The sequence below is a fragment of the Gigantopelta aegis genome, chromosome 15 (assembly GCF_016097555.1).
Source record: "Gigantopelta aegis isolate Gae_Host chromosome 15, Gae_host_genome, whole genome shotgun sequence".
NCBI classification, from domain to species: domain Eukaryota; kingdom Metazoa; phylum Mollusca; class Gastropoda; order Neomphalida; family Peltospiridae; genus Gigantopelta; species Gigantopelta aegis.
The window spans coordinates 25,294,706-25,437,604 of NC_054713.1; the positions used below are offsets into that span (position 1 = coordinate 25,294,706).

At 39.3% G+C, this 142,899-nt stretch overlaps 1 protein-coding gene across 1 annotated transcript; it reads left to right on the forward strand.

Annotated features, from left to right (window-relative positions):
- The first annotated feature begins 20,462 nt into the window (after nt 1-20,462).
- LOC121390075 (neuropeptide FF receptor 1-like) lies at nt 20,463-92,599 on the forward strand. Its single transcript, XM_041521785.1, has 2 exons — nt 20,463-20,693; nt 89,500-92,599. Exon 2 carries the CDS (start codon nt 89,734-89,736, stop codon nt 90,922-90,924), a length of 1,191 nt encoding a protein of 396 aa, XP_041377719.1. The 5' UTR covers nt 20,463-20,693; nt 89,500-89,733; the 3' UTR covers nt 90,925-92,599.
- Nucleotides 92,600-142,899: the final 50,300 nt, after the last annotated feature.

A 142,899-nucleotide genomic window follows, 5' to 3' on the forward strand; every position in this document is an offset into this window, starting at 1 on the left:
GTTCCATTGGTCAGGTGAATGCGAGAAGTCATTCAACCGTATCAAGCAGATGCGCTACTCGTCTCCCGTGATGGCAGCACGAGACTACCGAATGCCGTTCAAGCTAGCTGTGGGTGCCAGTGACGTGGGTGCTGGAGCTGTGCTGTTCCCAGAAGACGAAGACGGACTGGACCATCCTAATGAAAGCCTCCAACCAGAGAGTTTTGAGATGGAGTCTTCTTCTGCAGGAATTCCCAATTACCATTGGACATATCAAGGGCACATCCAATGTAATCGCTGATGCCCTGTCCCGAAGTTGAACGTTATGATAATGTGTTGACATTCCTGATTTCTGTTTTGTTTTGATATATTTTATTTGTATACCAGGGACTCAGAGACTCAGTGTGATTACTGGTAGTCACCTTATTATTACATGTGTTATAAATGCCCGTATGCGTCGGTTAACGCACCTTTTTGTTTTAATGTAGTATATTTCCCTATTCCTAGAGTAGAGATAATATCCTTTTTGAGGTGGGGGTGTGTGACGGTACATGCTCTTAATTTGTTTTCGCCTGTGGCGATTTTACTTGTGTTAGAGGGCCGTGTGCAGTTTAATTGCACTTAAGCCCAGATGGGCAACTTGTTACGTAATACTTCTGCGCGACAGTCCTCGATCGGTACGCCTAATACACACCCAGCCAGGTGCGGAGGCCATGTGGCTAGTAGTTACGTAATATCTCCGGTAGTGCTGTTTATGGCCAGGAGATTGCTCGCGGTTGGCGACAGCCAGACTGACGATCAGAGAGAAATATACCGACTCTAGTAGAGGTAGAATATGAGATGATACGTGAGGTACCGCCTTGTACCCCCAGGCAAAATCCTGATGTATAATAAATAGCTAGTGTTTTAGAGATATCGAGGAGAACGAATTAGGAAGGCTCCAGGGGATCACAGCCGTCGTCCACTGAACGAAATATATTAGTTCAGACGGAACTTTGGTAATTATATATTTTCTGCTCTGTGTATAACCTTGATGTGATTGATGTGACTTTAAATATTTTAATACTGTATTATACCAATATTCTTTAGACAGTGTCTTCGGTCATCTGACGAAGTAAATCGTAGACTTTTTGTTCTAACATTATACGAGTATTTGGTAATATAAAGCTTAGCCAGTCATCCTAGACGACCTAGGTACACTGTAGGTTATTGTCTTTATTGTGATCGGTACCAGTATTAATTCTGTGTTACAAGGTTACTGAATGAGTAGTTAGGGGTAATTAAAAATTAACCCGTTAGGAATAGGGCTGTAATTCCTTTATTAATTAAGTTCCCCTGGAAGCGTTTCTAAATTATCACACGTTACTGAACGAGTAGTAAGGGTTAATTAAAAATTAACTAGTTAGGAATGGTGTTGTAATTCCTTTATTAATTAACTTCTCCTGGAAGCGTTTCTCAATTATCACACGTGTGGGTGTGGTGTAACGGTGAAGTGGTTCGCATATTGTGTACTAGACACCTAGAGATTAACTAATTAAGTGATCAGTTCTGGGTTGTTATTATTGCTGTTATTAATTAACTACTACGGCTGTACATTTGTCAGCGTAGATAATACAGATTCCAAAGTGTATTGTGTTTTGTTGTGTTTCTAGTGAGCTAAACGTGCTATAAATATATATACTTTATATAAGATCGTATCTCTGATCATACCTAGAGACGAGCCATACTAGGGTTTAACAGCCTGTTACAGAGAGATCTAATAGATATACAGTTAGGAGAGATATTTTGATAATCGTGTTTTATTCAGTTACGGGAATTATAGAATCCCCGTGACAATAACAATTAGATAATTTATTAAAATGTTTTCACCCGGTAAATCATCTTGAATATTTAATTTAATAACTGATCCTATCTTTGTTTCGAGCCAAATTTCAAATGTTTTCCATATTTTATTAGAGTGAGGGCAATATAATAATATATGTTCCAAAGATTCTGGTTCGTTAGCACAAAAACTGCATTTATTATCCGCCTGTATGCCACACATACAAAGATAGGTATTTGTTGTCAAAATACGATGTATAAGCTTGAATGGAAAGATTTGAGTTTTAATGTCAGGGGTAATATGTTTTATAATTTTAAAACATTTTAACAAATGACCTTCAGTAATATTTTTATTAAGTTTTTGTGACCATTTATTCGCAATGTGTAATGTAGAAAACACTTTTGATTTTATATATAAATAGTAAATAAATTTACAGCTTTTCGATTTTTGCATTCTTTAAAAAATATATTGTCATTACCTGGTGTTTGCAAAGTTAGCTTATGTCCTTTTATTTTGCGTAACTAATATTTTGGAATATATGAAAGTATTTTAAAGTATAGTAAATAATTGCCTGTGGCGATATTAATTGTTTTAGAGGGCCGTGTGCAGTTCCAGATGCACTTAGCCCAGGTGGCCAGTAGTTACGTAATACCTCCGCGGGTGCGGTTTTTACAACCGTGATTTTGGCGACTGGCGACAGAATGTCTGGTCATCTAAGAAAATATACCGACTCTGGGAGAGGTGGAAATATCAGATGATAGGTGAGGTACCGCGTTGTGCCCCCAGGCGATATTCGCTGTCTCTGAGAGTTTTGAATAAATAGCTAGGCTTTTAGAGATATCAGGGAGAAACATAAGGAAGGCTCCAGGGGATCGCTGTCCATCCGGAGTGGTAATTATATATTTTCTGCTCTGTGTATAATCTTGATGTGATTGATGTGACTTTAAATATTTTAATACTGTATTATACCAATATTATTTAGACGGTGCTGCCGGTCATCTGACGCAGTAATCTGTAGGCTCACTGTCCTAAATAATTATAAAAAGCTTAGCCAGTCATCCTAGAGGACCTAGGTAAACTGTAGGTTATTATCTTTATTGTGATAGGTACCAGTATTAATTCTGTATTACAAGGTTATTGAATGAATAGTTAGGGTTAATTAAAAATTAACCAGTTAGGAATAGAGTTGTAATTCCTTTATTAATTAAGTTCTCCTGGAAGCGTTTCTCAATTATCACACGTTACTGAATGAGTAGTTAGGGTTAATTAAAAATGAACCAGTTAGGAATAGAGTTGTAATTCCTTTATTAATTAAGTTCTCCTGGAAGCGTTTCTCAATTATCACACGTGTGGGTGTTGTGTCACGGTGAAGTGATTAGCATATTGTGTAAACTAGACACCTAGAGATTAACTAATTAAGTGATCAGTTCTGGGTTGTTATTATTTGTTGTTGTTAATTAACTACTGCGGCAGTACATTTGTCAGCGTAGGTTAATACAGATTCCAAAGTGTATTGTGTTTTGTTGTGTTTTCTAGTGAACTAAACGTGCTATAATAATATATACTTATATAAGATCTTATCTCTGATCATACCTAGACGAGCCAGCTGGTATAACTGCCTGTTACAGGGAGATCTAATAGATATACAGTTAGGAGAGATATTGTGATAATCGTGTTTCATTCAGTTACGGGTAATATAGGATCCCCGTGACAAGTTATATTAATTTTTAACTTTTATGAATCGCTTTGTCATACCATTCGGTGTAAATAAAGCACATAGCGATTTTAGACCCTTTTCATACCAATGTAAGAACCGTTTTATTATTTTAGGTCAATAAAATTTAGTAGTGAGGTTTGTATAAATTGGTTATTATTTTGAAATTCATTTTCCTGTAGTAATGCATAATTATTGATCACTTCTTTCCAGAATAAAGTTTGGACAGATTTTGATATCTCTGAAATGAAAACATATCTAAACATCCAAAGTCATGTAATATTGTCTTTGTCAACTTTTGCCACAAACCTTCTGATGTTATTAGTCTTTTCACCCATGTGACTTTTAAGTATTTGCAAAATGACAAAGGATCAATCATGTTTATACTCATTAATTAATGTTTTTCTTAATTTTGTGTCTTTTACCATTGCAGATAAATTTGTATAATAATGTATTGAATTGTTTAACAAATAAATTATCTGGGTTTGGAAGAGCAATAAATAAATGTGCAAAAAGTAGAAGAATTTGTGACTTTATAATTATTATTTTACCATTAATAGTTAATACTCTGTTTAACCACGAAAATATAATCCTTCTTGCTTTACATATTTGTTTTTAAAAAACAAAAGTGAACACATTTTCTGGAGGTCCATTAAAAATATTATGACGAGAATTTTAAAAGGTTCTTTAGACCATTTTAGTGGAATAACTGCTCATTAGAGTTTATTTTGGAATCAAAACATATTGGCGTACACTTATCTGTGGTTATCTTAAGGCCTGAACAAGAAGCAAAATCATCTAATATTTTCATAACTTCAGTTCAGCTTTTTTCTGATCCACCTAAGTTACAGTTCGTGTCATCAGCATACTGCAAAATACAATATTCTTGATTATTGATGTTTATTCCCTTAATTTCCGTATTACGTTTGACAACGGCAGACAGCAACTCGACACAAATAATGAATAAATATGGTGAAAGTGGGTCGCCTTGCCTACAGCCTCGTTCGCATTTAAAGAAATCTGAAACATAGCCGAGATTTAAAACCGCACTATTGCTATTATATAAAAATTATTTTATCTATTTCCTAAAGGACTGTCCAAAGTTAAATCCGTCTAATGTTTTATTTATAAATTCCAATTTAATAGTATCTTTGACCAGTCGGGTATACTCGCTATCATATCAGCAAATCTAAAGGATTGAATTTTTAAGCCACTTAATACATAAGAAGACAAGAACTTAGATTTCCACGATAAAAAAATATGGTAAATCGTTCCATGTTAACTGATAAAAAAAAATTAATATCTGTACTGAAATTGGTTATTCCATTTGCCACTCACTTTGTCATACCCTCCTGTTATGTAAAACAGGCTATTCACTATCTGGTAGTCTGTTGCCACATATTTTACTACCAGACATTCCACCAACAGCATGCATAGTTTACAAAATTTAATGAAGAAGTGATCCTGATTTGGACTTTTTACATCCAACATGGACTGCATTGATGTTTTAGTAAAATAGAATCCAAAGCAACAGTTAAAGCATTTGAGACTATATTGCACGAATTTCCTACTGATGCTGAAGTTGTGACATCACTAGATCACTACTTGAGACATCAAAGAAAATTGAGTAAGACAAAGGTGTTATGGTTTGTGACCAACCTATTTATGGAATAGCATTTAATTTAGCGCTTCGGAATAAATGTCCTGAACAGTTATATGGTATTTATTTTGCCTCCAATCTTCAATGTGTGATTAATTGATATAGAATATATTCTTGCTCATGCAGAGGTTTGCCTTCTAGGAATTGTCAAAAAGAATCATTCTGGAAGAACTATTACTTAATACTGAAGCCACAGAGTGTGCTGTGCACTGCAATAGTAGAGCTATTCTGATTTTTAACATCTGGTTATTGCCAGAAACTTCAGATCTGGGTACTTTTTAAAATCTTGATGAGACTGCTAGTGATATTATTGATAATTTGGTGAGGAAGAGCAAAGGAAAATTTCATAGATGTGTTCCAGGGAGATGATATTTCTTAATTTCTCCGAAGTGTATGGCCACTTGGCCGTACATAGTTCAAATACATATGTTGTAACGACTCTGTGGTAGACGTCTTGGTCAAAATGCACAAACATAGTTACCAACCCGAAGGTGTTTATCTACTTTGAGAGAGCTAGTATCTGGCAACATGTGAGTTAAACAGAAAAAAAGTTAACATACTTAGTTGCAGCTGTTTAGATACTGTGTGAAGGAACTTGAATGTGATGTTGCTTTGCAGGTTTAATAGGTACTAGAGTGTCCAAATACCAGACATCAAAGAACTGTGGTAAATCTGGGCCTATTCAGAGTAGTGTTGCTTATACACCATTTACAGTCTCATTGCCATGGTGTCCTTTGTTAAACAGTATAGTCTGTATAGCCTGGTACACCTATGTGTTGTATTGAAAATAGTAGGTGTTCAATTTATTATTATCAGACATATACAAATTTACCAGTACAGGGGCCAATTTCACAAAACATCGCAAGTTTACGTCTGCAATTAGCAGTTATACTGGGCATACATTTACAAGTGTTTGGCGTCTATTTCACGATGGAAATTACATCATTACGGAAAATGGAGTATTCTAAGGACAAAAGGAAATGAAATATGTGTATTACTAACTATATTTGTTGTACCATAATAGTAATAAGAATTGTGATTTAGTCGTAGATTTATGTTTACGTGCAAAACTAGGCTTAAGATGCTTTGTGAAATTGGGTCCAGCTCTTAACATGCGTGGGTACATTTATAAATAGCTTCAGTTGTCAGTTTTGCAAAAAAAAATGAGTGGGGTGGATACTCGAGCTCTAACAGGTATTTTGCTTAGCACAATATTATACTCACTAGCTGTGTAATCCTTGGCACTGTGCCGTTAAGGTGACCAAGTAACCGTGGCTACGTAAATTTGTTCATACAATAAATAGAGAATAATACAAGAGTGGCCGTTAGATATCATTTATCTCAGAACGAGTTGTTTTGAAATGTATCTAACGAACAAAAGCAAATTTAAACATCTTTTTCGACTAAAAGTTATTTACAGTCATTGCACTTGTGTCAAAGACACATAATTGTCAGGTTAACTATACGTCACAGTGTAATCTATTTCCATCGCGCTGTTTTTTATTGAAGGTATGGCATTGGTGACCTTGTCATCACCTAGGAGCCGCCAATCGTGTGTCTTGAAATTGTTAACATACGTACATGTATTAACAAGTATGTGTACTCATAAATAGCACATGATGTTCTCACCAACGGGTGTGTAAGAAATCTGTGTAACCAGACATACGTTTTACTCCCATATTTTGTAATAAAGGAAGAAAATTAAAATGTGCAAGACTCAAGACTTATGTAACATGCTGTTTGATGCTTATGTGGAGAACAACTAGAGAAGAATAAGCGTAGGAGTCGAGGGGTATCAGGGGGTCAACCCCCACACCAGGTCTAGAGCAAACTCTTCGCTTCAGGCTAAACTAATGGAGACATTCAGGCAAAATGAGCAGGTACGAAAACTATTCAAAAAGTAGATGTATTTCCATCATTCTTCTCATATTAGCTGTATTCCATTTGAAAATGCAAAGTGATTCGTTTGAAACCCTATATAGCTGTTTGGTGATAATGTTAATATATGAATAAATGTTTTTATCCAGATTCAAGCATTCTGGTAAAAATAAGCCCCCTTCCCACCACCCTACCATCCCTTACAAATATGGTAACCTATAGAATGGCTGCTTGAACGACTATATAAGTGACGATTCAACAACGATAGAAGTGTCAACACCGGAAATGAAAAGCACGAACAAGTTTGAGTCATATAATTAATAAATGTATACAATACTTTATTTACACTCGGGCCGTTACACAATGGCATAGGAGGAATATATACATGAATATTTTATTATATACACGTGACAAGATGGTTGACAGTAAATATATACATTAATAAAAATACATTCACAAACACATATACAAACACATACAATCACGCACATCAATATATTATGTAATAATACAGATATTTAATACAGATATACGGGTATCCAAGTACTTATAAACGAATAGATTGTTAAACTTGTATATGGTGCAGTGGATAATGATAGTATTTTGTTAAATATGTTTGGTTTTGATGGTGTTTGTAGTCAAGGGAGTTTGAATTCATTAGTTATTATATTTATAAAATATGATAATTTCTTTAGGGTACTAATTCGTTTATTCTCCATTAGTTCTCTAAATTTATAAGTACTTGGTCGTGTATAATAATATGGGTGTAGCAACTGGACTCTTGAATTATGGAAAAAAATGGCGAATAAAAAGATAATGGAACTCGTCGCCAATATCCATTACATTACATAATGTGCAAATTCTATCTTCTATGAGTTTATTATTCGAATTTCCAATTTCAACGGGTAGGTAATGGTTAGTCGTTCTAAATTTTAAGAGTGCTGTCCACAGTTTTTCTGGTAGTTTATTGATATAGCTTTCGATAAATAGTTGGTCTTTGTATACTCGGTGACAGTGGTACGTTATTTTTCCATGTTTGTAAATACTGATCGCATTGTCTTTGTTTAATTTGTTGTGAGAGACAATTTACTGATATGAAAGATTGTCTTTCATATCAGTAAATTGTCTCTCACAACAAATTAAACAATAACAGCTGATACATAATTACTATTTCAAGTGCTAGTAGAAATGTATTTATGAAATTTCAGTATGTTCATGTAATGTCTATGGAAATGTACTATTTGCTCCACGCTTGATAACATTACATGACACATGTTTCTTAAACACATGTTAAACAAGTTTTAGAAAAGTCAGTGGTGCCCATGGAATATGTGCCCTATATAAAATTCGCAATGAATTTCACAGAGCAGATCAACATTTCGTATCTTCTGAGACGATAATCTGGAAATAAAAAATGGTTTAAAAAGTATAGCAGAAGGATTCACCTTGACAAAAAAAAAATTCAGCCCTGTTCACGAGTTTCATAAAAATGGTATGGCAGGCAAGCTAGTTTAGTATTTTATTTATTACAGAATACAAACTAACTGTAAACAAGCCGCAACGCAGAAGTAAGCAGATGTCGAGAACTACTACACGTTATTTTCCTATGAATTGGGTCAGCAAGTGATTTACGTGGCACGTAAACGTAAACGATGGTACAGTGAGAAACGAGACGTGAATGTAGTTTAGTTTTGGCACTAAGCTTGGATTAAATAATGAGGTTTTGAAATTCACAATAATGACTGAATTGTTGATCGGACCAGCAAAGATTGAGCTGAGTGAATGGGATTGACTAGATGTGACGCTGACATTTTATACAAAGGGGCAGTTAAAAAAAAGTAGCAAGTCGATATCGTTTGGCTTCGTACACAATAGGCCCAAATATAACGGCCTATTTTATTGCAATTTCAATTGATGGCCACACTTTTAAATTACACTATGTTGCACAAACACGGTTAGATACGTTAATGTGAAAATTTAGCATTGAGCAACAAAACATTTTCAACAGCAATTTTGCACTCAATGTTTTCTAGCGTTCGGAACAAGGACGCGCGTCATTCACCCAATTTATCTTATTGCAGTGAGATGCAAATTGACGTCATTCGAATACCGACGTCATTCAAATATATCATCACCTTATTATGAAGAGGTCGTAAGTGACATATTCTTGTATTTGAGAAAACACGAAAAATATGTTTCATCCCTTTTGAAAAATCAGACTTATTTTAATATGCAAATGCATTAATGGTTTTATTTATGACCTACGGAGACATTAATGGTTACATATACCTTTCTTCGATAGGTTATGTAATCTTTGTAAAATTTCACTTACGTCCTTACCGTTCTCAATGATTCTAATGGACATCTGAAGTTTAATTACGTACGACGTTTGTATATTTGTTTTGAAACAAAATAAATCAACATAATTAAATGAACATTCATCATTTTCAAGGTTTTTAATACCAGGTGATTTGCACCTCCCTTCTCTTGCAGACTGGCCTGTTTCTGAACGGTGGCTCAATGTATATGTCACTGTTTTCTCCCCAATACCTAGTGTCTTCAGAAATACTGTCTTGCACACTTTAACCCTCCTGTCGTTAATAGTGAAAAAGTAATGCAGAGTACTATTGCGCCTGGTGTATGCCGTTTTCTTCTTGTTGACCTCCTTTATACATACATGGCTAGCTATGTAATCACGCTGCCTTTGTCTCCCATTTGCCAATAACTCAGAAAAATCCTGTCTCTATCATCATCAAGCAAAATATCATTGCATCTGTTAACGCATCTACCGCATCGGTGAGAGATGATCTTCCTTTCCGGAACTACAGTCGCTTTTCGCGATGTGTATTCTTTACCTTCATTCCTGGCTCTTTTCCTTACACTCTGCTTCCATTCATTTCGCACTCTTTTTGTGCCATGTCCCTTTAGTTCTACACCATTCCCTTCATTCAGCTCTCTGTCATCACCTCCATTAGGCTCTGCTTCGTCCACAACATTCGGCTTTCCATTATCCCCAACATTCGGTTCTGTTTTGTCATCAACATTCGTCTACTTCGCCACCAACACCCGATTCTCCATCATCCCGAACACTCGGCTCTGTTTTGTCCCCAACATTCGGCTCTGCCTCGTCCCCAACATTCGGCTCTGTTTCGTCTCCAACATTCGGCTCTGCTTCGTCCCAAACATTCTGCTCTGCTTCTCCCCAACATTCGGCTCTGCTTTGTCACAGACATTCGGCTCTGCTTTGTCACAGACATCCGGCTCTGCTTCGTCCCCAACATTCGGCTCTGCTTTGTCACAGACATCCGGCTCTGCTTCGTCCCCAACATTCGGCTCTGCTTTGTCAAAAACATCCGGCTCTGCTTCTGGTCAACATTTGGCTCAGCTTCGCCACCATCACCCGATTCTCCATCATCCCCGTTATTCGGCTCTACTACATCACGATCAACCTGTTGGGATTGATCAGTCACGCCTCCAGCTCTTTCGTTACTAGTTGTTGGTATTGTCCTTTTTTCTGAAGAGATCGTGCTTGGAATTTTCTTTTGGTCTCCCTTGGCGTTGACCTTTGGGGCATGCAAATGTCGGACTCTGCAAAGTTGGACCATTTTCAATATTTTAGACAAGGCATTGTAAATACATAAATGGGAGAGAGCCCATGTTTCTTGTATTAAGCTTGGGTTTCAATTACTTACGTCAAACATAGTCTAAGAGAGAAACCTCTACATTTTTCCATTAGTAGCAATCAATATTTTATATTTTATCTCTCTGTCCCTCGGTCTCTCTCTCTCTCTCTCTCTCTCTCTCTCTCTCTCTCTCTCTCTCTCTCTCTCTCTCTCTCTCTCTCTCTCTCTCCGACTGTGACTGACTGGCTGACTATGAACGACTGAACGACCAACTGACTCACTCACTCACTCACTCACTCACTTACTCAAGGATTGACTCGGGGAATAACTGACCAAATAAATGAATGATTGTTCGACTAAATGGCCTATCACTACATTTTAAAATAATCATCTGTCTAAAGAAAAAAAGAAAGAAATGTTTTAACGACACACTCAACACATTTGTTTTACGATTATATGACGTCAGACATATGGTTAAGGACCAGACATATGTTGAGAGAGGAAACCCGTTATCGCCACTTCGTGGGCTACTCTCTTCGATTAGCAGCAAGGGATCTTTTATATACAGCATCCCACAGACAGGGTAGTACATACCTCGGCCTTTGATATACCAGTCATGGTGCACTGGCTGGAACGAGAAATAGCAGAATGGGCCCACCGACGGGGATCAGTCCCAAACCGACTGCGCATCGAGCGAGTGCTTTACCACTGGGCTACGTCCCGTCCCCTGTCTAAAGAAAACGCAATATTATTAATATTTTCACTAACCTAATACAGGCCCCAAAACAATGAAAGTTACACCATGTACATTTTTATAATTAGTTTTTGTTAGCATTTTGTTTACTGTACTTATCATTATCGCTACTCAATTCTGACTCTAGATCAGACTTTGTAGGTTTATATTCATCTGAAGATGAATAAACAGGATCTGAATCATCTGAATCAGTTAATGATTCGAGAACTTGGCTGACAGTAAACAACTGTTTTCTTCTTGAAGCCATGCTTTCTGAAACCGGAAACTGGTACCAAATATGCTCAGTAGTCACTTACGACCTAATCTTACTAAATTAATTTTACTTGCAACCTTGTGTTACTGAACAAACCTAGTACATCATCAGTTACTACCCAATACTTTGACCCATATGTTAATAACAATTGCCTCAATTACGACCATTGTATGTCAACAATAGGTGGCACCACTGAAGATTCATATGAAACAAAAACATTGATTTTGGCAATTTGGTCAGTTACGACCTTTTCATAAGGTGACGATATATATATATATATATATATATATATATATATATATATATATATATATATATATTACTCCGCCAGTCTGCGCGTGCCAATATTACACTAGTTGGATATTAAGTAATTGTTAAGACATCGACATGGTTAATATCTTACACTGGTGTGTAATAATGAATGAATGAATGAATGTTTAACGACACCCCAGCACGAAAAATACATCGGCTATTGGGTGTCAAACTATGGTAATGCAAATCAATAAAGTGATGATCAACATCAATATAAAAATTCCAGGTTTAAACAAAAACAGTGTAAAGAACAGTGTAAAGAACTGTGCAAAAACACAAATATCACAGAATTTTACGAATACTGAATTTTACTCAAAACTTCAGTTTTGTGCTGTATTGGCCATTCTCAAAGAGAATGTTACACCCCTGCACCACGGTGAGGTTACAGCACACGCAGGGGAGGTGTGTAATAAAGATATTTCTTACATAGCTTTCTTTCCATATACCTAAGTGTGAGAGACTTGAAAGAATATATATATACTCTTCAAAAAATTAGGGGAACTCTAATAAGAATTTACAATTGCTAAATTTGTAAGGTATATTAGGTGTGGGGAATGGTTATATGATAATAGTGAATTAATTGGGCAAACATTACAACCAGTAGTTCAGTATTACAGTAGGTTTTATGACCACCAAAGATCTTGAAGGATGATTGGGATCAAAAGTAAAATTTGAAAGTTGATGTGATTTTTTTTATCAGTAAATCGCAATTTCAAACAATAAAAATGACTAAAAACAAAACAATAACAACTGTATGATCAACAGAATGAAAAAGATTCACAGAAATAATGTTCCATAGTGATTAATCGACCTTCCTGGAAATTGTCAACATCGATAATGACATCCCGCGCACGTATACGGGACAGCTGCGTGATGCACGTGCAAACTATGGAATGTGTATTGGTGTGTTTATAAACAGACCTGAACGTTCTTTACTAGGATGTCTGTGGTCGAAACGTATGTTCGTTCTAATAGTTGATATTAATATTAATATTTCAGGTTCCCTTACTTTTTTGAAGAGCATATATACCTGAGGATGAGAGACAGATTTATTCCGCATGGGCTGAAGTCATGGAATAGGTCTTGCATGGCTAGAAATGGGAGAAATTATTGATCAATTTAGAATAGATCACGTTTTTCGACTACATCGGCGACAGTCTATGATTTGTTATGAAATATACAAGGGAAACAAAAGTAGATTTAGCATTATTTTAATGCCATTTTCTTCTTATCCATCTGGGATTTAAATATTTCAATTAGCATGAACTTGTTATAAACGAATTACTTGAAGAATAAAACTTAATCTTGCTAGATGTGGTGCAAAATGCGATAAATTACAATTGTCTTAGTCTGGCTGCTATAGTGGTGGCCATCTTGGATGCAACTGATGTTGAAATATTTTCATTATATCAGTTCAAAATTAATCCATTGACCCCTATAACACACGTCACGAACATTAACAGTTTCGTCACAGTTGATAAAGTATCGGAGATGTTTCCAGTTCTGGTTTGACAGCCATCATGGACGCTATCTTGAATATTTCAAAATGTTCAATGGTGCCATCCCAACCCCCCCCCCCCCCCCCAACCCCCAAAAGAGAGAGAGAGAGAGAGAGAGAGAGAGAGAGAGAGAAGAGAGAGAGAGAGAGAGAGAGAGAGAGAGAGAGAGAGAGAGAGAACCACATAAAATACCATTGTGGGTACAGATCTACAAGGTTTATAAATTCTTTGCCAAAGAGTAAAACACAGATTTCTCAGATTTTTACACGTGAATAATAAATACTAAAAATATGATGACTAGTAAAGCTACTCTATTCGAACGTCCATCATGTACTTTTGTTTTGTCCTACGATATACTAAAACAATTATAATGATTATGGTTAGTACCATAAGACGATACCAATTATTGGTCTGGCTCATGGACTAAAATACATCCCTAAAATAGTAATGATTATCTCGTCTATAACATTTCCTTAATTAATATGCTGGAACTATTTTAGTATAATATTTCCACTGACAGAACCTACAAGAACACCTGAGGCAGCATAATTGAATTGCCCTACCATTCAGAGAAATATCACCATAACAATGTGTACGGTATTAGCAGCCGTGAATTCTATTAAGTTGTGTATTGCAGCAAGGATGTATGATACACCTGATTTAGTATGTTCACTATTACGTAATTTTCTACTTTTGAGATGGGTGTTGTGTGTGCCACTGTACGTTTGTGTGTATCTCCGTGTGTCGGTTTCCGTGTTGGTTTTATTTTATTTGTATGGCGTTTGTGTGTGTGTATGCCTATGTGCACATGGATTTGCGTTTGTGTGTGTATGTGTGTGCTTATGTGCGCATGGATTTGCGTTTGTCTGTATGTATGTATGTGCCTATGTGCACATGGATTTGCGTTTGTGTGTGTATGTGTGTGTCTATGTGCACATGGATTTGCGTTTGTGTGTGTATGTGAGTGCCTATGTGCATGTCACGGGGATCCTATAATACCCGTAACTGAATGAAACACGATTGTTCAAATATCTCTCCTAACTGTATATCTATTAGATCTCTCTGTAACAGGCAGTTATACCCGCGTGGCTCGTCTAGGTATGATCAGAGATAAGATCTTATATAAAGTATATATTATTATAGCACGTTTAGTTCACTAGAAAGCACAACAAAAACACAATAAACTTTGGAATCTGTATTAATCTACACTGACAAATGTACTGCCGCAGTAGTTAATTAACAACAACAAATAATAACAACCCAGAACTGATCACTTAATTAGTTAATCTCTAGGCGTCTAGTTTACACAATATGCTAATCACTTCACCGTGACACAACACCCACACGTGTGATAATTGAGAAACGCTTCCAGGAGAACTTAATTAATAAAGGAATTACAACTCTATTCCTAACTGGTTAATTTTTAATTAACCCTTAACTACTCATTCAGTAACGTGTGATAATTGAGAAACGCTGCCAGGGGAACTTAATTAATAAAGGAATTACAACTCTATTCCTAACTGGTTAATTTTTAATTAACCCTTAACTACTCATTCAGTAACCTTGTAACACAGAATTAATACTGGTACCTATCACAATAAAGACAATAACCTACAGTTTACCTAGGTCCTCTAGGATGACTGGCTAAGCTTTAATAATTATTTAGACAGTGAGCCTACAGTTTACTGCGTCAGATGACCGGCAGCACCGTCTAAATAATATTGGTATAATACAGTATTAAAATATTTAATGTCACATCAATCACATCAAGGTTATACAACAGAGCAGAAATAATATATAATTACCACGTCCAGACTGAACTTATATATTTCGTTCAGTGGACGACGTCCGTTTCCCCTGCAGCCTTCCTATGTTTCTCCTCCCTAGCTATTTATCATAAACCCGAATATCGTATCATGTGAATTTTCCACAGCGACCAAGACGGCACATCTTTCTTAGAAGCCTAGACTTACTGTCGCCTAGTTCGCCAAATATACCCCGATCGTACCGAACTAGCGGAGGTATTACGTAACTACTGGCCACATGGCCTCCACACCTGGACTGGGTGTGTATTAGAGAGAGCAGCTCGACCACTGTCGCGCAGAGGTATTACGTAACAAAGTGCCCACCTGGGCCACTCCGTCAGAGTGCACATGGATTTGCATTTGTGTGTGCCTGTGTGCGCATGGATTTGCGTTTGTGTGTGCCTGTGTGCGCATAGATTTGCGTTTGTGTGTGTATGTGTGTTCCTGTGTGCGCATGGATTTGCGTTTGTGTATGTATGTGTGTGCCTATGTGAGCATGGATTTGCGTTTGTGTGTATATGTGTGTGCCTATGTGGGCATGGATTTACGTTTGTGTTTGTAAAATCTGAAATAATGATTACTTCCGTACATATTTAAATGACATATTTGATAGCATTTATTATGTAAACATTTTTATAAATATAAACAGGTTTTTGTTTTAAAATACATTACAAGAGTTTTATGAAATACGTCTTTGCTATACAAACTACTAGGATATCATAAAATACAATATTGAATATCACAATGGTTGACTATCTAGATTTCGAACTAACTAGTTCCTACATTTAACTCCATTTACGACTGACTATTTAAGCACCATTTTCTTTTCTTCTTTTCTTCTTATTGAGAAAATGTATTACATCTTAAACTACATACCAAAGAGTAACACTAAGCATATACAGCCCTGCGGGTATTTCAATAAAGATGATCACCCTGACATCCCCCCTCCACGCCCATCTCGCCTTGTACAGCCATCGTAGACGGGTGACGTCACGTATCCAATATGTGATATGTTTATTACGCAAGGTTTGAAAACTAAGATGTGATGGAATTTATTCATAAATCAGCTTTACAAGATTTTCAAACATAATTGAAAATTCGTCAAGAAATGACATTGGCTATTATATCTTCTGGTCGACTTCCTGCGTAACTTTATTAGAGCGATTCTTCGTACGTAGATTGATTATCGCTGATCTGATTAGTCTTGCCCTGCGTCCCGGCCACCACAAATTGCTGGTCGGGAGAGTTGGTAGACAGATGCTCTCTGTCTTCGTCAAGATCGGCACTTCGCTGGCTTCTTTCTGTCCGGAGCTCGCTAATTTGTGACATTTTCACACGAGACACCACTTAATATTAACTGAGATAAACATAAACTTAGGAGCCATTTTCTTTACCAGAAAGAAAGGGATGTTTGTATAATGACAGCTCAGCACATTTATAAGTTGAATAGCATAAACCACTGGCCTCAGTGGTGTCTTGATTAAGCCACCCGACATAAGCCTGGAAGGTACAGGGTTCACAACCCGTTACTGTCTTCCACCTAGAGCGAGTTTTAACGACTCAACGGGTAGGTGTAAGACCCTCTTCTCTCTAACCACAAATAGCTAACACACTGTCCTGGGCAAACGGCCCAAATAGCTGAAGTATGTGCCTGTTACCGAAGGTTCTATATATAGCAAAGTAGTCAATGCCGACATGTTCACACAAATCGGCACAGAAACTGGGTGTCATGTTATATGTCACGTAATCCAGTTGAAGAATATTTTTATTAACAATACTAGCTTTTGCGGAAAATTGATGATATTTTTAATTGAATTGAATATTTTTAATACACCCTCTCAGGTTTCCATCTGAAGTAGACACTTCATAAAATAAGGTGCATTAAACACAAGTATATTAATTGTGTACATTGTGCCAACATTATTGGTAGCGACCTCGTGTTAAGTAAGTATAGAACACTACCCCACCCACTAACACTTTGTTAAGATTGGCGACATATAGTTTATAACATTTCTGGTACCTGTATTTGCAATGTATGGCTTGTAAACATGTTTCAGTTATTCGCTGTAATAAACAAGAGCTTTTACGAGCTACAGATAGACACACCGTCCACATTGTCCGTGCCTGAAAGCTTTGTGATGTATAATTATACACGAACATATGATAACTAAAATAATCAATTAGGTCTGTGTTATTCATTTCCGATTTCTTCGTCTTGGAAATCTGCTGCTGGTATTTACCTTATGAATAAAAGAACGCACGACAATATAAAATATTGATAAGAAACCGATTATATGGTATTTAATGGTATTCAATATCCTCACGATAAAAGGATAGTGCTTGTTTTTGGTGTTTACAGCATCAATTAAACACTCTAACCATGGTTATTAGACAGTGTTTCAGGCTATTACGGGAGGGTTTTTAAAACTAAACATTACTTGTATATTCTTGTTCAAATTATCAATCTTGATAAATCCAATATGTTTCTGGTTGGTCCGATGTCTGAACCAGACACTGTACATATCTCGAGATCTAGAGTCAGTTACATTCAATAGACAGGGTATGTACCTTGAGATCTAGTGTCAGCGACATTCAGTAGACAGGGTATGTATCCTGAGATCTAAAGTCGGTGACATTCAACAAATATGGTACGTACCTTGAGAGCTAGAGTTAGTGACGTTCAGTAGACAGGGTACACACCTTGGGATCTAGAGTCGGTGACATTCAGTAGACGGTATGTACCTTGGGATCTAGAGTCGGTGATATTCAGTAGACATGGTATGTATCCTGAGATCTAGAGTCGGTGACATTCAACACATATGGTACGTATCTTGAGATCTAGAGTTAGTGACGTTCAGTAGACAGGGTACACACCTTGGGATCTAGAGTCGGTGACATTCAGTAGACGGTATGTACCTTGAGAGCTAGAGGCTGTGACATTCGGTAGACAGGGTACACACCTTCGGATCTAGAGTCGGTGACATTCAGTAGACGGTATGTATCCTGAGATCTAGAGTTGGTGACATTCAGTAGACGGTATGTACCTTGAGAGCTAGTCTGTGACATTCAGTAGACAGGGTACACACCTTGGGATCTAGAGTCGGTGACATTCAGTAGACAGGGTATGTATCCTGAGATCTAGAGTCGGTGACATTCAGTAGACGGTATGTACCTTGAGATCTAGAGTCGGTGACATTCAACAAATATGGTACGTACCTTGAGAGCTAGTGTCTGTGACATTCAGTAGACAGGGTACACACCTTCGGATCTAGAGTCGGTGACATTCAGTAGACAGGGTATGTATCCTGAGATATAGAGTCGGTGACATTCAGTAGACGGTATGTACCTTGAGAGCTAGAGTCGGTGACATTCAGTAGACATGGTATGTATCCTGAGATCTAGAGTCGGTGACATTCAACAAATATGATACGTACCTTGAGATCTAGAGTCGATGACATTCAGTAGACATGGTATGTATCCTGAGATCTAGAGTCGGTGACATTCAACAAATATGATACGTACCTTGAGATATAGAGTCGGTGACATTCAGTAGACATGGTATGTATCATGAGATCTAGAGTCGTTTACATTCAATAAATATGGTACGTACCTTGAGAGCTAGAGTCTGTGATATTCAACAAATATGGTACGTACCTCGAGATCTAGAGTCTGTGACATTCAGTAGACAGGGTACACACCTTCGGATCTAGAGTCGGTGACATTCAGTAGACAGGGTATGTATCCTGAGATCTAGAGTCGGTGACATTCAGTAGACGGTATGTACCTTGAGAGCTAGAGTCGGTGACATTCAGTAGACATGGTATGTATCCTGAGATCTAGAGTCGGTGACATTCAACAAATATGGTACGTACCTTGAGAGCTAGAGTCTGAGACATTCAACAAATATGGTACGTACCTTGAGATCTAGAGTTAGTGACGTTCAGTAGACAGGGTACACACCTTGGGATCTAGAGTCAGTGACATTCAGTAGACAGGGTATGTATCCTGAGAGCTAGAGTCAGTGACATTCAGTAGACAGGGTACACACCTTGAGATCTAGAGTCGGTGATATTCAGTAGACAGGGTATGTATCTGGAGATCTAGAGTCAGTGACATTCAGTAGACAGAGTGCGTACCTTGAGATCTAGAGTCAGTGACATTTAGCAGACAGGGTACGTACCTTGATATATGTTATATAGGTATAGACTATCTTGTGTGTGTATACCACACCTCGCGTGCAGTATGTCATATAGGTATAGACTATATTGTGTGTGTATACCACACCTCGCGTGCAGTATGTCATATAGGTATAAACTATCTTGTATGTGTATACCACACCTAGCGTGCAGTATGGCATATAGGTATAGACAATCCTTGTGTGTATATACCACACCTCGCGTGCAGTATGTCATACAGGTATAGACTATCTTGTGTGTGTATACCACACCTAGCATGCAGTATGTCATATAGGTATAGACTATCTTGTGTGTGTACCACACCTCGCGTGCAGTATGTCATATAGGTATAGACTGTCTTGTGTTTGTATACCAGACCTAGCGTGCAGTATTTCATATAGGTATAGACTATCTTATCTGTGTATACCACACCTAGCGTGCAGTATGTCATATAGGTATAGACTATCTTTTGTGTGTATACCACACCTCGCGTGCAGTATGTCATATAGGTATAGACTATGTTGTGTGTGTATACCACACCTCGCGTGCAGTATGTCATATAGGTATAGACTATGTTGTGTGTGTATACCACACCTGGCGTGCAGTATGACATATAGGTATAGACCATCTTGTGTGTGTATACCACACCTCGCGTGCAGTATGCCATATAGGTATTGACTATCTTGTGTGTGTATACCACACCTCGCGTGCAGTATGCCATATAGGTATAGACTATATTGTGTGTGTATACCACACCTCGCGTGCAGTATGCCATATAGGTATAGAGTATCTTGTGTGTGTATACCACACCTGGCGTGCAGTATCTCATATAGGTATAGACTATCTTGTGTGTGTATACCACACCTCGCGTGCAGTATGCCATATAGGTATAACCTCGTAGTATGTTGTGTACTGATACCAGGCGCTTCATTACCGGCCTCCGTGAACGCCTAATCTGCCGGTGATACAGCTGTTACAGATCGATCAGGCAAGCCTGGCAATCGCCACCAGTTCGCTTCAAACTCTTTACCGAGAAGATGTGACGGGAATGGTAGTCCGCCACAGTGAAACAGTTCTTCACACTATGTAGTATACAGGTGACACTACTCTGATAGCAGTCGTCTAGTTAGATCAGTCTGGGAAGACGTTGATGTCAAGTGAAGATTGTTTGCAACAGTCGGTACTGGAGCGGCCGTTCATCACGGTACAGTCTACAAAGGTAAGATAAGCCTATTAGTGTGATTGTTACAACATACACTTTTAAAGAATTCTGTAAACGTCTCTGTAACGGCGTTGCACATTGTCATACTAATGGGATTTCTCTCTGGAAAAGTATCTCTAGCACTTCGCTTGTTGGTAATCGGAAAGAGAGGAATGTAAACGGTCAAATAGCTGATTTCTTTCAGGAACGCAGGATTCATTAAGGAACGCAATTACTATAATCGGTGTCATCGAGGTTTTCTCTCAATATATATAATTATTTTAAAACAGTGTAAAGCGAATTAGGGGAGAATATAATACAATATAAATATCAAGATAAATATATTTTTTTAAATTTGAAGAGAAATCAAAATATTTTTAAAACTTTAAAATTAATTCTGGGTGGAATTTGCAATATTCCAGTACCTTTCTCTTACCAAATATAATAATTTATGATATAGCTGTAGACGATTACACTCTATCTGTCAGCGGCGTACCGTCAGTGTACACTAGCAATTCAACGGTTTGATGTTTGATTAGTATTACTGTATACATTACTACTATATTCTATATAATAATTATATGCCATGTACAGTGAAACCTCTCAAAACCGGACTCTCTGTAAACCGGAATTCCCCCCCAAACCGGACATTTGTCACGGTCCTTTTTAAAAAATCAGCAAACAACGTAACCTCTCTAAACCGGATACCTCTTAATACCGGACATTTTACATAGCCCAAGGGTGTCCGGTTTAGAGGGGTTTCACTGTATATTATACAGCTAGTATGTAAGTACTTTTCATTGGTTTATTTCCGTGTTAAATCTGACAATTTATATATGCCGTCATGGGAAACCAGGATTTAACACGATGACTTGATTTCGAAACACTCGCGCAATCTGCTGTCTCTTAGTATCGTGTGTAGTTAGAATCCGTATATTCACGTCTCGAATGTTCATATAAATGCAAATCTGAGATGAAAATGATGTTTTGTGCCATTTTAATTCTTAAAATTTCGTTAGCAACACTGAACACTCATCCACCCCAATTACGGCCCGATCACTCATCGATCGCAGCTGCCAATTCCATCATTTGACTTGACCATTGATCTTCCGGTCTGCGAGCCCAAACCGGCACAGAATTAACTGTATCGTAATCTGAAGTACATTTTTGTTTTCTTCAAAATACAGGTTTTGGGACAGTAAATTGATAATGATTCTTGGAAACTAAATGGAAAAGATATGATGTTTTGCGTAAATTTAAACATAAACTTCTCTTATGCTTGGCACACACCTACCGATTAACGTCGGCGTTAATCGGTAGGTGTGTGCAGGGCAAATACGCGATAGTCGCGTTTAATCTCCAGCTTTATCCCGTCTAAACAGTCGCGTCCGCCGATGTGTGCAGGTGCAGGTGCACATGTTTAGACTAATGCCGACTCAACAGTCAAGTCGGCGTTAATCGGTAGGTGTGCTCCAAGCATAAGACATTATAACCGGCCTCGGTAGCGCAGTGGTTAAGCCATCGAACTATAGGCTATTTACAGGGTAAGAAGAGCTAACGAAAATACTCTCGAATTAAAATGTTATTTTAGAAGTGTTATAGGATAACTAGAATTAGCTATTCGTGTTTTTTAATATGTAAAATATTAACAACGTCTATGTTAATCGGTATTTGTTTCGGCTTAGTCTCGACAAATACCGATTAACATAGACTCGATTGATATTTTCCATATTAAAATACACTCGTGACGAGTCCTCTGTTTATTACACGATTTTTAATAAATGATTTCTGTCCAACTAATAACGTGATCATGCAATGTTGTATACATGCTGCATGTGGTTGACTGAAGTTAATAATAACTGAGTTAATAATATTGTAACTGATTGCTTTAGTCTGACGCAAAAGTTTGTCCCTTTTAGTAATAATAAAATAGACAAGAGAAATTGGCCTACTCAGTTAGATATTATTCTGAGGCGGGTCACGGCTGGCTGATTAAAACTACTGACTCTCGTCAAATAAAAGTTTGAACGCAAATATAAGGATTACATTCCAGTTGATCGGTACCCCTGTTACGCAGAGACTATTTAAAGTGGTACACTTTCCAGAATTTGTCATTATGAATTCTACTTGTACAATGCAGGGAATTGCATGTCAGGACATCCAGTTTAAAACTATTTTCGGGAGAGAATGCCCCCGAATACCCTAAAATCTCAGGTGCTTGGCGCTTTACATTTTAACTACTTATTCTCCTCCCCTCCCACCTAAAATAAAATAATAAAAAAATCACTTAGTTTGGCCGTGTTTGATAAGACCCCCCCCCCCCCCCCCCCCCCCCCCCACCCCAAGTTATGCACACCCACCCATAACCCCTCCTCCCCAAACAAACAACCCATTTAAAAACAATTAATACTGGGTACAACCCTCATTGTTTGTTTATTTGTTGGGATTGTTTGTTTGGGGTTTTTTTATTGTTTGGCCCCTCCCCCCTTCAAACGACATTTTGTTATCAGTACAAGGATATTTCTTGGTGTTTATTATGTCCCCCTCCCCGGATTCAGTTATGGCGATGTAAGAAACGGGACATGTTCACCGTGCGTGAACCTTAAGTCTTAAATCATAGATTACCTGTCCCTGAACATTTTATTGTCAGTTGTTGTGGTGTGTGGGGCGGAACGTAGCCAGTGGTAAGGCGCCGTCGGTGGGACTATTGGGCTATTTCTCGTTCTAGCCAGTGCATCACGACAGGTATCTCAAAGGTCGTGGTATGTGCTATCCTGTCTGTGGGATGGTGCATGGAAAAGATCCCTTGCTACTAATGATAAAATGTAGCGAGTTTCCTCTAAAGCGGCCCTCACATATCAGCCGGCGTCCGCGCGATTTTTCTAAACGCAGGAGTCGCCGGGGTATTTAGAGCCCGTGGATGAATCGGGCGAATTTCATGTCTGCGACGTGTGGCCTTACATATTAGACGAGGCCCGGGCGGTGCCCTTTGAACATTGGATTGCAGTGGAGACAGTGCGGCCGCCAGGGCGTCGGCCGGACGCCGCTAGATAATCTGGCGGGCGCCGGCTGATCAAAGAACAGATCGGTAGGCGTCCTGGCGGAGCCCGGCCGGGCGACTGGCGATTGATGTCGGGCTCCCCCCCCCCGGCGTCCGCGCCTCGAGTATATATAGATGCGTTGTATAAAGTTGTGGGGCATGCTAGCAACAATTGCCAACATAGTTAAAACTTTAAGGGGGCGGGAATCGAAATTTGACTTAGTTCATGTATACAGTTATTGACATATTATTCTTTCTGTCTTTAGTCGACTCCCTACCTAAATAGATACTTTTTATTGGTAACCAAATTAAGAATGCAAAGCACTAGGCTTTTTAACCAATACTCACACTATAAGGGTAAAACCCTTCAAACTAGATAGCTAAGCTAGTATAATTCCCCCATTTCTTTGGTGGCTTTGGATTGCCGTTGATTACACTAGAATAGGGACTTAGGACAATAGGAACAACCTTAACACCAAACTAGGATTTACAAACAGACAGCATGCACAACCGCAACAGTACATAGGGTGTATTGACTAATGATAACAATGCACCCGCCCCCATTTAATGGCCCAGCACGTACTCTAATAAGGAGCTGGGCACAAGAATATCGGCTCCGAGTACACAATTGCACTGCACCCAGGGGAAGCTGGACAAAAGAATACCAGCCTACCCATTTCCACCCCTAATCCACACAATTGCACGGGTCTCCACTGGGTTGTCATGCCACGACCAGAAGCGGTCAGGCCCTTTTTTTAATGGCCCTATGGGCAACCTAGGGAGACACCACAGCATCATAGAGGTCTAATTAACGAGCTACTCTCGATTCACTAATGTCAACCTAGGGAGACACCACAGCATCATAGAGGTCTAATTAACGAGCTACTCTCTCGTCAACCTTCACTAATGTCAACCTAGGGAGACACCACAACATCATAGAGGTCTAATTAACGAGCTACTCTCGATTCACTAATGTCAACCTAGGGAGACACCACAACATCATAGAGGTCTAATTAACGAGCTACTCTCGATTCACTGATGTCAACCTAGGGAGACACCACAGCATCATAGAGGTCTAATTAACGAGCTACTCTCGATTCACTAATGTCAACCTAGGGAGACACCACAGCATCATAGAGGTCTAATTAACGAGCTACTCTCGATTCACTGATGTCAACCTAGGGAGACGCCACAGCATCATAGAGGTCTAATTAACGAGCTACTCTCGATTCACTGATGTCAACCTAGGGAGACACCACAGCATCATAGAGGTCTAATTAACGAGCTACTCTCGATTCACTAATGTCAACCTAGGGAGACACCACAGCATCATCTAATTAACGAGCTAGGTCTAATTAAGGTCTAATTAACGAGCTACTCTCGATTCACTAATGTCAACCTAGGGAGACACCACAGCATCATAGAGGTCTAATTAACGAGCTACTCTCGATTCACTAATGTCAACCTAGGGAGACATCACAGCATCATAGAGGTCTAATTAACGAGCTACTCTCGATTCACTAATGTCAAAACCTATACTAGCTCTGGAACTTTCTTTTTGACCGACCGTTCAAAATTACGCCCAATTTCCTCAACCAAATTTGCGCACTTTTTCTCTTTGGCATAATACTTTGCGCCATTCAAAATTCCATTCCCTTGCACCTGCAAGTGCAGGCGGTCCCTCCTCCCGCCACCGGCTCTTGCGCCCAGGACAGGCGTGCCCTACAACAGCTTGTTCTGAATGTGCACGTAAAGCCCTATGACCTGACCTGACCAAAGTTGTGGGGGCCGTTTAGAAGCCGCCGGGGGGACAGGTCGGGACCAGCGGGGTGCCCAGCCGATGTTGTACAAATCGCCCGGGTCCCGTGAGGCTATTGTATGGTGGCCGTGATGGGCCCGTGAAAATCCCATGGTACCCGGCGGATTTGTTTTTCAATAATGTTTATCAAAATCTTCAGGCGGCCGCCAGATCACCGGTCGGTTTCCGGCAGGCCGCCGGGCGGGGTCCTAGCGACGTGTCTACGGGATTGCCACGATCTAAAATCGCAGATTTGGGAGTCAGGTTTTCACGCCCGCGGGGTTCGGTTGACCCCTAAAAATCACAGCGGAGCCCGTAGAAATCGGGCAGCGTCCGGCCGGACGCCTCGCGAAAATGCCCTTATTGGCCTGTTTTAGGAGTCGTGAGGGCCGCTTAAGAATATAAGTACAAATTACTAAATGTTTGACATCCAATAGCCGATGATTAATAAATAAATGTGCTCTAGTGGTGCCGTTAATCAAAACAAACTTCTTTTTTTTATCATGTGTGGATTTAAAAAAAAAAAAATGGAAGGGATGTTGGGCGGCCATTATTAAAGTTTTTCAGTTTTCATTTAGTGGTTTTCATTAACTGTATGAAATGTCATTAAACGTGTATATCTACTCACTTTTATTTTCTCTTTCACTGAACAAAAAACAAATATCATTTACATTTTCTTTGTCGGCGTGTAACAGGTGTATGTGTTTCCAGTGTGCATACACGTGATTGCGTCACAACCGGACAGCTAGCTGAGGGTGGGACGTTCTACAAACACGTGATTGCGTCACAACCGGACAGCTAGCTGAGAGTGAGACGTTCTACAAACACGTGATTGCGTCAAAACCGGACAGCTAGCTGAGAGTGGGACGTTCTACAAACACGTGATTGCGTTAAAACCGGACAGCTAGCTGAGAGTGGGACGTTCTACAAACACGTGATTGCGTCAAAACCGGACAGCTAGCTGAGAGTGGGACGTTCTACAAACACGTGATTGCGTTAAAACCGGACAGCTAGCTGAGAGTGGGACGTTCTACAAACACGTGATTGCGTCAAACCGGACAGCTAGCTGAGAGTGGGACGTTCTACAAACACGTGATTGCGTCAAAACCGGACAGCTAGCTGAGAGTGGGACGTTCTACAAACACGTGATTGCGTTAAAACCGGACAGCTAGCTGAGAGTGGGACGTTCTACAAACACGTGATTGCGTTAAAACCGGACAGCTAGCTGAGAGTGGGACGTTCTACAAACACGTGATTGCGTCACAACCGGACAGCTAGCTGAGAGTGGGACGTTCTACAAACACGTGATTGCGTCAAAACCGGACAGCTAGCTGAGAGTGGGACGTTCTACAAACACGTGATTGCGTTAAAACCGGACAGCTAGCTGAGAGTGGGACGTTCTACAAACACGTGATTGCGTCACAACCGGACAGCTAGCTGAGGGTGAGACGTTCTACAAACACGTGATTGTGTTAAAACCGGACAGCTAGCTGAGGGTGGGACGTTCTACAAACACGTGATTGCGTTAAAACCGGACAGCTAGCTGAGAGTGGGACGTTCTACAAACACGTGATTGCGTCACAACCGGACAGCTAGCGAGGGTACGTTCTACAAACACTGCGTCACAACCGGACAGCTAGCTGAGAGTGGGACGTTCTACAAACACGTGATTGCGTTAAAACCGGACAGCTAGCTGAGAGTGGGACGTTCTACAAACACGTGATTGCGTTAAAACCGGACAGCTAGCTGAGAGTGGGACGTTCTACAAACACGTGATTGCGTTAAAACCGGACAGCTAGCTGAGGGTGGGACGTTCTACAAACACGTGATTGCGTTAAAACCGGACAGCTAGCTGAGGGTGGGACGTTCTACAAACACGTGATTGCGTCACAACCGGACAGCTAGCTGAGGGTGAGACGTTCTACAAACACGTGATTGCGTTAAAACCGGACAGCTAGCTGAGGGTGAGACGTTCTACAAACACGTGATTGCGTTAAAACCGGACAGCTAGCTGAGGGTGAGACGTTCTACAAACACGTGATTGCGTTAAAACCGGACAGCTAGCTGAGAGTGGGACGTTCTACAAACACGTGATTGCGTTAAAACCGGACAGCTAGCTGAGGGTGAGACGTTCTACAAACACGTGATTGCGTTAAAACCGGACAGCTAGCTGAGAGTGGGACGTTCTACAAACACGTGATTGCGTTAAAACCGGACAGCTAGCTGAGGGTGAGACGTTCTACAAACACGTGATTGCGTTAAAACCGGACAGCTAGCTGAGGGTGAGACGTTCTACAAACACGTGATTGCGTTAAAACCGGACAGCTAGCTGAGGGTGAGACGTTCTACAAACACGTGATTGCGTTAAAACCGGACAGCTAGCTGAGGGTGAGACGTTCTACAAACACGTGATTGCGTTAAAACCGGACAGCTAGCTGAGGGTGAGACGTTCTACAAACACGTGATTGCGTTAAAACCGGACAGCTAGCTGAGGGTGAGACGTTCTACAAACACGTGATTGCGTTAAAACCGGACAGCTAGCTGAGAGTGGGACGTTCCACAAACACGTGATTGCGTTAAAACCGGACAGCTAGCTGAGAGTGGGACGTTCTACAAACACGTGATTGCGTTAAAACCGGACAGCTAGCTGAGAGTGGGACGTTCTACAAACACGTGATTGCGTTAAAACCGGACAGCTAGCTGAGAGTGGGACGTTCTACAAACACGTGATTGCGTCACAACCGAACAGCTAGCCGAGGGTGAGACGTTCCACAAAGACGTGATTGCGTGACAACCGGACAGCTAGCCGAGGGTGAGACGTTCTACAAACACGTGATTGCGTCACAACCGAACAGCTAGCCGAGGGTGAGACGTTCCACAAAGACGTGATTGCGTGACAACCGGACAGCTAGCCCTGGGTGAGACGTTCCACAAAGACGTGATTGCGTTACAACCGGACAGCTAGCCGAGGGTGAGACGTTCCACAAAGACGTGATTGCGTGACAACCGGACAGCTAGCCGAGGGTGAGACGTGATTGCGTGACAACCGGACAGCTAGCCCTGGGTGAGACGTTCCACAAAGACGTGATTGCGTGACAACCGGACAGCTAGCCGAGGGTGAGACGTTCTACAAAGACGTGATTGCGTCACAACCGAACAGCTAGCCCTGGATGAGACGTTCCACAAAGACGTGATTGCGTGACAACCGGACCACTTACCTAGGTAGTAGCTCTGACCCAGATCGATGTTTAACGGGTCAGAGGTGTACGGTCACTACACCGACGTCTCTCTCACCAAACATTAACAACAAACTACTGACCCATATTTTGACCAGACAGTGCACGTAGCTGAGGTGTGTACCTAGGACGGAGTGCTTCAACCTCAATTGGATATAAGCACAAAAATGCTTCACAAGTCAAATATAGTCGTCAATAGCGTAAATCTCTAAACCATTTCCCCGCACCTGTGGGCATATCAAGTGTGGTCGGTTCTAAGAAGTGTATCCCATCTGATTTCATTTGGGAATATCTTGGAGACGGACCAATCAATTCCAGCTATTGTAATTCACATTAAATATATTAAAATATATTAAAAACGAGATATTATCAATCTTGAGGCCAATTAGATTTTAATAGTTCCCACTTGTAGTTATCTGCAAGTTAACTCGATAGCAGGGACACGTCTATTAATCTATGTCTGCAGTACATAGCTGTCTGGTGACTCCACAGTGTGATTAAGAGTATGAATGAATGAATGAATGAATGAATGAATGTTTGATTTTTCTAATCGCAGGAGTCACCGGGGGATTTAGAGCCCGTGGATGAATCGGGTGAATTATGTGCCCTCACATATTAGACGGGGCCCGGGCTGTGCCCTTTGAACATTGGGTCGCAGTGGAGACAGTGCGGCCGCCAGGGCGTCGGCCGGACACCGCTAGATAATCTGGCGGGCGCCGGCTGATCAAAGAACAGGTCGGTAGGCGTCCGCGCCTCGTGTATATACAGATGCGTTGTATAAAGTTGTGGGGGCCGTTTAGACACCGCCGAGGGGGGGGGGGGGGGGGGGGGGGGGGGGGCGGTCGGGACCAGCGGGGCGCCCGGCCGATGTTGTACAAATCGCATGGGATCCGTGAGGCTATCGTAGGGTGGCAGTGAGGGGCCCGTGAAAATCCCACGGCGCCCAGTGGATTTTGTTTCCAATAATTTTCGTCAAAATCTTCAGGCGGCCGCCAGATAACCAGTCGGTTTCCGGCAGACCGCCGGGCGGGGCCCTAGCGGCATATCGACGGGATTGCAACGACCTAAACTCGCGCTTGGAAAATCGCTGATTTGGGAGTCAGGTTTTCACGCCCGCGGGGTTAGGGCGACCCCTAAAAATCCAGCGGAGCCCGTAGAAATCGGGCAGCGTCCGGCCGGACACCTCGCGAAAATGCCCTTTTTGGCCTGTTTTAGGAGTCGCGCGGGCGCCGCGACCGATATGTGAGGGCCCCTTTACTTGAACATCTATGAAACAAAATATAGGCAGACTTGCACGTACGTGGTCATTAGCTATTATTAATCTTACGAGAGGGAATTAAAGCGCGTAGTTATGACTAACGAGTGTGAGTTAGATACGTTTTCAAACAACGAGTAAAATAAATAGTATCTAGCGTACACAAATGTTATATTCTATTTCATATCTATACCAAACACTTAAAGTACTAGTATACAATCCTAGCTGCAGCTGCTTGCAGTCTGTTTGGTATTAACTCAAATCGCCGGTAGAGACATGTCACGGTACATGCTCTTAAATTTGTTTCGCCTGTGGCGATTTTAATTGTGTTAGAGGGCCGTGTGCAGTTTATTGCTACGTAGCCCAGATGGGCAACTTGTTACGTAAGACTTCTGCGCGACCGTCCTCGATCGGTACGCCTAATACACACCCTCAGCCAGCTGCGGAGGCCATGTGGCTAGTAGTTACGTAATATCTCCGGTAGTGCTGTTTATGGCCAGGAGATTGCTCGCGGTTGGCGACAGCCAGACTGACGATCAGAGAGAAATATATCGAGGTGGAATATGAGATGATACGTGAGGTACCGCCTTGTATCCCCAGGCAAAATCCTGATTTATAATAAATAGCTAGAATTTAGAGATATCTAGGAGAACGAATTAGGACGGCTCCAGGGGATCACGAACGTAGTCCGTTAGGACTTGGTAAATATCATTTCTACTCTGTGTATAACCTTGATGTGATTGATGTGACTTTAAATATTTTAATACTGTATTATACCAATATTCTTTAAACAGTGTCTTCGGTCATCTGAAAAAGTAAATCGTAGACTTTTAGAGTATTTGGTAATATAAAGCTTAGCCAGTCATCCTAGAAGACCCTAGGTAAACTGTAGGTTATTGTCTTTATTGTGATAGGTACCAGTATTAATTTTGTGTTACAGATTACTGAAAGAGTAGTTAAGGGTTAATTAAAAATTAACCCGTTAGGAATAGAGCTGTAATTCCTTTATTAATTAAGTTCCCCAAGAAGCGTTCCTAAATTATCACACGTTACTGAACGAGTAGTAAGGGTTAATTAAAAATTAACCAGTTAGGAATGGTGTTGTAATTCCTTTATTAATTAACTTCTCCTGTAAGCGTTCTCAATTATCACACGTGTGGGTGTGGTGTAACGGTGAAGTGATTCGCATATTGTGTAACTAGACACCTAGAGATTAACTAATTAAGTGATCAGTTCTGGGTTGTTATTATTGCTGTTATTAATTTACTACTACGGCTGTACATTTGTCAGCGTAGATTAATACAGATTCCAAAGTGTATTGTGTTTTTGTTGTGTTTCTAGAGAACTAACGTGCTATAATAATATATACTTATATAAGATCGTATCTCTGATCATACCTAGAGACGAGCCATACTAGGGTTAACAGCCTGTTACAGAGAGATCTAATAGATATACAGTTAGGAGAGATATTTTGATAATCGTGTTTTATTCAGTTACGGGAATTATAGAATCCCCGTGACAAGACAGTAGATTTCGAACACATCAAGTTTCCCACCATGCATTTTTATTATTGTCGTAGATGTCATTCATCATATGCAAGACACTAAAACTATTAAAGGGACATTCCTGAGTTTGCTCCATTGTAAGATGTTTCCGACTAATAAAATATTTTCTACGATTGAACTTACATGTCAAATATATTTTCTTGTTTAAAATATCAGTGTCTGTATATTCAATGTGTTTCTGGTCGTCTTAATATTTGTAAGAAGCCCAAACTGGATTTTGTCTTCACATAATTTCGTACGTACGAAAAAATATTTTTTTTAGGAAATAAAATTAAATTTAACCTAGTACAAATACTAGAACGATTAGAAACACGTTAATATACAGCCACTAATATTTTATGCAGAAAAATATATTTGATATGTAATTACAGTCGTCAAAAAGTATCTGTTAGTCAATAACATCTTAAAACTTGCAGCAAACTCAGGAATGTCTATTTAAATGTGTTTCTGGTCGTCTTAATATTTATAAGAAGCCCAAACTGGATTTTGTCTTCAAATAAGTTCGTATGTATGAAAAAGCTATATTTTAGGAAATAAAAAGGAAAGTTAACCTAGTACAAATATTAGAACGAACAGAAACACGTTTAATATACAGCCACTAATATTTTATGCAGAAAAAATATATTTGATATGTAATTACAATCGTTACAAAATCTCAGTTAGTCGATAACATCTTAAAAATTGTAGCAAACTCAGGAATGTGCCTTTAACAGTTCTTAAACCGGCCTTAGTGGCGCAGTGGTTAAGTCATCGGACTACAGGCTGGTAGGTACAGGGTTCCCAGTTCGGTACCGGCTCCAACCCGGAGCGAGTTCTTAAGGACTCAGTTGGTAGGTGTAAAGCCACTACACCTTCTTCTCTCTCACTAACCAACTAACAACTAACCCACTGTCCTGGGCAGACAGCCCAAATAGCTGATGTGTGTGCCCAGGATAGCGTGCTTGAACCTTAATTGGATATAAGTACGAAAATAAGTTGACGTGAAATGAATAATACTTATTGACAATTACTGCTTGAGGAGAAATTAATATCTTTGCAGATTTAACCCTGTCCAAGCAAACACTTTGGCGAGTTTCGTCCACAGAGCCTAATTAGCGGTACACCGATTTAGTGCTACATCGCATCCCATCAAGTCATACACTATATTGATGCAGAATACTGTCATCATTTGTGTACAATTAGAGCTCTAAATTATCATTGTTTAGTGACGATCGAGACACGTTTCGTCCGCACTCGATTGGGTTATCTACTTAACTTACACATTTTGTAAAGTGAATACTATTCAAGTATGTACGTATATATAATTAGCTAGAGGCATACAATCTGAAAACGTGGACGGAGTAATGAAATGTTCGCATAAAGTGCCTGAGGTTGTACGATCCATTTGGATCTGTGGACTAAATAACAAAGACCATGTTATCTAAGGAAAAGTTGGGGCGGAACGTAGCTCAGTGGTACAGCATTCGTCTGATGCGCGATCGATCTAGAATCGATTCCCGTCGGTGGGCCTATTGAGCTGTTTCTCGTTCCAGTCAGTGCTCCACAACTGTTATATCAAAGGTCATGGTATGTAATATCCTGTTTGTGGGATGGTGCATATAAAAGATACCTTGCTGCTAATCGAAAACAGTAGCCCATGACAGTGTGTTTACTCTCTCAATATCTGTGTGGTCCTTAACCATATGTCTGACCCGATATAACCGTAAATATAATGTGTTGAATGTGTCGTTAAATAAAACATTTCATTCTTCTTCCTAAGGGAAAGTGTTTGTGAGATATATCTTGTCATTGTGTAGTAGGATTATTCTGTGTGATGGCGGCTGGTTCCATCCACAAGAATTAATAATTAGAAAATCTAACATAATGTATACAAAAATTACATAGCAAAAGGCGTTATATACTGTTAAAAATAAGTAGGGGATGTTCCATTTCAAATATCAATAATTATAGAACGAAATGAGATATAAAACTCAAAATAAGTGCACAATGTGCGTTAATGTTCCCACTCAAAGAGCATGAAAAATCGCACCGATTATTTTGATTTCGAAGCACGTGCGAAGAGTGATTTGAAATTGAACTCTTAGTTTGTGTGTACGTTGTGGGCGGCAATATTCTTTCTTGTTTGTTACTGGAACACTAAATCATAACTTTGCTGTCAAATTATTTACAACATTGTGTAACTTTTCAACAAAGCGATGTCTCCAACATCAGGAACGCCTCAGGGCTCTAGGTATACTCCACGTTGGCACTACCCAGCGAAGTGTGGCCCGTAGACTTAATGTATCACAATCAGTCATTAGCCGATTGTGGGCCCGATATTGACAAACCAGAAATGTGGATGATCGTACCCGTTCAGGACGGCCAATGGGTACAACTCCGGTTCAGAACCGCTTCATTAGGACTTACACGTTGAGGAATCGAAGCCAATCAAATCGGAAGAGAACTCCGTGTTACAACTGGCGTTACAGTGTCCGGTCAGACTATTCGTAACAGACTGCAAAGAAGTAACATCCCTACGTTACCCCACATTTGACTGCGAGAAACATTGCTGCCGGACGTCAGTGCTGTACACATCGTAGACATTGGGCTAACAGGCGTTGGGCTCGGGTAATGTTTTCAGACGAATCCAGATTAACATTAGACTTCCATGTTCGACGACAGCGTGTCTGGCGACGTCCCAGTTAACGCTATGCCAACGTCAACGTTCGTCCTCATGGCCGATTTGGAGGAGGGTCCGTTTTGGTGTGGGGTGACATCACCATGACTGCCAGAACCCAGCTGTATATTGTTCATGGGAGGGTCACTGTGAAGTACCACTGCGACAACATCATTGCACCGATCGTTGTGCCCGCCAGGCTGAATGCCATTTTGTTTTTCAGGACGACAACGCCCGTGCTCACCGGAGTCTACTAGTCATTGCGTATCTGTAGCAACAGAACATTACCACACTACCATGGTCAGTCCTAAGCCTAGACCTTTCATCCATTGAGCACATATGGGACATCATCGGACGAAGGAAGGAAAATGTTTTATTTAACGACACACTCAACACATTTTATTTACGGTTATATGGCGTCGGACATATGGTTAAGGACAACATAGATATTGAGGGAGGAAACCCGCTGTCGCCACTTCATGGGCTACTCTTTTTTGATTAGCAGCAAGGGATCTTTTATATGCACCATCCCATAGACAGGATATCACATACCACGGCCTTTGATGTACCAGTCATGGCGCACTTGCTGAAGCGAGAAGTATCCCAATGGGCCTACTGACGGGTATCGATCCCAAACCGACCGCGCATCAAGCGAGCGCTTTACCACTAGGCTACGTCTCGCCCCCTCATCGGACGAAGCCTCCGAGAACGTCAACGTCAGCCAACCAACTTGACTGAATTATGCGCCGCTCTCCAAGAGGAATGGGACAGGATCCCCCAAAATGTTATTGGACGTTTAATCTGGAGCATGCGACGTCGGATTCGTGCTTGCTTGGCGAACCGTAGGGGTTTTGCCTGTTGCTAGTGCAAATATTGAAAACGTCAAATTGACAAGCACCACACCTGAAATCTAATTAAAATTAGCTCCACTGGTTAATTACTATTACCTGTGGATCTAACAGCACCCCGTTGGAGCTCGTGTCCAGTTGACCTTTCATTCGACTAATGAAAAACTTGCAAAATAATGTCAGTGATTTGAAAAGAATTTGAAAACATTCGGGATTATGCCGAGGGTATACGAAATGATTATACGAAATGATTCAGGTGAATTACGAAGTATGCCGAAAACTAATTTAAATATAACATTTTATATAAAATTCGTCTCAAGACGAAAAAAAAAACCGTGATCGTACAGCCATAAAATCTCTTTATACTAGTATACAATCCAGAGTTTATTACTGCACTTTTCCCCCTATTTTTTAATGTTGAAATAGACCAACAAGTTCGCTTATTGCATAAATTATCTCGCCCGATATTTTTCAGAATGTGTATGCTCCGGAATAACGCTATAAAAGGTGAAGTATAATTGGTCGATATTTAAATTGTTATTTATAGATGAAATGTTACCAGGACGTGGGAGTCCACGCAATGCTGTTAGATCTACTGGTAGACCAGTAGAGCTAATTCTAATCAGATTGTCACACCTGTTGCCTATCTGTGTCTTCTCCTGACCTATATCACTATCCCGGCTATAATCTTTAATGTCTTTCCCTTGTCACATGAGTGCTTGCAATAAAAATCAATACATCTCTGTTATATTGTGTTATATTTGAATATCACCTACTTATTTTGAACATTATATTTTTATTTGACTTAATACATAACAAGGGAAATTCATTCGTTATATTTTCAGTACAAAATCTAACATACGATCACAATAAATTAATGTACATCTTTAAGAAATAATTATGCAGCCAAATTCTTTATATAAAACGAAACAAATTTGAGCAAATAAACATACGACGTGCCTAAACATCCAGTATTTCCAGAAGAATCGACGAGTAGAAAAATATCAATAAGGGTACAGCAATTTCTAGATCACAGTTAATATATTTTTCCGAATGCTGTTGTTTTTACACTTCATAATGGACGGCATATATAGTATTTTAATCATGACTGGGGAAAACCTATTAGTACAGTATCACATTTTACGTATATATTGCTTCTAGTATTTCAAACGTTTATCATCAACATCCAGAAACATCTATTTTATAGTTGCTACAGGTCACAGAAAAAGAGGAACCTTCAGCTCATTGAAAGCATTGACAGTATACATGTATAATTGTAAAATATATACTCTTCAAAAAAAGATAGGGGAACCTGAAATATTAATGTTAATATCAACCATTACAACGAACATACGTTTTGACCACAGACATCCTAGTAAATAACGTTCAGGTCTGTTTATCAACACATCGAAACACATTCCATAGTTTGCACGTGCATCACGCAGTTGCCCCGTACACGTGCGTGGGGTGTCATTCTCGATTTTGACAGATTTCCAGGAAGGTCGATTAATCACTATGGAACATTATTTCTGTCAGTCGTTTTCATTCTGTGATCATACAGTTTCTATTGTTTTGTTTTTAGTCATTTTTATTGTTTGAATTTGCGATTTACTGATAAAAAAACGTCAGCTTTCAAATTTCACTTTTGTCCCCAATCGTCCTTCAAGATCTTTGGTGGTCATAAAACCTACTGTAATAGTGAACTACCGGTTGCACTGTTTGCCCAATTAATTCACTATTATCATATAACCTTTCTCCACAGCTAATATACCTTACAATTATGGTAATTGTAAATTCTTATTAGAGTTCCCCTACTTTTTTGAAGAGTATATATATATATATATATATATATATATATATATATATATATATACACACACACACACACACACACACACACACACACACACACACAGACACACACAGTAAACTCTATATCTTGAAGTTGCTGGTGCCAGCCTGTAAGTTTGCGATATCGTTTCATTCATGACAATTAAACAAATTATTACATAATGAAAATATATCTGCTAATTTTAATGTAAACAACCAACAACTTGTGACAAAACGCTTTGCGGTTGCTGTGTTTTTTGTTGTTGTTGTTTTTATGTTTGTCTTTTGCGAATTAGCGTATTTTGATTCTGATAAATAAAGCAGTAATATACAAGTTTATGGATTTTATTTTGTAATAAAACAATTATTGACCTTATTTCGGGCAATATCGGCCGAGGTCAATATCAGTTTCTTCGGTCCATAAAACCTGATATTGCCCTCAATAACGGTCAGTAATAGATAAATAGATATTATTGTCTAAACTGACAAAATGGGATTTGAAATATTTTTAATTTAACAGCTGCATCCAGTTATTTTTGGTGGCAAGTAAATCAGCTTAATAATAAATGCTATGTTCCATGTATGGGTGAACGGAACGGTTGTCAAGAATAAGGTCTATTTTGTTTTTCTTTTGTTAATTTGATGTTTGGTCAAGGGAAAACGCCAATCGATGAATATTGCAGACGTTAACCATATGCAGTCGTGTTACTGCAACACTGGTATGACAAGGATTTTGCATGCTTCAAACACCTTGCGTCGGTTGACTGATCATTGGTTACGTCAGCCTATCTGTTTGGTCGGTTTACCGGAAACGAAATAGTTCTGTTCTTGTTTTACTACCATGACTATTCAAACCTTTGAACACTAGTGAACGTCCTTGCATGACGCAATCAAATAGTGGACTCCCAGGACACTTTCTAGCGGTTTGCTTTCTTTAAAGCTGCAGTCCCTGGAATATTTTTATTATTTAAGCATATAGAATAGATGATTCAGTTCTGTTTGGTACATGCAAGGTCCACCACATAGCTATAGTTTCGCAATGCTCGCTTATCTACATTATCTAGGTCAACTACAAACGCAATGGCCAGCTTTGTTTTTCTTCATTTAGCGGGACGCCAGTAGAACTGGGACTTTACGTGATTTGCGCAGGCGCTGAGCTTCTCACGTGATTTTGAACAAATTTAACTGTGTTGATCGAGGGATCGTCTTATATCTCCAAAACATATTTATATCCATAGAGGTATGGTACAACACCTTTCCAGGGGTCGGTGGGGGAATTGCCTTGGAATTTTGATAGTGGCCAGCGGTTGGCATACGCGTTACATGTAAGGGGGTGTTAAGAATTAAGTAACGCTCTAGAGGTAGAAGAAGAGGGTGTTGTGTTCGATTTACGTAACATTTTTCAAGACTGTATGTAATTTTATTCATTACTTAGACTAAAAAGGTGGGGTTTTTTGGTAATGCGCGGTCAGTCTAGGATCGATCCCCATCGGCGGGTATATAAAAGGCCATGGTATGTGATATCCTGTCTGCGGGACGGCGACCCCTTGCTAAAAAAAACAAAAACAAATAAAAATAAAAATAAAAATGTAGCGGGTTTCCAAGGCGCGTGTGCAGAGATTTCAGCGGGCTCTGCCTGTTGTGCAATCCTTTTGATTCTTTTTTTTATCAATAAAATATCTCAAAACAAATTTCAGCGGGGTTTGGGTTATAGACTGTGTTGAGCGAAGTTTATATGGGGTCATGCTCCCCCAGAAAATATATTTCAAATTTTTTTTAAGCTTGGGCAGGTAAGGGTTTCGACCTCCAATACCCCCCCCCCCCCCCCCCCCGCACATGCACCCGATTCCTCTCTAAGATTTAATGTCAAAATTACCAAATGCTTGACATCCAATTGATGTCGTCAAACAAAAAAACAACAAAACACCACAAAAACAACAACAAACAAAACTAACTTTACCCTTTCCAAACGAAAGAATAGGTATTTGAATTAGTCGATTTTAACACACCTAAAATTAAGAAGTGAAAACGTTCATTGTCTACTTTAGTATATTTTAGTAGTAGGGGGACCTTCCTGGGGTCATGACCTACTTTCCGTGACCTTGACCTTGGTGTCTGGCATTGGTGTGAGTCATAGTGGTGTGGTCTACTAGGGGTGAACGCTCGCCCGTGTCCCTGACCGACTTAGGTTGGTACTGATGTCCTTGGACTGGCCCTGACCGATTTAGGTTGGTACTGATGTCCTTGGACTGGCCCTGACCGATTTGTTTAGCATTGATCGACTTAGAGGATAGTGACTGGTATACCTGGGCAGGTGTGCGACCTTGGTGTAAGTCATAGCCTTGACGTACTTGGTGTGTGACTCATCGCCTAGCCTTGTCAGGGATGGTGTAAGATCATTAATTGCTACTAATGGGAAAGTGCAGCGGGTTTCCTCTCTAAAACTGTCAGAAGTATGTTTCACATCCAATAGCCGATGATTAATAAATCGAGATGCTCTAGTGGTGCCGTTAACCTACCACGTCTAAGGACTGCCCGACGCGAGGTAGTGTATTTAATTTTAGCGCGCTGAATGATGAATGGTTATCACTGTTTACATCCGGCAAGTGATGGTATCTTGTGTTGTCAGTCTCTAAATAAAATACTCTACGGAACTTCTAGAAGTTAAGTTCTCAAAGTCTGGCAGAAAGACGAAATGATTGAAATAGGTGAAAAAAGGAATTCTCGTTCTACACTATCTGATAGCGTATTCACAAGATTATTATGAACTGACCTATTTCATCGCTTCATCCCGCGAGCACACACACACCCACACATATATATGGTTTAAATGACAGATTTTGCCAATGTTCCGGTAGCTCAGTCGTTAGCGTAGTCGACTTGAGCGTGAAAGGTACGTCGTTCGTATCTCATGTGGTAGAAGTTTTTTTTTCTATTATTATTTTTTAAATTAGTTTATTTATTTATTTATTTGTTTTTATTTTATTTATTTATTTATTTGTTTATTTATTTATTATGTTCAAGCAGAACCCAATACAAGCATCCTCTAATAACCCTGTGTGGACGGGACGTAGCTCAGTGTTCCCTTGATGTGCGGTAGGTCTGGGATCGATCCCCGTCGGTGGGCCCATTGGGCTATATCCAGCCAGTGCTCCACAACTGGACAACGACCGTGGTATGTGCTATCCTGCCTGTGGGAAGCGCAACTAAAAGATCCCTTGCTGCTAATCGGAAGAGTAGCCCATGTAGTGGCGACAGCGGGTTTTCTCTCAAAATCTGTGTGGTCCTTAACCATATGTCCGTATAACCGTAAATAAAATGTGTTGAGTGCGTCGTTAAATAAAACATTTCTTTCTTTCCTCAATCAATATCTGTGTGGTCCTTAACCATATGTCCGTATAACCGTAAATAAAATGTGTTGAGTAAATAAAACATTTCCTTCCTCGTAAAATAAAGATTAATTGAATACAAATATTTATTTTTAGTATAGTGTTTTAGTCATAGGGAAAGAAAGACATATTTGTCTCGAAGAAAGGAATGTTTGTTAAGAAGAAAGGCATATGCGTTAAGGAGAAGAAAGGAATATTTGTTAAGGAGAAGAAAGGGATGTTTGTTAAGGGAAGAAAGGAATGTGTGTGTGTGTGTGTTTGTGTGTGTGTGTGTGTGTGTGTGTGAAACATCCCTAACCCATTGCTTTGAAGAAAGAACGACCTTGGCACACTTGGCAGGTGTCTGGCCTTGGTGTGAGTCATGGACCGCCCTTGGCATACTTGGCAGGTGTCTGGCCTTGGTATGAGTCATGCCCTGACCTCCTTAGACTAGTTCCGTTGTGCCCTTGGACTGTTCCCCAGACTATTGTCCTTGGCCTACTTACGACTGGTCTTGACCTATGTAGGCTCGTATTTAGATATAAAAAGGGGTGTTTTGTTAGTAGCGTCATTCGCTTGCCGAAAGTTCTGTGAACGAGATCTATTTTTGCTTTGGAGTTTGAAGATATTCTGGTACGAAGAAAATGACATCGGGATATTCGAGCACTGTTAGTAGCAGCAGCAGTAGCGACGAGGACGACGTCTTGGTCTGCAAATGTTCAGAAAGACATACGATCAAAAGAGTGACTACCAAACAAGATGAGGAGAAGAAGAGTATTCATTATACGGATCAAACGGATGCTACACGTGACACTGGGGTTGGAACTGAAGATGGCGAACTCGTGGATGAACTCACAGATCAGACGGATGCTGCCTGTGAAACAGATGCTGCCTGTGAAACAGATGCTGCCTGTGAGGAAGATTGCTATTCGAGACGTTACGTGTTCTGTCATCGTCCCGAAATGAGACATTTCTATGCCCGGATGCTGACGTATGCTCGGTGGCCCATACAATTACGTCAAAAACCAAAAGAACTTGCCAAGGCCGGTTTCTACTACACGGGAGAGACCACGATGCCATCACCTGTTACTGTTGCGGACTTCGCGTCTACCGATGGAAGAAGACAGACGACCCAGTAATGGAACATTACAGACTCTCTCCAAGATGTCGTTATGTGAACAACCTCTTCAGACATTAAATGTTTTAGACACTTGTGTGCTATGTTTTCATGTTGTATGTTGTGAATAAAACCGTGAATAACAGGTTTTGCTTTCTTATTTATGTCCTGGGTCCATGAGTGTGTCTCTGGACGTGTCCCTATGGTAGTAACACTGGTAAAGGGTAATATTTTGGTAACGATTATTTTTGGGAGCTCGCACGATGAGATTTGTGCTTGGGAGGAGGGACACTGGTCATACGTATCACACACATTCAAACATTCCTGTACCATATCTTTATGCGTCATAAGGTATATAAGTAAAATAGTTTTGGAAAACTCGTCATTTGAGGTAGAACTTTCAGAGGAGCAACATGTCAGACCAGTACAAGTTATATGTACCCGACGTGGATAAGTGGACCCGTTTCTATAAACTGCAGGCACACGGTAAACTTCAACCTCACTTCGAAATTCAACGTGGTGGGGAAAGTCAGATCATGTACAGTGTGGATCGATGTCTAGAACTCTACGATCCCACGTGGAAAAAAGAAAAAGAGGAACAGAACAAGTCCCCGACACCCAAAGTCGTCATGGTCTCCCCAACACAACAAGTGGTAGAGCAAGCCAAAGCCGATCTGAAACGGAAACAACAACAACAACAACAAAGTGGTACGGGTTGGAAAGCCCCGAAACTGCAGAAGCATTTCTAAATAAGCTATAAAAGGAACTATGTGGGTCAGATATCGTCATTTCATTTAGAGTCGTCATGCAGAGCACATGTTCAGAATGTGGTTTCACATTCTCGAGGAGAGACGCCATGTTAAGACATTTTCAACAAAAACATGCTAAAGGTCTACCACCACCACCACCACCACCACCACAGCAGCAGCAGCCACCACCACCACCACCACCACCACAGCAGCAGCCACCACCACCACCACAGCAGCAGCCACCACCACCACCACCACCACCACCACCACAGCAGCAGCCACCACCACCACCACCACCACCACCACAGCAGCAGCCACCACCACCACCACCACCACAGCAGCAGCCACCACCACCACCACCACCACCACCACCACCACAGCAGCAGCCACCACCACCACCACCACCACAGCAGCAGCAGCCACCACCACCACCACCACCACCACCACCACAGCAGCAGCAGCATCCCCTAAGATTGCTACATCCCTTCACCATGATCGTGTCGGGACCCACGTCGTGTGGAAAGACATTTTTGGTATACAAATTGTTGAGAGATGGTAAAATCCAGCCGCCTCCCCAGCGCGTCATCTGGCTCTACAAACGATGGCAACCCCTCTATGATATGATCAAAAAGGTTGCTCGAGTGAAATTTGTTCAAGGTATACCTGAGAATTTGGAAAAAGATCGTTATTTGGATCCCAGAGTCAGAAATCTCATCGTGTTGGACGACCTGATGTGTATGGCTAATAAAGACTCAAGGATCACCGACCTGTTCACAGAAGGAAGTCATCACAGAAACTTATCCGTCATCGCTATCAACCAGAACCTGTATCACAGCAAGGACCCGACACAGAGAAGAAACTGCCATTATCTAGCGCTGTTCAACAACCCCATCGACAAGCAGCAAGTTCTGACTTTGGCACGGCAGATGTATCCGGAAAAACACTAGTAATTTCATGCATCAGTTTGAGAAAGCTACCCACATGCCCTACGGACATCTCTTGGTGGACTTGAAACCGACCACACCCGAATATTGGCGTCTTCGGCCTAATGGTTTAGAGACGGGGCCGTCCGAATGGTATAAAAGCACGAGCGTAACGGCGAATGTCTCAGAAGACGTGCAACCACTGTCGAAGAAAGAGCTCTACCTGCAAATTATGCAAAGGGGCGCATTCAAGAGAAAACTACCAGGCATACCCGCCTACGAAAGTGACGACGAAGAAGAAGATGATGAGGTAGAACCCTATCTGAAAAAAGTCAAGAGGATGCAGTCTTGCGATACGTGTGGTCTAGTCTTTAAAGACGGAAGCGACTTGCAGCGACACGTGAAAACGTGCGAAAAGGGAAATGGAGAGCCGTCGCCCGACCTGGAAAACGAAGGCATTCGTCTCATGGCGGAACGTGAATTCGACATCAATCGTGACTATCTCCAAAGCAAGAGGAAACGCTACGAAGAAAAAAACATGTCCCAAGATGCCATTGAAAGGAACATGAAGACATTGCAATGGAAGTTATTTAAAGACACGTACTCTCGCTTTCTGACATATATGCATTACTTTGACAAAGGTCCCAACACCAGGAAAATTTTACAGTTTGTGAATCCAGATAAAGATGTGAGACCACAGATTCGTTCTAAATTAAATCAGTATCGTTCATGGATCGGCGAATATTTGGATGAACAAGACGACGACGATACCGACGATGAGGAGGACGACGATGATGAAGAGAAATGAACACTCATATTATTCGCATGTCGCCATTAAGGCCTCTCGATGTAACCCAATGTGTGTCCATTTCATGTGTAGTTGTCTCTAGAGAGACCAGTGATTGTAATTTAGAAAAAAAAAAAAAAAAAAAAAAACCAAACCATTGCGTTTTTTTTTTTTTTTTTTTACTCTATGACTAGATTTGTGATTGGATATTTCTACCGCTACTTTATAGTAGCAAGAGCTGTGTGTACAAGACAGAAAATACCACGACCTTTGATATACCAGACATAATACACTGGTTGGCTATAGCTTAATGGGCCACCGACGGGGATCGATCCTAGATCGACCACTGTATTTACCCATTTGGTAATTAAAAAGCCCTGTAAAAAGGCTTGTACTCTAGGGAAATACTTGTTTAAAATGCAGTTAAAAGATCATAGGTTAGGTTGGAGGGTTGAGTTGCAGTCACGCGTTCTTTCTTCAAAGCAATGGGGCTGGGGATGTTTCACACACACACACACATTCCTTTCTTCCCTTAACAAACATCCCTTTCTTCTCCTTAACAAATATTCCTTTCTTCTCCTTAACGCATATGCCTTTCTTCTTAACAAACATTCCTTTCTTCGAGACAAATATGTCTTTCTTTCCCTATGACTAAAACACTATACTAAAAATAAATATTTGTATTCAATTAATCTTTATTTTACGAGGAAGGAAATGTTTTATTTACTCAACACATTTTATTTACGGTTATACGGACATATGGTTAAGGACCACACAGATATTGATTGAGGAAAGAAAGAAATGTTTTATTTAACGACGCACTCAACACATTTTATTTACGGTTATACGGACATATGGTTAAGGACCACACAGATTTTGAGAGAAAACCCGCTGTCGCCACTACATGGGCTACTCTTCCGATTAGCAGCAAGGGATCTTTTAGTTGCGCTTCCCACAGGCAGGATAGCACATACCACGGTCGTTGTCCAGTTGTGGAGCACTGGCTGGATATAGCCCAATGGGCCCACCGACGGGGATCGATCCCAGACCTACCGCACATCAAGGGAACACTGAGCTACGTCCCGTCCACACAGGGTTATTAGAGGATGCTTGTATTGGGTTCTGCTTGAACATAATAATAAAAATAAATAAACAAATAAATAAATAAATAAAATAAAAACAAATAAATAAATAAATAAATAAACTAATTTAAAAAATAATAATAGAAAAAAAACTTCTACCACATGAGATACGAACGACGTACCTTTCACGCTCAAGTCGACTACGCTAACGACTGAGCTACCGGGACATTGGCAAAATCTGTCATTTAAACCATATATATGTGTGGGTGTGTGTGTGCTCGCGGGATGAAGCGACGAAATAGGTCAGTTCATAATAATCTTGTGAATGCGCTATCAGATAGTGTAGAACGAGAATTCCTTTTTTCACCTATTTCAATCATTTCGTCTTTCTGCCAGACTTTGAGAACTTAACTTCTAGAAGTTCCGTAGAGTATTTTATTTAGAGACTGACAACACAAGATACCATCACTTGCCGGATGTAAACAGTGATAACCATTCATCATTCAGCGCGCTAAAATTAAATACACTACCTCGCGTCGGGCAGTCCTTAGACGTGGTAGGTTAACGGCACCACTAGAGCATCTCGATTTATTAATCATCGGCTATTGGATGTGAAACATACTTCTGACAGTTTTAGAGAGGAAACCCGCTGCACTTTCCCATTAGTAGCAATTAATGATCTTACACCATCCCTGACAAGGCTAGGCGATGAGTCACACACCAAGTACGTCAAGGCTATGACTTACACCAAGGTCGCACACCTGCCCAGGTATTCCAGTCACTATCCTCTAAGTCGATCAATGCTAAACAAATCGGTCAGGGCCAGTCCAAGGACATCAGTACCAACCTAAATCGGTCAGGGCCAGTCCAAGGACATCAGTACCAACCTAAGTCGGTCAGGGACACAGGCGAGCGTTCACCCCTAGTAGACCACACCACTATGACTCACACCAATGCCAGACACCAAGGTCAAGGTCACGGAAAGTAGGTCATGACCCCAGGAAGGCCCCCCTACTACTTATTTTATTTAAAAAATATATTCACGATCAATGTGTTACTAGTATACAAACTAAACTTTGAAAGTTCTACTAACACTTTGTAAAATATTAATTCTAAAATAGGAAGGTACGATTGTCGATAATACGTTGTCAAGATCAAACCGGTTTTAACGAAAGATTCTAGTACCGTATCCTCAACCGAACGTTCTTCGTACAGCGCAAGATTTCTCATTTTATTTTTAGAGACGATCCCATGGGCGTACATAGGATTTTGAAAAGGGGGGTTCCAATACATAGGATTTTGAAAAGGGGGGTTCCAAAATAGATTGCAGAGATATTGGGCATATATTTCTATGTTGAGTAAATATAATAATGTCAGATATCAATGTTAGATATATTAAATTATAAAAAAAGCGATTTCAGTGGGGGTTCGGTCGAACCCATCGACCCCCCCCCCCCCCCCCCCCATGTACGCCCATGGATCCCTACAATTTCAAATCCGCAAACGCACGTGTTAACTGAAACTGACAATAGGCTGTCGTTTGTTCTTTGCCGAGCAATGGTGGCACAGGCGACGAATCGAGCGTATACGTTTGACGATCTCCGTTCATAGCGAACACACACGAGTTTCTTAAAAGTGCTTTTGAGCTTGTTTTTCATATTTGTACACGATGTTATAATATGGTAACCAGAGACTGTAACTTTAATTTCATTTAATTCTAATTCTTTATTATTTTGCTTCCTCTACTTATCCATCCGTTGATATCCGTAAGCATACCTAATCCCACACAGCGTTTGATAATAGCCGTGATTTCGGAGAATTAATATTTATACGATTTAAACAGGATCCGGTGTTGAAAAAATTCGGAACCTTGAACCATGGCCTGTTTTGACAGGATTCCAGTTTGTTCAGGGTCCGCTTGAAACAGAACTAGTCGTGCAAACAGAGCCGTAAATAAGGCTTAGTTTTTGAGTAGGTAGTCACGGAAAGGTAAAATTTGTCCGCTAGAAATGACCATTAGGGTGTTGTGAGCATGAAATCAGTTGCCGGCCATTTTTTTCAAGCTGACGTATGTTTCAGAATTTAACATTTATAACTCGGTGGCTGTTCCAGCTAGGAATGTGTTTTTCGTGTCAAACCCTGTGTATTTGAGGTCATAGAACATGAAAATAATATTTGTAAGATGATTTGGTGAAAAAAGTACCCAGATTTTAAAAAATACACAAATAATGGGTTATTTTGTTTGTAAAAATGTTGAAAAATGCCCCGCCCTTTTTTTCCACGAGCTGTATATATCCAATTCTATTTCCATCCCGTCTATATTAATTACCATACCATTGAACTCGACTTTCTTCTAAAACAGCTTAAATGTTAGGTGTTTAAACATAAGCTCATACAGAATTACGAAATCAACAAACATTTGTTTTGTTAGTAGGCCTCCTGTTTGCCGCATGCGCTCCTTGACGGGTCTAGACATCCCAGTGTCTGTCTGATGTTCCTCTGTTCCTCAAAATGATTCTTGGGGATCAACTCAACTCTCGATCTGTCAGATAGGTCTGATAAGAATTCACTCTTTACCAAACTAACTGGCTGATCTTCAGCGCCACTAATTTACCACCAGTGTGGACCACACATATCGTCTCTAGATCCCCTGCAGCATCAACTATGTGTGGCATAGCATGATCCCTAATAACGACATGTTCTCCATGACATGCTCCACCATGGGCCAACTCACAATGCACATAAACCGAACAATTAATTAACTGGATAGAATTTTGTTTCATCTTTCTTTTCATTGGTTAAATCTCTCAGGGCAATATCACTTTTGATCGGCTGATGGGACCGTCTCAGGGCAATATCATTATTTACGGAAGGTCATGTGACTGGTTTTTGACTAATATATTTTGTCATTATGTGATAATTTGTTTAACTGACTTGAATGTAACGATATCGCAAACGTACAGGCTGGCACAAGCAACTTTTTGATATAGAGTTTACTGTATATATATTTTTTACAATTATAAATGTATACTGTCAGATAGAACCATACTTTCATTGAGCTGAAGGTTCCTCTTTTTTCTGTAACCTATGGCAACTATAACACACATGTTGCTTGATGTTGATGACAACCTTTTCCGCCACTGTCACTTTTTCCAATCAAAACTATTGAGATGGCTTGCTCTCATGTGATCAATATACCCGTGTGCAAGTCTAATGTCGCACCACAAGCACTAAAGATTAAGACCCACGTTATATTGTCCTTGATGGTATCACGTACACCTGACTCTCAAAGCCGCTACCACCCATGGTCAACCGAACCGGATCGACAATGGTCCCTTCCATTCGCAACTCATGACTCGCCATATTGACCGAATGGTTTTTGGTTTTACTGAATGTGATCAAAAGGTTTCAAGTTTCAACCTTAAGGGCCAATCATATAGCTGTATTTTAATTGCAGTGTAATTTAAGTGTAAAACCTGTAGCTTTTAGGTTTCCTATTTACTGCTTTACATCCTAGTGGACTGAAAACATCAAAATGAAGCATAGTGCTGTCATTAAATATTTTAACATTAGAAAAAAAATTACTCCTTCAGAGATTCATATTCGAATGATCAACGTGTCTCCTTCATATTTCATAGTCAAGAGTTTGACTGCAGAATTCCATTGTGGCAGAAAATTTGTTGAGTTAAAAGTTTGTTTTGTTTAATGATACCACTAGAGCACATTGATTTGTTAACCATCGATCTCCTGAAATCTGTTGAAGGCGATCCAGGGCTGACAGGCCTTGGACATCGAATACCCAGAAAAACGTCAAGACTGTGAAACGAATTGTGATGGATGATCGAAGAGTGACAGTGTGACAGTTTGTAGACATTCTGGGGCTTAGTTATGGCTAAGTGAAATCCATTCTCCATGAACATTTGAATATGAGTAAAATCTGCGCTCACCGGATACCAATAATGTCGACTTCCGAAATGACGTAAAAGCAGATTCGATGTTCGGGGGAGAATCTCGAGCTGATTAATATGGACTGGGAACGTTTTAAGCAGCGTTTAGTAGCCAGGTATCAAACATGGATTGATAACTATAACCCGGAGTCCAAACAACATTTGAAACGGCAGAAAAAAGAAAATAAATCAAATACCAAAGAAATTCAATGTCCAACTCAGGGCTAGTAAGACCATGTTCAGCATTTTCTCCGATGTCAATGGACTAATGATCCATATCGACTGTTTGCCTCATATGTCCATATTAAGGGTCAATATTGCGCTGATTTGCTTAGGCGTTTGGGTTAGTCAATCCGTCGAAAACAGCGAGAAAAGATGTGAATCACCCCCTCTGCTGATCAACGAAAAGGAACCAGCTCACATGGCATGGGTTGTAAACGAGGCTTTGAGAAACTGGATTCGAGTTGTTGTACCCATCCTACCCCGGCTATGTTCTCCCAAGACTATCTGGATTTGGACAGTCTGGTCCATATCTCATCCCCGAAGACATGGTATGATATTAAAAGGGACACATCTTGTAACGCTTAATCATACTGGCAGAGGACATAGTTACTCTGAGTACATACCTGCATTGACTAAAGAATTGATATAATGAGATTCGTCAATTACAGGAAATATGAAGATTGAAATTAGGAATATACCAGAAGTTATGAGAGAATAGTCTCAGAAAAACATTTAGCTAGTATAATATGCCATATTCTATACTATATGGTCACTGGGTTTGAACCCTACCAGATCACTTTGAAACGCGTGCGAAGTAAACCCATTGTTTTCAAATTATATGGAAGAATTGTTTAATTTTCTAAATAACAAATTTCAATGAAATCAATCACATGTTCCAGGGAAAAGTATATATAACATTGTTAATATGACATTAGTATGTCAGGAATACAGTAATAAGTGCTCATCTTTCGTGAAATCATCTTAAAAAGTGTTTCAGAATACCTCTAATTGGTGTTTCATATTCCTCACCCCTCAAAACATGTTTTGATGTCAAAATCACTTCAAAATACGAAGAATTTGCAGCCATCTTAAAAACATTTCCGCCATTTTAATGACTGTGGTCAGGAGCATGACGTCCCGCCGTCACTCTGTGCTAATCCAAAGATGACGACACACATGGTAGTGAAAGCCGAGCCGGTAACATAATATTATGGCGTGTGACTTTCACTTTCAAGGGTATTAGTGTCATCACTTCGCGTGATCTGCGTGCTTGGTGATGTGATAAAATGTACTGTAACAAGCGCTAACTTATAGTGACTGATCAATAGCGGCGCATATAGCATAACATAAAGCAAAGCATAATTTATGTAGATATGTATCGATAAGTTACAAATTGAAAAAATATTTTGTTTAAATGAAGAATATGATGAAAACTAGGCACAGATGTTCTATAAAATTAAACTTAACCATAATAATATAAACAATTCCAGTTAAAAACAAATACTGCCTATTTCTAACAAAACAGTTTCATAACTATATTTGGAAATATCGATTTTCTCCCCCCCCCCCTTCTCCCCCCCCCCCCCCCCTCTTTCTCTCTCTCTTTCTCTCTCTCTGTCTCTCTGTGTCTGTCTCTCTGTCTCTCTGTCTCTCTCTCTCTCTCTCTCTCTCTCTCTCTCTCTATATATATATATATATACATACATACATACATACATACATATACAGATATATATATATATATATATATATATATATATATATATATATATATATATATATATATATATATATCTGTTTCTCTCCCCACCCCCTGTCTGCCTCTTTGTCGGTCTATTTCTCTGCCCTATGCTCTCTCTCCCCCCCCCCCCCCCCCCCCCCCCCCCCCCCCCCCCCCCCCCCCCACCCCCCCCCCACCCCCCCCCCCCCCCCCCCCCCCCCCCCCCCCCCCCCCCCCGTATCTCTGTCTGTCTGTCTCTGTATTTCTCTGCTATCTGTTTCTCCCTCCTTATTATCTATGAATGTTGCACAAGGACATAGTTCCGTACGCACTGGTACATTTGTCACATTTACCCGATCTAGGACGGTATTCGAACCCATTGCCGTAAACCATGATTGGTTACTAATAATCATATCAAGGAATATGTTTTCACTGTTATAAACTCGATAGAATTTGAACATTTTAATTTCACTTCTGACCCAAGTTTAAAGTGACAAAGTTTATTTTGTTTATCGACATAACTAGAGCTTATTAACACACACACACACACACACACACACACACACACACACACACACACACACACATGTATATAGTCTTACAGGACACCCGTTACATTAGTTGCTTTTCATAAGTAACACTTTTTTCGGTGCATTTTCCCACAAATAGAACAGCAAATACCACGGCCCTTCATATACCAGTCGTAGGTCACCGTTTGAGATAAAACAGCAACAAAGAGAGGAGGAGGTTCGATCCTCTACCCAGGCACCTCGTGCGAGTGCTCTACTGACTAAATCACGCTCCACCCTGGTTTAAGATGAACTTTGGAGAATGTAGTCCAGACGAGGTGCTTGGCTTGACAATCGGTACAAACAGAAAAATCAACAACAACGACAAACACACAAAAAACCAACCCAACAACACAAAGATTTATGATTTTGTTTTTGGCCAAGAAAATGTTTGGACGTTGAATAGTGCGACCATTATACCCAAACCCTAGTGGTATTACATACATGGGACATACATGACAATAAACGATGTATATAGATTGTAATGTTACTTCGTTAGACAGTTAGATATTGTAACAACCACGTGCACCTTATGTCGCATGCATCGATCACGTGACATAAACGGTTCTTCCTTTCTACTTCGATTTATAAACTAGAATTTACAATATTGTAATATATATGTTTCTTTTAAAGAATTAAATCACGCTTTATTCCTCTTACATTATCAATATGCATAAAGGAACTGGAATTGAAATATGTTGTTCATCTTCTGTAGATCGTGATAATGAGTCCCCGAGCTCGCTTTGAACTGTCCAACATTCATATACTTTGGATTGATAGAATAGATGTTTAACGACATCCCAGCACGAACAGTACATCGGCTATTCAAATACTTTGGAGCTCCGCCTACTGATATTTATCCTGACGGCGCAGTTTCGAATACTGTGTAGGTAAAGAAAGATTGGTAGCGGACACTATTCTTTTCACTTCAACTTATTTTCGTGCTTATATCCAATTGAGGTTCAAGCACGCTGTCCTGGACACAAACCGTAGCTATTTGGGCCGTTTGCCCAGGACAGTGGGTTAGTTATTAGTGAGAGAGAAGAGGGTGTCGTGGTCATACACCTACGCACTGAGTCGTTAAAACTCATTCTGGGTGGGAGCCGGTACCGGGCTGCGAACCCTGTACCTATTAGTATTATGTCCGATGGTTTAACCACGACACCACCGAGGCGGACACTGGTTTACATTGCGCAATGTGCCTGGTGTCAGCGCTTTTAGTGTGGCTGGATGACGAGTAGCCGAAGTGGCAAGAGTGGCCAGTTTAATGATTATCTCAAGTAGTCTCGACAGGTCACTCTCTACCAATGACTCTGGGTGGTCAACCTCAAGAGAAAGCTTACTATTTCGAGAACAGCTGGAGGAATGTATATCAAGTAGCTGCTGTATGTCACTGCGATTGTGCCTCGTTAAACAAAGATCCTATGATGGTAAATGGAATCCACTTTTTGTTTTGTTTTATTCTTTGTAAAGGGGTGGCTGGGTGGTGTTTTATTTGTTGTTGTTTTTTCTTTCTTTTTTCTTTCTTTCTTTCTTACTTTCCTTTTTTATTTATTATTTGTTTAGCTTTTTAGTTTGGTCTTGGAATGTAGACTGCTGGACCAACGTGTAGTTCAGATAGGTGATCGGCGCTGGGATCCTGGCACATTGTTCTCAGTATCGTGTCGATCTTTCATCAGCTGCTGTATGTCATCCCTGGTCGTTAGTGGGCTTCAGAGGACTACTGGGAAATTCGCTTTTTAATTTATGAGTATAGATTGATTCTGCTAGAGAAAGATTATAATGAAATAGAGTCCACTGAAGGCCTAGGAGTGACATATCAACATCAATTACTGTAGTTTACCTTTGTATGGTAGATTGTACTGTTTGTACGCATATTTTAATGAAGCCATTAAACTTCTGATAATGCGGCCAACTGATGTGTGATTAGAACTTCATCATTACACGGATATGTTATAGCTGTCTGGTGTTTCTAAATGACATTTTGAAATGATCATTATATATAGTGCCTTCGAAATAACACACATTCCTGTTGGGATATCTTGGGGAGTTTGTCAGATTCCCACCGCCCTTGTTACTGTTATTCCAGTAGATGTAGCTTTGCATTGTTTGTCAACACACTGATGTTTTACGCAAACTTACGGCAGTAACAAATGAGACATGTTAATAAGTTTAAACATTTTATTTAAAAACATTATTGACTAAACTAGTGAGAATAATTTGAAATTTGTGTCCAAATATTTGACAAAAACTATGTGAAACTGCTTGACACAAAGTGCACAACTTGGCAATGTATCTATTATTAAAGTGCATTATTGTACTGTACAATGCAAATACTTATTCAGAATAGACAAGATCAGTAAATTCACTTGGTGTTCTAGAATGTACATAATGTTCATGAAACACTGTCAGTTTTCCACCCACCTAATTTCATAATAATCGTTTTCTTACTTATTGGAGCCGCATTAGACCAAAAGAACTAGGCAAAATATAATTTTCTATCGAATCCTGCTTGTATAATACTGTCTTCTAGTATTTGTGCACTTAGAGCATTATAAGGTAAATACGAAGAAAGCAACACTGGTGGACTATTACACACACTTTCCCGCATAGTTTTAATCCTTCATAGCCAATACAGGATCCAGTATACGTTCACTTGCAGGAGGTACCACTACAGTAAACCTTGATCTACTTGTATCATTCTTAATGTCATAAAAAATCACACTCATAGAACCATCTGGTTTGAAATTTATCTGATTAGTATCAAAAGTAAATGTTTCATTTTGGAAAGTAAATGGGTCAAAATGTATAGATTTGTGCCACATCAGATGGCCGTAACATTAGTACAAGTGCTAAGTCTTCTGTTTTACATTTACGTTGCTATTATTACCCCAATTTGTAAACATTTTCAATGGGCATAACTTGTGAGTGTAAAATTGTTTGTTCAGTCCCAGATTTTATCAATGCTTGAATTAACCTGCTAATGTAACTGTCATGAACAATGTTATTAAACTTCTTGGCCTCATAAAGTGCACCAATAGCCGCATATGCACATTTTAACTGACATTTAGGTTTTATTGAAGTGTCAGCAATATAACAGAAGAAAGAAGACAATACTGCAGTGTCACATAGTGGGAATGTAAACTCATTGTCTTCACAAAACACATACAAGTTTTTTATATGTAATAAGTATACTGTTTTAAAGTAGATGAAGCTAAACAAAGTGGTCCATCTGAAATTCAAGAGTCTCACTTTGCACATATTCCCCAAGCATAAAGACGCCATTTCGGATTGTTCAGTGGTTCTGGATGGTTTGCGATTTTTTATGCATATATTCCAACTTGTAGGTAGCCAAAGCGAGGGCCAAACTAACATTTTCATAAGTATCTGAAACCATGGCTGAGCTGACCAACAAGGAGCTATGAGCATCTGAAACCATGGCTGAGCTGACCAACAAGGAGCTATGAGCATCTGAAACCATGGCTGAGCTGACCAACAAGGAGCTATCAGCATCTGAAACCATGGCTGAGCTGACCAACAAAGAGCTATAAGCATCTGAAACCATGGCTGAGCTGATCAACAAGGAGCTATGATTGTTCCAGTCGCTTTTTGGCTCTTCATTAAGGTCTCACTACACAGATTACTTCCGGGTGAGAGTTCATTCATCACGGTCCACTATAGTTCCTAATTGGGACACATGTTATGGTTCACATATTCACTTCTAGGAAATGGTGAAGAATTAAAACAATATGTATATTTAATGGTAAGTCTTCTGGCTGTATTTTGCCCATGTTATTTTGTAATATTGTGCATCGACCTTTATGGACATGGGTATATAGCGCAAGTGACAGCCGGAGTGAATCGGTTAATGAACCACCTGTTCGGACCGGTACTACAGCCAGATGCGGTCATATAGCAAACAACTGAGACGGAAATGTTCTCAATTTTGGAGTGAAAATAAATGCTTATATAACGTATGTTTGCAATGGTGTATGTTGTTAGTGCCAACGAGAACCCGTTCTATGGGCAATCTTCGCTTGAAGTTGGGCAGTTTAACATGGGTTTGAATGGCAGATGACATCTGTGTAGTGAGACCTAATGTTAACACATTTTGTATCAAGCGAAATGGTGGATTTATTAAATTGTTTTGTACGTCCCAGTTCGCTTTAGCTAACGCATCTAGTCCAGTTGACAGTGGGTCGTAATATCTGTTGTAGAAAAGGAGGTGTGTCGTGATGTATGATGTGAATCGATCCACAGTGTGAGGTCCCCACATTTCGTCTAACATTGTGAATATACCAGGATGTAAAAGCCGTTCGAGTTTGTCCATTTGTCGTGATAGGCTATCTGTTGTAATATTTGATTTTCCCGGAAGATGCCGTGCACATATCATGACCTCGTTCTCTATGCATTCTGCCTAAATAGCTCGAGCAAGATCTGTCCGATCTTTGCCAGAACCTCCCATGTGATTCAGATAAGCGACTGTTGTAATACTGTCCAATAGGATTTGTATTGTATTTGCCTGAATTATATTATGTTTGAATGATTTCAGTACCACAAAGACAGCCAACAGCTCGCGGTAATTTGATGATTTGTAAAAAAAACAACAACATGGGTATCCCAAAGTCCTGATGCCGTCATCCTGTTGTAAACTGATCCTCGACCAATAAAGGATACATCGGTTTCTATCTGGCTGGGAATAATAACCCGACCTTTCCATGAATCTAGGCCATCTATGCACAATTTTAAATCGTGTATACTATCACTACTCCATGATAAGAGTCCGTCCCATGATGCTATTGTTTTGAGAAGTCTGTACACAAATCTGTTTTAATTTTCCTGTAAATATGGCACGACACACAGCAATACACTGGCCTGCTAAGCAAGCCAAACACCTAGCCCTAATATTAATGTTGGCAATGGCACGAATAATGATTTTTCTCACTTTTTACTGGGTACTTTTTGGATAAGATTTTCCTAAACCAATTGAGTCGATTTCAAAACATAAAAATTCTCGAGTTACACTAGTGGTTTCTGAAAAAAAATTCAAATCTGCCTCTATCTTATGGTGTTCTGAAGTGATAAGAATATCATCCATGCACATAATTACACGTATTCAATTTTCAGACATTTTACAACAGGTATGAGTGCTTTGCAAAAGAAATATGGAATCAGTTTACAGCCAAACGGTAGCAGATTCCACATGAAAAAATGAAAACCATTTTTGAAATAAAGTGTAACCAAGTCCTCATATCTAAACTTTCTGGATTTACATACATACTTGACATGTCTGAAGTCTACAACACATCTCAGCTTTTTGTTCTTTTTAGGTACACAACCGATTGGAACCACACAGTGTGGTTTATAGTCAAAGCTGGATATTCAACCATTTTATAGCAAACTTTATACCTCACAAGATACAAAAGATTTTTGTTTATCAGTCAATTTATGATTGTCAAAATTACAAGCCTTGGGGTCTGTAATAAATGGAATTTGAACACCATCTTTAATCCAGTTTAGAACTGATTCTGGGGTTTGTGTTTTTAACCAATTGTTCCAAGATTTTGATAAAGTCGCTGGCATTTTTAATTTTTACTTACATGGTAGTGTACCTTTAATTTTCACTATTGACAGGTCATGGCGTCGGTTTGGTATATCTCTGTTTGCAAAGGATCCATAAGTGTTTCTGTTAAACATTTACAGACGAGAAAATCCTCTTCTGTAACTGAATCAGCTACGCTGATTTCCACTCCGAATAGACGCCGAAATTGCAGCTGCATGTTGAAGTGTTGACACAGACTCCGACGTAAAACCGGAAGTATTTTTCAGTAACGCTCGACACAAGCGTGCGGTGTCACGGTCAAATTGTCCCTGTACAATTAATCCGGAGTGTTCTTCTTGCAGATATCGTATCTGCGCTAAGTGAATGAGATATAATTTTTCTATATGGTCGTTTGCCACACTGGAGGCATCGTCTAAGCACCATAACAGTTTTAACGTTGCCTGCGCAAAACGAGCACATTTGTTTATCACAGAAGTATGTTGTTGCTCTTCACGTTTTATACCCTGCCGAGAATCCAACACTTTTAGATCTGCTGGAAGTTTAACACCATTTAATGAGTCCCTGATTGCCACGAATTCGCCCTGGATATCCGATTCGACACTTCGTGAAAAAGTGGGAAATCGGGCATCTGCTTGATGTGGTCACCTCCTCGAGGTAAACGAATCAGAATAAAAGTCACTTTGACTTAGAGTTTGTGCCGAATTTTCTTGCCGTTGACATATTCGATCGTCTGTCTGTTTGTTTTGAAGAGATAAATCATTGATGGTTGACATCAGCTGCAAAAACCCATCGCATTTTTCTTCCCATAAATCACCTGATTCTGGCATAGCCAACAGCGCGCCTGAGAAGAACAATGACGTAGAACTTTACATTGCTACGTCATCAGCAATGGTGTATCTACTTGATGTCTCCGTATGACGAGTTATTCACGCCCCCCCCCCCCCCCCCCCCCCCCCGTCACACGTGTTGCTGTGGGTGGATCATTTGTTTATAAGCCAACAAGACCTGTATACCTGAGCGTAAAGCGGCGTTCTCATTATGCGATTTGTCGCACCGACTTGTCTAAAGGCCACCGCAGACCTTTGCAACAAGGTGCAATAAAAATCGTACGTCGTTGCATCGTGTGCGCTGGCCTGCGATGCAATTTTTGTTGCATGCAACAAAAATTGCTCCGATCAAATATGTTTGATTTTATTGCATGTAGTTGCATCTAATTGCACGCCGTCGCAAACGTGTGCGCCTTCAATGCAACAAAACGTTGACGCAATAATAACTGCCAATGAACGATAGATAGTGATCACATGACACAAAATGGCAGCCTCCAGCAGCATGTGGTCTACAAAGAAAAGAGGATGCATTAGTGGTGATGTGGCAGACAATGTCATGTATTTTTGACACAGCATCCTCTGAATATAGCAACAGGGCTAAAAGGAAGATGTGTCTTGCAGAGACAGGTATGTTTATATAGGTTTTCTAAACAAATTGTGTGGTTATATCCTAAAGGACCAAAAAGCGTGTAGGACGAATTCAGTGCTACTTTACGTAAATTCAGTCTTTTACGTCATAACAAATATGGTGTAGAACGTGTCTCGATGACCACCGTCAAAACAAATGCGGGGGAAAGCTGCCACTTTGACTGTCACGTGATCACTGTTAGACTAAAATTGCTGGCTGTCGCATGTGAAAGGCTTGAACTCAACTCGCGATGAGAGTAGACGTGGTTAGCTGCGCTCTTGACTTACCCCCCCCCCCCCCCCCCGGGGGGAACTGCTCGCCAGTTTTGGAAAGCTGAGTGAGTATCGCGTCACGCACACCGGGTCACGGGCTTCCGTGACCTTGGTGTACGGGGACGCGATCTCACCGACAAGGAATCGGAAGTGGAGGAAGAGGAAACCTGCGCCAGGAGCGGCACGGGGGGGGGGGGGGATCTAAGCTGGCGGCTCAACCGCCAGTGGCGGTCCCTTCTGCGACGCCGCCCCCAGTCCAACCTGAGACGACGCGACCAGCCCCAAGGCAACCGTCGGCCACCGAACTGGACGAGCTCAACACTACGGTGTGTGAGACGCCCAACGACCCTCCATCACCGACCGTCACATGGCCCAGGAAGAACTGGCCGGTATCTCCGGTACAGCCAGTCGCCTCGCCATCGGCCCGATCGACCACCGTTGGAGAAAAAAGGAAGGCAACATCACCGACCGACCGGCCAGCCAAGGCCGAGAGACCACCCCGGTAGTCGCTCCCCCTGAAGAGTCCGAATGGACCGTCGCTGTGAACGGACTGAATAAACAACTTCACCAGTACATGCAGGGGGACACGACTGACCCGACGCAGCTACGAGGCAGCCACCTCAACACAGACTGGAGATCCCTGGATGACGGCAGCAAATACGAACTCCAAAACAAGATGTTTGGAACTCATGACACTGTAGTCGTGACGCACCAGAGGGACAAGACCTACCGCCAAGTCATACTTCCGGCCAAGTTGGACAACAAGAACATCCACAAGATGATCCGGGCGGTCTGCGGCCCGGACTACGGTGCGTTAGTGCGTACTTTGCTATGACGCCAACATCTCCTGCCTCTACTCCGAGAATCTTCAGGCTCGCCAAAGTAGACGCCAACCTCCTTTTTCTTTTTTTGGGCTTAGTTGGACTTTAAATTTTTTCGGCCGCGGCTCAAAATTCTTATGTTTATTTTTTTTTTATAAATAGTCCAACGCACTTTACTTCGGTGCCCGATCAATTGCTCAAATCACCTTAAAACCTTTTAGTCCGAGCAGTCAAAAACTTTTGGTTTTAAATTCTTAGTCTGGACATGTGTAGAAGTGTAGAATGTCGTTAGGAGTTTAGGACTTAGGTCTTTGACCGACCACTAAAGTCAGAGATTAAGCCCGTAACAGGCGTGCGTGAAACCTTCGTGGTATATACGCACGTGTAAAACTTTTACTCACTCACTCACTGTCGCATGTGTATGTGGATTAAAGAGACATTCCTGAGTTTGCTGCAATTTTTAAGATGTTATTGACTAACAGATACTTTTTGACGACAGTAATTACATATCAAATATATTTTTCTGCATAAAATATTAGTGGCTGTATATTAAACGTGTTTTTAATCGTTCTAGTATTTGTACTAGGTTAAATTTTATTTCCTAAAAATCCAGTTTGGGCTTCTTACAAATATTAAGACGACCAGAAACACATTGAATATACAAACATTGATATTCTAAACAAGAAAATATATTTGACATGTAAGTTCAATCGTAGAAAATATTTTATTAGTCGGAAACATCTTACAATGGAACAAACTCAGGAATGTCCCTTTAATACAACGAGAAAAAAGTTGCTTTGCAATCATGCAATTTCATTTGCATGCGCCAAAGTTGCAAAGGTCTGCGGTGGCCTTTAGACAACTTTCAATAATGGCTGCCGATTCGAATTGTCCGATAGCAAAATCAGCCGATCTGCCGATAACGTTTTCGCCTTAATGTATTTAGAAATATTGCTGTTTAATTAAAAAGCTGACAAGAGGACACATCTAAGTATTTCACTACAAGGTACATTTACGATTACGACGTGATTTAAAGAGACGAAACCATTTTTACTTCGGTAAATCGAAGCACAAGAACGTCGAATGCAACCAAAACAATATTTAAAACATCCTATGCTAACTTTTCTTGTCAGGACTGATCAATTAAAATGTCTTCTTTGTTTCTTCTTCTTTGTTTTTTTGGTATTATTTCTTACTTCTTCTTTAATTGGTTTCGATGTTGTTCGACTTTTATAATGGAATCCCGATATGCCGAGGAGCAAGAGAATTGAAGGCACGGCGATCACCCTCGAGCACAGGTGCTTGATTAGCGGATATCAAAATAAATTCTTATTATTTTTTAAATTAAAAAATATTTGCAAAATAAGCTAATAAAAACAATACAAAACATCATCTAACCAAAATTTTACCTTTCTGTCACGTATTTGAAAGTGTCTTAATATCGACCCCCGTCTACTATAATAGTTAAGAAAGGAACGACACTCGCCATTTGTCCTATGTTAAACGATATTTCAAATGCTTTGACGGAAGTGACGTCGTATAGTAAAAAGTTTACCAAGAGCTCAGCCCCTTGCATATTTTTTTTTGCCGCGAAATATAAACTGAAAGAAATTGACAGCAAAAGAAAAGATGGAAAGCACAAATTATTTGACAATGTGGTAATAAGTAGTTTATTCATTTAATCAATTATAAAATGACAAATTTGAATAGTAGGTTTAAATGAATGAATGAATGAATGAATGAATGTTTAACGACACCCCAGCACGAAAAATACATCGGCTATTGGGTGTCAAACTATGGTTGATGCAAGTAAATAAAGTGATGATCAACATCAACATAAAAATTCAAGGTTTAAACAAAAACAGTGTAAAGAACTGCAAAATACAAATACAAATATCACAGAATTTTACGGACTCCGAATTTTACTCTAAACTTCAATTTGTGCTGTATTGGCCATTCTCAAAGAGAATGTTACACCCCTGCACCACGGTGAGGTTACAGCACGCGCAGGGGAGTAGGTTTAAAAAGCCTATTTTAAATATAAATAATAAATTATTATTTTTTTATTAATATATTTTTTACACTTGGTTGTTAAAATGCATTAACAGACCTTTGAAAAGTTTTTTCATGGTTTTACCAATCTTTTGGGTACTGTATTTATCTAACAGTCTATTGTGAATTTCTGAGAGTTCTATTTTTCCATTTTCACATCGTTTGATGTTTTGCAGTAACCTGTAAATAATTAAAATAATGTAAGTCATTGTTAGTATGTGTCTGTGTGTGTGTGTGTGGGATTGAGTGTGTCTTTTTGTGTACGTAAACAAAATAAATACTGGACTATTAAAATATCTTATTAAACAAGGGAAAGGATTATTTAAAGAAACGAGAGGTGGAACCAAAGTGAAGAGGATCAGATCTGATACCCCCTAAAAATGCAAAGTGCCTATTTTTTCTTATTTGGCAAGCCCTTCTCATCAGTTGGTGCGTGTTTTCTTTCGCATTTGGTGACCCCGAAATATTTCCTGGATCTGCCCCTGTAAGATATTATTATATCAGCATGGGAGGGGGTAATCAAATGTATGGAATTCCCCTGTTTTGGTGGGTTGGTATCTTGTGTGTTTGTGTTTGTGTATGTGTGTGTGTATGTATGTATATATACTCTTCAAAAGAAGAAACGCAAAACCACATTGTCGTAACATTTGGAGAATTGATTTAATTATTGAATGGTGAGTCCGATAATTACCAAATATTGCAGGATTGTTCACAATTCACTCTAGTCCATTGTGAGTAAGTGATAGGACACACCACCAAGGTCAAGGTCATCTGAAGTCAATACCGGGTGTGGCCTCCGCGTGTGTTGACAACTGCCTGGCACCGCCTGCCCATTGAAGCAACCAGAGTACGGATGACGTCCCGGGGGATGGTGGCCCACTCGGCCTGCAAGGCTGCTGCCAGCTCGGGCAGGGTCTGAGGCTGTGGTTGTCGCTGTCGGAGGCGTCGGTCCAACTCGTCCCATAGATGCTCAATTGGGTTCAAATCCGGTGATATCGATGGCCAAGGAAGGACATTAATGTTGTTGTTCTGTAGGAAAGCCGTTGTGAGACGTACTGTGTGAGGCCTGGCGTTGTAATGTTGGAACACTGCGTTGGCGTTGGCCATAACTGGAACGATGTGTGGCCGGAGGATCTGGTCAATGTAGCCCTGTGCATTCAGGTTGCCCTGCACGTGGACCAGGTCAGTTCTGCCAGTGTGTGAGATGGCTGCCCACACCATGACACTACCCCCGCCGAATCTGTCCACTTCCTGCACGCAGTTTGCCGCATAACGTTCACCACGACGCCTATACACGCGACATCTTCCATCATGACGTCGGAGCAGAAATCGGGACTCGTCACTGAACCACACCTGTCTCCATCGCAGTTGAGGCCATTGTCGATGAATCTGGCACCACTGCAGTCGGAGTCGACGGTGTTGTGGTGTTAAGATGACACCTCGAACTGGACGTCTGGCACGAATTCCTACCTCACGTAGGCGGTTCCGTATGGTCTGGTCGGATATCCTGCGCAAACCTGGTATTGCTGCGGCTGTGGAGGTGGCAGTAGTCAATCGTTCCCGAAGGTGGCGTACCCGGATGTAGTGGTCCTGCCCGGGGGTAGTGACCCGTGGTCGACCGGATCTAGGGAGGTCACGTGTTGATCCATGTTGCTGGTAACGGTCCCACAGTCTGGAGATGGTACTTGGGAACACATGGAATGCCCTGGCAACGGCCGTTCTGGATTCGCCTGCGTCTAGTCGGCCGATGGCATTGTTTCTCTGCGGTTCACTGAGACGTGGCATGTCCTGGATTGTCAACTGTCGGCCAGATACAGAGGCCAGGCAAGCGAACACCCTGCACTTTTATACTGTCGGTGTTCATGTTGCACGTGCAGACAACGCACGTGCAGTGGTGACATGGTTTGCACGTGGCTGCGTTTTTGCGAATATTCACATTTTGGAACTTTATTGTACAGTAGCTGCGTTTTATCGAATGTAACCGTGGGAATGTGTTTGGGACATGCAATGACCTTATATTCACAAAGCATGAACCGGTAGGAAACATAAAATCGGAGTTATAACCCATTTGTACCCTTTTGCGTTTCTTTTTTTGAAGAGTAGTATATATATATATATATATATATATATATATATATATATATATATATATATATATATACAATCAAATGAAGTTTTAAATAAACTTCAATAATTATTATAAGGCGATCAATTCACCGCCCTCCTAAAACTGTTCAGATGAGTGTGCATGACAGCGGGAGTGATCACTCGCTTTTCATGGCAAAGACTGCATGGGTGAAAATAAGGTCAGTCGGTAAGCCGTCCAACAATCTAATTTTATTGGGGTCTGGACCGAGTGGCGGATCTAGAAAATCCATTTAGGGAGGACCCATGGCGTAGACAGGATTTTGTATTGGGTGGGGGGGGGGGGTATAGAGTAGTGGGATGACACCCCTAATTGCCACGCCCCATGGATCCCCCCCCCCCCCCCCCCCGGCTACGCCACTGGGAGGACCCCAATTACATGAGGCGGAATGCCAGGGGAACTTTGGAGGGGATGAAAATTAATATATAATAAAATTATAACTGTCGCCTCTGGGACTATTATATCGACAGCTACCACCAAATTGTTACACAACTGTTAATGCATTTTAACAACCAAGTGTAAGAAAAATTTAAAAAAAAAAAAAAAAAATTCATTATTTATATTTAAAATAGGCTTTTTAAACCTACTATTCAAATTTGTCATTTTATAATTAACTAAATGAATAAACTACTTATTACCACATTGTCAAATAATTTGTGCTTTCCATCTTTTCTTTTGCTGTCAATTTCTTTCAGTTTATATTTCGCGGCAAAAAAAAATATGCAAGGGGCTGAACTCTCGGTAAACTTTTAACTATACGACGTCACTTCCGTCAAAGCATTTGAAATATCGTTTAACATAGGAAAAATGGCGAGTGTCGTACCTTTCTTAACTATTATAGTAGACGGGGGTCGATATTAAGACACTTTCAAATACGTGACAGAAAGGTAAAATTTTGGTTAGATGATGTTTTGTATTGTTTTTATTTGCTTATTTTGCAAATATTTTTTAATTTAAAAAATAATAAGAATTTATTTTGATATCCGCTAATCAAGCACCTGTGCCCTCGAGTTGTGTAAAACCGTGGCGTCTATATTTTTGCCTGGGGATGCGTTAAATGATTTGTTTAAAAAAAAAGGGGATGGGTGTGGGCAGTAACTTTAAAATACAATGCGTGGGCGGATTCTATCGGTGTATCTTAATTTTATGCACGAAAGGTTACAACACTATATAGCGGGATACAGTCGCCTGTGCAGGAATTATGCAGGCAGTGCTTTAGATTGTGGCGAGTGAAGTTTATGGGGGCAGGAAGTAGAGTCATATTGCACCGGAATACACATTGAAAAACAAACCGAAACAATTATCGGGGGGGGGGGGGGGGGGGGGGGGGGGGGGGGGGGGAGGAGGGGTGTGAACACGCGCCTGGAGTAGCATTACCTCTGTACACATTTTTGTTTTGGTGTACATGTGGATTACAAGAGTAGTGGTGTATTCTTACATAGCTGCACTGTTTGAACCAACCGATTTAGGTACATAACTAGATGCCAAACCCTTGAACATACTGCGATAACAGAAGAGCATAAAACAAGTCGTACTTATGAATGTCCAAATTTACTTTCGTGTTTCCTTGCAAATGTTAACAGAATAAGTGTGGGACTCTCTTGGTAACAAAATACTGAAACATAAAAACAAGAAACAACAAAAACAATAAAAACCCATACGTGTAGTACCTGTTTAATTACCATAGTAAACACAAATGACATTAAGGTGTAATAGTATACAATAAACAGGTCTGCTGTTTGGTGAGGAATTACTTTAATATATCTGATGGTAAAATTGTGTTGTTTAATTGGGAGAGGAGGGATCTAGTGGATGCAAAACCAGCTAAAGTTTTGTTTAGACACCACTAGAGTACATTGATTTATTAATCATCAGCTACTGGATGTCAAATATTTTGTAATTTTGACATGTATAGTCTAGAGTGCAAACCTGCTACATTTTCCCATTAGTACTATAGTAGCAAGGTATCTTTTATATACACGACCCAACAGATAGGATAGCGCACACCACAGCCTTTGATATACCGGTACCAATCGTAATGCACTGGCTTAAATCGAAACAAACCGAGAAACCGTAATCGGCCGAAGTGTTCCGAATCTAGTGTGCCGATTGCAAATTTTTTTATGAAGCATGATTTTTCCCCCTTCAAAACATTTCAAGATCGCTATATAAATTTAGGCTACTCCCCCACCCCAAAACACACACACGCGCGCACGCACGCACGCGCGCGCCTACACACACAAACAACAAACCCAACCAAAAATGTTTTTGTTATACTAGACTTCATGGTTAAAAATGGTTTCGATAAAAAAGGAGGGGACATATAGAGGTATTTTCAAATTTTATTAGACTTGTTTTTTGTTTGGGTTTCATCATCGTTCACTTGTGTAAATGTACTTTTATTTTGGCCATTCGTCTGGCTGTGTACAGTTTAACGACAATATACACATCGAAGACTGATTAAACAATTCAATAAATTCCATTACATGGAAGGAACGTGATTTTTTAAACTCTTATCTTCGTAGAATTTATATCCGTTGAATTTTGATGGATTTCGGCAAAACTTCTCTTTCAGTACCATGTGACGTGTTTCGCAGGAAAAGATTGATTTTACGTCAGTCGTAAGCTCCGCATAGCTGTCATCTCTGTTAACACATGATAACGTTAATTTCGTGTAGAGTGGTTCTGGTAGGCCATTGACAAATAATGATATCATTAATTCCCCACAACAGTTAACCAGTAAGTGTATAGGTTGGTTCTGGTATTACACTGGCAAACAATGATATCGTTCATTCCCCACAACAGGGAATCACTGCGTGTTTGAGGTTTTGGCTTGAAATTTGCACTAGGCAGACTATAATATCAACATTGATTTTTATTTTCAATGTTAGCTTCTTTTTATTTGCAATTTCATCTACCAAAATCATTTGTTTTTACACATTTTTAATAGATGCATCACCCTTAGGTAACAGCACAAGAAGTGCCTGGTGTATTAGGCATGCTGGTGTCCGATTCTCATACAGAGCCATCATAAGTGATATATTCTTCTTTGAGATCGTTGTCATCTTTAAATCATCATAAGTGATCTCTTGTTCAATGGGTATTTCTTTGAGATCGTCGTCGTCTTTAAATCATCACAAGTGATCTGTTTTCAATGGTTCTTTCTTTAAGATCGTTGTCGTCTTTAAATTTAAATTTGAATGCTGGTTCTGCACCAGATTGTTGATTCTTTTACAGAAATAAAATTTATTTCAAATATATGAAAAATTCTATTTTGTTGAAACAGCAACCATAAATTAAATAGTTTCGCTATGAATGAATGAATGAATGAATGAATGTTTAACGACACCCCAGCACAAAAAATACATCGGCTATTGGGTGTCAAAATATGGTAAATGCAAAACAAAATTGATGATCAACATCAATATAAAAATTCTAGATTTACATATAAACACAGTGTAAAGGAATGTGCAAAAATACAAATAATTATCATAGATAGATACAATTAAAATTTAGACTAAAAGTCAGTATCACGTAGAAACTGTAAAATTTAATAAGTTCTGGATGAAATCGAAATGATTCCATCACATTTGTTTGTCCAAATATATCTTTTCGAGTTTCTTTGAGATGGGGACACTCCACCAAAATGTGGCGTACCGTCAAAGTACACTGATAGCGCACACACTGAGGTGGAGGATCCTTCTTCAGAATAAATGAATGGGTCAAATAGGTATGACCGATGCGAGCACGACACAATACTATTTCATCCTTCCTACATTGTCTATAGGAGGACTGCCACTCTCCCAAGACTGGTTTGATAGCATGAATCTTGTTCGCAACCGCACCGTCCCAATCACGTTGCCACGTCGAAAATATAAATTGGTTAATACTATGTATAAAATCAGTATAAGGCACACAAACCCTGGCATGAGGCAAATCCAAAGCAGACTTGGCAGCTGAATCTGCCTTTTCATTACCCCTGATGCCAACATGGCTGGGCACCCAACAAAATACAATGTCTTTATTGGCAATGGATAAAAAGACACACTTTCGTATCACCATCCCAATTAAGGAATGGTCCAGCTTCATATTGCGTAAAGCTTGGAGACACGAAAGTGAATCAGTAAAAATAATAAATTTGGATGCAATCGAATCTTTGATTTCTCCCAAGGCTTTAAAGTTTCGCTATCAATGCACAGAAGAATGAATTTACATCTTTTATGGGGGAAATACAGGTTGCATTTTCTTCTTCTTCAAAGTTTAAATCTTTAAGGCAGATTTCGGCTTAACCAGTTCATTGTAGGTAACGCATTCATTTGGAGTATTCAGCTGTACATATTTGGTTCCATTCACCAAAATGCAACAGCCATCAATCAGCTGATCGCACTGTTTACATTGTTGGGAAAGATATTTGAACGAGGTAATAGTGACGTCAAAATCAATTTAACGATTAGAACGCCTTTCACCCTTTCACCTCGATCATTTTTCGCAACGTAATAAATTGTGTTCTTCAACTTTATTGATATTTTATTAAAGTGCTATTAATATTAATGGAACTTGAAGTGAGCACCCTATTGCATTGCATTGTAGGTGCCTTGCAATATGAGTTGCTTTCAGTCACATTGGTTTACAATCCGTAAAGCCATCGACATTTAAAAGGAAAATCTAAGCCAAGACAAATCGAATCGGGGTCTGGATGTTACGAGTATGGTGCAAAAAAAGAGAAAGAAATGTTTTATTTAACGACGCACTCAACACATTTTATTTACGGTTATCTGGCGTCAGACATATGGTTAAGGACCACACAGATTGAGAAAGGAAACCCGCTGTCGCCACTTCATGGGCTACTCTTTTCGATTAGCAGCAAGGGATTAGCGAGAAATAGCCCCATGGGCCCACCGACGTGGGATCGATCCCAGGCCGACCGCGCATCGAGCGAGCCCTTTACCACTGGGCTAGAGTATGGTGCAAGTCAAAAAATGGTTGTTGTTTTGTAGAAGCACGTTTATCTAAAGATATGAACTCATAAATATATATATATATACAGTTCCAGACGTCAAAACACATCTGTTATGGTGTCTTTTTCCACACTCGGCAGACCCAGACCCAGACCCAGACCCAGGTTCGTAGTGTGTTGAACCCAACTAACGCATGCAGCGCCACTAGCGCGAAGCGGTGGAACCTTTAACACGCAGAGTGACGTCACTAAGGATAGGCCTACCACTGAAACATACAGTGGCGTGAACAAATACATTCCGTCTATAGCCATAGTCTGTTTTACCTTTCCAAAACATGGTTTTCATTTATTAGTTGTCTTTGTGTGAACGTAAGGGAAAAAGGAAACCAGTTTCTGTAAAATTATATTAAAAAAAATTGTAGGCAGATAGGAATCTACTGCCATGTTAGGTCTGAAATCGACGGCAATCAAAGGACTGTCATTTTTATTTCATTTTCCGTAAATATCACATACCGTAACATAGTTTGTATGATTGTAGTCGCCAAAAATGTAAACATGGAGATTTGTGGGAATAATGACCACACAACCCAAATCCAGCTTCGCCTACAACCACGATTGAATTTTTGCTGAAATTGTTTATATATATATATATATATATATATACATAGACATACATATACATATTTCTTCTGTTTGTTTTGTAAGAACATTGTCGATGACTTCAGTGAAGCTGTTTAAAAAAAATGCACAAACGATTTGGTATGGCATTTTCAGCTATGTATGGAGTATTTGATGCTGAGACTGAAGAAACTTTTCACCGCTAACAGTACGTGTTTTAATGTCTCATATTGATGTACTCACCCAGAATTAAAGAAACTTTTCACCGGTAACAGTACGCGTTTTAATGTCTCATATTGACGTACTCACCCAGGGTTACTATCTGTACATAAATTATAAAGGTGTAATGTGTGTTACGACTTTTAGATACATGTATTAAATTGTAAAATAAATAGATAGTAAATATTTAGAACTGTTTTAGTACCTAAGGTGTCTATTAGAGTGTATGATAGATCTCATTAAGCAACATAACTAATGCTCTCTCTCTCTCTCTCTCTCTCTCTCTCTCTCTCTCTCTCTCTCTCTCTCTCTCTCTCTCTCTCATTATAGAAACGTTTACATTCCGTATAGTTAATGGATATAAAGAATGCAGCATTTGACTAAACACACATAAAATAATTGTCATACCCCCATGGACTTTACGGCCCATGGATCAAATTGTTTTACGATGACCTGTTTGGAACATTTCAGTAATATAGGCCAATAAATTTTAAGAGGGTGTAATAACTTTTATATTTTAACCGATTCCATTTAAGAGGCTTTTTTCTCCCTGTAAGGAATTTGAGCAATATTTCTAAGTGTTTTAATGGCGAGTAGACTAACACACTTTATCGCCATATTTTACTTGGCTGTATGCCCGTGGTATTTTATGTACCTTTGCCTGCCTGAGGGCAACATACCCTAAAAAGTACAAACCCTGTTGTCCAGCTCTTTCTCCCAGGATATTGGTTTAAACAAACACATTCTCTAAACCTGGCCAGAGTACACCCATTTTACACAAAATACACTACCTTTGCATGGGCCGGAATTACCACAAAAAAGTCTTCAATGTCAACAAGTTAAACATGTTTGCAAACTACATGCCCTCCCCTGTTAACTTCTGTCTAATTTTTGCCAATTCAAAGCTGTCTGCCATGAAATAATCACAGTCAAATAGCAGACTATTACGCGGATATATTTCTGGATTTTGGTCAACAAAGTGGGAAAGATAATTATGATCCGAGACTAGTTGATTGAATTCAAGAATACTATCCCAGTAGCGCTTGCACCTCAGAGTACCGTTTAACTTGTCAGTGAGGTACAACTACACGTCCCTTATTAACCTTGAAAATATAACCCTCGTCATGGACGGACAGCATAAGCGTACGACAAGGGGTACTGCCTACGACCAAGGGGACTGCCCCCTCCCCCAGTTCCGGAGCAAAACCTCAAATTCGGGCAAAAGTTATACAGAAATACGGTAACTTGAAACCTTTTTACCATGTATTTCAATGGTTATGGCCCGGAAAGTAGATACACTTATATAAAAGGTCCTAAAATTAATTCTACGTAGTGGGACAACTTGGTGTTTACCAATTACGAATATCTACTTCCCGGCACTAGTTAATTGCCCCATTACATGTTTATCGGTGTGTGTAGTCAAAAGGTAACGACGAGCTGATACTGTATCACAGTAATTCGTATGTATTACATCGTGGGTATTAATAATAAATATAATAATTTTAAAAAAACCTAAATCATATAAATATAATAATTAGTCCATGAGCTGAGGTTTGACCATTTGGTACCATCTAAGGGCACCAAACCTTTTTGATAGATGTATTTATTAGAATCTCAAAACAACACGATGGACGTTCCTCCGTATTAATCTGTATGTCATTATATAGCTAATTTTAATCATACAAACAGAACTGCACTTATCACCATTCACCAGGAATTCATTTTGAACCATTCCCAGCTAATTAAGGCATTGGAACATTATTTTAATCCAAGACGGCCGCAACTGTAGTAGACAGAACAAGAAAATCACAATTTATCAACCAGGAAAATATTTTTGCGTTTGTGATTTAATCTTATAGGTCATGAAATTAATTTATAACGACCTCCAAGAGTAAGAAGTGACAATATCTTACATTCTATATATTTTTCCCAAACAATAAATTATACTTCAAATACAGAGTTTTCTGTGGGACAAGGATCTCAATTCTCGCATTCACTTTCTAATAAGATTCTAAAATGGCCGCAAAAACAAAAAAATTACCACTGTATATGTTTGGCATCACCTAAAACAATCATTTTGAAACCCAACTGCTAAGTTTTAATGGTAAATATTTTTTTTCTTTCTAAACTCATATCTCTATACATATAAAATTGCTTGACGTGGACCAAAGTAGTTCACAATACCAACGTTGTTTGGATAAATGGGCATAGGCACACAAATCACAAGTGACTGATGTTTCTATTTTTATCTTTTCCATTTTATATCTCTATATAATTATTATACTCAGTATACTTTATCATCGCATTTATGTCACACACTGTGTTATAGTGCGACGCCAACATTTCTCACCATAACATTACTAGTATACTAGTATGCTTCCACTATACCTGGTGCGGGACGAAGCCCAGTGGTAAAGTGCTCGCATGATGCGCGGTTGATCTGGGATCGATCCCCATCGGTGGGCTAATTGGACTATTTCTCGTTCCAGCCAGTGCATCACGAATGGTATACAAAGACTGTGGTATGTGTCATCCTGTCTGTGGGATGGTGTATATAAAATATCCCTTGCTACTAATGGAAAAACACTTGTTTTCGACTATACCTGCAAATGATCGACCATCAGCAAATTACCTTAGTAGCCATATATTCACAGAATTCCAATAACGACAAAAGGATTGCTGTCCAATAAAAAATATTTTATTTTGAAAATACACCACCCATTGATCAATGACCAAAATGATCAATGACCAAATGATCAATGACCCAATGGTCAATGACCTGACAGTAGATTTTAAATGAAAGATGTTCTACTTCAAATGATCGACTATCAGCAAATGAACTTAGTATGTCATGTATTCAGCCTCTTCACTAGCATCCTCCTCTAACATTGAATAAGGTTGTTTCTCTGTGCAGCGGTTGTTCGAACATTTGTTCCATGGCAGATATAGAACAATATATTGTAGCTGAGCTGTTAAACACCCACATTTTGCATTCAAAAAGGGCTTCTTTTTTTACACCGAATTTGTTGCAGTTAGAAATAGTAGAGCCGAATACGAGCAAATTAAATGAAATAACAACAAAAGAAAATAAAACACGCACAAGCACAAATGATACCCCGAACGGTAATTTTAAAATCCCTCCCCACCCCCAATTTAAAAAACACCCCAAACAACCCAAAAGAAACATACAAACAAACAAACAAAAAAGCAAGTTCCATAGGCGTGCGGGCACCCATTTTGGTAATCCTATGCGAATACGCTTCTTCATTTCGTTGTTAAAAACCACACTGCTCATACAGCAATGAAGAACTTGCAAATCAATTAGACCCTTCTACTCCCCGGGACATTTATTATTCGGCTTACCGGTACTACCCAAAATAGGATGTTCTACTTCCCGAGCTGACACCATTTCAATCATTCTACCCTCAGAATTAGTTGTAATCCAGGTAAAATGCGTAGTGATTCGTTTGCAATCCTATATAGTTGTTTAGCTGTAATGCTAATATGACTAAGTGTTGTTGTCCAGATTCGGGCATTTTTTTTTAATTCGGGAAAAAACCAGCCTGCCCCCACACACCCCAGCCATCCCCACCACCTATTCTCCCCACCCCACCCTTCAAAAATGGGAGCCCATATGCCTATGCTTGACGAACTTGTAGATATCCTCAATATTGAACAATTGAATATAACCTGAATTTTTTTTAATGAAATGAGTCTCCCTCGGTTTGTTATGAATGGTTTCGCTCTTAGTGTTTATTATTTGTAATCATTTAATTATCTCTTGTGCTAATGCGGTTGGACATTGAACTGGTAGCCTTACACATGTTAATGATAAATTACTTCTTGCCACAAATCAGTGTCTTGTAAGTGTAGCACACAACGATCCATTATTTTCAAATATGGATGAACATGTTGGACCATAATATTTCATTATAGGTATACTTTTATCGGAAGTGTTCAACCCATTTACCCCAAATGTCCATCTACAGTGATTTACCTAACCGTTGTAATCAGCGAGTATCTTATTAGTCAGGCTATTTTGTAATCAAATCCCAACATCGTATAAAATGTCAAACGTCATTTTCCGTTTAAGTATTAGTGCAATGCTTTTTACTTGTTTGGGGCATGAATAAAATGTCTGAGGGTTGCACGTATGTTGGTGTATTGTGCGTGCAAACATGACGTATGCAATAGATGCTCCGTGACTAGTACGTATCGGGTTCAGAAATATTAACGATTAATTACCGCAACACGTACGCTACAAATAAGTTACCGAGAAACATGTCCACCAATTTCCGTTTTAATGTGAAATAAATGTCTCACAATGGATTCCAAAAGGTTGCCCCACAATCTCCAACCATGTCATCAAAACCGAAAAGGAGATTTCATTTGCTTTTATGTTGTTCGAATGGTATCAATAAAATCATTATTAAACACTAAATGTTTTGTCATTCTTTTCATTGTGGTTTTTCGGGTGTTTTTGTTTTTTCGCGTATTTGTGTGTGTGTGTGTGTGTGTGTTGTTGTTGTTGTTGTTGTGTGTGTGTGTGTTGTTGTTGTGTGTGTGTTGTTGTTGTTGTTGTTGTTTGTTTGTTTGTTTTATTTTGGGTTATGGATTTGCATCACATTTGACAATAGCATTTACAATTATTGGCCCATTTTTTCCCACCGAAAACATAAGTTGGTCCAAAACGTTGACAAAGACGGACAAAGGTGTCCAAGCTCTGGCTGTCTAGTTATTTTCTTTTACTTCTTTGCCATTGTCACATACACGTGTTACAAAGTGACACCTTCAAACTGGGTGTGGTCTTCATGTCCGTGCTATGCCCTGTATTCTCACAGCTTTCTTCACAGCTATACTTCGTTCTTCGTGTTCTCTGTATTCTCACAGCTTTCTTCGCAGCTATACTTCGTTCTTCGTGTTCTCTGTATTCTCACAGCTTTCCTCACAGCTATACTTCGTTCTTCGTGTTCTCTGTATTCTCACAGCTTTCTTCACAGCTATACTTCGTTCTTCGTGTTCTCTGTATTCTCACAGCTTTCTTCACAGCTATACTTCGTTCTTCGTGTTCTCTGTATTCTTACAGCTTTCTTCACAGCTATACTTCGCTCTTCGTGTTCTGTATTCTCACAGCTTTCTGCACAGTTATACTTCGCTCTTCGTGTTCTCTGTATTCTCACAGCTTTCTTCACAGCTATACTTCGTTCTTCGTGTTCTCTGTATTCTCACAGCTTTCTTCACAGCTATACTTCGTTCTTCGTGTTCTCTGTATTCTCACAGCTTTCTTCACAGCTATACTTCGTTCTTCGTGTTCTCTGTATTCTCACAGCTTTCTTCACAGCTATACTTCGTTCTTCGTGTTCTCTGTATTCTCACAGCTTTCTTCACAGCTATACTTCGTTCTTCGTGTTCTCTGTATTCTCACAGCTTTCTTCACAGCTATACTTCGTTCTTCGTGTTCTCTGTATTCTTAAACTGTCTTCATAGCTATATGTATAGGTAGTACTACTGTACTAAACACAACCGTCGGAGGTGCACCCAACTTTGATAATGCAGTTAACGCTACCAGTCTTGCCATTGCTGATAACCATGAAAGCGTTTCTTGTCAAAAACAAAAATAAATTATTTTCGCAATAAATATGAAAGCAATTTTATTTCATCTGTGTCAAAAATATGTTATGTCGAACATGAGCCATGCAAAGTTTCACTTTCGACAGTTAATACACTGGGAGTAGGGTTGTAGTATTTATATCTGTGTTATAGTTTGGTATTATGTGAGTTTCAAAAAAACAAAAACCTCCAGACAAACCAAGAAATAAAGAGCAACAAAGAAGAAATGAGTACAAAACAAAAAATGAAAGAAAGAAATGTTTTATTTAACGACACACTCAACACATTTTATTTAAGGTTATATGGCGTCAGATATATGGTTAAGGACCACACAGATATTGAGGGAGGAAACCCGCTGTCGCCACGTCATGGGCTACTCTTTCCGATTAACAGCAAGGGATCTTTTATATGCACCATCCCACAGACGGGATATCACATACCACGGCCCCTGTTAAACCAATTGTGGAGCACTGGCTGGAACGAGATATAGCCCAATGGTACAACCAAAGGGGATCGATCCTAGACCGACCGCGCATCAAGCGAACGCTTTACCATTGTCCCGCTTCTAAAAAAAAAAAAATGAAATCCAATAAATTCAATTTCTAGAGTTGTGATTATATACATAATATTAAAATATATATATTATTTTGGTTATAGAATATTCATTGCAATCTAGGCGAGGAGGATATTTGTATATGTAGAATACGACGATGCATAAACATTAATAATTACATTAAACTACGTTTGTGGTGGCGACTACATTCACTCCAAACTATACTCCTCTGAAAAAGGTTAAACAACAGCAGGTGAAGTGTAAACATAAAGTATTATTTTACTTGATTCTTTAAAACATTTGATGCATTATTAAACCGTATTGTACAATGAATAAAAATAGAACTATGTGTCGAATAACCGGTGTAAATACGCAATGAAATGAGTTAATTTTTCTTCGTCGAATCTCGGTTTTGCTTCAATAACGTACTTAGCGTAAGCTTTACGGTAATAGCCGAAACATCGATTACTCATCAATATTTCCTGATCCGAAACGTAATTGTTTAAGAAGCGTATGTTGCCTTTATTCAGACAAATTAATATTGAACACGTACCGTATTTTATTTTATATTAATTTAGTTTCCTTCCTTTCATTTTACCAGCCTCGGTGGCGTCGTGGCTGGCCATCGGTCTACAGGTTGGTAGGTACTGGGTTCGGGTCCCAGTCGAGGCATGGGATTTTTAATCCAGATACCGACTCCAAACCTAGAGTGAGTGCTCCGCAAGGCTCAATGGGTAGGTGTAAACCACTTGTACCGACCAGTGATCCATAACTGGTTCAACAAAGGCCATGGTTTGTGCTATCCTGCCTGTGGGAAGCGCAAATAAAAGATCCCTTGCTGCCAGTCGGAAGAGTAGCCCATGTAGTGGCGACAGCGGGTTTCCTCTCAAAATCTGTGTGGTCTGACGCCGTATAACCGTAAATAAAATGTGTTGAGTGCGTCGTTAAATAAAACACTTCTTTCTTTTCCTTTCATTTCCTTTCTTTCTACTTTTTTTTATCTTTAGGTTTTTCCCCCCCTTTTTAAATAAACAAATAAAAAAACCTTTTAAAGATTATCCACTGGTGTAGGAAACGGGGGGAGGGGGCAAGGGACTTGTGCCCCCCCCCCCACACACACACACTTTGTAGCAGCAGCGGTAGTTTGTGTGTGTGCCCCCCACCCCCCACCACCACCACCACACACACACACACACACATTTTGCACATTTCTCCAACACACTGATTGCTAATGCGCAGATGGCGGGCTATCCTTTCAGTTTCCCTAGGAACACGGAATCAAGTGGCTTAATATTTTTAAAAGCCAATTTTTAGTATGCAACATGTTTCCCAGAAATGACACTCGGCGACAGAACAGCAGATATAATTCAGTTACAGCAAGAAATAAGACTATCTGTACAAAATGTAATCTGAGTCAAGTTGAAAATTAATATCGTTTTCGTTTGGTGTGTCCATATTATGGTCCAAGCAGGAAATATTTCATATTTTATAGTAAGTCCTTCTAGAGATAAATTCAGTTTATTGAGTTGAAATTGAATCTGTATTGTAATTTGTACGCAAGTAGCGTACGATTCATTCGTTTTAAAAGTAGTGATCTTTGTCGTGTGGCCTCAATAACTGAATAAATGTGTTGTCTTATCACGTATTGGGGCGGGACTTAGCTCAGTCGGCTGAGTGCTCGCTTGATGTGCTTGCGTCGCAGGATCGAACCACCTCGGTGGATCCATTCAACTGATTGGATTTTTTCTCGTTCCTACCAGTGCACCACAACTGGTCAAATACCGTGGTATGTGTTTTCCTGTCTGTGGGAAAGTGCATATAAAATATCCCTTGCTGCATTAGGAAAAATGTAACGGGTTTCCTCTGATGACTTTCGAGTCAGAATTACCAACTGTTTGACATACAATAGCCGTATATTAATAAACCAATGTGCTCCAGTGGTGTCGTTAAACAAAAAAACTTTAACGTGTCATTTATTGGTCATAACTTTGGGGGTGGGTTTTTTTCTAAACTGAGGTACATAAGGAAATCATCTTTATTGTGTTTCCTGCAATAAAAAATAATGTAAATGAATTTTTAGAAGCTGATGGCGATATGTGACGTCAGACGAAAGATTTTTCGTAGAAAAAGGTAAGATGTTGAAAGATCGCAAAGGCAGTTTGTAATCAAAGAGACATTAAACATATCAAGTGAGGCTATTTTTAACAACTGGATATTCGTGAGAATTGTGAGAGAGAAGGGTCTACCTCCACTTGTATCAGCTCCTACTGTTTAGATCAGCAGTTATTGCAGTAGTGTTCATGTTTGTTTTCTAAGTGATAGCGATTCCCATTCTCGGACGTAATACAATAGTCAATTCCAGTATCTTTATTTGAATCGATCCTAAGTTGGTTTCTATTGCTCCGCTCCTCATTTAAAGTTGAACGGCTCTTTTGAAATATAAGAGTTTTGAGGTTACCTCCCTTTAATCTGTGAAGACGACTTACTTTTCAATCTGATTAAAATTAGCTCTACTGGTCTACCAGTAGATCTAACAGCATTTCGTGGACTCCCATGTCCAGGTGACATTCCATCTATAAATAACAATTTAAATATCGACCAATTACACTTCGCCTTTTATAGCGTTATTCGGGAGCATACAAATTTTAAAAATATCGGGTGAGACTATTTATGCAATAGGCGAACTTGTTGGTCTAATTAAGCATTAAAAAACAGGGGCGAAAGTGCAGTAATAAACTCTGCATTGTATACTAGTATAAACAGATTTTATGGCTATACCATCACGTTGTTGTTTTTTTTTTTCGTCTTGAAACGAATTTTATATAACATTTAATATTAAAATTAGTTTCAGGCATACTTCGTAATTCACCCGAATCATTTCGTATACCCTCGGCATAATCCCGAATGTTTTCAAATTCTTTTCAAACCACTAGCATGATTTTGCAAGTAAGGTTTTGATTGGTCGAATGAAAGGTCAACTGGGCATGAGCTCCAACGGGGTGCTGTTAGATCCACAGGTAATAGTAATTAATCAGTGGAGCTAATTCTAATTAGATTGACTTACTTTTCCTTCTCTGAGAACAGATATGAACGTTTGTTTTCTTCCTGAGAAGCGTCATTCCTAGGTTTACTTTAAATTTTGTATTTACAGTCTAGTTCACGTTCAAACGCAATGAACGTAAAACAGATATGCACTCTGGTGTAATGTGACGCTTGACATTTCATTTGATTTCTTTCACGGAGAGAGAAGTTGCATAATGCTCGCTGTGCAATGTTCAGAAATATCCGCACGAAATGAAGCTTTCTATCGGAAATCGCTAAGCACGGGAGAACATATAAAAGTCCAGTTTTTTCCCCCGCAAGGAACATTTAATAGGTCAAGTAGAATTTTACTGTTATTTCCACAAGACAATTTAATACCTTGCATCAACAGAAACCCTTGATGAACTCACGAGCAGAATATTTGTTGTTTCGCCGTCACAAAAAAGGTTGTGAAATATAATTTTTGATTTAAAAAAAGGACTCCTATTGGTATTGATCATGAGTAATATCTTGAACATTATTTCACGGAACGAAAACCGCATGAAATATGCAAAATACATTGTAATATAGATGAGGAATTTTTTGTTCTCTAGATTTTGTCATTGTGTAGGCTTATTCTGTTAATATTGTATTTCAATAGGATGGGCAAGGTAACTAGTTTTAAGAATTGTCCTTGACACAGTGGTACTAGATGAAATAAAATTGCATACATTTTTTGCCCAGATGAAACTGTTTTATACAACCAACACACACACATTTATCACCAATCACAGGACTTGTGGTGTTCACTTCTCTATCACACGTTAGGTGTACCTCGAACTTTGACCCAGCTGGAAGTTATTATTATAGTACTACCTATAAAATGTTTCTGATGACGTCGCATCTTAAAGGGACAGACCCTAGTTTCAACCGTGAAAATGAACACTAAGTTTAGTTAATCTACAAAGTTTAACCTGTAACATATTTGGATAAAGTTACAATTGAGTGAAACATGAGTCTGTTACTTTGAAATGGTGAAATATCCTCTCAAAATAGACTAAAACTCGACGTCGTAACTATTATGTGCGTTTTTTTAAATATGAGAAATGCATTTTGTGATATTAAAAACACCAGGACCAAAAACACTTAGAATGCACGAAAATAGTTAATCTAAACAATAAAATATAAGTAAAATACGATTTCAGTTATCAAAAACGGATTTAATAGTAAAAAGAAATATGCCTTAGTGTTTAAAAACTAGGGTATGTCCTTGTGGGGTTTTGTTTTTGCTCCTTTTTAACGGGTGTATTTAGGATTAGCAAAAACTAGTAAATGTTCAATTATATAATTTATTAGAATCACAACTCACCTGATAGAAATTAATTTTTAAAATTCAATAAGGATGAAAGGTATTTTGGCTTTACTATCAATATTTCTTGGACAATGTAATATTCTCTATTTGGAAAGTTAATCTGTACATTCAGTTTCTCTTTCCTTCTAGGTTTCTTCTTTCTTCACTGTTGACCCGAGAAATCTTTATGTTTTTCATTACTGCTAGTGTATAAATTATATATATATATATATATATATATATATATATAGACGGGAAAAAAGTAACTGTGCATCATTAACAGTGGCCCCTGCGCGTGCTGTATCCTCACCGTGGTGCAGGGGTGTAACATTCTTTTTGAGAATGGCCAATACAGCACAATTGATATAATTGAAATTTTGAATAAAAGTCAGTATCTATCTGTGATATTTGTATTTTTGCACAGTTCTTTACACTGTTTTTATTTAAATCTCGAATTTTTATATTGATGTTAATCATCACTTTATTTATTTGCATTACCATAGTTTGACGCCCAATAGCCGATGTGTTTTTTGTGCTGGGGTGTCGTTAAACATTCATTCCCATTAACAGTGGTATATATTTTTTTAGTTTAGCAAATAACAACATGATGTTTGGTAATCCGTGTTATAAATGTTTTGAGAATTCAACTTTAAGACTCAAACTGGTGATGTTGAATAACGCAAGCGTCGACAAAACGTTCCCCTTGACGTCTGTAGACCTTGCATGCTTATCAGCTGTCCAGATGAAACCTGAAACGTTAGATGACGTGGAAGTAAAAGTAGGCGTATCGCTGGTCGTTAATCGATCCCGTACGGTCCTAGCACTAATTGGTGTTAACCCAGGAATTGTCCGAGCTGTTAAACTGGCAGTTTGGAACCGATTTCGCAGATGCACCAGCCGAATATGGTTATCTAAATATTGTATATTTAAATGTGTGTGGTCTCAACAGCAGACTGGATATTCCAGAATTTATAGATTTTATCAATCAGTATGATTTAATATGTTTAGTTGAAACTAAACTTAACGATATTGATCACGTAGAAATACCAGGTTATACAATTTTTACTAATAATAGAAATATTGAATCCAATGTAAGATCAGGGGGCATATGCCTGGCAATTAAAAATAAGCTCACAGATCAAGTACATATTCATAAAACTGTATCCCAATATGTATTATGGTTTACTCTTTCTAACGCTATTTCACAGGGAGATGTATTAAGCACTGTTATTGGAATTGTATATATACCCCCAGTAGGCTCGCCCTATTTTAACCATGATACGTTTAACACAATACAAGACGAAGTGAACGAGAAACTCTTAAGTGGAAATAATGTTCTTTTGATCGGCGATTTTAATGCTAAAACGAGTTTGCTTGTAGATTATGTGAGTTGTGATGGTGAACATACTAATAACACACTCATTTCTGATATCTCCGATTTTATGAATGAACCTAACAACTTATTAAATATTGGCATTCCATTACAAAGAGCGAGTCAAGATACCAGTAGACCTAACGGTCACGGATATAAACTAATTGATCTTTGTAAAAATAGTAATTTGTATTTAGTGAACGGAAGAGTCGGCGAAGATCGGGGTATAGGACAACCTACTTGCAAAGGATCGAGTGTAATAGATTATGCCATAGCCTCATTCACAGTTTTGGAAATAATTCTTAAATTCAAGGTCAACGAATTCGAACCACTATTCTCGGACATTCACAATCCATTAACAATGCGACTGAATATCCATACAGCTAGTGGTAAACACCACGCCGTCATTAATAATGAACTCACCCCAAGGAAATGGAATACTAAAGAGGCTAAACACTATAGTGAAAATATAAACAAAGAAACAGTCAACGACATAAACGTAATATTAAATGAACTGTGTGAACACTTCTCGAAAGAAAAGCTGAATGGTGCAGTGGAGCGTATTGGGACCCTATTTGTTGACACCGCAGCCGACACTTTCGGTTACACGCAAGCCCGCGTCAGAGCCAGACACAAGCGTGAAAATACCCGTAACAAAGCATGGTTTGGCAATCATTGCAGAACACTAAGAAGAAAGTATACAGAAGCGAGATCAGCATACAAACAACGAAAAACACCTGATAATAAGCAACGACTTTTGAATGCCAGTAAAAGCTACAGAAATGTAATACGGAAATATGTTAACAAACACAATTGGAAGACAGAACAAAGACTCACAGAACTTAGTCAACATGATACCCACGCCTTTTGGAAACTGTTAAAAGAAAAACAAGACCCTACTCTCCCCCCTTTAGACACTCTGTACGATTACTTTAAAAATATAAACAGCAGTGATGACAACACAACAGAAGAAAAAGATCCAAGTTTTAATATAGATTTTGAGGACACTACCATGCTAAATGAATCAATATTACAAGAAGAAATACTCGCCGTTGTTAAAAATCTAAAAAACAATAAAGCCTGCGGAATAGACCAAATAATCAACGAGTATATTAAGCAAACTATCGGCTGTATGGTCCCTGTGTATGTTAAGCTCTTTAATTTAGTGTTTGAACATGGCATCTTTCCTGATTCGTGGCTAGTTGGCATAATCAAACCGATCTATAAATGTGGCGATAGAACTGTTCCAGAAAATTATAGACCTATTACTTTACTTAGTTGTCTCGGGAAACTGTTTACAGCTGTTTTAAATAATAGACTGAAATTATATTTAGAAACTAATGATTTGTTATCTGAAGTTCAAGCCGGATTCAGGAAGGAGTACTCGACGAACGATCATATTTTTACATTATATGGACTCATCGAATTGCTAAAAGCACGGAAGAAAAAACTGTATTGTACTTTTATAGATTTTAGCAAGGCATTCGACTCAGTATGGAGAACAGGACTTTGGGGAAAACTAATACAAAATGGTATTAATGGTAAATGTTTTAAAGTAATATATAGCATGTATCAGAACATTAAGTCATGCATTAGTGCACATAACACAATGTCGGATTATTTTCAATGTTCCATGGGTGTTAGACAGGGAGAAAATTTATCGCCCCTATTATTCTCCATGTTTCTCAATGATTTAGAGGATACGTTTAAAACTAATGATTGTAATGGCATCCGCATAGATAACTTATTCACAGATTCCACTTTGTATACAAATATCGTTCTTTTTGTGTTACTATATGCTGATGACACAGCGCTCTTTGCCGAAAATTATGACGACATGCAGAATTTATTAAATATTTTCGACTCTTATTGTACAAAATGGAAACTAAATGTAAATTGTAAAAAAACTAAAGTGCTAATTTTCAGTGGTAATAAAAAAGATTATTCCAAAAGGTTCCATTTAGGAAACACAAATCTAGATAATGTAGAAATATACAAATATCTTGGAATTATATTTCATAAATCCAATAAATTCACTAATGCTCGAAAACATCAATATGATCAAGCTCAAAAAGCTATGTATTTTACACTTAGACAAGGAAAACGTTGCCATCTTTCCATTCAATGCCAACTTAAATTATTCGATTGTATGGTTTTACCTATTGCTTTATACGGATGTGAAATTTGGGGTTTTGAAAGTCTGTCCTGCATAGAAAAATTGTATAGCAAATATTTAAAGTTATTATTGCCTGTTAGAAAATCCACCCCATTATATATGTTGTACGGAGAACTTGGATGCTTCCCGGTAGATATAACAGTAAAAATAAGAATGATAGGATTTTGGTTTAGGATGATTACTGGGAAGCAGTCCAAGCTATCATTATTAGTGTACAGAATGTTATTGAATGATTATAATACACATTTTTATGATCACAAATGGATAGCTTTTATAAAATCAATTTTAGATAATATTGGTTGCACATACATATGGTGGTCACATTGTGAGCGTATTAATAGTGCTTCATTGTTGAAAATGTTTATTTCAACAAAACTCATAGATCAATTTTTGCAAACATGGTACAGTCATATTGACACTTCATCGAAAGCATCTTGTTACAAAATATTTAAAAGCAGTATAGCATTCGAAAATTATTTAAATTTATTAGAAAAAAACATTGGTGCCCATTGTTACGTTTTAGAGTATCAAACCACAATCTTCCAATAGAGACAGGTAGATGGATACGTAAACCATTACATGATAGATTGTGTTTTTTATGCAACACTAACGACATCGGAGATGAATTCCATTATATTTTTACATGCCCATATTTCAACCAATTCAGACTTCAATATATACCGAAATATTATCGATCCAAACCAAACACATATAAATTTCACGAATTATTTAATTGTAAAAAAACTGGTGTCCTCCGAAAACTTGCAATATTTTGTAAACATATTATGAATACTTTCAAGCCCTCCGGCTCATAGCTTTATTGTATTATTATTGTGTATGCAAACCCAAACCAATTATTTATAATTATATTCCCATGTTCGTTTTATGTAGATATACTTATGTGAATAGTTTTACTCTGTCATCTTGTTAAAAAGTGTGAATTGTTGTATTATATATTGTTCCTCATATGCCGTGGATTACGGCCTGAGAGAAATAAATGTTCAGTTCAGTTCAGTTCAGTTATCGTGTTGATTGGCCCGTGGCAAGTCCCGAGTGTTGCCCTGTTGTTGATAACGTCTCCATAAAGAGATTACCGTGTTTCGGTGTACACAAAAACATCGCGCAACTTCGTTTTGCGCCATTCCTGTTTGCAGCATACCCACGGCGCGAAGACGTTGGTTTTCGGAAAGCCGTGGCATGACGTCACCTTCGTATTCCGTTAAACAAAAGTGGGGTTTTTCTGAGTAGTAAATGGTTAAACAACCATTGTGTTTTTTCACTTTCAAAAGCAACGTATGTGAATATCATGCGGCCCAAACACGCATAACACAAATGTGCACCCTGCATGAAATGCACGTGCCATGGGTGTATCATGACCAAATCATGAAAGAGAATGTCTTGATAAATATGTTTTGCTTCTTCTTCTTTTTGTAATTTCAGAAAATGTGTAATTTTATGACACTTTATATTATGCACACTTACTTTATTCCGTTAGCACACACACACCACACACACACACACACACACACACACACAAAGACACGCACATACATACATACATGTATATATTTGTAAATTTATATATTATGTACATTGTCTAACATAACATAACTATAAGTTAGATATATCAGGACCCATCCTTGACACTACCAAATTTGTAACTTTGAAAAAAAAGAACCCACAGTAAAAGAACAACATTAAGAGGTCTACAACAATTAGTGTTAAACTTTTAGCATTTTTGTATGTAGTTTACATAAACAGTTGACGGTATCTATTGATAGCTAAAGCGCGTTTTTATTAAAACTATAGTTGTGTGTATTTCGCATTAGTAAGAAGTAAAAGGGTTATATCATGTAGAAAGTGATATCGTCGTAAAAAAAACAATGTGGCTATTCGTGTCTTAATAATGAGTCCGAAAATAAAGTATATTACGCTCGACGTTTCGTTTGATTTGCTTCACGAAGAGACAAGTTACGTAATTTTCGCCGTGCGGTACACAAATTAACCTCTTCCGTCGGAAGAGTTAAGCACGTGGGGGGAGTATTTAAAAAGTCAAAGTAAAACTGTATTTATTTTTACCCAGGGTCGGGACGTAGCCCAGTGGTAAAGCGTTCACTAGATGCGCTGTCGGTGTAGGATCGATCCCCGTCGGTGGACCCATTGGGATATTTCTCGTTCCAGCCAGTGTTCCACAACTGGTGTAAACAAAAAGCCGTGTTATGTACTATCCTGTTTTTGGGATATATAAAAGATCCCTTGCTGCTAATCGAAAAGAGTAGCCTATGAAGTGGCGACAGCGGGTTTTCTCTCGCCATATAACCGTAAATAAAATGTATTGAGTGCGTCGTTAAATAAAACATTTACTTCCTTATTTATACCCGCAAAACACACGGTTATCTCCACGAGAAATATCTTGTTCGTGAGAAAACCTTGCTGATCCCGCGAGACAACAGTTATGCACAGAATATTGTTTTGTGACACAAGAAACGTCGGGCAGATATATAATGAAAATTATTACTTTTGTGATACAAGGTCCCAAATCGGTATTGATCGTGTGTCAAACTAAATAGTTCTCCTGACGTCTATAAAGGAGAAAAATTCCAATTGGCTTCACCACGAAATGAGAAAAACTCTATATCCGTGACCCTTTTTCATATTAAACGCACGAATGAAGTTATTACAGATCTTGTAGAAAATCCAAGCCTGTTCGTACGTATCAAAGCAAACTTATAATTCAATCTGCATGTAACGCGCAATTTGATTGGCTAATCACGACAAGTGGCTAATTTGAGACACTAAAACCAGAATTAACGTGTCGGAAATTTGGGGGATTCCACAAGTTCCTGTTTGCATATCCATACGCCACTTCTCGGTCTTTACTTGGACGCAGGCTTACATTTACTTTTAAAATTTCATCGTCGAAACTTTTCAGAATTTTTGACGTAAATGTTGTTTATAAACGTTTGTGTGATATGGCATGTGTGACGCTGACACGACTTTCAAAGCAAATGACGGCAACTATGAATCTTTGTTATTGAGCACCAGTTGTCGCGATGAACATTCGGAATAAGTAAAATCGTTAATAATGACATTATTAAAACAACTAAATACAAAAAAGATAAGAAACTAGGAGCAACAGTTGTATTACACGTAAACACGTATAATTTAATCTACTTGGCGAATTACTTCAAATAAGTAGTGGACAGGTTTTTGTTAACGCTCCGTTCTTTCCATGATAATTTAAACTAAAGCACTTTTTATTGGCTTTATTGAATTAGAATGGGAATAACTATGTTGTATTTGATCAGTTACGGACGTTAATGCTGGATTTACAGTCACAAATATTATTTTGACTTTCTCGCCGAGATAAACAAATGCTTAAATTAAAATATATAAGCAAATAGTCAAATACAACACAGTTATCAACTAATTTTACCACCGTGTCAAACAATGTCCACCAAAACTATAGGATCGAAAGCTAAGAGTACATCTTACTTTTGGTGACCTATTGGCACACAATGCCAAATACCAGTCACGCTGCCTAACTGTGTGTAGCTTGATGACCCCATCAGCCACGATAATAAACACAGACGGATTTCCATTAGCATTGCTTTGGTGATACTTATGGGCCACCCACAGATTTCCTGGCAATTCCGTCGTTATAATATCCAACCTGGTTGGTGACAAATTGTATAATAAGAGAGTTGGAGAAAATGTATCTATTTGATTACAGAGGCTTCCCATGTTCTCAATCAGAAGAGCAATTAAGCACTCCCCTCGACCGTTTTCATGGAGAGATCTACTATATGTACCTCTGTCTATCTGTCTGTCTGTCTCTCTCTCTCTCTCTCTCTCTCTCTCTCTCTCTCTCTCTCTCTCTCTCTCTCTCTCTCTCTCTCTCTCTCTCTCTCTCGTGGTCAGTTGTGAAGTAATATATTAGCGCAATATTTTAAAATGTGCCGCATGTTGTAAAACAAACATTCCAAATTCCTAACATTACAAAATGTAACAACCACATCAATTGTTTCTACTGATTAGCAGCAATGAATTTTATATATACTTCCCCACTTGGGGCACTACATTCCCCGTTCTTTGATATACCATTAGCTGGGACGTGGCAAGCCATGTCCACCGAGGGCGATCAATCATATGTAGGCGCGGATTTTCATGGGCGAACAAAAGGCTAAGAGTTCATACAGCGACTTACAAACATAATAGTACTAGTTGAAATAAAGAATTGAATAGTGGGCAATTTAGTGGTTGTGACATCACATTTGACATGTACTAACTCATTCGTTTACGAGTAGACAAGGATGGCCGTAAATCAATTGGTTCTTCAATTCTGCGGCTCTCTGAAATCAACAAAGACACTAATTGCTCCTCTAGGTTTGAAGATAGCACTTAACTGCCTTGGAGAGCTATCGAGTTAGCTGTTAATAACAGTCTGTAGACCCTCTGGGATGAGTTGTCCAAGTTCTGGAATTAAAACTTACGTATTTGTATTGTAAAATACTTCTACTATGTATAGATGTTAGCTGTACCAGATAAATGTTCGTTCGTTGTTAGAATGCCACACATTTGCACAATCGTGCATCGTGCTGTTTATCTCGTTACTCGTATAACTGAACTGGACATTTGGGGAATATTCCCGACAACATATAGGTCAAAGCAATCCACAAATATGTCACTGATCTTTGATAATTGAGGAAGAGATAACGAAATGTTTAAATACAATTTCCTTTTATATTAGTGCTGACTACATTCTGTCTGGTTGGATTACCAGCGTTATATTTCTGTAATTACCAACCAGTAATTCACAACTGGTATTCCCACAGCCACGGCGAGAGTTACGTCCTGTGTAGAAAAGTACATATTAAACATTGTTCGCTTCCAGCCTCTTGTACTTGATGCCACTAAGTCCATAGTTCGCATGCCCTTGCCGGCTTCCACCCATAGCGAGTTTTAATGGCAGAGTGGGTGTAATGCGACCGACTTCTCTCTCAACAACCATTAACAGCTAACCTGTAATCAACTGTCCTGGAAATCGTGAGACAGCAAAGAAGAGAGAGTTGATGTTTCGTGTAGTTTAAAACTGCGGTAGTTTATAAAATGCCTTGGCGTTGTTAAACGTTACTTTTTTTAAGTAAACAACAAAAAAGTTTGTTTGTTTTGTTTAACGACACTAGTAGAGCACATGGATTAATCAATCATCGGCTATTGGATGTCAAACATTTGGTAATTCTGACTCTTCATCAGAGGACACATGCTACATTGTTCCTAATTCAGCAAGGAATCTTTTATATGCACTTTCCCCACACACATGGTAGCACATATCACGACCTTTTATATAACAGTCGTGGTGTACTGGCTGGAACGAGAAATAGCACAATGGGGATCGATCCCACACCGACCGTGCATCAAGCGAGCGCTTTATCATTTTATCTCCCGACCCTTTATGTTTAAGTAAACAAAGACCAGATGGTCTGCCAAACCGCCATATTGCAGTAAAGTACATTATTCTTACAGTAAACTCATTCTGACTGTTTATGACACAAGACCACCTGGTTACGTCTGCTTCCGGCATAGTCATAAAACAATCTATGGTCCCAACAACCTCGTAATTGTTTTCTATTTTCATTCTCGCACATTGTGACACGGAATGCTTTATGCGCCTCACACCTGAGTGAGGTATGTTGTAGGTTGGCGGGTATCTTATCTTGATTTTGTTCCACAGAAACCGAACTGCATTTCTCCGTAATCAGCAGAGTTTGTAACTTGATCTTGTTCAGTTTATCAGTCAGTCCGTGTTGGCTTGATTGCAACAGTTTGGGCTGACGCTTACCGACGTGAAAGATATCGGTGCGTTGCTAATATAAGGTTGTCAATCAGATTTCATATCTAAAAAGTGAATACACCATGTTGCTAACATGACATGGATCATGATTAATAAACTTGTGCCGTCATATACCAAGCAGGAGACCATTATAGTGAGTTTAAATATTAAGCATATCCTGGTGATGAACTTTGTCGAGACCAGAATAGGAAAGTACAGCCATGTGAGTTTGTTATTTAAAAATATAATTGCTTATTTTAGTGGGCTTTTTTTTTGTAATCTATAATCTATATTTTTTCATTTTCATTTCAGGTCATTCTGCAAGCCGGATGTGATAATGAGTGTGCAGCTGAACTGACGAAAGGTATCAGAACCTCATTAGTGGACTGCAAGTAAATACATTCATTATACACAAGTCAATTTGTGAAATTCAGATGAAGTCATTTCATTTTTAAAATAGCTTGACATTTATTAGTGTGTTATTGGAGAACTGGAATACAAGTACTAAGTGTAGCATTATCTGGATATTGCACATATAAGTGAAGAATGGAAATGTGCAACTCTACTCGCATTCCTCTGAGGATGCCAAAGAATCCTGTGCAGGAAATAATCGGGATGCTTTCGTTCTTCAGTGTTCTCGGTACGATTGGCAACTCTCTCGTCCTGTATGTATACACGAAGAAGCGTCACAAACTCGCATCCACCGTCTTCATCATTGCTTTGGCCGCCTCAGACTTCTGGACGTGCGTGTGCGTGATGCCTTACACGATGGTCTACGAGAAACTAGTCTACGAGCTGAGGAACGACATCCTCTGCAAGCTCTATTTGTTCCTTATCACGTGCAACGTGCCTTTCTCCGCCTTCATCATGGTCGCAATTGCAGTCGACCGCTTCCTGTGCATCTGTAATCCGCATACGTATTCGCTAGACGCACGGAGAGCAAAGATTATCATTGTGTTCCTGGCACTGTTTGCCACTGTGTTTGGTATTATCACCGCGCTGTCAGCCGGCGTGTATCAACTTGAGAGGAAAAACCTGCCTGTCACCAGTATGAACAGCACCCAGGTTACAGACGCCGGACAGTCGGACCTGCTATCTGAGATGTGTGTGGGAGGGGAAGCTAACTGCACGGCCATAGCGACACCTCGTGTGGACAACTGCACCACTGTGCAGGCCGTCATCTACACTGGAATCTGCCTGCCAAACGAACTAATTTTCACGAACCAGTTTCGACAGCTTTACCAGAAGATTTACGCTGGGATGTTTCTCGTATGTTTCCTCGTTGTGTTTGTTCTGTATATTCTTATTTACAAATTTGTGTTAGAGAGAAGAGCAAAAAGAGATAAACAAAGAAGAAAAACAAAATCCTCGTTGTGCCGCGAAACGTCGTTCACGGAGGTGCCGTTGTCCCCCGCAGCAGACGGCGAGAGTCACGGTAACGCGACGAATAATTCACGGAAAGTTGCGATGGATAAAAATAACTGCATTCGTGAAAAATCGTGGGTAGCCAACATCCGTACGGCGTTGATGCTGTTTGTTGTTACAGTGGTGTTTGTGATAGCATTTCTACCGTCGTGGTTAATGGCTCACAGAGTAGTAGACTTTTTACCCCTTGTGTTTTATACTTATTTTGCCTACAACGTTTCGAACCCAATTATATATGCTTTTTTAAATCCAGCATTTCGAAAGGAATTGGAAGACGTGTTTCGGTGTAGAAAGTGTTGTCGCAATAACTGATTCAACAATTCACAATGTGACAATACAGAGAAGCGCCAGTCTACAAGACGGTTTATTTATGTTTATTTAAGTAATATTTTATTTCGTTAATCAATGAAATGGATTGGCAAAAAGGTTGTTGGCGTATACACAAATAAATATCTCATAAGATGATATTAAGTAGTATAATTATATTAACGATAAATATCTCACAAGATGATATTACATAGTATAATTATTGTATTAACAATAAACATAAAAGACAACATTACAATAAGTATCTCAGAACATGACATTACATAGTATAATTGTATTTATAATTAAAATAAAACATAAATTTACAGAATTGTAATGTTTTAGCCATTGTCGCAGATATCATCTTACATTAATAGTGTGGTTGTTTACTTTAACTCCAGTTTATATATTGTACGAAGCACGGTACAGAATTATAATAAAGCATGCAGATTGTACCTAACAATAGGAACTCATTTATGATGGTGTTTAATTGATCTGTAATAGTGATGGTACAAGTTTCTTCTGCTGGAGTATTTTCCTGTTCTCTCAGTAGAACACTCGACTCGACAACCAAAACTTTGTATACTATACGAAAATCTCAAATTTGAAAAGATGAAAAAAAGGTATTAAATTCGTTCCAAGAGTTTCGGCAGCCATCATGCTTCCTTGTAAGACTCTATGCTGCAATTACTATACGTATTGTCAGGATAGATGTATACTAATAGGATATTAAACGAGCTTCCATTTCGTATCATGTTTATGTCCCGAGTGAAATAATTTTCAATTGTAACAAGCTTTAGCGAGTGACAATGAAAATTAATTCACGAGGGACATAAACATGATACGAAATGGTAGCGAGTTTAAAATGCTATTTATTACCCATAGTCGATCTTAATTATATCACTCATCTCATTTCGTTGACGTTACTGTAAGGTTGTAAGATGGATGAATTGATGACATCATTGTGTGACGTCAAAAGTGTTACGTCCCACTTTGATAGTATGTACCAAGATATTTGTAACCATATGGGTAATAAATGTTTGGTCCCTGACCAAATATATAGGTTTTTGGAAAAGAAATAAGTTATGAACAGCAAAGGAATGTTACATTGTTCAAAGCTACTTATACTTTTATTTTCATTTTGTCATTTATTATTTTTATTTTATTGATTGTTTTGATTTTTATAAACCGTTTTGAAGACATTTGTATTTTAAAATAAGACATATTTTGTTGTTATTTAATAACTATTTTCTTTTGGTTTTATAAATACTGTAGGCAACGAGACATTCAACACGTGTGGAGATACCACTCTGGAAAACGGTAAAGATGACAAATAAAACGGTTCCATTTTCTTTTTCGTTTTAAATAAATTGTAGGATAAATAAAATAACTGGTATCGGCTTTATCCTGCTTAGGTCAATTGGAGGATGCCGCTCGGTAGATCCTCGCGGCATTCGCTATTCTAACCTTCGTAGGTAAGCCAATATCTTTAACCAGTTATTCTCTATATATTAAAGGAATATTCTTAAGTTAAGGTAGGTATCACATCTATTGTAAGATTTATAGGATATTAAACGAGCATCCATTTCGTATCATGTTTATGTCCCGACTGAAATAATTTACAATTGACAATGAAAATTATTTCACGAGGGACATAAACATGACACGAAATGGTAGCGAGTTTAATATATTTATTACCCATAATCGATCTTAATTTATATCACTCATCTCGTTTCGTTGACGTTCCTGTGACGTCAAAAGTGTTACGTCCCACTTGACGTTCTAGTAGGACGTATCACTTTGATATGTACCAAGATCTTTTTAACCATATGGGTAATACAAATAATTACACTCTCTTGAAGGATTCAGCTTGGCGGCTGCTGAAACGTTGGCTACGCAGTTATTTTAAGAGAATTAATTAATGAGCTTGTAAAAACTGTAACGTGTGTAGTCATACACATGAGGTACGTGTATGTACACACTTCTACTACCAAACGTTGGACCCAGCTTTCTCGGTTGTAAATGAAAAGTTACGAAGTAACTATGAACATGCACGATCTACTAACTGTGTCTACATGCATACGATGAGAGGTGAAGATGTTTTGGTCAGGAGATGAGTAGTAACTCTATTAAAAATAGTAACTGACTCCCTACAAACTGCAGTCAATTCCTCCAGCCAATTGCTCCAGCCAAACATTGTATAACTGCTCAGTACTTCGTCTTGTCAATGTTTTCACTAAGCAATAGAGTGATACCAACACTCAGAGTGTTCAATGCAAGGAAGTTAGCATGCAACATTAAATAAATAAAGGCAAGATCTCATAGTCTTTTTCTATATACATCTGGTCTTGTTCCGCCAGCCATTTTTCTCTAAAGGTTTGCAAACTATTTCGACTAGTTCCCAAAGTGGTAATTCGGTACTACTACACTAATAGTCGATATTAATAAATGTCGACAATAATGTGCAGCCGACTCGTAGAAATAATAACTAATACGTAAATAAAGACTTGATAATAATAACAAACTTTGGTAATGAGTGTTGTACATGTAAATATGATTTTGATTATTAATAAATTGTATATTCAGTCATAATAGACATTATTTCTTTCTTTATTCGTGCATGCTGTTTTCTGAAATATTTAATACACTTTCTAAGCAGATTTGTCAAACAAAATGATTTCATTATCTGATCCATCAAAACAAGCGGTGTTGGTCAGTCAAAACTCGTTTAATATTTTCAAATCGGAATTTGACACTGGGGGTCCTGGGTGAAAAACGTGAACGCTCTATCGTATGTATTTGAGTACAAGGTAGCAAATGATAATGCTCCAATAGTTATACAATCATTATTTGTATGGTCTCTTGGAATGGGTTTATACCAATGCATGTCATTGTTGGAGAATTTAAACTAATAGAGATTGCTTACAAGAAGAAATGGCAAACTATACTCGAGATCTATTAAAATACGTCCATGGGTTTAATAAAAAAAAAGCCTTGGTCACAAATATAAGCATTTATCCTTCAATCGCTATATATGTTGTCAAGATACGACGACTAGATACATTTCTATGTTTTCGATCACTGACCAAAAATTATATGAAAACGGGATTTTGTTGTCTGTTACGTTTTAATACATATGATTCATGAAAACACCTGGAATGAATGTATGAAAGCATCAGGGAAACTATACAAACGACAGGTAAAACAACCACAGAGACTAACAACATTAATATCAGAACCACTATACGAACACAACCTGTACACCAACGGCCATAGTATGTACTGGCGTACCTCTACTTATGCATGAACTGGAAGATAGATATGTGTACGTATATACACCACTATCTTCCACTGAACTGGGCAACTCGTAAAGAACAAGAATGAATCCAGGCTCAAGTATACTGTGACAGACATGTGACATGCTGAACTTCCTCATTGACAACATATATGTCGATATTTGGGGGAAGGACATATAGGTAGGAAATAGGAATGCCCATGGGCACCAACTGTGCTCCACTACACGGCGATTTCTTTCTCTATGCATATGAATAAAAATGTAGGTTTAATCTAGTTAAATCAAAATTAAGGAAACTGGCTAAGACTTTTAACTTTACTTTCCGTTATATTGGTGATCTCATATCATTCAATATTAGCATATCAGATTACCTTCAATTGATTTACCAACAAGAGTTAGAAATAAAAGAAACATCTGAAGGTATTAAACCAGTTTCCTACATCGATCTATACAAAGTGATTAAAAGCAACACTGGTCGCCAAACTACGCTGTATGACAAAAGGGATGATTTTAATCAATTTTCCCTTTATGTCGAGCAATATACCTTCTGCTCCAGCTTTTTGAGACTACATACCACATCGTCTAAGATACTTTAGGGCATGCAGATTTCAAACAACGCCATATCATTCTGGCACGAAGTTAGGGTCGTGATGTCCAGGGACTCCAGAGGGTATTCAAAACGTTTATGATAGACATGTGGAGGCGATGCATCACTGACCGTTTGACATTTCTTTTGTCATATCGTTTTAGATGAAGTGACAGACTTGGCAGCGCTGTGGTGGCAGTACGCATGACGGGTGATGACACGATATGCTCACCTTTCGCCAACACCTGATATCATCACTGTTGTTCATGAGTACATATATATTATAGCTGTATTTATTCCAATGAGCTCTGTCCTGTGCTAGTTTCGATTTGGTAGGCTGATTCAGGGGTGGCAGTCCTCTATGTGGCAGTGCAGGAATGAATGAATGAATGAATGTTTGTTTAACGACACCCCAGCACGAAAAATACATCGGCTATTGGGTGTCAAACTATGGTAATGGGAAAACAAAGTGATGATCAACATCAATATAAAAATCCAACAGTTAAATAAAAACGCAGTGTAAAGGACAGTGTAAAAATACAAATATCACAGATAGATATAATTAAAATTTATAATAAAATTCAGTATCACGGAAAAATTGTAAAATAATTTCTGGATGGAATCGAAATAATTCCATCACATTTGTTTGACCAAATAAATCTTTTCGAATTACTGACAAATGCTTACACTCCACAAAAATGTGGCGCACAGTCAGAGTACACTGACAGTGCTCACACTGAGGTGGAGGATCTTCTTTAATATAAATGAATGGGTCAAGTAAGTATGACCGATGCGAGCACGACACAAGACTATTTCATCCTTCCTGCACTGTCTATAAGAGGATTGCCACTCTCCCAAGACTGGCTTGATGGTATGAAGCTTGTTCGTAACCGCACCGTCCCAATCACGTTGCCAAGTCGAAAAGATAAATTGGTTGATACAATATTTAAAATCAGTATACGGTACACCAACCCTGGCATGAGGCAAATCCAAAGCAGACTTTGTAGCAGAATCTGCCTTTTCATTACCCCTGATGCCAACATGGCTGGGCACCCAACAAAATACAATGTCTTTATTGGCAATAGATAAAAAGACAGACTTTCGTATCACCATCCCAATTAAGGGATGGTCCAGCTTAGCTTAGAGACACGAAAGTGTGTCGGTAAAAACAATAAATTTGGATGCACTAGAATCCTTGATTTCGTCTAAGGCTTCAATGACTGCCCAAACTTGAGCACTAAAGATCGATGCCGAATCAGGCAGTCGCATGGAAATGATAGTGTCTGATGGAAAGACTGTAGCACAAGCCACGGAATTCCCATCCCGTGATCCATCTGCATACACAGGAATGTAATCACGGTACTTGTCTTGAAGTGCAGGAAGGATGAAATCTCTAGTAAACAATCTTCTCGGGAGTAGCGAGGCACTAGATTCATGGAATCAATCACTAGTTTGCCAAATGCTCATTCCACTGTGCAGAGATACAGCATTGGTCATGTATTACGGTTTTGTCGTTCAGATTTTGGGAGATGTCTTGCTCTTTTTGGTGGATTGTTGTTTGTTTTGTTTTGTTTGTTTGTTTGTTTGTTTGTTTTGTTTGTTTGTTGTTGTTTTGTTTGTTGTTTTTTTGTTTTTTTTTAGGTTTTTTTTTTTTTTTTTTTGGGGGGGGGTGTTTTTGTTTTGGGGGTTTGCGAGGTTGGGGGAAACAGTAACCTATGTGGCGATAGCGGGTTTTCCGTCTTTCTCTGAATAACCAAAACTAGTTCTAGTTTAAAATGTGCTAAGGTGTGTGTTGTTAACCAAACACTGCTTTCCTTTCAGTCGATCCATACCATAACCAGCCATTGAGGGAACCAGTGTTAAAGCGCTCGCTTGATGCGAGGTCGGTCTCGGATCGATCCCCGTCGGTGGGCCCATTTGGCTATTTCTCGAATACCAAAGACCGTGGTATGTGCTATCCTGTCTATGTGATGGTGTATATAAAAGATCCCTTGCTACTAATGGAAAATTGTAGCGGGTTTCCTTCCTCTCTATGACTGTATGTCGGCATTACCATATGTTTGACATCCAATGGCTGATGGTTAATAAATCAATGTGCTCTAGTGCTTAAACAAAACAAAGGTTTTAAATGGACATTCCTGGTTTTCTGCAAATTTTAAGTTGTTATCGACTAACAGAGGCTTTTTCACGACTGTAATTACATTTCAAATATATTTTTCTGTATAAAATATTAGTGGCTGTATAATAAACGTGTTTCTAATCGTTCTAGAATTTGTAAAAGGTTAAATTTCATTTTATTTCCTAAAAACTATTTTTTCGCACGTACGAAATTATTTGAAGACAAAATCCAGTTTGGGCTTCTTACAAATATTAAGACGACCAGAAACACATTGAATATACAGATACTGATATTCTAAACAAGAAAATATATTTAATATGTAAATTTAATCGTAGAAATATTTTATTTGTCGGAAACATCTTACAATGGAGCAAACTCGGGAATGTCCCTTTAAACATCGGGGGATTTATTCATAAACGTTTATCGTTGGTGTCTGTGCTGACGCCGATTTTCGTGGGCTGTATTGAGAGGACAACACGCAAACCCGCTATTAAGTGCGCCCGTGGGATTCACTATACATTGGTTTACTTGTAGACACGTGCGTGTTGCCTAACTCCACTAATCATACACTTTTACCACTACCACACTCATTCTTCACAGGATTACTGTCTTTAAAAAAACCCGGGCATTTGTCTTCAATCACTTAAAGTAAATAAAACATTTCTTACTTTCTTTCAATCAGTTAAAAGTTAAACTATATCTGACATGTGTTGAATATTCTTGTGGTATGATACATTTTTAGTTTACGAGAACGGCATTCTCCAGACCCATCCCTTGTGCACCCCCATAACAATTTTGAAATATAGATGCCTAGTAACGCGTTTTATTGTTTGGAACATTTTGTGCGATAATTTGTGAATTTTACCAATTGAATTATTGGGAAGTTGAAAACAATAAGTTAGAAAACTCAGTGTAATTGTATGTCTGTGACACCGCCGCTGGTGTAGCCAGGGGTGGGATTGCGGACGGTGTGGCCATATTTGCAGTTACAAATAACAACAACAAAAACGTTTTGCAATTAACCTGATTGCAGTAATAAAACATGAACAGGGGTAGAATTTGTTTTCATGGCTACTAGCTGCTATAGAATGATTTTTAATTCAATAATGTTCCAAAATTCATCTCAGAGGTCCTACCTTTTCACACACAGACCTTTCCTATTCCCAGCATGCCATATTGTATTTCTTAGCACACACGTTTATTTTGGCCTGCCATTTAAAACAAATAACAGGTCATATTTTACTTCCTTATTTCAAACCCTGTCTTTACCAGATTTGATATTAAGCTTTTTTTAAAATGAACACATTATAATGTTCTCTTAGTGTCGTCATAGTGAATAACATTAGACTTGGGTGGTATTTAAATTACAGATTGTTGTCGAACGAGATTTGGACTTTTTTAGTCTATAAACTTATTAATCATTCTGATTAAAATAATAGTCTGGAAAACTAGTCGGCAAATATTAGCTAGAAAATGGGGGGAAATGGATTTAAAAAATAAAAGCTTTCCCTTCCTACCTACAGTACCATAGTTTTGGGTGGCATGTAACAGGAAGCAAACTCTTTTTTATTACTTGGCCTCGGTATTATTACGACTGTTATGATCATCTACATTATTATTTTTCCAATTATTACTACTACTACTACTACTACTACTACTACTACTACTACTACTACACTACTACTACTACCACTACTACTATTAGCATTGTTCTTACCATACTACTATATGTACAAGTCATGCTCTTCTAGTATTTAACTATTACATTCTGATTAATATTTTATGTCGATGAATCAGGGCACCCCAACCTTGACACTTGGGGGACAATAAGACAAATAAAACAAACATTTTTTTCAAGGGCAGGGCACACATAAGCGTACGAATCGGGGGTGGGGTGGGGTGGGGTGGGGGACAACTGTCACCTAGTGCTGGACTAAATCCTCAAATTCGGACAAAAACGATAGAGATATTTGTTCAAAATGTGCTAATTTGAGACCTTTTTAACATGTATTTCCATCATTTTACCAGCAAAATTAGTTGTGATCCGAGTACAAATGCGCAGTGATTCGTTTGCACCCTTATATAGCTGTTTGGTAGTAATGCTAATATGAATAAATGCTATTCAGATTCGGGCATTTTCGTTTAATTCGGGCAAAAACCATCCTGCCCCCCTACAAGAATGGGTTCCTGTACGCCTATGGAGCCACCAACATCACTTTCTGTCCAATGTTCGCCTAGGAGAGGAGACAAAAACGAAAGCATGTCCTTATGAGACTACAGTGTTTGACAGACGTTTATTGCTCAAGCAACAATATTATTGGTAGTAAATCTTAAGCAACAATATTATTGGTAGTAAATCTTAAGCAACAATATTATTGGTAGTAAATCTTAAGGCAGAGATGAATTTTACTTGAAGAATGCAGGAAATTGCATTCCAGGACATCTAGTTTTCAAAACTTTAGGGGGAAGCACACCCTCGAATCCCCAAGAAACTTTGCTTTGCGCCCTCGATCTCAGTCAGCCTCCCCCCCCCCCCCCCCCCCAATATCGACTTGCTTCCGCCGTGCCTATTGCTTTGAAGCCGGTGGTAACTGATCAACTTACAATACTACCCGTATTTGTGCATTTAGTAAATAACTAAATAACTATAACTATAACTATAACTATATATATATATATATATATAACTATATATATATAATATATATATATATATATATATATATATATATATATATATATATATATATATATATATATATATAACTATAACTATATATATATAACTATATATATATATATATATATATATATATATATATATATATATATATTAGGCGCTTTGTTCTTTGTTCGCCACGAACATGGTGAATAATTGTTGTGTGAAGGGGTGGATCTAATTATACAGTGGTGTAAAAAAATTACTTAATATAAAACATTTTAAGGGCATCTTGTCTGAAATTGGGAGGTTCGAACCCCCCGACACCCCCCACCACCACCACTCGTATCCGCTACTGGGTAGTAATGAGAAAGAAAAAAAAAAGTCAGCTGAATGGATTCACCAAGATAGTTCGATCCTGGGACGCAAGCACCTCGAGCGAGACTCAACCGACTGAGCTAAATCCAGCCCACACTACCGTTAATAACAACAATCTAATTTTTATGAGCACGGTTTCAGAGTTCTGCGCCCGCTCCACGCCAAAAAAATAAAAACGAACAAAATATCAACAAAAAAAAAAAGAAAAAAAAAAAAAATTATTTAAAAAAACCGTGTCATGGAAAACCCACCCTTAAGGGGAATAAACGTGCGTGAAATGTGAAAAATATCTAGCTGAAAGAGATTTTGTTTTTGTTCAAGATAGGCAGATACTACTCTACAAACAAAACCCAATTATTGGATATATTTGACAAAGGTTATGAACAAATGAAAGTTGATACAAACAGTTTGTCAACAGAGTATCTGGAGCTAAGGTGATCGATGATTGGATGTTTAAAATGTATCGGTACACAGTATAACAGAGAGCACTCTTTAAACAGCACTATCTATTGTCTTATCTTAGACACATTGTAGGCCTATGGAGCGATCGTATGCAAACAAACCATGATCAAACAAAGAACTCCGCCTATAGCAGCGTTAGATCTTGACATGACAGACATGACAGCATATAACACGGCCTTTGATACACCAGTCGTGACACACTGGTCAGGACAAGGACGGGACTTAGCCCAATGGTAAAGTACTCGCATGATCGGTCTAGGATCGATCCCCATTGGTGAGCCCTTAGGCTGTTTCTCGTTTTAGCCAGTGCACCACGACTGACATATCAAAGGCCGTGGTATGTGCTATCATGCCTTTGGGATGATGCATATAAAAGATCCCTTGCTACTAATGGAAAAATGTAGCGGGTTTCCTCTCTAAGATTATATGTCCAAATTACCAAATGATTGACATCCAACGGCCGTCGTGGTGTCGTTAAACAAAACAAACTAACTTTGGTCTTTGGTAGGGACAAACCACCACCCATTCAGATGTCCGCCAAGAGACTTGGACGGTACGATCCAAGCTGATCGGGTGAGTAGATGTTAGAAAGTAGGTCCGTCCCTATTATACTGTCGGTTTCCGATAACTCCGCTCCAATTTCAATTTCAGACATTTCAATTTAGGTTGTCATATTGAGCATGTCATATTGAGTATGATATCGTGGCTAACTAAGCGCTCGATCGATGCGCGGTCAGTGTGGGATCGATCCCCGTCAGTGGGCCCATTGGGCTATTTTTCGTTCCAGCCAGTGCACCACGACTGAAATATCAAAGGCCGTGGAATGTGCTATCCTGTCTATTTAATGGTGCATATAACAGATCCCTGCTGCTAACCGAAAAGAGTAGACCATGAAGTGGCTACAGCGGGTTTTCTCTCTCAATATCTGTGTGGTCCTTAACCATATGTCTGGCATATAACCGTAAACAAAATGTGTTGAGTGCGTCTTAAATAAAACATGTCCTTCCTTCCGTGGCTAACTATGTGAAGCGTGACGTTGTAACCGCTCTGTTAAACCGGTCCGAGCATGTGTAGATACTATTCTCGTTAAGACGTCATACGACGCTTCAACTTATTAACGTCCATCATTTAACTGTTTCAGATAGAGGCTCTGTTACGAGTGCAATAAGCTTACGACGGCAGTTCCCCTGCGGTTTAGAATAAACATTATCTTTGTTATAGCTAGATTAAACCAGCTTCCCGTGATGGTATCATCTGAGGGCACCAAACAAAACTGTTATAATTGTTTTAGTACACAAAAATGCATGATGAACTTTTCGATAGGGTAGCTTTACCTAGTTATCACAATTTTTAACATTTATCATTCAAGTGGTCCAAAAATCTGAGAAATCCGTGTTTTAGTGTTCGCTAAAGCACTTATAAACCTTGTAGATCGGTACCTACAATGTTCTTTGTGGTTTTTGCATCTGTCGTAAGTGTCGATTAAGGACCCGAGAGGAGTACTTTAGTATCCTTGAGCATTTTGAAATATTCAAGGTGGCGTCCAAGATGGCTGTCGAAATAAAACTGGAAACATATCTAATATTTTATCAATAATGGCGAAACTGTTGATGTCCATGATGGTGTTTTAGATGTCAGATGGTTCATATTGAACTACTCCCAGCTAATCAAGACATTGCAATATTATTTACACCCAAGATGGCCACCATTATAGTAGTCAGAACAAGAAAATTAAACATTTTACATCAACTATATCAAGATTGTGAACTTAGGAATTAGGTTTTTTTATTCACCAAGGAATACATTTACACCAGATGCTAACTGAGATATTGCATCATCATTCAAATCCATGATGGCCCTGAAAACGGTCGTTAGGAGTAAGACGGGGCTATATCTTACATTCTATTTTATCCCAAACAATCATTTTTACTTCAAATACAGGGTTTTATAGGGGCGGGGAATTCAATTCTTGGATTAACTTTCTACTGAGAAATTTGATCGTTTCCAGAATTCAAGATGGCTAACAAAATGGCTGCAAAAACAAAGACGTGTTATATGCATTCTGAAACAATCTTTTTGTTACGTTTTGAGGTTTTGCAAGTAAAGTTATCTTAAAATGTCATCTAAAATAATAATTCTTATGCTAACATCTATGTCTTAAGAATACACCAATCTATTTTTAAACTATCTAGAAGAAATATTACATCATACAGACCAAGTCTATAATGCCAATCTGGCTGTGATAAATGAGCAAGTGGAATCAGTTTTTATCATTCCCATTTTCTGTCTCTTGATAATGGATACACACACATATATATATGATCAGGATAATTTGACTTGCAAACTCGTCCAACATGAAGTTTTTTAATCGTAACATTGTAATTCCTAGTATGTATATCCGGTTATTCCGTTATACGTATATTAATGTTGCCATATCAAATATCAACAAAAGGGTTGTTGCCTAGCAACAAAAATTATTGATTTTGAATACACTTCACCCAATCTTAGGTGGCCAAACAATGCAAGAACATAAAATACATCATATTTAACACCAACATTACCCAGTCGGCGAAATTTGGTTAAATGGGACGATTTCAGAGTGTGCATGGTTTCACTATAATCATGTGGAATAGTTACCTGTGGAAGTGATCTAAAGCTTCGTAGTTTTACCAATCAACGTCTGTACCATCTGCATGTAGTCTTTCTGGTGACTTATCCATATTAGCATCTAAGTCCCCGGGTTTAATATGTTTAAATGCTTCAGACAGAATTTTGGTAACTGTTGCTTTTGTAACCCTTTATATTATAGCAGCAGTATTACAGCCTGGAAGGTCATGGGTCATCAAATGAGAAGTAACCTTTTTCATTGCTGTTTCCCCATTTCAGGTCTAGCTAGTAGTTTTATTTTTTGGACAGAAATCATAAGAAGCATCTCTGAAATTATGCAACTAATTCGGTGTGGATTTTAATAAAACAATACCACATTTTGAATGAAAAATGTAGCTGTCATGGGACAAATGATAAAACAACCGCTGCAATCCTTTTAATCATGTTAATAATTAGCCACTAAGTTCATTTGGTGGTGGCCGATCATTTCCAGGTATAGCTGAAGCATACTAGTATACTAGTAATTGCCATGTTATGGAGAGAAATGTTGGCGTCACACGATTATACATTTTGTTAGATAAATTGTCAAAATGCAAGGATAAAGTATATATCAATTATATAGAGATAGAAAATGGGAATGATAAAACTATAAGGGATGGCTGAAAGGTTCTGAGTTTAACTACGATCAATTACGCTGACGGAGTCTGTCGTTATCATTGTTCAACATAATATCCTCTGCGGTGCACACACTGCTGCCAACGATGCTCGAGTGCCTAGATCACACTAGTGTTGCAGGCTTCCTTCTGGTGTATTAAAACGTCATGCACAGCAGAAATCATATCATCATCATTTGCATAATGCTTACCAGGTTTTTCTTCAAGTTTGGGAAGAGTTACACATCTGGCGGTGCCAAGTCTGGTGAATACGGAGGATGATTAATAAGTTCAAAGCCACAGTTATACAAAGTAGCCATGGCAACAACAGGTGCATAGGTGTATTGGAACCAAGCGTGCTGAAACTTTTGTTATACTCAATTTATTCCTTAACTTTCTCATTTTAAATGCCTACTGTATAGGCTATATGCTGTGTGGTGAGTCGTCGATCATCCTTGTATGTTATCAACATTTTCTTTAGTAGTGTCAGTTGAAGATTATCCTGATCTTGGATAATTTTCGACGCTCTCTTCTGCTCTTGAACTCCGCTGCCCACGTCTTAACTGTTAACAGTGACAAAGGAAGGATATAAGTTGATACCAATGCCGCATGGATGACAACTGGAGTTAGTCCTTTCAGTTGGAGATACTTGATGACAGCGCAGAAGCCAGTGTTGTCCATTTGTTATCAACAGAGAATATCTAGTCACTTTGATGACTGTAGAGATGTGCTACAAAATTATGTATTTGGTTCAAATGCATCATCATATGAACATAAAACATATTGTATTTAATATATGCAAACTGTTATGATTGTACAATACATCATTAGTAATTAATACGAGAACTTTTCGGCCACCCTTCGTATAAACACTAGTAACTGTTGACTTGCGTGCATATGCCCATGTATCACAGCAATGTTGGCATTGTCAACTATTTTACATGTAGATTGTTTTGGGAAATGGATTTATTGGTTTACCCTTAAAGCGTAGCAGTTGGTTTAAAAATTATTGGTTTATGTAATACTTAACAAATACAGTGGTCATTTCTTTGTTCTGGCAACCACTTAGGAATATTGGATTCATGCAGTAATAAAATTTATCTGTATTTCAAAGTGATTACTAAAATTGAAATGTTTTCCATATAAACAAAACCTTTATTTGAAGTGTACATTATTCATTGGGAATGTATGTAGAATGTAAGATATGACCACTTCTTATTCTTGTCGGCCATTTTCATGACCATCTTGGATTGAAATGATAATGCCATATGTCAGTTAGCAAGAGGTTGTTATAAATAAATTTCGTGGCCCATACAATCCATTCAATAACATAAATATGTCTTCCCAGTTGATTTCAAAAGCGATAAATTACGATTTCCTTGTTATAAATTACGATTTGCTTATATATTGGCGGCCATCTTGAAGTACAATGATGTTGCAATGCCCTAATTAGCTGGGGATAGTTCAAAATGAATTCCTGGTGAATGTTGAAAAGTGCATTTCAGTTTGTGTAATTAAAATGATGTATATATTGACAAATCGATTAATACAGAGAAACGTTATTAACATTTTTGCAAAATACCCCTCTCTACTAAAACTAATTTTCTGACCTTAAGCTACAATGCAGAAAAGTCCAGCATGCTGTTTTGATATTCAAATACATACACCTATCAAAACATATAGTTAAGTTTGGTGCTCTCGGATGGTACCAATAGGTCAAATTTTGGGTCTCGGCTCATGGGCTATGGGACTTTTAACATCATGCTGCACTAGAATCACACGTCTGTTTCTGCTTGCGAAATTTTGGGGAAACAAATGCATCTGGACTCTTCCCTCTATTTGCTATTGGTTAATGAAATCAAAATAGGGGTAAACGTTTATGTTGTGTTCCGCTCGTACCAATCAAAGTCAAAGCTACCTACCAGTAGTATCCAGGCCTGTTGAGAGTCATGATTGACATACTTTCCCGTGATCACGTGACCTTGGTAGGAAACAATGGCCTTTGTGTAGGAAACAATGACCTTTGTAGTGGTGGATGCAGGTGTCTGACCTTGGTAGGAAACAATGGTCTTTGTGTAGGAAACAATGGCACAATGGTATTTTGTGTGGGAAACAAGGGGCCTTTGTAGTGGTGGATGCAGGTGTCTGACCTCGATAGGAAACAGTGGTCAAGGAAACAATGGCACAATGGTATTTCGTGTGGGAAACAATGACACAATGGTCTTTGTATAGGAAACAATGGCCTGCTTAAATTAGAAATCCCTCAGCATTATAAAAGGGACTGTTTTAGTTACCATAGTCATTCGTTCGCCGAAAAGTCCACAGACAAGATCTACGTCTAGTTTGTTTTAGAGGTTGATGATATTCACATTTTTGTGTTTTGTTGCTTTTTTTGTTATTTTGAAAGAAGAAGATGGCATCGGGACATTCATCAAGTACTACTCAATGCCCTGAACAGGGTGAAAGATCGCGATGCCAACTAGAAATTGGACAAAATGTATACGTTGTGGCCCAACCATGGAAACAAGAACTTTTGATACATATCCGGAAATTCGACAGTGATAAGGGGAAAACATTCCCCACCAAACGAGGTATCTGTAAATGTTCAGAAAGACACACGATCAAAAGAGTGACTACCAAACCTGAAGAAAATTACACAGATCAAACGGACGCTGCACGTGAACCCGGTGAAATTGTGGATGAAGACCCCCATGGATATCCGTGAACCCGTCGAAATCTTGAACGAAGAACCAATTGATCAGACGGATGCTGCTCGAGAATATAAAACGGATGCGCTCCCTACGATGATGATGCCTACGACGCCGATGACGAATGGGGTGGCCTTTCGAGACATTACTTGTTCTGTCATGGACCCGAAATGAGAGGATTCTATACACGAATGCAGACATTTGGGAGGTGGCCCTTACAGTTACGCCAGAAACCGAGGGAACTCGCCAAGGCCGGTTTCTTCTACACGGGAGACCATGTCAGACCAGTACAAGTTATATGTACCCGACGTGGATAAGTGGACCCGTTTCTACAAGTTGCAAGCAGAAGGTAAACTTCAACCTCATTTTCCAGTGCAACGTGGTGGAAAACGTCAGACGATGTACAGTGTAGATCGATGTCTAGAACTGTATGACCCTACATGGAAAAAAGAAAAAGAGGAACAGAACAAGCCCCCGGCACCCAAAGTCATCATGGTGCCCCCAACACAACAGGTGGTAGAGCAAGCCAAGGCCGAGCAGAAAAGGAAACGTGAACAGACACGACGAGAGCAGACTGGGCAAAAACGGCACAAGCATTTCTGAGAAGACTATAAAAGGAGGCATGGCAGTTTCAACATCGCCAGTTCACGTCGAACACTTCAACAGTCAACATCATGAATCAGTGTCACATTTGCGAAAAAAAATATGTTTGGACCCACGACCTAACTCGGCACGTACGAAATAAACATGGACTCTTGGAATCTGAAAATAAGCCTTCCCAGCAGCAGCAGCAGCAGCAGCAGCAGCAGCAGCAGCCCTTAAGATTGTTACATCCGTTCACCATGATCGTGTCGGGACCCACGTCGTGTGGAAAAACATTTTTGTTGTACAAACTGCTAAGGGATGGTAAAATCCACCCGCCTCCCCAGCGCATCATCTCGCTCTACAAACGATGGCAACCTCTCTATGATACGATCAAAATGGTTGCTCGAGTAAAATTTGTTCACGGCATACCCGAGAATTTGGAAAAGGATCATTATTTGGATCCCAGAGTCAGAAATCTCATCGTGTTGGACGACCTGATGTCTACAGCTGGAAAAGACTCGTATCACCGATCTGTTCACGGAAGGAAGTCATCACAGAAACCTCTCGGTGATTGCCATCTAGGGGTAGAGGAAGAGGGTGTTGTGTTCGATTTACGTAACATTTTTCAAGACTATATGTTATTTTTATTCATTACTTAGACCTAAAAAGGTGTTTTTGGAAATGCGCGGTCAGTCTAGAACCAATCCACATCGGCGGGTATATAAAAACCCGTGGTATGTGATATCCTGTCTGTTGGGATGGTACATATAAACGACACCTTGCTAAAAACAATGTAGCGGGATTCCAAGGCGCGTGTGCAGGGATTTCAGCGGGGTTGGGGTTATAGACTGTGTTGAGCGAAGTTTATATGGGGTCATGCTCCCCCAGAAAATATATTTCAATTTTTTTAAGCTTGGGCAGGTAAGGGTTTCGACCTCTAATACCTCCCTCCCCACTTGCACATGCATCCGATTCCTCTCTAAGATAATATGTAAAAATTACCAACTGATTGACATCCAAAAGCAGATGATTATTAAATCAATATGCTCTAACATTGATGTCGTTAAACAAAACAAAAAATCCAACTAACTTTACCCTTTCCAAACGAAAGAATATTTATTTGAATTTGTCGATTTTAACACACGTAAAATTAAGAAGTGAAAACGTTCATTGTCTACTTTAGTATATTTTATTTTTAAAATATATACATGATCAATGTGTTACTAGTATACAAACTAAATTTTGAAAGTTCTACTAACACTTTATAAAATATTAATTCTGAAATAGGAAGGTACGATTGGCGATAATACGTTGTCAAGATCAAACCGGTTTTAACGAAAGACTCTAGTACCGTATCCTCAACCGAAGGTTCTTCGTACAACGCAAGATTTCTCATTTCATTTTTTGAGACGAACCCTACAATTTCAAATCGGCAAACGCACGTCTTAACTGAAACTGACATCAGGTTGTCGTTTGTGCTTTGCCGAGCGATGGCGGCACAGGCGACGAATCGAGCGTATACTTTTGACGATCTCCGTTCATAGCGAACACACACGAGTTTGTATTTCCTTTTTGTACATGATGTTATAATATGGTAACCAGAGACTGTAACTTTAAGAGGGGGATTGTGAGGTTTCGGATATTGGTTTCTGTATCTGAACTGCATGTCTGAATGTGAAGTGGCCAACATGCGTGATAGTGTTAGAATGAATTACTAATTAAAGCAAGTCTACTCCCAGCTCAATTGTATTGCCACCTTCTGGCGTTTCTTGCCCCAGCGGAGATATATGAATCCTACGGTGCATTATTGTACGTACACCTATATTATTTTGACCGGCCTCGGTGGCGTCGTGGCAGACCATCGGTCTACAGGCTAGTAGGTACTGGGTTTGGATCCCAGTCGAGGCATGGGATTTTTAATCCAGATACCGACTTCAAACCCTGAGTGAGTGCTCCGCAAGGCTCAATGGGTAGGTGTAAACTACTTGCAATGACTGTTGGTCCATAACTGGTTCAACAAAGGCCATGGTTTGTGCTATCCTGCCTGTGGGAAGTGCAAATAAAAGATCCCTTGCTGCTAATCGGAAGAGTAGCCCATGTAGTGGCGACAGCGGGTTTCCTCTCAAAATCTGTGTGGTCCTTAACCATATGTCTGACGCCATATAACCATAAATAAAATGTGTTGAGTGCGTCGTTAAATAAAACACTTCTTTCTTTCCTATATTATTTTGTATAGTAGGATTGTTTTCCAAATAAAGTGTGCATTATGTTAGTGCATAATACTCATTGTAATGTTTAACCAGCTGTTGCTTATGCATATCACTCATGTGTTACTCATTATATCCACCGAATAGAGCGAGGTAAATGGTCATGGATCTAATAACCTGAAGCTGTCGACAGTTACCAAGCTTACAGATCCCAGTATTACTGCTGTAAGCTCCATTCGTTAATGTTAGAGAACATTGATTAATTGATCATCGGCAAATGGATGTTAAACATTTGGTAATTCTGACTCGTAGTCACCAGAGGAAACCCGCTTACAAACAAGAAAGCACATATGTGGTACACTGGTTGGAACGATAAAACAAATCTGTTGAATGGATCAACCGAGGTGGTGCGATCCTGCGACGCAAGCACTTCAAGCGAGTACACAACCGACTGAGCTAACTCCTGCCCTCGGCGAGGTAAACAATGTCCATGTTACCACTAAATACGGACCTGGTAACCTGAAGCTGTCGAGTTGCCAAGCGTACAGATCCCAGTATTACTGCTGTAAGCTCCATTCGTAGACCCACTGATGCTTTATTCTTCGTTCGTATCTCTCTTCTATAACTGTACTGAGACCTGAATGTATATCGCAATTGATCAAACTTTAGTTAGTCGTTTTGCATGAGCAGATTTTGTAAAGAATGAAGAACCGTTCTCGACTTTGTTAACGTGGTAATCTGATGGTAACAAAAACTGCTGTTTTCAGCTAGTGTCGACGCCTGCCAGCATGTTCCGATCACACAAATCACCATCAAACAAAAGTTTGTTTTGTTTAACGACACCACTAGAACACATTGATTAAATTTATTAATCATCGGCCATTGGATGTCAAACATTTGGTACTTTTGACCTGCAGTCTTAGAGAGAAAACCCGTTACATGTTTCCATCAATAACAAGGGATACTTTATATGCACCAACCCGCAGACAGGATAGCACATACCACGGCCTTTGATATACCAGTCGTGGTGCACTAGATGGAACGAGAAATAGCCCAATGGGCTCATCGACGAGGGAAATCGTCATGAAAGTGAAACATAATCTGTAACAGTACATGATAAAACTACCGACGTGGATCAAACGAACGCGTTAGCACTGGGCTAGGTCCCGCCGCCACAGATCACCATCGACAAGCACAACTTAGTGCATGTAATAACTGCATTAAGGTAGCTCGTGCTAATTTGGCAAGGCAAGTACTTATTATCTCAACACTAAGTTGTGATGTATGCTCTTCAGTCCAGTTAACACAGTTATTTTCATACACCGAGAAAGCAAAATAACTGCACCTTTTGTTACTGTGCAAATTGTCGTTTTGTACCAAACACAAACATTATTGATCGTGTGCAAAATATGCCGGCGGGGAATTAGTTCCATGAATTAAAATATATTCAGCATAAGATATTGTATGTATAATAAACAGCCTGCCCTTCCAAAGCCACAAGTAAAGGCTTTAGGTAGGCGGGAACATGATCCGTTTGCAGCATCTCAACATAATTGCCAATTTTGTTTTGCATTGAACTACTGCACATCGTCCGTGACATGTATAACTTGTAGTTAACCAGTTGCGTCTCCAGACGAACGAGCGCCTGCAACCAATTTGACCGGTTTCCGTGCAACGCTATCCTATCACCTTCATTTAATGTCAGAAGCAGAAAAACCAGTCTACCGCGAGAACTCGAGCGCTCTACCTCCATGATATGCCCCAGGTGGTCTCTGTGCGTAGTTAGAGGCTAGCGGGATTTTCTTCGTTCTTTCAACTTCTTGTCTTCTTTTTATTAGTACTGTTATAATAAAGAACAGCATATGCACGGTCATTGAACATAAAATGTGCCAACAGCCGATATATTTTTATGCTGGGGTGTCGTTAAAAATCCATTCATTGTAGAGCAATGGGTTTAGGTGCATTTTTTTAAGGCTCCAGCTATAGTCCGTCCCATTCTCCTAAAATAAATTATATTTTTGTAAATAATTTCAGTTCGGTTTGATGTAAGAAAAAAGTAAAAGTATTTTGGAAATAACCAAAACATACTACTTTTGTGTGCAATTTAGAAAACAATCGGTTCAGAAATAAGTAACTTGTAGTAAATTTCATAGCATGAAAAAAAGGCGTTCGCTGTGAGACTATAGCGCTGTATGACTAGTAATCATAGAGAGAGAGAGCACATAAATATTCTACTAGTTTCGCTAATATGGCTGTAGCAGGTTTCTTCTTATACCCTTTACAGCCTTACTAGAGATATAGTTATATATATAGGGAAAGTCATAATGAAACTGAGTATCTTAATGCACTCACGTCCATACTGTAAAGCTAGTTTTAATGAGCATTCTTCTCGTATTTCGTATCCATAGGTTTTTATTTAACGATTTTGGCTTCGTACCAATGAACGAGTGCTCGAAACGCAGTAAACTACCTGCCGGAATTTGTTTACGATTACCACTTGACACTTCTTACCAGGATATTTTATCTGTCTACCCTTTCACTTGACACTTCTTACCAGGATATTTTATCTGTCTACCCTTTCACTTGAAACTTCTTATCAGGATATTTTATCTGTCTACCCTTTCACTTGACACTTCTTACCAGGAATATTTTATCTGTCTACCCCTTCTACTTCACACTTCTGACCAGGAGTATTTTATCTGTTTACCCCTTCCACTTTTACACTTATTACCAGGAGTATTTTATCTGTTTACCCCTTCCACTTTTATACTTATTACCAGGATTATTTTATCTGTTTACACCTTCCACTTGACACTTTCTACCAGGTTTATTTTATATGTTTACTCCTTCTACTTGAATACGTCTTATCAGGATTACGTTGTCATTTCTATAACTCAACAACTGCATGACAATACATCTAAAATGTCCGTCAGTATTTAGTGAAGATAATTCTATTCACCTCAATAAAAAAAACCCGAGAACTTCAATAAAAACACACCAGTCAGAGCATTTTTTAAAATGAGAAATAAATTGTCGAGTTATTACAAAGCATATTGATATACCTCATGACACTGAAACGTAAAACGAGCTGACAAAGTAATAACGATCTTCCTACTACCCGAGGTTATGATCAAGTAACGTACAACCGGCGTTAAATCATTAAATCTAATGATTTAAAATATACTCAAGTCGTTGCCCTCTCGGATATCAATACCGAATATTACGTTCGTTTATTATATAGCACAGAACAAAAATATCTTGAAAAATATCAGAGAAATAATAGTTTAATCGGTGCTATTTTAAAAAAAAATATTTAGTAAAATCAACAGGAAGTTATCATCTTCCCAGCAAAAACGTTTAACATAGAGAATTCGTCACGAGTGTTTTTCTTTTTAATCAATTGAGTCTATATTAATTGGTATTTGTCGAATCTCTGCTGAGACAAATACTGGTTACATAGCCGAGGTTAATATGTATGTATTTACAGGTATAATATACATACATATCAACCTCGTCTAGAGAATCCAATTAATTGATAGAACACTGCATTACAGGCGATTTATTTATTCTCCCTGTCAAGAATTATTTAAATCTGCATCCATATATATATAGGGCGGGACGTAGCCCAGTGGTAAAACGATTGCTTTATGCGCGGTCGGTCTGGGATCGATCCCCGTCGGTGGGCACATTGGGCTATTTTTCATTCTAGCCAGTGCACCACGTCTGGTATATCAAAGGCCGTGGTATGTGCTATCCAGTCTGGGATAGTGCACATAAAAGATCCCTTGCTGGTAATTGAAAAGAGTAGCCCATGAAGTGGCGACAGAGGGTTTCCTCGCTATATATCTGTGTGGTCCTTAACAATATATCTGACGCCATATAACCGTAAATAAAATGTGCTTATTCTAAATTTTAATTGTATCAATTTGTGATATTTGTATTTTTTGCACAGTTCTGTACACTGTGCTTTTATTTAACTCTTGAATTTTTTATATTGATGCTGATCATCACTTCCGTTTTGCATTTACCAATTTGCCATAGTTTGACACCCACTAGCCGATGTATTTTTTGTGCTGGGGTGTCGTTAAACATTCATTCATTCATTAATTTTTATCGACATATCTATATTTAAGATGGGTGTCAGATGTTTGATCATGAGCACAATTTCAATACTTGCCATAGGCGCCATTTTCCGTAGATACGCCACTGATTCTATTGTCAATACATAGAGGCTATTTCATTGGTTTGTTCAAATACAATTTTTATGTCAATGTGTGAAAATATGGCTTTCACACGTCACGAGTTGACAAAATGAATGAATGAATGAATGTTTAATGATATATATATATATATTTATTCAAAACTACAGTGTTGACATAAAATCGTATTCGAAGAAAACCCCATTATGAAATGGTCTGTTGATTATATACATCTTTCCTCATTTTTTGTAATAACTTTCAATGGGTTTTTTAATATCTTTCGCTTATCCTATCAAAAACATGTAACGTCATGATATATGTGTTCCATTGGCACTTCCCCTGCGCATGCTGTAACCTCACCGTGGTGCAGGGGTGTAACATTCTCTTTGAGAATGGCCAATACAGCACAAATTGAAGTTTAGAGTAAAAGTCAGTATCTTATCTTTGATGTTTGTATTTGTATTTTTGCACAGTTCTTTACACTGTTTTTATTTATATCTTGAATTTTTCTGTTGATGTTGATCATCACCTTGTTTCTTTCCATTACCATAGTTTGACACCCAATAGCCGATGTATTTTTCGTGCTGGGGTGTCGTTAAACATTCATTCATTCATTCATTCATTCATTCATTCCATTGGCACTTTTGAAGAAAGTGTACTTGAGAATTGACTTTTTAAAAGAAATATAAATTAAAACTATCTTTATTTAATTATTAAATTAATAATTATTTTATAATACTGCTGTGCAAACATACCTAACAAAGCGACCCTCCGACAAGGTCCACATAAAAGAAAACGAATCGAACGCCAAGTTTAATTTTAACTTACATTCAATGACAGGACATTGTCATCATTAGTTGTATTTTATTGTAATTGCACTTCATATCCATTTTTATAGGTACAGTTGTTTAAATTACATTATTATTTCATATACAACCAGCATTGATAATCATCAAACTTAAACACGAAGAAGCGACACTGAACTCAATAATTAAAAAGTAATAATTTTCAAGGTAGATAATTGAATCATAAATTTGTTAACAAAAATATAGATATGATTTCTATATTTTCACTGTAACTAAACTTCAATGCAAATATGACTTTTTGCCGAATATAATTTTTATGGCTTTTGTAGATCTATTTATTTCATTACTTTGAATATATTAAATACAGATATTTGCATAACAAAAACATCACTCTATAGTGTATTTCAAAATAATATTCCATTTCATCTATCGACATTACAGTTTCTACGTGATACTGACGTTTATTCAAAATTTTAATTGTATAAATTTGTGATATTTGTATTTTTTGCACAGTTCTGTACACTGTGCTTTTATTTAACTCTTGAATTTTAATATTGATGCTGATCAGCACTTACGTTTTGCATTTACCATAGTTTGACACCCACTAGCCGATGTATTTTTTGTTTGTTTTTTGTTGGGGTGTCGTTAAACTTTCATTCATTCATTCATTCTTATCGACATATCTATATTTAACTATTGTAAAACATAATTAAAGAAACATTACTGTGCCTTTTGTATTTTACAGAAACATTTTTTATGTAAAATAAAGGCGTACGCGCGTTACTACGTATTGAAACTGTGAAGTACCTAAACTATTACCTGGTGTTTTCCTCATCAGGCGTTAACCGCTCATGCTAATGCGGGCTATGTGACGGGGCGGGCTATCTGATCATCTTATTTATACAATACCCATTTATTACCAAATGCGGCTTATCCGGTGCAGCGGGCTATACGCGTGGAATTACGGTAAGTATTATGGCGGTGTGGTGGGGACGGGGTGCGGCATGGATGGTGTGGTGCTCACTGTGACACATTGCACACCTCCCACACCCCAGCTACACCACTGACCCACACTCTATACTCATTTACTTAGCTCCGAATAATAACTAGGACCCAAGGGAACCCCACACCTAGTGTCAGGTGGTTAATGCTTTCTATGGTAAACATGGTCAAATATCACAACATTACGAGTCTCTGTATTTAAGTTCTAACTCTGCTCTTGTTGACCACTCACCCCTCACCCTCCACTAGATTCTCCCTGGATATAATTCAATATTTTTAAATGTTATGTTTTTAAATGTATCAAATATGGTTTACTATGATACTTCATGCCTTGTCATGTTATTCCGGTCATACGTTATTCACATACCACAACGATGATCATTTGGCCACAGTCATTCTGTAAACTAATGCTCAGTTCACATACCACCACGATGACCATTTGGCCAAAGTCATTCTGTAAACTAATGCTCAGTTCACATACCACCACGATGATCATTTGGCCACAGTCATTCTACAAACTAATGCTCAGTTCACATACCACCACGATGACCATTTGGCCACAGTCATTCTGTAAACTAATGCTCAGTTCACATACCACCACGATGACCATTTGGCCACAGTCATTCTGTAAACTAATGCTCAGTTCACATACCACCACGATGACCATTTGGCCACAGTCATCTGTAAACTAATGCTCAGTTCACATACCACCACGATGACCATTTGGCCACAGTCATTCTGTAAACTAATGCTCAGTTCACATACCACCACGATGACCATTTGGCCACAGTCATTCTGTAAACTAATGCTCAGTTCACATACCACCACGATGAGCATTTGGCCACAGTCATTCTGTAAACTAATGCTCAGTTCACATACCACCACAATGACCATTTGGCCACAGTCATCTGTAAACTAATGCTCAGTTCACATACCACCACGATGACCATTTGGCCACAGTCATCTGTAAACTAATGCTCAGTTCACATACCACCACGATGACCATTTGGCCACAGTCATTCTGTAAACTAATGCTCAGTTAACATACCACCACGATGAGCATTTGGCCACAGTCATTCTGTAAACTAATGCTCAGTTCACATACCACCACGATGAGCATTTGGCCACAGTCATTCTGTAAACTAATGCTCAGTTCACATACCACCACGATGAGCATTTGGCCACAGTCATTCTGTAAACTAATGCTCAGTTCACATACCACCACGATGAGCATTTGGCCACAGTCATTCTGTAAACTAATGCTCAGTTCACATACCACCACGATGAGCATTTGGCCACAGTCATTCTGTAAACTAATGCTCAGTTCACATACCACCACGATGACCATTTGGCCACAGTCATTCTGTAAACTAATGCTCAGTTCACATACCACCACGATGACCATTGGCCACAGTCATTCTACAAACTAATGCTCAGTTCACATACCACCACGATGACCATTTCGCCACAGTCATCCTACAAACTAATGCTCAGTTCACATACCACCACGATGAGCATTTGGCCACAGTCATTATACAAACTAATGCTCAGTTCACATACCACCACGATGAGCATTTGGCCACAGTCATTCTGTAAACTAATGCTCAGTTCACATACCACCACGATGAGCATTTGGCCACAGTCATTCTGTAAACTAATGCTCAGTTCACATACCACCACGATGACCATTTGGCCATAGTCATTCTGTAAACTAATGCTCAGTTCACATACCACCACGATAATCATTTGGCCATAGTCATTCTGTAAACTAATGCTTAGTTCACAGACGATATATGTGATGGCTACAAACCACGCGTTCAGGGGTTTGTTTATGGAAATGGTGAGTTAACGGAAATAAAACTTGGTATATATTGACAGTCCAATTAGTTTGACGGGCCAGTTAGAAGGTATGAAAATAGTCTGTGTATAACTAATAACTAGCTTAGGTCATTTCAGACTTTTTACAATTCATAGATGTTTGGATTTGTATTTCTTGTTTGTTTTTTTGTGTGTTTTTTTGTGTGTTTTTTGTTGTTGTTTTTGTAGTTTTTTAATGGGGACGGGTGATAATGTTAATTAAAGACAATAACCATAGTTATTAGTCAGAGTTACACGTTTTACCATTGATTGCGCATTACTTACAACCCAATGTATATTTGTAATAAGCCTAATAAGCATATTGTAAACAGAAACGGTACGTATCTGGACAATTAAAGTCTGTGATTTTAATAAACTCTCCTAATATACTTCGTGTTAGCGGTCGTCTCTCAGATCACATTTGTTTTCACCAAAACATACCAAATTAATTCTAATACACTGGCTATTTTGTTTAAAACTGTAACACTACACATACATAATGATATGACTTCAAAGAATTAAGTTTATTGAATTGTTGAAAAAAAAAATCATTTTGTAATTTTGTTTGTGAAAAATGCATAGCATCCTGGAAACACTTTGTGGGGGTGGGGATGGTATTAAGGTTCCTAGAAAACACTTTATGGAGTTGGGGATGGGATGAACATGCCTAGGAATCTTGGGAAAACTGTGTGCGAGTGGGGTGGGATGGACTTGTCTAGGAATCCTGGAAACACTGTATGGGGGTGAGGCTGGGATTAACTTGTCTAGGAATCCTGGAAACACTGTATGGGGGTGAGGCTGGGATTAACTTGTCTAGGAATCCTGGAAACACTGTATGGGGGTGAGGCTGGGATTAACTTGTCTAGGAATCCTGGAAACACTGTATGGGGGTGAGGCTGGGATTAACTTGTCTAGGAATCCTGGAAACCAAGTGACACAAATGACACAGCATTCCTAGCAAGGACCAACTATATACCTTAAAGCTGCAGTCCCTGGAATATTTGTATTATTTAAGCATTTATAATAGATGATCCAGTTCTGTTTGGTACATATAAGGTCCACCACATCGTTTGGCAATGCTCGCTTATCTGTATTATCTAGGTCAACTATAAACGCAATGGCGAGCTTTGTTTTTCTTCACTTAGTGGGACGCTAGTAGAACTGGGACTTTACGTGATTTGCGCAGGCGCTGATCTTCTCGCGTGATTTTGAACACATTTAACTCTCTTGATTGAGAGGTCGTCTCAAATCTCCAAAACATATTTATATCCATATATATATATGGTATAACACCTTGCCAAGGGTCGGTGGGGGATGTACCTTGTACCTTGCCAGCGGTTGGCATACGCGTTACATGTAAGGTGGTTTCAACAAGTACGTAAAACTCCAGGGGAGATGAAAAGGACAGTACATAATACAGTATATGATATAGTATAAGATACAGTATAAGATACAGTATATGATACAGTATATGATACAGTACAAGATACAGTACATGATACAGTATAAGATACAGTACATGATACAGTACATGATACAGTGCAAGCTACAGTACATGATACAGTATAAGATACAGTATAAGATACAGTATATGATACAGTACATGATACAGTATATGATACAGTATATGATAGATAACTCAAAATAGCATGACACACAGGCGCGCGCATGTGCATTCACGATGTTCAAAAATCAATGTATTCTAGTAGTGTCGTTAAACAAAACAAACTTCAACATTCACGCAGACACACATACATGCGCTATTGGTATTTCACACTCTTTCTGATGCTGATGCCAAAATAACATTTGCGAAAAAAGGGATTTTTTTGTAAGAATTATGCGGTGAAAACAGCGTGATCCGAAAACCTGAACACGCGCGAGTTGCACCTGTTAAGAAGGACTCTGAGACTCTTAAATGATATCATCTTCTTAAATTAGGAAAATGGTTATCATGTCCTTTGCAACAGGAAATTAAGTACTCCAACACATAGAAGCCTTGGGAATGGCAGCCACAAAGTTTATCAACAATACTTCTGTTCTTCTTTTTTTCTTCTTCTTTTTTTTATTATATCAACAATACTGATCTAGTGGTCTAGTGGATAAGCTGCTGGGCAATCAAGCTGACGACAGTGGTTCAAATCCCGTCAAAGCTGGCTCACACATTCATACATCTTTCTCATCTATCACCCTCTGCCTATCATTCTCATTATCTTAATATAAAAAAAACTTTCCAATTTCTCCCACGATTTCAATCTGTTTCGACCATTTCTTTCAGTTTCCTCCAACTCTCTCTTCTGAGCTGTCCACGCCGTCGCCTATCTGTCTCAACTTCCTCCACGGTTCTCTGTGTATTTCCATGCACTCACCTGGCATGCTCGTCCTCTGCCGCTAATAAAGTTGGTCTGACCAATGGCACTAACTAACGACCGCCGGTAGTAGGGGTGCAAGAGTCTCTTAACAATGCCAGATGTAACTACTGAACACTCCCCGAAGTGATCAGACTAAGCCCACAGCTAAAAGCTGATGGGGAATGGCAGGTGTGTGGCACAGATAGCCACAAGAGACAAGCACATGTCGCGGTTGGAGAGACAAGGACTGGGATGTGGATGTGGACAGCGAAAGAAGTTGAAAGAAAGGAGTTGCCAGATCAGGAAGAACTGAGATGGAATTCAAAGGAGAGAAAGGAAAGGGGGCACTGGGATAAATAAACTAAAAAAAACAAAACAATTATCTGTTATCTGTCCTCCAAACTCTCAAAGATCTTCATGACATCAATCAACCGACTACTTCTCTTTCTGCGCTGAGCTACACCACTGAACAAACAACAACACAGTGAATACCATCACTCTTCAACATCCCAGGATGTGAGGGAGCAGATATGCTAGCAAATTAAGATGGGAAAAATGGTCGAAGATGAGCCACAAATCACATAGGAAGAGATAAAGATTACATTAATGCGCATTTACCAAGAGGCGATGGCAACAACAACCAGATCCTATCGACAGGGACAGTTATACAAACGTCCAAGTTTTATCAGTATTATTAGTTTGCTTAACTCGAACTAGAGAACATTGTAATATCATATACTTAAAACTTATGTGCGTGCGTGTGGTTGTGTGTGTGTGTGGTTATGTGTGCGTGTGTGTGTGTGGTGTGTGTGTGGTTGTGTGTGTGCGTGTGTGTGTGGTTGTGCGTGTGTGTGTATGTGGTTGTGTGTGTGTGCGCGTGTGTGTGTGTGTGGTTGTGTGTGTGTGTGCGTGTGGTTGTGTGTGTGCGCGTGTGTGTGTGGTTGTGTGTGCGTGTGTGGTGTGTGTGTGGTTGTGTGTGCGTGTGTGTGTATGTGTGGTTGTGTGTGCGTGTGTGTGTGTGTATGTGTGTGTGTGTGTGTGTGTGTGTGTGTGGTGTGTGTGTGTGTGTGTGTGCGTGTGTGTGTGGTTGTGCGTGTGTGTGCGTGTGTGCGCGCGTGCGTGCGTGCTTTGGATAGCAAACACTGTCGGTGCGACAACAGATGGAAATGTAATGTTAGAAGGGTTTATCAAAAAAATGGCGTCTAAACAAGAACATTTATCAGTTAATGTTGCATTTCAGGACTATAAACGAGGCAGTCTAAAGTAATATACTTTACAACATGGTACCCACAACGAAGACAAGTCTTTTGTTCAGTCGTTTTGATCAATAATAAGGCTGAATGTTCTAATTCTCATCCTACTAAATTAGTTGATTATAACATCAGTACAAATTACACAATATAAAACGATGAGGCAGTTATATTTATTTATATGTGCCATGCTATGTAACGAGATATTTCTGGAAGAAAGTATCATTGTATAAGTTCATTATATTACTAAGTGCGTAAAGTGTTCCCTGCTGGGTAATTTAGATTGTTGGTATAATCTGCTAACCGTAGATAATTGTATAATGTTTACAAGGTGTCCCTCAGTTTATTTGTTCTAGTTGCTAAACTGCCACCTGTCATTATTATATGTTTTATTCCGATGTGTAACCATTTGTTTAAAAGAAAATACTTTGTTAAACTAATACACTAAAACTGCTAACTTGTCATAAAGAATTTCAGTAACTCTCTAGAGTACATTAATCCGTTGTTTATAAAAGTGTCTAAAAATCTTTTACTATACCCAAATCTGAGTCAGGAGCTTACTGCGATGGGTCGTGTCTGTTTTGCCTGTGTTATGCACGTGCCTTTTGACGGCCATCACTGCCCGACTTGGGGGTTCTCTACAGTGTTGTTTTTGTAAACGGAATGGACTTTTCTGCGTATAATGTATGGCAACCCGCTAACGAACTGACTGAATGCTATGAAACTTCTCGTTTCAACAGGGTAGATCCGTGTCATTTTCCCGCCGGTGTAACGTGGAATTTTGACTCCCGTAGAATACTGACTCCCGGGTCACTTTTCTACGTAGAATACTGACTCCCCGGTCACTTTTCTACGTAGATAACTGACTCCTGGGTCACTTTTCTACGTAGAATATTGACTCCCCGGCCACTTGTCTACGTAGAATACTGACTCCCCGGTCACTTGTCTACGTAGAATACTGACTCCCCGGTCACTTGTCTACGTAGAATAATGACTCCCCGGGCACTTGTCTACGTAGAATAATGACTCTCCGGTCACTTGTCTACATAGAATACTGACTCCCCGGTCACTTGTCTACGTAGAATAATGACTCCCTGGTCACTTGTCTACGCAGAATAATGACTCTCTGCCATAGAAAGTCGACCTGTTAGTCGACTCGTACGATAGCCATTCTGTAGTTTAACATTTTGACATTTATGTTTACAAGTCTAATGGACAAAACAAGCGTGAAAATTCCGTTCACTTTTCAAACGGAATCGATAAAATCATGGAATTAATTATTTCGTGGCGAAATATGAGATGTACCAACAAAATATAAACACTTACTGTATAAAGAAAACCTCCCGAATTACGTTTTACGTATACATGGACAGTTAATCCAAATAGTAATCCTGCATTAATCTAATTTTCAGTTAACAACAAAATCTCGAATGTTCCCGCCGGTTATTTTAAGCAAATTTAAAGGGACATTCCTGAGTATGCTGCAATTTTTAAGATGTTATCGACTAACAGAGACTTTCTAACGATTATAATTACATGTCAAATATATTTTTCTACAAAATGTTTTAGTGGTTGTATATTAAACGTATTTCTGATCGTTTTAATATATGTACTAGGTTAAATTTCATTTTATTTCCTAACATATTTGTTTTCGTACGTACGAAATTATTTGAAGACAAAATCCAGTTTGGGCTTGTTACATATATTAAGACGACCAGAAACACACTGAATATATAGACACTCATATTCTAAACAAGAAAATATATTTAATATGTAAGTTTAATCGTAGAAGTATTTTATTAGTCGGAAACATCATACAATGCAGCAAACTCAGGAATGTCCCTTTAAAATGTGACTGAAAACTGTTGGCAGAATAGGATTATTTTTACAGGGACATGATTGTATTTCTCTCGGGTTCACGAGTTTCTTGCACAATACACGATATTTAATGGAATATCACATTTGATAATAATAATAATAATAATAATAATAATAATAATAATAGTAGTAATAAATAATTCAACTAATTAATAATATATAATTTAAAAAATAATCAATTAATAAATAATAATTAACTAATTAATAATATTAATAATAACTAAATAACATAATAATCAATAAATTAATTAATACTTAATTAATACATAAATAATAATATAATGACAAATTACTGAATAATATTAGTAATTATAATAAATAAATAACCTAATAAATAAATAAATAAATTATTTAATAATAATAATAAATCAGTAAATTAATTAATTTTAATTATTAACTAAATAAAAATAAAAAAATCATTTATGTTTCCTTTATATATATATACAGGCCCGTAGCCAGGATTTTGAGGGGGGGGGGGGGGGGGGGGTCCGGGGGCATATTGAAAAAAAGTCACCGACCGAAATTATTTTCCACCACATTATTAAATAAAGATCCTCTTCTTCTTTCTCATATCTATTTTGGATTTTCCTACCAATATCATATACATTTTTGGATGAACAGTCAATTCTCTTCTTTGTTTTGGCTTGTTAAACATTTTATCCAGGATTTTTCACCAAATGCTTTTTCAAAATTGTCCATAACTCGACACTGACTCACTCATCTCTCCACTTCTCATTTTGGGAACACCTTTTGACATAGCTACAGTTTATATCCAGAACAGGCGTGATTGAATCGTACTTGTTTATAAGCACCTTAAACTAAGTACTACCTACCTACCAATATCTACTACAAATAAAATAGTCTAAACACCTCAGTAGCATAGTGTTTAAGTCATCTACCTTGAGGGAAGTTTATGGCCAACTCCCTGCACACACACACACACACACACACACACACACACACACACACACACACACACACACACACACACACACACACACACACCCACACCCACCCACACCCACACCCACACACACACACACACACACACACACACACACACACACACACCACACACACATACACCCACACACACCACACACACATACACCCACACACACCCACACACACCCACACCACACACACACACTCACACCACACACACACACACACTATTTTAAACATTTTAACTATTTATGATAGCCTTGTAGATGTCGTCATCATATCTAGTTTCTTCGAATCTTTTTAATGATACAAATTTAAAGACCAGGGTCCCGTTCCACGAAGCCATGTTAGCTTTACGATCTCCTTAAATGCTACTTACGCAGTTAAGGTGATCTTAGGGCTAAGATCGCTTCGTGGAATGGGGCCAAACAGATCAGAGTCCATTAGCTTGTGGGGTTCTGTTTGAGTGAGAATGTCGTACAGTTGCCAACTGCTTGATGTCGTCAATGGCTGAAAACAATCATATCAACACGAAGGAAACATCTTACACGGTTTTCAAAAAGAACTCTTTGATTAGAGATGTATTCTTCGTTTTGTAAACATTATGATGAATTATTCGTTCTTCAGATTCACAGATGTAAGAGAAATGCGAGCATCAAATTCAATTGACTTGTTCCAGACTTTAGCGTTATTACGTCTAAAGAAATAGACAACTGCCCGTAAACACTTACACCGTTAATCTCTAAGTGTGCCATCATGCTAACGTTTGTTGCAAAACTGATGTCAATCTAAATGGGTTAACTGAAGCGTTGTACACTTTACTAGAATGGAAAGTACTAACGATTTGCTAAACTCATTTAACGAAATAAATGATTATGTTTATAATTGCTGTATTAGATTAAGGTAATTCATTAATATCTCATTTCATTCCCGATGACAGTCCTGTGGTATTGGGCGGCTATCTTGGATTAGGTTATAGGGAGGGGGGGGGGGGGGGGGGTCAAAATGTACTTTGTACTGTACAGAACCCAAAATGTATTTAGGGTGTCTGTAAACGCAAAGAAAAACTATATATTACAAGGTATATGTTGTTTAAAATATATGTATTTGTGTTCACAATACTGAATTTTATCCAATTTTGTTCCGAAATGTATTTTTACCTCCATATGGAATATTACAAGACACATTCCAAGCAAAACAATGTTATTAGCGTACCCAGGGTTGGTGGGTAGTGGGGCCTTCAAAGGGTTGTAGTGAGGGTTAACGTATAATATTGAGAAATACATGTATTATAATATAATATAAAACAAAGCATCGGAAACGCTGCAAACCCCAATCAGGTGAGAACCGAAGTGTGTATAGCAGTGGTGTCTACATACTGTGTGTGTATAGCAGTGGTGTCTAGATAATGTGTGTGTATAGCAGTGGTGTCTAGATACTGTGTGTGTGTAGCAGTGATGTCGAGATACTGTGTGTGTGTAGCAGTGATGTCGAGATACTGTGTGTGTATAGCAGTGTGTCGAGATACTGTGTGTGTATAGCAGTGTGTCTAGATACTGTGTGTGTATAGCAGTGTGTCTAGATACTGTGTGTGTATAGCAGTGTGTCGAGATACTGTGTGTGTATAGCAGTGTGTCTAGATACTGTGTGTGTGTAGCAGTGTGTCTAGATACTGTGTGTGTATAGCAGTGTGTCGAGATACTGTGTGTGTATAGCAGTGTGTCTAGATACTGTGTGTGCAGTGTGTCTAGATACTGTGTGTAGCAGTGTGTCGAGATACTGTGTGTGTATAGCAGTGATGTCGAGATACTGTGTGTGTATAGCAGTGTGTCTAGATACTGTGTGTGTATAGCAGTGTGTCTAGATACTGTGTGTGTATAGCAGTGATGTCGAGATACTGTGTGTGTATAGCAGTGTGTCGAGATACTGTGTGTGTGTAGCAGTGATGTCGAGATACTGTGTGTGTGTAGCAGTGATGTCGAGATACTGTGTGTGTATAGCAGTGTGTCGAGATACTGTGTGTGTATAGCAGTGGTGTCTAGATACTGTGTGTGTATAGCAGTGTGTCTAGATACTGTGTGTGTATAGCAGTGTGTCTAGATACTGTGTGTGTATAGCAGTGGTGTCTAGATACTGTGTGTGTATAGCAGTGTGTCGAGATACTGTGTGTGTATAGCAGTGTGTCTAGATACTGTGTGTGTATAGCAGTGGTGTCTAGATACTGTGTGTGTATAGCAGTGTGTCTAGATACTGTGTGTGTATAGCAGTGTGTCTAGATACTGTGTGTGTATAGCAGTGATGTCGAGATACTGTGTGTGTATAGCAGTGTGTCTAGATACTGTGTGTGTGTAGCAGTGTGTCTAGATACTGTGTGTGTATAGCAGTGATGTCGAGATACTGTGTGTGTATAGCAGTGTGTCTAGATACTGTGTGTGTGTAGCAGTGATGTCGAGATACTGTGTGTGTGTAGCAGTGATGTCGAGATACTGTGTGTGTATAGCAGTGTGTCTAGATACTGTGTGTGTATAGCAGTGTGTCTAGATACTGTGTGTGTATAGCAGTGATGTCGAGATACTGTGTGTGTATAGCAGTGTGTCTAGATACTGTGTGTGTGTAGCAGTGATGTCGAGATACTGTGTGTGTGTAGCAGTGATGTCGAGATACTGTGTGTGTATAGCAGTGTGTCGAGATACTGTGTGTGTATAGCAGTGGTGTCTAGATACTGTGTGTGTATAGCAGTGTGTCTAGATACTGTGTGTGTATAGATACTGTGTGCAGTGTGTGTCTAGATACTGTGTGTGTATAGCAGTGTGTCTAGATACTGTGTGTGTATAGCAGTGTGTCGAGATACTGTGTGTGTATAGCAGTGTGTCTAGATACTGTGTGTGTATAGCAGTGTGTCTAGATACTGTGTGTGTATAGCAGTGTGTCTAGATACTGTGTGTGTATAGCAGTGATGTCGAGATACTGTGTGTGTATGGCAGCACTGTGTGTGTATAGCAGTGTGTCGAGATACTGTGTGTGTATAGCAGTGTGTCTAGATACTGTGTGTGTATAGCAGTGATGTCGAGATACTGTGTGTGTATAGCAGTGTGTCTAGATACTGTGTGTGTATAGCAGTGTGTCTAGATACTGTGTGTGTATAGCAGTGTGTCTAGATACTGTGTGTGTATAGCAGTGTGTGTCTAGATACTGTGTGTGTATAGCAGTGTGTCTAGATACTGTGTGTGTATAGCAGTGTGTCTAGATACTGTGTGTGTATAGCAGTGTGTCTAGATACTGTGTGTGTATAGCAGTGTGTCTAGATACTGTGTGTGTATAGCAGTGATGTCGAGATACTGTGTGTGTATAGCAGTGGTGTCGAGATACTGTGTGTGTATAGCAGTGTGTCTAGATACTGTGTGTGTATAGCAGTGTGTCTAGATACTACTGTGTGTGTATAGCAGTGTGTCTAGATACTGTGTGTGTATAGCAGTGTGTCTAGATACTGTGTGTGTATAGCAGTGTGTCTAGATACTGTGTGTGTATAGCAGTGTGTCTAGATACTGTGTGTGTATAGCAGTGTGTCTAGATACTGTGTGTGTATAGCAGTGTGTCTAGATACTGTGTGTGTATAGCAGTGTGTCGAGATACTGTGTGTGTATAGCAGTGTGTCGAGATACTGTGTGTGTATAGCAGTGTGTCGAGATACTGTGTGTGTATAGCAGTGTGTCTAGATACTGTGTGTGTATAGCAGTGTGTCTAGATACTGTGTGTGTATAGCAGTGGTGTCTAGATACTGTGTGTGTATAGCAGTGTGTCTAGATACTGTGTGTGTATAGCAGTGTGTCTAGATACTGTGTGTGTATAGCAGTGATGTCGAGATACTGTGTGTGTATAGCAGTGTGTCTAGATACTGTGTGTGTATAGCAGTGGTGTCTAGATACTGTGTGTATAGCAGTGTGTCTAGATACTGTGTGTGTATAGCAGTGTGTCTAGATACTGTGTGTGTATAGCAGTGTGTCTAGATACTGTGTGTGTATAGCAGTGTGTCTAGATACTGTGTGTGTATAGCAGTGTGTCTAGATACTGTGTGTGTATAGCAGTGATGTCGAGATACTGTGTGTGTATAGCAGTGTGTCTAGATACTGTGTGTGTATAGCAGTGTGTCTAGATACTGTGTGTGTATAGCAGTGTGTCTAGATACTGTGTGTGTATAGCAGTGTGTCTAGATACTGTGTGTGTATAGCAGTGTGTCTAGATACTGTGTGTGTATAGCAGTGATGTCGAGATACTGTGTGTGTATAGCAGTGTGTCTAGATACTGTGTGTGTATAGCAGTGTGTCTAGATACTGTGTGTGTATAGCAGTGTGTCTAGATACTGTGTGTGTATAGCAGTGTGTCTAGATACTGTGTGTGTATAGCAGTGGTGTCTAGATACTGTGTGTGTATAGCAGTGTGTCTAGATACTGTGTGTGTATAGCAGTGTGTCTAGATACTGTGTGTGTATAGCAGTGATGTCGAGATACTGTGTGTGTATAGCAGTGTGTCTAGATACTGTGTGTGTATAGCAGTGGTGTCGACACACCGTGTGTGTATAGCAGTGTGTCTAGATACTGTGTGTGTATAGCAGTGTCTCTAGATACTGTGTGTGTATAGCAGTGATGTCGAGATACTGTGTGTGTATAGCAGTGTGTCTAGATACTGTGTGTGTATAGCAGTGTGTCGAGATACTGTGTGTGTATAGCAGTGTGTCTAGATAATGTGTGTGTATAGCAGTGTGTCTAGATACTGTGTGTGTATAGCAGTGTGTCGACACACCGTGTGTGTATAGCAGTGTGTCTAGATACTGTGTGTGTATAGCAGTGTGTCTAGATACTGTGTGTGTATAGCAGTGTGTCTAGATACTGTGTGTGTATAGCAGTGTGTCTAGATACTGTGTGTGTATAGCAGTGGTGTCTAGATACTGTGTGTGTATAGCAGTGTGTCGAGATACTGTGTGTGTATAGCAGTGTGTCTAGATACTGTGTGTGTATAGCAGTGTGTCTAGATACTGTGTGTGTATAGCAGTGTGTCTAGATACTGTGTGTGTATAGCAGTGTGTCTAGATACTGTGTGTGTATAGCAGTGGTGTCTAGATACTGTGTGTGTATAGCAGTGTGTCTAGATACTGTGTGTGTATAGCAGTGTGTCTAGATACTGTGTGTGTATAGCAGTGGTGTCGAGATACTGTGTGTGTATAGCAGTGTGTCTAGATACTGTGTGTGTATAGCAGTGTGTCTAGATACTGTGTGTGTATAGCAGTGTGTCTAGATACTGTGTGTGTATAGCAGTGTGTCTAGATACTGTGTGTGTATAGCAGTGTGTCTAGATACTGTGTGTGTATAGCAGTGTGTCTAGATACTGTGTGTGTATAGCAGTGTGTCTAGATACTGTGTGTGTATAGCAGTGGTGTCGACACACCGTGTGTGTATAGCAGTGATGTCGAGATACCGTGTGTGTATAGCAGTGGTGTCTAGATACTGTGTGTGTATAGCAGTGTGTCGAGATACTGTGTGTGTATAGCAGTGATGTCTAGATACTGTGTGTGTATAGCAGTGTGTCTAGATACTGTGTGTGTATAGCAGTGGTGTCGACACACCGTGTGTGTATAGCAGTGGTGTCTAGATACTGTGTGTGTATAGCAGTGTGTCTAGATACTGTGTGTGTATAGCAGTGGTGTCTAGATACTGTGTGTGTATAGCAGTGGTGTCTAGATACTGTGTGTGTATAGCAGTGGTGTCGACACACCGTGTGTGTATAGCAGTGGTGTCTAGATACTGTGTGTGTATAGCAGTGGTGTCTAGATACTGTGTGTGTATAGCAGTGGTGTCTAGATAATGTGTGTGTATAGCAGTGGTGTCTAGATACTGTGTGTGTATAGCAGTGGTGTCGACACACCGTGTGTGTATAGCAGTGGTGTCTAGATACTGTGTGTGTATAGCAGTGGTGTCTAGATACTGTGTGTGTATAGCAGTGTGTCTAGATACTGTGTGTGTATAGCAGTGTGTCTAGATACTGTGTGTGTATAGCAGTGATGTCTAGATACTGTGTGTGTATAGCAGTGTGTCTAGATACTGTGTGTGTATAGCAGTGATGTCGAGATACTGTGTGTGTATAGCAGTGATGTCTAGATACTGTGTGTGTATAGCAGTGTGTCTAGATACTGTGTGTGTATAGCAGTGTGTCGAGATACTGTGTGTGTATAGCAGTGTGTCGAGATACTGTGTGTGTATAGCAGTGGTGTCGACATACTGTGTGTGTATATTTACCAAGTCCTAACGGACTAACGTTCCCTGGAAGCCTTCCTATGTTTCTCCCCGATATCTCTAAAACCCTAGCTATTTATTCAAAACTCTCAGAGACAGCGAATATCGCCTGGGGGCACAACGCGGTACCTCACCTATCATCTGATATTTCCATCTCTCCCAGAGTCGGTATATTTTTCTCTGATCGTCAGACTGGCTGTCGCCATTCCGCGAGCAATCCCCTGGTCATAACTAGCACTAGCGGAGTTATTACGTAACTACTGGCCACATGGCCTCCACACCTGCGCTAGGTGTGTATTAGAAAAGCTCGACGATCGTCGCGCAAAGGTATCACGTAACAAGTTGCCCATCTGGGCTAAGTGCAATTTGGAACTACACACGGCCCTCTAAAACAATTAATATCGCCACAGGCGAAAAGAAATTAAGAGCATGTACCGTCACACACCCCACCTCAAAAAGGATATTTCCTCTACTCTAGGAATAGGGAAATATACTACATTAAAACAAAAGGTGCGTTAACCGACGCATCCGGGCATTTATAACACATGTAATAATAAGGTGACTACCAGTAATCACACTGAGTCTCTGAGTCCCTGGTATACAAATAAAATATATAAAAACAAAACAGAAATCAAGAATGTTAACAGATTATCATAACGTTCACCTTCGGGACAAGGCATCAGCGATTACATTGGATGTGCCCTTGATATGTTCAATGGTAATTGGGTATTCTTGCAGAAGAAGACTCCACCTCAAAACTCTCTGGTTGGTGGCTTTCATTCTGTGAATGAAGGTAAGCGGATTATGATCAGTAAAGACCACCACTTGATGCACTGCCGATTTCACGTAGGTCTGAAAATGCTTCAGGGCTTGTACGATGGCCAAAGCTTCCTTCTCTATAGTGGAATAGTTCACCTGGTGTTTGTCAAACTTTTTGGAGAAGAAACTTACAGGATGGTCCAGTCCATTTTCGTCTTCCTGGAACAGCACAGCTCAAGCTCCCACGTCACTGGCATCCACAGCTAGCTTGAACGGCATTCGGTAGTCTGGTGCTGCCATCACGGGAGACGAGTAGCGCATCTGCTTGAGACGGTTGAATGACTTCTCGCATTCACCTGACCACTGGAACTTCGTTTCTGTCTTTTTCAGTGTCGCACGTTTTCCAGGTTTTCTCCGATAGGCATGCTGTCGAATTGGTGTAGCGTTGGGTTCCAAGCGCACATCCTGGCTTAAGGTATTGGTAACCGTTGGAAAGTCGTTACAAATGGAAACATTGTCTTGTTTCAACGTAGTCTACTTTGCTCACTGGGGGCTCAAGTCTGCTAGAATCTGGCCGTTGGCCAACTTGGCCTCTGCAGTCTTGACCTCATCACAGGAAATTGAGTGACCCTCAATTTGGACCAGTATCACTGGAACTATCGGCAATCTGTCAAAATAACCTTTTAGCAAATTGATGTGACAATACCTACTTTTCCTAACCCTATCAGGAGTGTTTATCACATACCCTGTCTCATTAACCCGTTTGAGCACAACATAGGGCCCCAAATACCTGTTCTGTAATGAACCCCGTTTAATGGGAAGGTACAGCAGAACCTTATCCCCTGGTTTAAATTCCCGACTCCTAGCCTTCCTATCAAACACTGATTTTATTTTGCTCTGAGCATGGCTCAGTCGCTTCCTAGCTAGTTCGGTCGCCTGCAACCTCCTATCTCTAACTCTCTTATTCATTAATACTCCCTTGTCCATATCATAATCTGACATCTGATCCTCCATCTCACCCTCTGTTAACAATGTAGTGCGAGCTGCCAACAATTTTGGATCCGCCCCCTGCTCTAGAACTAACTCTTGTCTATTATAAGTAAAATCCCCTCTATCAAACACAACTGGTTCAATTCCCCTCTGCGAGATCAACAGGTTCCACCACATTTAATTCGTCAGTTGACTTATCTACCAATTTACTGATAACCTCATCCACTCCAATTTCATGGCTCACACACGTATCAGACAAATCACAAATATCCTCTGGGTCTCGTGCTAACCTACTGGCCATAGCCCTAGTCATTACACACGCAGGATATCTAATCTCATCAACCTCACTCTCTTCTATTGGTAAAGTGCTGTCTTTAATTAACAATTGGTCACATTTCGGCTGACAACACTGACTAGTCAAATCATTTCCCAACAAAACTCCTATGTTTTCAACAGGCAAGTCCTTTACAACACCCATAATGACTGGTCCCGTCACAAACTTCGAACACAAGAAAACCTTATGTAACCGGACAACCATTTTTTCTCCAGTAACTGAGGTTAAGGCCAAACTACGTCCTGTATCTGAATTTTCAATACCAGCTAAACAATTTGACGTTATGCGACTGACTACATCCGGTATCTCTATTTATTGATATTGCCTTAGGACTCAATTCTTGTTTCACATCACAAACCATACCAGTGGGACTAACCATTAACTCTCTCGCTAACGAAGCTGACCTCACTAAACCGACCACTTGCGCATTATCGCGTTTCCTTTTAAAACAGTCCCCTACAAGATGGTTATCCTTTTTTACAGTAACTGCAATGTGGACGGAAGGTTCGTGCATTGGCTGATAATGCAGGTTTATCCTTACTTTGCACACCAGGTGCATTCCTTGCCTGACTAGCTGACCAACTAGATGACTCTCCCCGATAGTTACTTTCCCGGGAAAAACCTGGCTGAAATTTCTTCTTATCACCCTGTTGTAAAGAGCTACCCTGTACTGCCTGAGCTTTGTGTATTAACACGTAGTCATCTGCCACTATGCCTGCCTCCTCTATCTTTTTGACATCACGATCCTCTAAATGAATACGTAAGCTAACTGGTAATCCATTTTTAATGTCCTGTAAGATCAACAACTCCCGTAACTCGGTATATGACTCTACCTGATGAGACACCACCCATTTATCAAACATCCCTGCCTTCTTAGCCACAAACTCACTATAAGACTGACCCTGCGTTTTTCTCAACTCGCTATACCGTAAACGATAATCCTCAGGTCGTGTTTCATACGCCCTCAACACTGCCGCCTTAAGTAGGTCGTACTGACTTGCTCGCTCATCACTCATTGAATTATAAGCTACACTAGCCTTCCCCTTAAACTTAGACACGGCTAACAATGTCCACTTAGACTGCGGCCAATTTAGCTGCTTAGCGGCCCGTTCAAAAAGTTGGAAGAACATATCTACCTCCTGGTCATCAAATACAGGCACTGATCTATAAGCCTCCGACATGTTAAACCCATTTCCGGCTTCTCGTCTGACTTCTTCAGTATTCAACTTTAACTCATGTTCCACTTTTAATTTTGTTAACTGGAACTGGAACTCTATCCCTATCTCTCTCTCTCTCTCTCTCTCTCTCTCTCTCTCTCTCTCTCTCTCTCTCTCTCTCTCTCTCTCTCTCTCTCTCTCTCTCTCTCTCTCTCTTTTCTCTATCCCTCTCTCTCTATCTTCCCTATCTAATGCACGTTCTTCTCTTTCGTACTCAAGTTTTTTTAAAAGCTAATTGTTGTTCCACACTTAACTCATTTATCTCTATCTCTGGAACAATCTCACTGTCTTCCATAACAGGACTATCACCAAAAACTTCCTGGATAATAATTGTCCTTATATCTCCTAAGGTTTTAGCTGATGTTAAATCAATTTCTCGCTCACCCGCGATTTCAACTAACTCGGCCTTACGTGCTCGCTTAATCTCCACTACACTGAGCGTAGGCCTATCCAGCAAATTCTTATCCATGTTTAGATATGACGCACTTATTATTAATTAATTTTCTAGTGAACAACGTTGCTACTTCTAGTTATTTGTAAAAATAATTTATAAAGCCCCCATTTACAAACAATACTTTTTTTAAATATGCATGTCCCGTTTCAGATCCCGGACAAGCGCCCCAATTTTCTACTCCTGTCACGGGGATCCTATAATACCCGTAACTGAATGAAACACGATTATCAAAATAGCTCTCCTAACTGTATATCTATTAGATCTCTCTGTAACGGGCGGTTATACCCTAGTGTGGCTCGTCTCCAGGTATGATCAGAGATACGATCTTATATAAAGTATATGTAATATAGCACGTTTAGTTCACTAGAAAACACAACAAAAAGACAATACACTTTGGAATCTGTATTAACCTACGCTGACAAATGTACTGCCGCAGTAGTTAATTAACAACAACAAATAATAAAACCCCAGAACTGATCACTTAATTAGTTAATCTCTAGGTATCTAGTTTACACAATATGCTAATCACTTCACCGTGACACAACACCCACACATGTGATAATTGAGAAACGCTTCCAGGGGATCTTAATTAATAAAGGAATTACCACTCTATTCCTAACTGGTTAATTTTTAATCAACCCTTAACTACTCATTCAATAACCTTGTAATACAGACTTAATACTGGTACCTATCACAATAAAGACAATAACCTACAGTTTACCTAGGTCCTCTAGGATGACTGGTTAAGATTTTTATAATTATTTAGGACAGTGAGCCTACAGATTACTGCGTCAGATGACCGGCAGCACCGTCTAAATAATATTGGTATAATACAGTATTAAAATATTTAAAATCACATCAATCACATCAAGGTTATACAACAGAGCAGAAATGATATTTAGCAAGTCCTAACGGACTAACGTTCCCTGAAAGCCTTCCTATGTTTCTCCCCGATATCTCTAAAACCCTAGCTATTTATTCAAAACTCTCGGAGACAGCGAATATCGCCTAGGGGCACAACGCGGTACCTCACCTATCATCTGATATTTCCACCTCTCCCAGAGTCGGTATATTTTTCTCTGATCGTCAGACTGGCTGTCGCCATTCCGCGAGCAATCCCCTGGTCATAAACAGCACTAGCGGAGTTATTACGTAACTACTGGCCACATGGCCTCCACATCTGCGCTAGGTGTGTATTAGAAAAGCTAGACGATCGTCGCGCAAAGGTATCACGTAACAAGTTGCCCATCTGAGCTAAGTGCAGTTTGGAACTGCACACGGCCCTCTAAAACAATTAATATCGCCACAGGCGAAAAGAAATTAAGAGCATGTACCGTCACATGTGTGTAGCAGTGATGTTGAGATACTGTGTGTGTATAGCAGTGGTGTTTAGATACTATGTGTGTAGCAGTGATGTCGAGATACTGTGTGTGTATAGCAGTGATGTCGAGATACTGTGTGTGTGTAGCAGTGATGTCGAGATAATATGTGTGTGTAGCAGTGATGTCGAGATACTGTGTGTGTATAGCAGTGGTGTTTAGATACTATGTGTGTAGCAGTGATGTCGAGATACTGTGTATGTATAGCAGTGATGTCGAGATACTGTGTGTGTGTAGCAGTGATGTCTAGATACTGTGTGTGTATAGCAGTGGTGTCGAGATACTGTGTGTATAGCAGTGATGTCGAGATACTATGTGTGTATAGCAGTGGTGTCTAGATACTGTGTGTGTATAGCTGTGGTGTCGAGATACTGTGTGTGTATAGCAGTGGTGTCGAGATACTGTGTGTGTATAGCAGTGGTGTCGAGATACTGTGTGTGTGTAGCAGTGATGTCGAGATACTGTGTGTGTGTAGCAGTGATGTCGAGATAATATGTGTGTGTAGCAGTGATGTCGAGATACTGTGTGTGTATAGCAGTGGTGTTTAGATACTATGTGTGTAGCAGTGATGTCGAGATACTGTGTATGTATAGCAGTGATGTCGAGATACTGTGTGTGTGTAGCAGTGATGTCTAGATACTGTGTGTGTATAGCAGTGGTGTCGAGATACTGTGTGTATAGCAGTGATGTCGAGATACTATGTGTGTATAGCAGTGGTGTCTAGATACTGTGTGTGTATAGCTGTGGTGTCGAGATACTGTGTGTGTATAGCAGTGGTGTCGAGATACTGTGTGTGTATAGCAGTGGTGTCGAGATACTGTGTGTGTGTAGCAGTGATGTCTAGATACTGTGTGTGTATAGCAGTGGTGTCGAGATACTGTGTGTATAGCAGTGATGTCGAGATACTGTGTGTGTATAGCAGTGGTGTCGAGATACTGTGTGTGTATAGCAGTGGTGTCGAGATACTGTGTGTGTGTATAGCAGTGGTGTCGAGATACTGTGTGTGTATAGCAGTGGTGTCGAGATGCTGTGTGTGTATAGCAGTGGTGTCTATATACTGTGTGTGTAGCAGTGATGTCGAGATACTATGTGTGTGTAGCAGTGATGTTGAGATACTGTGTGTGTATAGCAGTGGTGTTTAGATACTGTGTGTGTAGCAGTGATGTCGAGATACTGTGTGTGTATAGCAGTGATGTCGAGATACTGTGTGTGTGTAGCAGTGATGTCGAGATAATATGTGTGTGTAGCAGTGATGTCGAGATACTGTGTGTGTATAGCAGTGGTGTTTAGATACTGTGTGTGTAGCAGTGATGTCGAGATACTGTGTGTGTATAGCAGTGATGTCGAGATACTGTGTGTGTGTAGCAGTGATGTCTAGATACTGTGTGTGTATAGCAGTGGTGTCGAGATACTGTGTGTATAGCAGTGATGTCGAGATACTGTGTGTGTATAGCAGTGGTGTCTAGATACTGTGTGTGTATAGCAGTGGTGTCGAGATACTGTGTGTGTATAGCAGTGTTGTCGAGATACTGTGTGTGTATAGCAGTGGTGTCGAGATAATGTGTGTGTATAGCAGTGGTGTCTATATACTGTGTGTGTAGCAGTGATGTCGAGATACTATGTGTGTGTAGCAGTGATGTCGAGATACTGTGTGTGTATAGCAGTGGTGTTTAGATACTGTGTGTATAACAGTGGTGTCGAGATACTGTGTGTATAGCAGTGATGTCGAGATACTGTGTGTATAGCAGTGGTGTCTAGATACTGTGTGTGTATAGCAGTGGTGTCTAGATACTGTGTGTATAGCAGTGGTGTCTAGATACTATGTGTATAGCAGTGATGTCGAGATACTGTGTGTATAGCAGTGATGTCGAGATACTGTGTGTATAGCAGTGATGTCGAGATACTGTGTGTATAGCAGTGGTGTCTAGATACTGTGTGTGTATAGCAGTGGTGTCTAGATAATGTGTGTACAGCAGTGATGTCGAGATACTGTGTGTGTATAGCAGTGATGTCGAGATACTGTGGGTTTATAGCAGTGGTGTCTAGATACTGTGTGTGTAGCAGTGATGTCGAGATACTGTGTGTGTATAGCAGTGATGTCGAGATACTGTGGGTTTATAGCAGTGGTGTCTAGATACTGTGTGTGTATAGCAGTGGTGTCGAGATACTGTGTGTATAGCAGTGATGTCGAGATATTGTGTGTGTATAGCAGTGGTGTCGAGATAATGTGTGTATAGCAGTGGTGTCGAGATACTGTGTGTATAGCAATGGTGTCGAGATACTGTGTGTATAGCAGTGATGTCGAGATACTGTGTGTGTATAGCAGTGGTGTCTAGATAATGTGTGTGTATAGCAGTGGTGTCGAGATACTGTGTGTGTATAGCAGTGGTGTCTAGATACTGTGTGTGTATAGCAGTGGTGTCGAGATACTGTGTGTGTGTAGCAGTGATGTCGAGATACTGTGTGTGTATAGCAGTGGTGTCTATATACTGTGTCTGTAGCAGTGATGTCGAGATACTATGTGTGTGTAGCAGTGATGTCGAGATACTGTGTGTGTGTAGCAGTGATGTCGAGATTCTGTGTGTGTGTAGCAGTGATGTCGAGATACTGTGTGTGTATAGCAGTGATGTCGAGATTCTGTGTGTGTGTGTAGCAGTGATGTCGAGATACTGTGTGTGTATAGCAGTGATGTCGAGATACTGTGTGTGTGTAGCAGTGATGTCGAGATACTGTGTGTGTAGCAGTGATGTCGAGATACAGTGTGTATAGCAGTGGTGTCGAGATACTGTGTATATAGCAGTGGTGTCCAGATACTGTGTGTGTAGCAGTGATGTCGAGACACTGTGTGTATAGCAGTGGTGTCGAGATACTGTGTGTGTATAGCAGTGGTGTCTAGATATTGTGTGTGTATAGCAGTGGTGTCTAGATACTGTATGTGTATAGCAGTGGTGTCTAGATACTGTGTGTGTATAGCAGTGGTGTCGAGATACTGTGTGTATATCAGTGATGTCTAGATACTGTGTGTGTATAGCAGTGGTGTCGAGATACTGTGTGTATATCAGTGATGTCGAGATACTGTGTGTATAGCAGTGGTGTCGTGATACAGTGTGTGTATAGCAGTGGTGTCGAGATACTGTGTGTATAACAGTGGTGTCGAGATACTATGTGTATAGCAGTGATGTCGAGATACTGTGTGTATAGCAGTGGTGTCTAGATACTGTGTGTGTATAGCAGTGGTGTCTAGATACTGTGTGTATAGCAGTGGTGTCTAGATACTGTGTGTGTATAGCAGTGATGTCGAGATACTGTGTGTATAGCAGTGATGTCGAGATACTGTGTGTATAGCAGTGATGTCGAGATACTGTGTGTATAGCAGTGGTGTCTAGATACTGTGTGTACAGCAGTGGTGTCTAGATAATGTGTGTATAACAGTGATGTCGAGATACTGTGTATATAGCAGTGGTGTCGAGATACTGTGTGTATAGCAGTGATGTCGAGATACTGGGTGTATAGCAGTGGTGTCGAGATACTGTGTGTATAGCAGTGATGTCGAGATACTGTGTGTATAGCAGTGGTGTCTAGATACTGTGTGTACAGCAGTGGTGTCTAGATAATGTGTGTATAACAGTGATGTCGAGATACTGTGTATATAGCAGTGGTGTCGAGATACTGTGTGTATAGCAGTGATGTCGAGATACTGGGTGTATAGCAGTGGTGTCGAGATACTGTGTGTATAGCAGTGATGTCGAGATACTGTGTGTATAGCAGTGGTGTCTAGATACTGTGTGTACAGCAGTGGTGTCTAGATAATGTGTGTATAACAGTGATGTCGAGATACTGTGTATATAGCAGTGGTGTCGAGATACTGTGTGTATAGCAGTGATGTCGAGATACTGGGTGTATAGCAGTGGTGTCGAGATACTGTGTGTATAGCAGTGATGTCGAGATACTGTGTGTATATAGCAGTGGTGTCGAGATACTGTGTGTATAGCAGTGATGTCGAGATACTGGGTGTATAGCAGTGGTGTCGAGATACTGTGTGTATAGCAGTGATGTCGAGATACTCTGTGTATAGCAGTGATGTCGAGATACTGTGTGTACAGCAGTGATGTCGAGATACTGTGTGTGTATAGCAGTGGTGTCGAGATACTGTGTGTATAACAGTGATGTCGAGATACTGTGTGTATAGCAGTGATGTCGGGATACTCTGTGTATAGCAGTGATGTCGAGATACTGTGTGTATAGCAGTGATGTCGAGATACTGTGTGTATAGCAGTGATGTCGAGATACTGTGTGTATAGCAGTGATGTCGAGATACTGGATGTATAGCAGTGATGTCCAGATACTGTGTGTATAGCAGTGATGTCGAGATACTGGGTGTATAGCAGTGATGTCGAGATACTGTGTGTATAACAGTGGTGTCGAGATACTGTGTGTATAGCAGTGATGTCGAGATACTGTGTGTATAGCAGTGATGTCGAGATACTGGATACTGTGTGTATAGCAGTGGTGTCGAGATACTGTGTGTATAGTAGTGATGTCGAGATACTGTGTGTGTAGCAGTGATGTCGAGATACTGTGTGTATAGCAGTGGTGTCGAGATACTGTGTGCATAACAGTGATGTCGAGATACTGTGTGTATAGCAGTGGTTTCGAGATACTGTGTGTGTCGCAGTGATGTCGAGATACTGTGTGTGTAGCAGTGATGTCGAGATACTGTGTGTATAGCAATGATGTCGAGATAATGTGTGTATAGCAGTGATGTCGAGATAGTGTGTGTATAGCAGTGATGTCGAGATACTGTGTGTATAGCGGTGATGTCGAGATACTGTGTGTATAGCAGTGGTGTCGAGATACTCTGTGTATAGCGGTGATGTCGAGATACTGTGTGTATAGCAGCGATGTCGAGATACTGTGTGTATAGCGGTGAGCCTTCCTTGCAGTGAGGCGAAACGCGGACTCATTCACGACTTGTTCTGATCTATAACAATAAACTAAACCATTCAAATACAATGTGTAAGAAATTGCTTGTATATTTGTCCTCAGAGATCCCTCCCTATATATAGAAGTAGAATAGTGTATTTACGAACACTTTGTATGTATTGCAGTAAGAAAACATGTGTCGTTGTAAATCGATACTTATTACACCGGGAACGGTGGTAGTTAGTGCAAAGTTAATCGACGTTAGCACACCTATATGAATACATCTCACATGAACCACTCTCATCGATTGTAAATTTACAGTAAATAGAGGGAAAGCAATGTTCAATCATTTGTTCGCATATAGCGTGTAAATCATTATTGCGCTGATTTATAAGCGAATAATAATGTTATACAAAATTGTGGAAATGGGTAAAACAGAGTCCAAATGTAAAAACAACAAAAGATAAAATATATCTTTACAATGTCGCGCGATTACAGAAATTAAAATACACTGTTTCGATGAGAGTATGTCTTATTCACACAGTGTCCAAACGCTTGTGGCCATCCATGGTGAAATAACCTAATTTTTGCGGATATAATAAATGATTCAAAGTTATTTAATCGTTTAAAAAAAATAGTGCAAGTCTGTTATTGCTGTGGACGTTTTGTATACAAACTCAGGCTGTCCTTGGCGCATGAAGGAACACATTTCTGAATTTGGTCATTGTAACCCCCACCCCAAGGGACCCTTTGTGGTGGAGCCCAAAAGGTGGAAATTAAGTCAGTTTAAAAAACATCTTCTTTTGTCCTTCCAGAAATTCTGTAACCAAATAGTCTTCACATATCTAAAGGTCAACATAATTATGGTTAACTCATTTGTTAATGTCATTAATATTGGGTCCCCCATTTTCCTCAGGACGTGAGTAAAATTCACAATAGTCGTATAGAGAAATACATTTAAACTGTAATTTATCGACTTCTTCTCCTAACTACCTGACCAAGTTCAAACAAATTTTGGCACTTGAAGAAGCACATTTGAGAATTTGTTCATTTTGACCTCGTTGCCGCCTGGGCGACCGAAGGGCGTGGTCCAAAAGGCGGATATATATGCCAATTAAAAAAAATCCTCTACTTAGAGAAACGTTATATCAGGATAGTCTTCATATATGTAAAGGTCAATAGATAATGTATCTAAATTGTAAATGTCATTAGTGTTGGGTCCTCCGTTTGTCCCCGATGAGGGAGTGAAGTTTATTATAATAGAGAAATGCATTCAAACTGTTTTTTCGTCTATTTTTCTCCAACATTACATGTTGAATTCCAACCAAACTTTGTGAATTTTGTCATTCTAAACACCCAGGGGTCTGATGAGTAGGGGCTAAAAGTGGAAATTTAAGCTAATTAAAAAAGAAAGCAAGTTCCAGAAAAGCTATAACGAATAGTCTTCTTATGTGTATAGATCATTAGATCTAATTCGTGAAAGCCATTGATGGGGTTTTTTTGTTGTTTTTTTGGTTGTACTTAAACTGTAATTTCTTCAGATTCTTTAGACAATTTCGAATTAAATTTGGTGAAATCAAATTGTGAATTTGGTCGTTCTGACCCTCCCAGGGACTTAAATGGCAAGGCCCAAAAGGGGGTAAAAACAAAGTTTTTAAATAATACATTGATTTATTAATCATCGGCTATTGGATGTTAACATTTGGTAATTTTACCATTTAGTCTTAGAGAGGAAACCCTCTACATATTTCCATTAGTAGCAAGGGTTTTTTTATACGCACCTTTCCACAGACAGGACCAAACCACGGCCTTTGATATACCAGTCGTAGTGAACTGGCATTGAACGAGAAATAGCCCAATGGGCCCACCGACGGGAATCGATCATATACCTACCGCACATCAGGCGAGTGCTTTACTACTGGGCTACGTCCGCACGCGTCTCGGACCATAAATTCCAAGTCTTGGAAAAATAATTTTGTGAATTTAGTCATACTGCGAGTAGTAGACGGGCCTGTATGGGGCCATGACCAATTTTCCGTGACCTTGACCTTGGTGTGTGTTAGGCAATGATCTTTGTGTGCAGGTGTGCGACGTTGATGTGAGCCTGATCATGACATACTTGGGACAGGTGCGTGTCTGTCCATGGCCCTGACCTAGTTAGAGGGACAACGCCCTCACCGTGACCATGATCTATTTAGAGGGACCGTGCTATCCTGTCTGTGGGATGAGTGTATATAAAAGATCCCTTGCTATTAATGGGAAAGTGTAGCGGATTTCCTCTACAACTGTCAAAATTATATTTGACATCCAATAGCCGATGATTAATAAATCGATGTGCTCTAGTGGTGTCGTTAAACAAAACCTACCACTTCTGAGGACTCGGCGCGACGCCAGGTAATGTGTTTAATTTTAGCGCTCTGAATGTTAAATGGTTAACTGCTTACATCCGGAAAGTGCTGGTATCATGTTTTGTTGTCGGTCGCTAAATAAAATACTCTGCGAAACTTCTACATTCTCAAAGATGTATGAAAGAAATACGAAATGATTTAAATGGGTACAAAGAGAAGTTCTCGGCCCACGCTGTTAATCGGCCAGCTTTGTCCTAGAGTCGAGTATTAAAGCGATAATATAGTCAGAAAAGGGAGCGCTTCTAAATATTTATGTTAAATAAAGAATAAATGTGTCCGTGCTCTGACCGTGATGTGTATTAGGGATGGGTCTATGGATATCGTATATAGTGCAGCTGCTAAACCAAAAAACCCTGCACTTTTAAGTAGAAGTATGACATTTGGCACAATTGTGAAAAAATATGGATATGGATCCAAGTCAGCAGCCACCCATGGAACCCGTGGCGGCCATTTTGAAAAATGGCAGCCAATTCAAAACTTTAATCTTAAATAAAAGCTAAACTGTTCCATTTAGGTGTTATTTATGTATTGAACACTTATAGGAAGTCAGATATTGCCGATCCATTCATGACCTTGAAATGACCTAAAAGTTATTTTCAAGGTCAAATACAACATTTTATTTAGCTAAATTCCTCTTTTTAAGAATAAACACACCTCAAACAATATTTCAATATCATGTTTAAATA

Bases quoted from the DNA above. Each gene is read 5' to 3' on its own strand.
- LOC121390075 (XM_041521785.1), top strand. From the start codon at position 89,734: ATGGAAATGTGCAACTCTACTCGCATTCCTCTGAGGATGCCAAAGAAT.